At 37.9% G+C, this 144179-nt stretch overlaps 4 protein-coding genes and 2 pseudogenes across 11 annotated transcripts in view; 1 reads left to right on the top strand and 5 right to left on the bottom strand.

Moving 5' to 3' along the window:
• The first annotated feature begins 41369 nt into the window (after positions 1-41369).
• On the top strand, positions 41370-56506 carry syt10 (synaptotagmin X). 5 transcript variants are annotated; one of them, XM_051690488.1, is made up of 8 exons: positions 41370-41532; positions 43581-43771; positions 43838-44037; positions 47532-48093; positions 52263-52383; positions 52551-52722; positions 53274-53403; positions 54230-56506. In XM_051690488.1, exons 1-8 carry the CDS (start codon positions 41385-41387, stop codon positions 54299-54301), a joined length of 1596 nt encoding a protein of 531 aa, XP_051546448.1. In that variant the 5' UTR covers positions 41370-41384; the 3' UTR covers positions 54302-56506. The 5 variants fall into 5 exon arrangements, with proteins under 5 accessions (XP_051546448.1, XP_051546447.1, XP_051546450.1 ...); XM_051690487.1 differs by having other exon boundaries at positions 43835-44037; XM_051690489.1 differs by having other exon boundaries at positions 41385-41532; positions 43581-43726; positions 43820-44037.
• Positions 56507-80879: 24373 nt separating this feature from the next.
• Positions 80880-94888, bottom strand: LOC127436595 (deleted in malignant brain tumors 1 protein-like). The gene is made up of 18 exons (XM_051690858.1): positions 94630-94888; positions 93854-94045; positions 93251-93574; positions 92847-93164; positions 92307-92609; positions 91634-91948; positions 90016-90075; positions 89819-89884; positions 89167-89238; positions 84465-84773; positions 83843-84154; positions 83380-83694; positions 82958-83281; positions 82535-82852; positions 82000-82302; positions 81749-81820; positions 81281-81595; positions 80880-81112 (listed from the first exon to the last, which is right to left on the bottom strand). Exons 1-18 carry the CDS (start codon positions 94886-94888, stop codon positions 80880-80882), a joined length of 4410 nt encoding a protein of 1469 aa, XP_051546818.1.
• Positions 94889-96702: 1814 nt separating this feature from the next.
• On the bottom strand, positions 96703-103379 carry LOC127436594 (deleted in malignant brain tumors 1 protein-like; annotated as a pseudogene).
• Positions 103380-124505: 21126 nt separating this feature from the next.
• LOC127436631 (deleted in malignant brain tumors 1 protein-like) lies at positions 124506-132767 on the bottom strand. 4 transcript variants are annotated; one of them, XM_051690878.1, is made up of 6 exons: positions 132326-132767; positions 131695-132009; positions 129873-130187; positions 129210-129383; positions 128861-128983; positions 124506-124848 (listed from the first exon to the last, which is right to left on the bottom strand). In XM_051690878.1, exons 1-6 carry the CDS (start codon positions 132381-132383, stop codon positions 124841-124843), a joined length of 993 nt encoding a protein of 330 aa, XP_051546838.1. In that variant the 5' UTR covers positions 132384-132767; the 3' UTR covers positions 124506-124840. The 4 variants fall into 4 exon arrangements, with proteins under 4 accessions (XP_051546838.1, XP_051546837.1, XP_051546836.1 ...); XM_051690877.1 differs by lacking the exon at positions 124506-124848 and having other exon boundaries at positions 128840-128983; positions 132326-132451; positions 132541-132767; XM_051690876.1 differs by lacking the exon at positions 124506-124848 and having other exon boundaries at positions 128840-128983.
• Positions 132768-138982: 6215 nt separating this feature from the next.
• LOC127436593 (scavenger receptor cysteine-rich type 1 protein M130-like) overlaps positions 138983-144179 on the bottom strand; it is a 110629-nt pseudogene continuing 105432 nt past the window's right edge.
• Positions 143209-144179, bottom strand: part of LOC127436632 (scavenger receptor cysteine-rich type 1 protein M130) — a 1750-nt gene continuing 779 nt past the window's right edge. The window contains exons 2-4 of the mRNA XM_051690880.1: positions 144069-144179; positions 143657-143974; positions 143209-143400 (exon numbers count right to left, since the gene is read on the bottom strand). The exon at positions 144069-144179 is cut by the window's right edge and continues 213 nt beyond it. Coding sequence (XP_051546840.1) covers positions 143339-143400; positions 143657-143974; positions 144069-144179 — 491 coding nt within the window. The 3' untranslated portion in view covers positions 143209-143338. The remainder of the gene's footprint in view (positions 143401-143656; positions 143975-144068) is intronic.

The raw sequence follows: 144179 nt of genomic DNA, 5'->3' as shown, positions 1-144179 counted from the left end.
TTTACATGCAATAAATAACAATTTTATTTATGTACATTTAATAATGCAAGTTAGTATAAAATGACACCAAATTCTCCATTTTGATATGGAGTTCTTCGAGGGAAATTATAAATGATAGAAACCATCTTCACAAATGATTGTGAATACAAAATAACATTTTCGTCGGATCCTTCATATGCCTTGTACTATTTTTATTGACTTTCCTCATTGTCTTTATTATAAAAGTCATTGTTATTGTCAAACCCACACTAGATGGCAGGCCAACACCAACTTTTACCAGGTGGACTGAAACAGATCAAAAAAGTATTTTGTCTAAACATGTTACACTTTGTAAACCATTTTTTATTAATTTTTTTACTATAAAGTAATATGTTAATTCAATGTATTTATTTATTTAATAATTAATACATAGCAATTTATTCAATATTTACTTTTTCATATATTGCAGCCAGATGGCCGCTACATCTCAGATGATCGAGTGTGCTGGTCTAAACATTGACAAACAGTAAAACATAAGTCACTTCCATTAACCTGTAATATCTGGTCTATTTTCTCTGCTTTTTGAATCTAGATACACTTTTGAGTCCATGGCAACCAGGCTTACAGGGAATCATTTTTAGCCCTTGTTCCTCAATGGCAAAAACACTTATTTAGACTGTAAGGGAAAGAGTTTGTACCCTGTGGACAAAAAGCAACAAGAATCTGGAGAATACTAATACAGGACCCACGCAAACTTCAAAGTAAAATCAAAAAGTATTCAAAGTAACTTTTCATAAATCCCCTGTAAAAATGGTACATACAGGTGCATCTCAATAAATTAGAATGTCCTGGAAAAGTTCATTTATTTCAGTAATTCAACTCAAATTGTGAAACTCGTGTATTAAATAAATTCAATGCACACAGACTGAAATAGTTTAAGTCTTTGGTTCTTTTAATTGTGATGATTGTGGCTCACATTTAACAAAAACCCACCAATTCACTATCTCAAAAAATTAGAATATGGTGACATGCCAATCAGCTAATCAACTCAAAACACCTGCAAAGGTTTCCTGAGCCTTCAAAATGGTTTCTCAGTTTGGTTCACTAGGCTACACAATCATGGGGAAGACTGCTGATCTGACAGTTGTCCAGAAGACAATCACTGACACCCTTCACAAGGAGGGTAAGCCACAAACATTCATTGCCAAAGAAGCTGGCTGTTCACAGAGTGTTGTATCCAAGCATGTTAACAGCAAGTTGAGTGGAAGGAAAAAGTGTGGAAGAAAAAGATGCACAACCAACCAAGAGAACCGCAGCCTTATGATTGTCAAGCAAAATCAATTCAAGAATTTGGGTGAACTTCACAAGGAATGGACTGAGGCTGGGGTCAAGGCATCAAGAGCCACCACAGTTGTCGTATTCCTCTTGTTAAGCCACTCCTGAACCACAGACAACGTCAGAGGCGTCTTACCTGGGCTAAGGAGAAGAAGAACTGGACTGTTGCCCAGTGTTCCAAAGTCCTCTTTTCAGATGAGAGCAAGTTTTGTATTTCATTTGGAAACCAAGGTCCTAGAGTCTGGAGGAAGGGTGGAGAAGCTCATAGCCCAAGTTGCTTGAAGTCCAGTGTTACGTTTCCACAGTCTGTGATGATTTGGGGTGCAATGTCATCTGCTGGTGTTGGTCCATTGTGTTTTTTGAAAACCAAAGTCACTGCACCCGTTTACCAAGAAATTTTGGAGCACTTCATGCTTCCTTCTGCTGACTAGCTTTTTAAAGATGCTGATTTCATTTTCCAGCAGGATTTGGCACCTGCCTACACTGCCAAAAGCACCAAAAGTTGGTTAAATGACCATGGTGTTGGTGTGCTTGACTGGCCAGCAAACTCACCAGACCTGAACCCCATAGAGAATCTATGGGGTATTGTCAAGAGGAAAATGAGAAACAAGAGACCAAAAAATGCAGATGAGCTGAAGGCCACTGTCAAAGAAACCTGGGCTTCCATACCACCTCAGCAGTGCCATAAACTGATCACCTCCATGCCACGCCGAATTGAGGCAGTAATTAAAGCAAAAGGAGCCCCTACCAAGTATTGAGTACATATACAGTAAATGAACATACTTTCCAGAAGGCCAACAATTCACTAAAAATGTTATTTTTTTATTGGTCTTCTGATGTATTCTAATTTTTTGAGATAGTGAATTGGTGGGTTTTTGTTAAATGTGAGCCAAAATCATCACAATTAAAAGAACCAAAGACTTAAACTACTTCAGTCTGTGTGCATTGAATTTATTTAATACACGAGTTTCACAGTTTGAGTTGAATTACTGAAATAAATTAACTTTTCCACGACATTCTAATTTATTGAGATGCACCTGTATATTACCAATTCTCCAAGGGTATGCAAACTTTTGAGCACAACTGTATGTTGTGTGTACACCCTGTATAGCTTCAAACCAATAGAGGCCGAAACCTAACAAATAGAATACAAAATTTTCAATGGCCAAATAGAGATATTTTAATCCAGCTCTGAGTGAACGCTATGAGGATGACTCACTCACAGAAAACACAGAGAACCCTCATTATGAACACTCCACTATGGACTTGAGACATGCAGGTTTTTTTATTTAATCATTTTCTGTCCTGGTGTCACAGTCATGAGATGACCTGTACACAGCATATTAATTAACAGGAATGAGACCAGCAATCTATTTTTGTCACCTGGGTAACTGCATGATATCATTCACCTCTATCCATGCCCAATGCCTGTGAATCCAAAAATACACATAATATGCAGGCAATGAGAAAAACTCAGACATAGAGCTATCAACACTGCAAACACTAACATCTTTATTGAAGAGATCTGTCACAGAGTATTTCACAAAAACTGACATGAATGTGAATGGACCAAGTGAATGACCGAATTCCTCAGCATGTCTATGTGGGAGGTGCATTAAAACCCAATTTTAAAGGGACTGGAGCAGTCTACAAATAGTCATCACTGTATGCACAGCCTTGTGACATTCAGCAATTATCTCTGGTTGCTGGGAGCCAGTAACGAAGAGCCCATGCCTCAGCAGGGGAATAGTGTTAGGCGAGGCACTTAGTGACATCTAGTAAAGAAATGCCCATAAAGCCGCTCTTAGCCAGATGGATGAGTTGAATTTTGGGCTCTATAAGAGACACCCAATTAAATTGCTCATTTAGAGTCAAGCTTATTTGTATCTTGAGGTTTTCTGTTCCATTTCATTATTTATTCATGTTTCTTTTGCTTTCCCTCTTTAAATACTCTGGGTGAAGGACTAAATGCTTTGGAAATGACTTAGAAAATGGCTCTGATTATTTTTAGAGACGTTTAATATAAAGTCTTTCTTACGTATGCAAAAACGATGAGGTTGTTTCCGCACTAATGTTGCTTGTTTAATGTAATTGTGCTTGGGATGTTACGGAAATGCTGATAATAATGAACGTGTATTCTTGATGGTCATTCAAAATAGTTCTCAGACATATTCCAGCTCTGGATGATTCGAAGAGTGACTCATGCATGGATTAATTTGCCCAGGACTTCACCAAGGCAAATATTAAAGACTCTTGCATCTATCTTTACTTTTTTCACTCTTTCTTAAACTTGGGTTGAAACGTACATGTTTTAAATTATACATACATAGTCTTACATTAAGTCATTAATTTGATGTTATGTATATTAAGTATATTTGATTAGCCAAATTTTGAAGTGGGATCTAATGGAAGACATCATATTTATGTATTTCAAATTAAACTACTGGAAGCACTGTCAATTAATCATATGATAAAACTTTCCAGTTTTCAGCATGTAGTAGCCCACTACGAGAAAAAGATTAACACAATAAGATACAATTATAATCTTTATAAGACAAGACTGACATTAAAGATCCAGACTCTCTGGCGGTCCTTGATTTAATTTTCAAAATATAATTTTTGGTAGATAAGCCAGAAAAAATTGTGAGATATGCATTGTGCATCCCCGTTCTAACAGGTCACCCGTGACCAAAATGTGAGTTGAAGGTCAATGGGGGAAAAACTTCTTAGGATGTTTAGATAATTAAATTGAAAAGCTAATCTCATAATGCGACATGGATGTATTGGATACTCACATCATATTAGAGGAAGAATGACAAGGTGTGTGTACAGTATATACAATTAGAATGATATTTTGGGCATACTAAGAACACCTAGAACAGACAACGCTACTAACAAACACAAACACATGCTTAATCTTTATGCATAAGACAATACGAGAAATTATAAATAACTTATGGCTATAATTCTTTATTGTTATGATTTAAAAGAACCTTTGGACAAAACAGGGGAAACTAATCTCGCACAACCAATACAATCTGATAACGTTGAGTCTCTGTTTTTTTTTTTTTCATTATTAGAAAACTATAATTTCACTCTGCATACACTTGTGGGTGCTCTTCCTATTTGGAAGTATTCACTGTGTAATTTTTGCTTTGGCGGAGAAACTTTTTAACAAAAGCATCAAAACAAATCCCAAATCTGAACATTTAATTTCTGTTTGGATTCTTTGAACTGCCAACAGTGATTGACTCTGAATTAAGATTCCAAGATTCCAAAAAAAAAATAAAAAAAATAAAGACATCTGAGCTTAGCACAACTTTCCAAACAAAGACTAAAATGCGTATGTAAATTTTTCTTTAAAAAACTGAATGCATTCTTAATGATAACAAGCAACAAGACAATTTAGACTCTTTTTAATCAAAAGGAGGCATTTTCAGAGCTAAATCCTCTTTATAATACTTTTTTAAATATTCTTTGTCAAAGCAAGTCTGCATAACTTGCTTTGCTCTAAAGTTAGATGGCATAACAACACTTTTGAAAGGATTTCACCCATTGAAATAAATGAAGTCGGCATTACAATGAGCAGGGATTAAAACACAGACAGTCTACTGTCCCCTCTGTCCTTTCACTCTGTGTAATTACATCATTTCTGATGATATGAAAGAATAAATAATAAAACTGTCTGCAGACTTCTGGCTCTCCATGTATCTTAGATGCAGAGGGAGCTGGTGAACTGTATATAGTTGAGTCTTTATTCAATATCCAGTTTAATAACTTTCAATTTGTTTGTCTTGCAGTTCAACAGTAATTAGGTAACTCCAGTCTAAGGAGCACCTTAATAAATCAAACACATAAAATATAATCTCCCCCAAGGGATTTTAAACAGAATATGCTGTCAGTAAGACATCTCACTTATCTGCCTAATAACAACACAGAGAACACAATTAACATAGTTAAGTTATCAGATGCATTTATTAATTGAATTCCCCATCATTTGGTGGGCAATCCTAGCTGGCTGTGCCACTGAGGGAGAAATTCAGTCCACGTGCTGTCTGGATCGACCAAATCAGTCTTCATTTTAATTCCGTCTGAGTTATGCAAACTAACATATCTGCGTGATAAATGTAATTATGCTTACATAAGGACTCGCATTAGACCACCTGTTCCAATATCATATTACTCATTTGTTCAGTTGAAGAACAAATGACATTGTGATAGAAGCTGTAAATCATACTAAGTGACAGAGTCCGAACAGCCGGGTGAATTTACTGAGGTCTGTTTCAAAGCTGGGTATGTGCTCAGGTTTGTAACATTTGCCACGGACAGCTTGACTTTGTCATGTCATTGATTGAAGAGTCCAGCCTTAGACTATACATCAGTGGCATGTGGTTTAAAGGAATATTCCGGGTTCAATACAAGTTAAGCTCAATCGCAGCATTTGTGGCATAATGTTGATGACCACAAAAATAACTTAGTCTCGTCCCTTCTCTTCTTTAAATAAAAAGTAAGTCAAAGTTGCTGTGAGGCACTTACAATGGAAGTAAATGGGGCCAATTTTTGGAGTGTTTAAAGGCAGCAATGTGAAGCTTATAATTTTATAAAAGCACTTACATTAATTCTTCGTCATGTCTACGGTCGTTTTAGGGTTTACACCATTACATCGTTATAACAGTTACACCATATTGCCAAAAGTATTCGCTCATCTGCCTTTAGACGCATATGAACTTAAGTGACATCCCATTCTTAATCCATAGGGTTTAATATGACGTCGGCCCACCCTTTGCAGCTATAACAGCTTCAACTCTTCTGGGAAGGCATTCAACAAGGTTTAGGAGTGTGTTTATGGAAATTTTTGACCATTCTTCCAGAAGCGCATTTGTGAGGTCAGACACTGATGTTGGACGAGAAGGCCTGGCTCGCAGTCTTCGCTCTAATTCATCCCAAAGGTGCTCTATCGGGTTGAGGTCAGGACTCTGTGCAGGCCAGTCAAGTTCTTCCACACCAAACTCACTCATCCATGTCTTTATGGACCTTGCTTTGTGCACTGGTGTGCAGTCATGTTGGAACAGGAAGGGGCCATCCCCAAACTGTTCCCACAAAGTTGGGAGCATGGAATTGTCCAAAATCTCTTGGTATGCTGAAGCATTCAGAGTTCCTTTCACTGGAACTAAGGGGCCAAGCCCAGCTCCTGAAAAACAACCCCACACCATAATCCCCCTTCCACCAAACTTCACAGTTGGCACAATGCAGTCAGACAAGTACCGTTCTCCTGGCAACCGCCAAACCCAGACTCGTCCATCAGATTGCCAGATGGAGAAGCGTGATTCGTCACTCCAGAGAACGCATCTCCACTGCTCTAGAGTCCAGTGGCGGCGTGCTTTACACCACTGCATCCGACGCTTTGCATTGCACTTGGTGATGTATGGCTTGGATGCAGCTGCTCGGCCATGGAAATCCATTCCATGAAGCTCTCTACGCACTGTTCTTGAGCTAATCTGAAGGCCACATGAACTTTGGAGGTCTGTAGCGATTGGCTCTGCAGAAAGTTGGCGACCTCTGCGCACTATGCGCCTCAGCATCCGCTGACCCCGCTCTGTCATTTTACGTGGCCTACCACTTCGTGGCTGAGTTGCTGTCATTCCCAATCGCTTCCACTTTGTTATAATACCACTGACAGTTGACTGTGGAATATTTAGTAGCGAGGAAATTTCACGACTGGACTTGTTGTACAGGTGGCATCCTATCACAGTACCACGCTGGAATTCACTGAGCTCCTGAGAGCGGCCCATTCTTTCACAAATGTTTGTAGAAGCAGTCTGCATGCCTAGGTGCTTCATTTTATACACCTGTGGCCATGAAAGTGATTGGAACACCTGAATTCAATTATTTGGATGGGTGAGCGAATACTTTTGGCAATATAGTGTGTGTTGTAAAATTGGATATAACTTTACACAGCAAAAGACTAGTAGGTGATTTTATCAGATTACAATCATGTTCCATCACTTCCATTGGTGCCTCACTGTAACTCAGATTTTTGCTGTATTTTAAAGACAAGGAGGGACAAGTTTAATTATTATTATTATTTGTTTTTGTTTTTTTGTGGTGATCAACATTATACAACAAATGCTGTTGATTGAGCTTAACTTGTATTGAACCCGGAATGTTCCTTTAAATTCACATTCTGGTTAAAGGCATATGGATCACCACTTTACTTTAAACTTGGGACTACCAACAAGAAATAATATTATACATTATATTAACATGTTGTTTATCCAAACTAAGTCGTATCAAAGTCTAAATCAAGTTTATGCATTTTTTAGCATTTTAAATTGCTTAAAAAATAACGACTAATACAGAAACAAGCAAATTTCCTGTAATTTCTGTTTGTAACATCTAACTGTCGTTCTACTACTATAACTAATCACCTTCTTTTTGGCCCATTAGTCAACATTAGTGAGTGTTTGTTAAAAACGAACTCCCATATCATCATTTAATGTATTTTGATGTTCCTTTTGATTCAGACTTGACTGAAAGGGATTTCTGAGTGGGCACTGACAGGGTAATCAATCAGTCAATGCGATCTACCAAACCCCCCATTTTCACGCCATATTTTAGAACCTCAGTGAGAAAGCAATGTCCTCAAGAGAGGCAAAAGAGATGCTGCCTCTCTTTGACTATTTATCCGAACTTGTCTCTTTAGAAAAATGAGTGTTTTACCCATGATTTGATATAATATCAAAATATCATAATATTTGTTGTGTTTTATTTTTGTACTTTGTTCCTTCCTTGCCACATTGGACAAACTGCCCCTGGTGTAGTACATATGTCATCAACCATTCACAAGCATCCAAACCAAATGCCTCAAATCTTAACAAGCTGAAGTACTATTCTGATGATTCTTACTGACATTTGTCATTTTGAATGGGATAATTCATTACTGTAACCTTAAAACAGATTGGCTATGAATTCCTGAATTAGCCTGGGAGCAGGCGATATGGGGAGTCTGTTTGGTGAGAAATAGACTTACAGTGATTATAAGCAGTGAGTGTTTATAAAGTGTAATCCTCTTTAGTCATCCCACATCCCCCCCAAGAACACAACGTGAGCGAATACAAAAAAGACCCTGACAAACACATCTGACATGAGGCTTCTTTGTCAGCATTTGCTTTGGTTAATGACTTTATGTAATACCGCCGGTTGCTGCTTGGAGCCTTAAAAAGGAGAACAGAGCTGATCGTTATAATCTGTCAGTCTTACATAATTCTTTTTAACCAAGATCATTAAATCCTTGAAGGTTAACAGTTGCATAATTACAGTTTTGGCTCACCTGTAAAGGCCACTGACAAATCCAGACCCCTGCCCCCGCACCTCTGGTGAGATATTTTCATAAACAACAGCATGATTATGAACAAACAACACAACACATTGAACTGTATGCATCTGAACAATATCAATGACTTGGACACAATGCCAAATTTAAAAATCCAATAAATCACCAGTGGAACTAGTATAACCTGTCACAAACAAAACAAACCTAAGGGTAAAGCCAATGAAAAAGTATATGTATGTGATACATAAATAGTATGTCCACACCCCTATCAAATTAACAGGTTTGGCTATTCCAGTAAATCCAAATAAGAAACATTTTAATGCTACATGATACAATGACATTCTAGAAAATTATGTGCTTCCAATATTGGCAACAGGTGTATGTTTCTTTGTTTCAGCATCACAAGGTCCCAGCGAGGTCCATTAAGAAATGGTTTTCTGCATCTGGTGTGGAAGAAATCCCTACAGCCATGTTCCAACATCTAGTGGAAAGCTTTCCCAGAAGAGTGGAAGCTGTTATAGCAGCAAATGGAAGATAAGCTCCCAATCAATGCCAATCGATTTAAAATGGTTTTAAATTGCCAACAAGCATACATGTGTGGGTGTCTGTTTGGGTGTCCACATACTTTTGTCCATATAATGCATTGTTGTTAGAAGCAGCTTCTTGTTAAGTGTTTCAGTTGGCATGACATAAATGATAATGCAACACAGAACCTGCAATGATGTTTAAAATGATGTTCAATATTTGCAGTTGTTAATACATATGGACAGCAGCTTTAATTACATTTTAACTGGCTGATAAGCAAAGTTGAATAACTGTCTGATCCTAAAGCTTGTTTGTTCTTGGTAGAAAAAAAAGGGGAAACTCCATTCTGTGCAACTTCTCTTATAAGGGGCAATTTGCATATTCGAGGACAGTCTGATTATTCAGATACAAAAGGCAATTTTGAAAGCAATTTGTGTACTTTCCTACAAAATTGAGCATTTATGTTTTAAAGAAAAGCAACAGAATTTGTAGCAAACAATCTTCTGATGAAGCAGAAAAGATAATCAATGATTAGTAGGCCCAAAAGCATTCCATTTTTAAGGCTTGTAGCCTATGTAAATATGCAGTTTGATGTGATTTGACTGAGACTGAATTTTCTGCCTAATATCTCCTTTTGTGTTCCATGGAAGAAAGTAAGCTATACAGACTTGGAAAAACACATTAGGACGAATTAAAGGTGCTGTAACGATTTTTTAATGGAAAAGTATGCAAAAATTGTTCCGACTCTCTTAAAGATATTAATGAAATAAGTGTCCTGAGAGCTGAGACTTTGTAAATGAAAATGTTGCTGCGGACCACAGACATTGATGCTTTTCACCTGTCAATTATTTTATTTTTTTGCTCGTTCTCATAGTGTTGTATTTGAAGCGGTTCACTGAGGCTATGATTCATAACGTTTGTCAGTTGAGGGCACTATTGTGCCACTGTTGAATTTGACAGCCACAGGAACAAACAATGCTGCTCTTTTGCTCAGATTTGGTCTCAAAGTTATCTTTGGAGGGTGGGGTTTTGTAATTGGGGGGGTGTGGCTAATCCAACAGCTCAGTCATGTGAAAGCTTCAGAATGCTAAAATAGCTTACAGCACCTTTAATAATAGCTGTATTGCCTTGTTAACTTAAATAATTGTTAATAATATTTAAGCCATGACAACTCTCTGAAACATTTAGCATGTTATTATGGGTATGACATACTGATAAGCTATTGATCTTGGTGGACTAGATCTGCTATGTTGCTTTTGCTGCTGCAGAGCAAATACTGCGACTTGCTACTGCTAGAAAAAATATCATCATACTGAGTTAAGCATGTGGACATGCTGCTGCATAATAATAAGAATGCAAGACATGCTGCATCGAGCATGTAGGACATGCTACTGCACAAATAGACACAAACAATCCCCATGTAGCAGATCTAGACAATTAGAGCTGGGGTGGAGGTGGGTTTCAGAGAAAAATTTTGCTGCGCACTGCAGTGAAACCATCTTATATGCGATACTAAGCAATATAAATATTAGAACAAATTGAGAGCTGCAAATTGATTGGCTACCCGATTACATGTCAAATTACCAATCAACTTACAGCATGAGAGTCGACTGGCTTAACATGTCACATGGTATATCACATGGCTAACAGATAACAAGCTCAAAGAACCTATCAGCTTATGCAACATAGAGTTTCATGGCTGAAAATTCATGGTCATTTGTCTTTATACATACAGTATGTTGACCTCAAACAGCTGATAGTACTCAAAAGATGAGATGTACTTTCAAGGGTCAGCAAGTACTTGTTATCTCAAAGTTAACTATGCCAAATGACAACACTGTTGTCTCAAAGAAAAAGGTCATTCATGTGCAAACTCTTCTGCAGCTATGCTAATATTGTGCCAAATGCTTTGAGGTCTTATCCAACCACAACTTCATAAGGTTAGACAATGTCTAGATCATGGAGCTATTAAATACATGGAGAGAGCTATCCATTAGCATCCCCATTCATCTCTATGACTGTGCTCAGCTAGCACAGGGTTCCCAGAAAGCTTGTGAAATGGAGGCTGCCATCTTTGCTCATGGGCGCTCAATTCTGGGATCGAGTATCAAGTGCATGATCACTCGTCAATGGGAATAGATAGGGAAAAATATAAGTCAATTTCACGCTTTTAAGAGCCCTTCACAAACAATCCGTCAATGGATGACGATGTGCTATAATGTAATGAAATAATTTAAATTTAAATATTTCTTGGGAAAAAAAAATATTTCGGCATAAAACACGGCTACTTTTGAATGGCTGTCTATGGAGAAACATGCTTTTTGCCATTGGGTGGTGTAGTTCCAGAATCTACCAGCAGGTGCTAACAGGGACCTGGGTAGGGTTGCACCAGTTGTGCGTAAAGGTCTTATGTAAGGGCTTAGTAACTACTAGTTTGTTTGTAACTAAGTCAGTGCTTAATTTGGTTGCACCACCTGTTCTTAATGCAAGACTTAGCTAGTAGGTCATCATCTCTCCGTAAGTAATGTGTAGTCGCATAATATGACGTTTACATGTATTGATCCAATAAACAGCCTTCAAATTTGACACAGAATTGTTAAAAAGCCATGCATTTTAGTTTGATCTTGTTACGGTTGATGTTCAAACCTTGTTCGCTCATGTAACTGTCAGCTGTAATAAATTATATCCCCCTTAAATACGGTACATAATAAAAGTAGATTTGATAAATAGTATATTTGCCCTGTGTAAATAACAATATCTAGGAACTGGTATCTAAAATAAATAAGGGGTGATAAATAAATACTAATACAACAGGCTGGAAAAATAGACATTTATTCATTTTAATATCCTATATATATTTTGAATGTGTTGAAACTTGACACTGGGCGATGCACCCTGAAAACTGTCAAAAGCCTGTCACGCAAAACATGAGTTCATTGATGTCATAAAACATCAGTCTGCTTTTTTATTCCAACCTTTTTATTCTACCTAAGCTTAATGGTGCAATGCTCAAATATTTAGTAGTGCGTAAATTGTGACTTAGTGCCCATTTACGCCACAACTAGGCTAAATTGTAACTTACATTTAGCTGGTGCAACCGGCCCCACCAGCCAATTCCTGACCCCCTGGTCTAGACACCCTCCGTGTTTCTTCTTAACCAAATGCCAGAAAAACAAATACATTTGTGTTAATATGTTGGATCAGGACAACACCAGCAAATCCACAATAAATATGAATAAAAAAGGGAAGATGAAAATGTAATTACTATTTGATCATATTGTATAATCCTCCTGGAGCTTAGAGTCATATCATAAACCCAAAATGTACAGTAAAATGATATAATTTTCTTGTGTGACATTCTTGTGTATTATATATTATTTAAATATTATTTATTTATTTATTTATTTATTCATTTAAAGGGTTCCAAATATCAAGTCCAATTGAAACTTCAAGAGATATTTAAAAATTGATTTAAAAAGTTGACTATGAAGATTTTCCTAAAAACCTGAGGATTGACAGCTAAAGATGTGTTTATAATGATATTGCAAATGTTCAAGGACAGGTTTAGAGCAATTACATCTGCATACACACACAAAACACTGCACTTAAGTGAAGAGGAGTGACACTCATAATTGTAAAGCTTTTTTGTTCCTTGTAATAGTCATGACTTCAACCCTTAGTCTGCCTTGCATTACAATCATTAAGTCTGATTCATAAATCTATTTGTTACAGTTTGAAAAATATGCAATTGACCTCGAAAAATCACGAGAATGATAGACCATATGGAAAATTTAACATTTATAAGAAGTTAAACACAGAGGTGTGTTTCTCGGTAAGTATATTTCACAATGGAAGCAGATTAAGTGGTTTACTACAGTTCTTTCAAAGGTTTAAAATTCTATATTTTAAAAATATATTTTTTGTTATATTACCCATAGATCATCAATCTTCTCTTCATAACATCAAAGACATTCATGTGATTATGGAGTAAAGTAGCGAGTTCTTTTATGTCTTTATGTCTGTTAAAAACATTGCTGTCAACAAGTCAAGCAGCACTTTAATTCAAAAGGCATTTTTTCTTTTGTGGTCAAGCGACAGAACACTGTTTCTTAATTTTCAATAACAAACAGGTTTTGTCATTGCCCACTAAAGTCAATATTCATTTTAATCATCCACTTAAAGGAAAAGTTCACAGAAAATGAAGATTTTGTCATCATTTAGTCACCCTCACGTCTTTTGAAATCTTAACACAAAAGGAATTATTTATAATAGAATGTACGAGTTGTTCTTTTCCATGCAATCAAAGTAAATGGTGGCCACGGCTGTCTAGCAAGATTTTTAGTGAAAAATTTACATTTTTAATTATGGTTTCAGAAGACTTGGAATATAGTGCCTTATTGTGCTTTTTTTAGTGCTTGACAGCCTCTGGTCCCTATCCACTTTCATTGCATGGTAGAGAGCAGTGTGAACATTCCTCAAAACTTCTCTTTTTGTGTTCTACAGAAGAATGAAATTCATATTGGTTTGGAACAACATGAGGGTAAAACAACGATGACAGAAATTGTCAGTTGGTAATATTCTAATATACAGCCTTAACATTTAGGTTTTATTACACTGTATCCAATTAATAATCATGATTCTTTGTTGCATACACTCTGTTGACTGCTGCAAATGAAATCGAAATAACAAATATGGACATATGGTTGAGGTGGAACACCTTTTTGCAATCTTGATTTCATAGAAAAGAACAAACTCCAGCTTTTTGAAGTAAATAAGACATTTCAAGGCCATTAGAAAGACGTAATCAGCTCCACAGTGTGCAAGCTGTCCTCCCTGTTTACAAAGAGAGAGAGAGAGAGCACTTACTGACTGTGCCACTTTGAAACCTTTTCAATATCCCTTCTGGCCCCTTTGTCTTTCATTACTCTCTGAAAGACAATCAAATGGACAGACACCTGGACAGATATATAAGCACACACACAAATACACACATACTGTTTTTCTGTTCTTTTTAGTAATTATCTCACCTGGCCTGGCCCCTGCAGCTTACACATGTATACTCTTTTATACTTCTTCTATTTTGAACTTGGTGTGAGGTCTGAAAGGTTGAAAAGTATGCGTTTTGGCAACTGAGTCCATAAAGCCCCCATAACACACTCACATTATCACACTTTTCTCCCATCATGCCCTTCTGTTTGAGAGCACAGCTCTAACGAGTAAGGTACCATGCTAAGAGCACATTCACAAGGCCATTCACAACCTACTGTGCGTCCAGCTGTAGCTGCAGATCATTTCTGCCAAGTCACCTAAACCTACTGAGACTTACGCAACATTGTGAGGGCAGAACTGGATGTCCGTGGTTGATGTATAGTCGTGCCAATATTGGCACCCTTGCATTATAATAATGTAGTTGAAAAACAGAAGTTGGAAGAAGTTACAGTACCCTTCAAATCTGAGAGAACTGGAGCAGTTTGCAAAAGAAGCCTGACCAAACTGCTAGAAGAGAGGTTTAGGAATGCCATTAATGGCTTTAGGGAGTGTTTCATTGCAGTTACAGTATATTGCCAAAGCCTGAGCTAGCGAAAATTAAACTAAGGTGCCATTAGGCATGTGATGGTATTCGGTTATATGGTATATCACGGTTATTGACGTCCAATATTGTTATCGTGGGCACTTCAAAATACTGTAAATAATTCTAGAAAACCTTTTAGCCAATTTTTTTAGATTTGTCTGATCACACAGTAATTCTTTATCCCATCAACATATCAAGATTCACAACACTAGGTGAATGTGGCATAAATGACACATGCGCACTCTGATGTAAACAAACCAGCGTGGACTAGAAGCATGGCTGAAGGATGAACGCACCCAACCATTTATCTGCCTTCTAAAAGGGTTAAGGCGGATGTGTGGAAGTCTTTTGGGTTCCATAAAAATTCAGAGGGTTTGTTGGTTGGATGGTTTCCTTTGTGTAAAACATGTGGCAGAAAAGTGGCAGCAAAACTCGGGAACATCTCCAACATGTTCGCTCATCTGCGGGACAATCATTCCGTTCAGTTCAATGAGAGGTAAGCTCATTTTTCCTCTGCTCATTTTTCCAAACTGTTTTTGATAACTAAGAGGCAACACTCTACGAGACAATTAGCTAAGTGACAACTAAGATGACAAAGAAATTGAACTCTTGTTGCCATTTGCAAATAATGGAATGTAGTTCACTAAAACTCTGCTAGCTACACAGTAAAGTTTGCGTCTTTTAATAATATCTAAAATACAGCTGGAATCAGATAATACAAATTCCTGTAGTTATTAATGGCATTTAAGTTGGAAAAGCCACGCAACTGAACGTTGCCATACAGTGTGAGTGAACTTGTGGTTATCACATTTGTAGCTGGCTCCTAGCTATATATTAGCAACTGGCTTACTATCTAGAAAGAAAAAAACAAAAACATGCATACTGTAGCCTAGTAGCTGGCTTGATAAAATAAGTCTAGACTTACTTTAACAATAGCCTCAGCAAGACAAGGTCTGTACTGATCTGCAATGATCATTGCCCTGTGGCATAATGACCATTTAAATATCAAGAAATCAACTAAATATTTGGTATATGGTTTTGATGGTAGTGTTTTAAACGTACAGGGTTATTTTCAATGTTCTTTGTTATCTGTTAATTTAAAAGGCAGTTTTGTATTGAACAAGAAATTAAACTTGTTATTAAGAGAACAACAATAAAGTTTATTGTTCAACCCGTTTTTGTAATGTCATTCAATACCGTGATAATACCATATACCGTGATAAAAGCTTCAGGAATTATCGTGATATGAAAATTTTATACCGTCACATGCCTAGGAATTCTGAGTGCAGAAAGCTAAAATTCAGTATTTATTCAGCATTTTTCTTTTGGTCCACTGCAAACCAAATAAATGTAAATAGTAATAGAAGTTTAAATTTCAACATGCTCTAAAAACAAAATATGTTGTAATATTTTGAAAAATGTAAGGATACCTACATTTTCACCCTCGAATGTATTCAAAATTGTAATCAAAATATTCCTGGCTCTGATTATTTGTTCACAAATATTATTGACCCTTCACTAAGCTCCGCCCCCCTTGGTTACGGTTGCTCGCTCTGACAAGCTCTGCAGAACTCATAGGAATGAATGGGAGATTGCCGTCAACGGCGCAGTTGCAACAGTTGCTAAGACAGGATTGGTCATAAATGCTTTTAAGGTGGGGCTTAGCGAAGGGTCAATTATGAATCCAATGTCCAATAAAGATAAAACAGTAATATACAGTAATGCTAAAATAGAAGCTCTGATCAACCAGGTCTTTATCTTCTTAACTTAAATGGATAGTTCATCGGAAAAATAAATTCTGTCATTTACTCATACTCATTTATTTCCAAATCTATATGACTTTCTTTCTTCTGCAGGACATAAAAGATGTTTCATAGAATATTAGTCTCAGTTCCTATTTACAGTACTTTCATTGTATTGAAAAGAAATGCATTGACATTAACATTCTGCCTAACATCTTAAACACCTTAGACATCATCAAACCTGAATGAAGAAAGAAAGTCATATGATTTTGGAACAAAATGAGGATGATTACAGAACATTCATTTTTGGGTGAAATATCCCTTTAATAATGAAGAGGTAAGATCTATCTTAGAGGCCACTTCCAATAACACAAACAGAACTATTCACATCATGACACCAAAAGAACAACAAGATTGTATATCCATCACTTTTATTCCTTCAGGTCAGCACACAAAGACTTAAGAGTTATTGTTCAGACACCAGAGAAAACTTGAAAAAACAATCTTGAAATAACTGTTGCCACAGCACAGCAATAAAAGCAGAGAAACTGTATTTCCCTGTCACAAGTTGTATCATTAAACAAAGGCTCATCTGCCCCCTGCTTCGCTTGTGTTGACACAGTCATGTAGATCTCTGCTGTCATAATTCGATTCATGGACAGCCGTGCATATGAGAACTACTCTGTAATTAACATTTGACCCCATTCAACTCTAATAGTTCCAAAGGTTGCTCTGCAGCTATTCAATAGCAACAGCTCAAACGACCAATTAAAACAAAAGCAGATTCCCATTACTGGACTTACAGGGATGAAAAGGGGACATGTTGAAATTTTCTAAGAGTCCTTGTCCCCATTCCTCTACAAAGGCCAGGATTGGCAGCTCTATGGGGTAGAAGGAAATGGCTCCTATACCGTATGTTACTTGAAATCAGTAAACAGAACCAGCCCGATTGCCCATTTTACCTATTGCTGCAGCAAAACAGTCTCTGTCGCCTTGACAATCCCCAGAATCAGAGGGGTGTTTGTCAAGCAGTCAGGAAGTACTGAGGGAGAGGCAGCCAATCATAGAAGGGCTCAGAGGAAAACCATAGGTTATCAGTAAGGCGGTCTTGGCAGTGTGAATTTATTTAAGGGTGGACTGAAGGTTAATTAAAAAGGCAAGACAAGGGCAGAGAGGATAGAGAAAGAGGGTGTGTGGTCCTGTTTTGTCTGTGTGTGTATTTGTGTGAGTGACATTATACTGCCAGGTCTATCAGAGCGATTTGGCAGTGAGTGGTATATGCACAGTCCAACAAAATGTTTGAGCATGCACAGCAGTTGATTTGCTTGATTTCTTGAAGACAGTATCTTCAGCTTGAAAACATTGTTGTAATTGATAAAAGTTTTGATTGATAAAAGTTTGAGAAGAGTATTTCCTTTCAAAGTACACAAAAATAATTTTCTTGATCCATATTCTTGTCTTAAAGTAAAAATATCCTTTACTTGAGAAGATTTTTTATTTTTCTTGTTTAAAGCATGAAAACACATTTAGCTTTGTTTGATATACACTGTAAAAATGATGTCAATGGTCAATGGTTCCTCCAGTAACCCAATCATAAGGGAAAGGTTGGAAAGCACTTGAAATATATTGAAGAACATAAAGTAAGTTTTAAAGACTCCTTTAAAGGGTGTCAAGAGGCTCTGCAGAGGGTTCTGCCAGTGTAGCATGTGAGAAATTATCACACAGGAAGTCAACATTTTGCTACAGGATGTTCCAGTACTCTGATATTAACCCAGTTCTGCTGAGTTACTCACAAGCACTATACCCCATCAGACAATTTTGCATCAATTTAAATGTGTTAACCTTTAGCTGTGGTGCAACTGAGCAGCCTCAGAGACACAAGTTCTGGTTCTGTGGAAACCATGAAATAATTTTGTTGACCAAATCATTGTTGAATGTGATTCGGAGGTTGCCTTTTCCCGCTAAGATTACATTTTTACTCCAATGACGGTTAGGTTTAGGTTTGAGGTAAGGGTGTAGGGTTCATAAAATATGTATTCCTGAATGTATTACATCATTGCCACTCTGTGGACTTTTCACCAGGAAACTGGACCTCACACATGGCCATACATTCAACAACACTTCCAGCTTCGGCCACTGGGGGCAGTGCTTCGAATTTTGAAACAAACTTTTTACCTACTGTCGCCAAATTCACAGTGAGGTCAATCAATGCTTAATTTAAAAAAAATTAAGAATGAAGGAGTGGACTTCTCGAGTTCAAGTTTGGTGAACTTGTCTTTGACAGTCGAAATCGGCGTGTTGACCAATAGGAAGGTGTTTGGTTTGCCGGTGACCTCTGTTTGGCGGTGCTTCATAAAAAGCTACACTGAATATTCACAATGGACAATGATATAAATTTAGTGGTGAGTTTTTAACTGAACACTTTTTAACTGACGTCTCTCTGAGTATAAAGTGCAGCATTAAAAAAGGCTATTTGACAATCATATTTTTGCTCAACGTCCGCCAACGCCATCTTCGACTGCGGAATTTCGCTGTGAGAAGGTATGTGTGACCGCACCTTAAGAGGCTTCTATGCATCAAGACCCTAAAAGAAATATTAGGCACAGAAATATGCCCAGGAGAGCTATGTTAGATGACTTAAAACAGAGCTAAATCATTAGCATGTGCTTATTTCCTGCTGTTTTAATGAGTTGTTTCGGAACAACTGAACCAAAAAATGTACTAATCCCATAACAATCTTAATGTACAGTATTCTTGGTTTATCTGCAGCTCTTATAATGCTTTAAGCCATCATCATTTTTAGGAAACAAGGCACTCATTGTTCAGTATCACTATATGATAGCAATGTGTGTCCAGGAACAGACTAAAATACTCACCTGTTGTGAATCTGATGTATATTTGAATGGCTGCTTTAATGAATGTTTTGTACAAACAACTGTAACAGTCTAGATCATGTCGTGAGCATGGGCATTGATTTAACTGCAATCATTTGATTCAAGGCATTGCCACTTAGTCTTCGTTGTTGGAGTCCGAGGGACAACAGGCATTCCCTCTTCCTGGATGTCTGTCAAACTGAACGTCAACATGTGAATGCAGGGTTCTCGTGGTTATTGACTCAGGACTCCTGAGCATACCGGAGCATAACCTCAGACTTAGATACTTATTACCTATCAGCAAGTGTCTGGTTTCTTTTTCTATGCTTGATTTCGTTTCACTCTGCCCCTGCTGGCGGCTACTAGACTTCTGTCTTGATTTGTCTCTGTTTCCTCATGCCACTGAACTCTCTGAAGTGTCACTGAAATTGTAAAGCATCTCAGTGCTGAGAGTTGTACATTACTGGTGAACAGTGAGGACTTGTAAGCCAAAGTACTGTAATTAAAATGAGCTAATGCTGCCAAGAGGGCAGACTGATCTCACACTAAAATCGGAAACAGTAGGTTGACTTTTCTTTAACAAAAATGGTCTGTGCTTACCAAAATTCGAAACACTGCCCCCAGTGGCCAAAGCGGTAAGTGTTGATGAGAGTATGGGCACGTATGAGCTCCATTTGCCGGGTGTAATTTCCACAGAGGGGTGCCAAAAGCGAGTTGTGAATCGAGTTGTTTTCAACTGTACAGGCAGTAATTCAGTGAAAAGGAATGTATGTTTTATAAACTGTAATATAATAAAATATAAACTTTTTGTTAAATAACCCTTTACAAGAAGTACTGAAGGGACTTTTTTTTTTTTTTTTAACTTCTAGTGAGTGAAATAACAGATTCTTGCTTTTTTTTTTTTTATATTCTGACCTTTCATGAAAAAAATTATTAGCCTCATCCAATCAGTTGAGATGTAATATGTGACAGGTAATGATGCGATGATGCTTTTTAGCTTCTACTCTTCCTTCATTGTTGTTCAAAAGACCCCAGAAATCAAGATGGTTTACTGATTAATGATGCAGGCACTGAAAACATTTGCCTCTTAAATAAACTTTGACTTTAAACTTTTCAGCAAAGCTATCAGGGGTCAAAAACTGAGCAAATCAGATCAAAATCAAATTCAGTGATTTTTCACTTTTATTCTGCTACCAAATGGTCTAGCAATTGGTTGAGAAAACAGTTAAAGGGTCAAGGATTTTAAATAAATCTTTATGGAAAATCCTAAACATATGCCATCTCACATTAGACAAAAACTAAGGGAGCTAATGTGATGATGACCTGTTTCTGTGACTGTTTTCAGTGTTTATATAATGTAATAAGATCATTGTTTGACATCGTATGATATTTTATTCTAGTGTGTGGCTTTGCATGTAGAATGATTTAACTTAGCAAAATGTGAGTTTCATGCTCAGTGCTGTCTTTCTAAAATTTTTTACATCTTGGTTTTTGCTCCAAGGTAAAAGCAATGTTTTAATTTGAAATTGCAGCAGAGGATGCATTTCTTGCATTATATGGGATACACCTAATGATTATGTTTTTATTTTAATAGTCTGTCTTTGAAGTCTAATTAGGTATGAAATAACAGAATGGTATGTGGACTTAACAACTCAGTTGAAATCTCAGCTTGCTCGCCTTGTGCAGATTGCCGTGAAAATCACACGTTGGAAAGTGCATCGATCCTTTCAGTCAATACATGAACTGAACTGAGGCAATCCCAAAAAATAATATCCGACCCATTCCATTTTCTTAATGAAAAGTATAATCTTTTGCCCTCTGGTAGACAATACCGAATCCCATTTTATAGGCTGAATCATTTTAAAAATACATCTGTGGGTCCGTTAGACTCTTAAATACACTGGTATTTTAGACAGTTTATTTATTAATTATTTTATTTTATGTTTATTCTGTAAAATGTTTTTATATTGTGTCATATTATTTTATTTATAGTAAATTATATATTTTTTTATATATATATATAATTTTATAGTTTAGTACACTATTACTGTATGTGTATGCTTGCATTTGTCTATGTTGTGTCCAAAACATTATTCCCATACCAGTACAATAAAGCATGTTCTATAGGTAAATGCTGGTAGGTTAACTAATAGTGTGAATGCAAGTTAAATATGAATGTTTTGTCTGAAGCAGGGTTAGGTTAAACAGGGCTAACCCTAACTACTGAACCAAATGTTAACATTCTCAATTTATGTCAAAAGGTGTTTATTTCTTTATTGCTAAGATGCATTTGTTTTCTGCTTTGATACCCCTAGACAGGCACAAGGTGGAAGCTGAAAAGATTTTCTGCCTGGCTGATTTACACATAGCATTTCCAGTTGGCTTCCAGTAACCCAAGCTGCCCAGCCCATTCACTGTCAATCTCGCCAGCGGTGGATTGCAGGCATGTTTCTTCATGCTGTGCTTGATCATAATGGCAGAGTGATTATGTAACCCATGATGCACGACTTTACTGCTGCTACTGTTGTCAGCCAAGAAATCAATTTGCCTTGTGTTACTCCTAACTACTCACCTCTCTTGTTCTCTAACTTTGCCGCTGCCTCTCATTCTCTTTAGGTTTATTTAGCTTTTGTCTTTCAAATACCTCTTTTTTGGTCCTCCGACTTAAAGGGATGGTTCACCCCATAAAGAAAAAATAATAATTTACTTGCCCTCATGTTCTTCCTATAATCCCCTTTTTTCCCCATAAAACACAAAGAAGAAATTCTGAAGAATGTTCACACTGCTCTTGCTTGTATAATGAAACTGAATTGGGACTTTGGCATTCTTCAAAAATGATCATTTTGTGTCCTATGGAAGAAAATCAAATGGGTTTGGAACAATATGAATGTCAGTAAACAATGACAGCATTTAGATTTCTGGGTGAACTGACCCTTTACTGTGTATTTCTCACTCATTTTCTATTTTGTGAAGAATTCCAGACCTGTTGGTAAAAATCCTTGTGCAGGTGTGTCTGATTTGCTAAACCCAAACATTTTGATTCTCTTAAACTGTACATTCACTGTTTGACACCTATAGGGTGTGAAAGAGTCACTGCAGGCATTAAAGTGTCACCAATTGATCTGGCGGGACTCTATTGGGCACTGCCATAGATTTAGCCAGCTGCTTACTGACCAGCTGAAAGCAGGTGAGAGACGCACACAGAAGGTAAGTGAAAGAATTGCTGAAAAATGCAAAGAAAGGCCAAACACGCAAATAAAACTTGTCTGAGTTTAGAAGCCTTGTTCATGACATTTATTTGACCCCAAACAGAGAATTAGTGGGCATGTAGACCTTTACTTTGTGGCCTGAAGGATGAGATTTTCATCTTTCATTATGTGATAGCTCCCTGGTGAGATGTAGACCTCTTGTCAGAAACAGAACATGCAGTGCATGCCCTTTACATGTGCTCTATATTTGCACAGGATTTTACCCCGTGAGAACCTGGGATAATCCATGCAAAAATCAAGTATTTTTTTCACTAACTAAAAAGAGTTTTACACCAAAAGAAATGAATAGCATATTTGAGAAATATGCTTGAAATGATGCACACTCACATGAGATGAAGGCATATCAGTGGGATAGAAAAAGCAATTTTAGTCTACTCTCTCATTTGGTGGCCGCAATATTGAGATCACATGACCATTTGAATACTACTTTCTTATACCCATGAATAGGTTATTTCAGCACTTGAATCAGTAACCAAAAACTTTTGCGTCTGGGTGATGCTGCATTCACGCCAGTGGGTATTTACACAAAGTCATGTATGAAGACCACTGCTGTTTCGGCCAGTGAAACATAAACAAATAAAAAACAGTGCACCTTTAAAATCATATTGCACAATATGTTCCTAAGCCTATGCTCTGAATTTGCATCTGTTGATCACAATATTGTAAGATGTGAAGCTAGAGCACTTTTTTGCCATGTTAATTGGATTTTCTTCTATGGCACTAGTAATTTCTAAAAGTGCTGCAAACATTGTTCCATAGACACAGTATGTTCTCATATCTAATGCATAGTTTGTGCAAAATCTGATGATCCCTGTTATCCCAACATGCATCTTTTGTGCTTTAATGGAAGGAAATCAGACCTTTTGTTCAAAAGAGTTAACATGGTCATTTCATTAACTTATTTCATTTCTTATTTATTTAAAGGTTTAAATAGATAGAGCAATTTTGAATAGCATATGTTCTATGCAGACTTGTTGACCCCACTGTACCTCATCAAAAGATAAATTATTCTTGCAACAATATGGTCACTATACCAAGATGTCTGATATTGCCATCTGGGGTGAGGATCACCTGGTGCGCCTGTGCCAGTCACAGCCCGTTTTATTATTCATGCCAGGGTTCTGGAGTTTTCCATGCACAAGGGGAGAAATCAATTAACCTTTAGGGTGCTAGAATAGACATTGCCCAGCTTGAGAAATTTATATAAATGCAAAGATTAGAGGGGTGAATCCCCTGGCACAGTCAGTGTCATGATCTTTCATGTTTGCATGCATTTGCGATTCATCGGTGTGACAAATCAAAAATGAGTATCACAAATCACACCACTCTCTAATTTTTAAAATTGCTCCTTGTGCTTCATCATCATTGCAACACATCATTAAAAAAATCTTCAGCTTTGATGTTAATATGCATCATGTTTGCTTGTAAAACCAGAAGCTTCATGCATATTGTTCATGCACTAGACATAAGGCAGCTTGTGAAGTAAATAACTTAAAGCAGCTTAAAAAAGAATCAGCACACAGCGTCTGTCAGCACACCTTGAAAATAGGCCATTTTAAGTTTGGCTGTACTGAATAACATCTGGCTATGGGTTACTGACACTGTTTTGAATATTATAGGGTAGCCAGAAGCCAGGATAAAAATAAAAATGCTCTGGTCGTTGATGTATGTAAAAGCAGGCTTGATTCAATAATGTGAGGAATTCTAAAGAGAAGGTGAATGAAGGACAATGTATCAAAGCCGAAACTGAACCCAAGCCAAATTAAAGGAGCTTTTCATGATAACACTCATCTGAAAATCAATTATACAAGGCCCCCCAAAGAATTTGGACACTTAAGCTACACTTAAGTGTATGAACGACATAACAGAATATCAAATAATAAAAGTGTTCTCATTACTAACTTCCTTTTCTTAGCCATTTTGCAATTACTTTTAATCAACTGGTCCTAATGTATTTTTAATGGATGTGTGCTTACACTATTGTTTATTTTTTAATTTTTATAAATGGCACTGGGTTTGATATTTTGTTATCTTATGCAATGGCATTCATACATTTTAAGTGTCTTTGGTATCTAAAATAGCCCACTCTGTGGCACCACTGTGTAATCATTATTTTAACTTTCTGTAAAAACTTCATCTTGAAGGTTTTATTACTATTACTAGATTCAAAGTGTAAAATCACTTTTGGCAAACAAATGCCTAAACACAACACCTCTGCAAAATTATCCAGCTTGATCCACACAGGTTTATCCTGTCTCAGTAGCTCTTGACATTATCCAGTATTCGAGAGGGTGAGCACACTGTGGATAATTCAGATAAAGTTTTGGCACTGCCAAAATAAATATTTGATACATTGAAAAAAGGAGAGAACACTAGATTTATTTTTAGTACCATTCCCCCTCGGCCCATCATGCTTTGCACTTTAGCCGAATGTGATGGCTGTGAAGAGGGAGGCACTTTATAGCTCCTTAGCACATAATTATACAATCTGATTCCCAGTTTAATGAGGAGGGATAATGGTTAGGTCTTCAGATGGAACACTGAGAGAATTAACAAGAAATGCAATTGATATCCCAAGAAGGCCAATAGTGTGATGGTGTGTTGTGACAGTCTCAAATTCACCTTTGTCCCAAACATATTATTTCAGAAGAAAATATATTTCCTTTGATATGGTGTAGTGATGGCATCTACCAGCAGATGCTAACTGGGCCATACTAAACCACCAAGCCCTGACCCCTTGGCTTACCTTAACCAAGGTCCATAGAAAGTTAAGAAACTTTCTGCATGCTTTTATTTATTAAAGTTATGGTAGATGTCTGACAAAAAGAAGACCATTCATCATCTGTGAATTTCAGACATCATTACCTGCACAACACAAACAGAATGTCTGTCTGAACTCCTTTAAAAATGAGCTTCTGGGTCAACCCAGCATTTTACCTCCATTATGGACTCATAATACAATCATACACATTCAAGAAGTAAAACCAGTTCAGCTCTCATAAACATGATCTTGTTATAATGCATTGAATCAGAGCATTGTCCAATCCTGCGTGACTCACCATCTTTGCCATTTTAAACATGTTCCATGTCCCAAATTATGATTACTGCCTTTTCCATTTGGGGCAATTCATAAACAAGAGATCCTTTGAAGGGAAGAAACGGAGATAATGAAATTCAAACTAAATCATCATAATGATTCACCATGCTGATCTGAAGCTTACCTCGACTGTCTTTTCAGAAACAAAGCATCAATGGATTCATTCAGGCTTATTTAAGGAACAAAATCACACAGCTTTGTCTACAAATAAATATTATTGTTGTGCTTTGAAAGATTAATTAGTGGAGTAACAAGGTTTATTGTGGGTTTTAACATGTTAAGCTGAAGAGTCAAGCTCTTGAGCCATCCTCTAATCCACTAAAGGCCCCAATTAAACCACTGAGCAACTCAGTGCCTAGAACCAACAGAGAGAACACTCCATGCAAAAGTGCAAAAGTCTTTTTCGGAGCAGCTATAAGGGGCCGTTATTGATGTCATGCTGGCTGCCTTTTTCATGATTGCAATTCTCAGTCGACACACACTGAAAGCTCTCCAAAACACAGAACCTCCCCCATGCTGGAGGTGAAGTTAGGACTCCCACAGTATCGCTTTCTAATCAGTTCTCGCAGTAGGCCATTTTTCACCAGTTCCAATTCATATCGCTCTCATGCAGAGTCATTGCTTTGCATGCTTTTAACAAATTAGCAATAAAAATTGCAATAACAAATCAGTATGCAATTAAATGCAAAAAATAAGAATTCAGTATGCAAAGATTACAACATCATCGTTGTTTGTAAAATTGTGGCAAACAATGTAAGTCAATGGTAGGTTTTCAAACTTTAAGGTTTTGAAATTATCTACAAAACAAAGTTTGAATGTAGTTGGTACAAGCTGAATTAGTTGCAGAAAAATGAAAAAAGAATATGGATACATAGCTGCCTTACAAGCCTCAACAGCCTTTGAGTGCTAAAAGGTCAAATGTTAAGTTTATGTGCCTCTAGTGGAATTAACCTCCTGAGACCCCTGCATGACTGCTGGGCGCATTTTTTATTTTCCTTTTTGATTTGTAACTAGTAGCTCCTAATAAACAAGAAAAAATAAAATAGCAAATAGTTTTCCTGTATGTCCACATATGTGTAGGATGTCCTCTTGCTCCTTTGCTCCCTATTTAGTGAATGACTTAACCTCCAGTGTGCTGTCTGTCTGCACTAGTCCCAGAACAGTTTGAAATGCACCTTGTTTTCATCCTAACTCCATATAAAGCCTCTGAAAGCAACATTTTTCAGATTTAGCATGAATACATTTATTCTCAATTTGAAATGCATAGTAAAGATATAGGAATGCATTTACTAATTTTATTGAATAGAACCATATTGTGCAGTGATAACAAAATAAAATATAACAAAATGTATATTCAAATGAAGCGAAATGACCCACAGATGTGTTACAGTTGAAAATTATTCAAAATAACTAACATGTTTTTCTTTTCTTTTTTTTTTTTTTTTTTTTTTTAGGGAATGGGGTCCTAATTTCCACATATGTGGACTTCATCTTTATCAGTGCGCTGATGCACGAAACATGAGTGGATTTTTTTTTAAAGTGCCATTTCAAACTAAACTAGAAACCCTAAAACAAACAGGTTTCAATCAAAAACCTTTCTTTTCAGAGGCACTTTTGTTAGCGCTGCTCCCATAGCAGCGCTTCCTGGAAATCAGCGTCATGCTGTAATATCGTGTTTACGCAGTGCGCTAAGTTCAACCCTTAAATGACACTGTAGAGTCTTGCGTACAGTATTGAGTAGGTTTTAATTCATTTAAATTATGCGTTGCATATAGCGAAGCCAAAATACAACGTCCACACATATGGACGAGGGGTCACACAAGGTTAAATGGAACAGCAAAAATAACAATTTTTCTCGTACATTCACTCATTCTTTCATCAGTGGGACAAACAGGTCATCCGGCCTCAAACTGATGCCATTGGTTGAACCAATGTTGCTGTGTTGGGCTGATCAGGATGCTCAAATACACAAAAAGTTGTATAGTCCTTGTCCCTCAATACTTATTGACAATGCTTATGTTCCTTGCACGCTTCTAAAGCCTATTTATTTCTGCATATGCAATGGTGCAATGCAGCTTACAGTATGCTTATGCCAATGCCAGCAGGCATGATACTTTAACAGCACTTTGCTCGCTACACTAATGCCAATAAGTAAGAGGAGAAGCACAGGGGTGATAGCGTCCCATCTTAGACGTTCCCTCCCTGACATTGTCTGTAAATTGCAATCCTGGTTCATTTATCTTCTGTCACCAAGAACCTTCAAGTCTGGTTTGACGTGAGTTTGGAGAACAGAGCGCTGGTCTATCTGTTTGCACTAGAGAACAGACTGTGGGATCAATATCAAATCCAGATTTTATTTAGTTACATTTTACCTGAGCAGGAAACGATATGACACTTTTTACTTGAGCTGTTGGCGCAATCCACAAAAATGTCTGAAATGTACCTACAATTTTACACTATTGACTTTGTGCTGTTTTACTGATCTGTCTAACATGCCATATTGTTTTGGTGACCTTCTGCCATCCAGTTGTACAGACATCCTTCCAGCCATCGATCAACGTGACAATTTTTATGCCGTATACAGAGTACACTATATAGATAATACAGAACACTTTTATTTCAATGTTCCATGTGCAGTGTGCTGTAAGTGGAGTTAAGGGTATCTATGCAGTTCAATGTGTTTTGCATTGAACTCAATTCAATACTAATTCAAATTTACATTTATACACATATCTACATAATCTCATTCTCCTTCCCATGCACAAGACATCCAATCACTCAAGGACAAGCATTAAATGTATGTGCATTGAAATGGAACTGGCTCCTCTGTTTCATCTTCCCTGGCTTCTGTTTTTCTTTAGAAGAATCCATCTCAGTGGGAAAGGGTGTCCAGATAAACTTGAGTGAGCAAACAGATAAAGTTAAACAGGAAACCACAAAGTCTTCGAACCTTTTCTTTACAATGATAACAGGCTTGGCTCACCTTTGGTCTCCAAAGTTTTCAGAAGTATCTCCCTGTCAGGGTGACATGGCAGCCTGATGGAAACAGTCTGATAACATATACAGCAGACATCAGAAGGCCAGTGTGCACATAAAGGACTGCATTGGAACATGTAAAGCTGCTGCCGGTGGATAGAATACCTACAGTGCAGCAGCACAATACACCTCACGCATAGACACACCAAAGCTTCACTGTGTTTGCTACTGCGTGTAAATGACAAGAAGCATTGTCTTCGCACTTTATATTTAAAGAAGCGTTATCTTCGCACGTTATAGTTAAAGGATATATTAAAGGACACGATAGCAGTTGCGCAACACTCTTCAAGTGCCAGCCCTGTTTTCATGACTTAATTTTCACAGCCTAAAAATGCAAATTTTATAATTCCCTCATATTTAGAGTCTGATCTCATGAAAATTTCATGACTATAGCAACATTTTAGATAAATTATATTATGTGGGTCCTTACATGTAAGTTCCGGGTTGAAATATCCACTAAAAGTTAGTTATTATAAGAGTTAAAGTGAGTTAAATGTTCTTCCAGATGAAGTTTTTAAGGAGAGCTCTTGCTCTAATGAGTTTTAAATAAACAAAACCTACAGTATACCTCCCTATCCTAAACCTTAAACATAAACCTAACCGATAGTGTTATAAAAAGCAAAAGTGAGATGAAAAATGCAATTGCTGAAGCAACCACGTCATTTTGTGGTGCTTCTATGACACTTCCTTCAGGACTCAGACCCCGATCCTTTGCATCACAATTGTAACGCTGCTGCACAGTTTGACTGTGCTCGAACAAGCTTATAAATGTTATTGTTTGTATAATGAAAACGTTAAAATATAATGCCTTACTAATGGCTTACAAATCTTGCCCTATGGTAAAAGAGTTTGGTGTCATGAGATAGCATTGTATGACGGACAAGGCAAAAAGTAAGTGTTTATGGACTGATAACCTGCCCTTTTATTCGTGATATATGTGAAAGGGAATAAAAGTAACTGTTGTTTTAGTGCCTCTAGTGTTCATTTCACCAGGAAACTGCCGTGATACGTTCTACGAGCCATGTAAAAATCAGTTTGCAAAAAGATATTTCCAGTTTTTTTATGACCGTTGGAACCCTGATAAATAGATGCTGATGAACACTGTTGCCTTAGTTTGCAAACTATTGTATAGGTTTGCCTAATTCAGTTAGTCAAATAAATTGCTTAGGGATAGTTCACCCAAAAATGAAACTTCTCTCATCATTTACTAGCCCTCATGCCATCCCAGATGTGTATGACTATCTTTCTTCAACAGAACACAAATGAAGAAAAATAGAAAATACATAACTACTGTATATAGAAGTGATAATTTCTAGTTAAAAAGTACTAAGATATTGATCTTTTTTGCACAAAAATGACTGTATTGCTTCAGAAGACATTTAACCACTGGAGTCGTATGATGACGTTTATGCTTACTGTCTGTTCTTTTTGGAGCTTAAAAGGTCTGATCACCATCCACTTGCATTTTATGGACCTTTTATGGATTTTTTCTTCAGATGTGTTCTGCTGCAGAAAGAAAGCCATATGCAGATAGAAAGGCATAAGTGAGTAAATGATGAAAGAATTTTTGTTTCTGGGTGAACTTACCCTTTAAAGATTATTACCAAAGACTCATAGTCTACTTGAACCTACTGTAACATCCATCCAGTACATTAGGGAGACAGACAGAGAAAAAGCAGAAAGAGCATTCTCTTTTCATTCTTAAACAGCATTAGTGTTTCCAAACAAAGAATCGAAATTCCAATAATCTTTATCATGAATTATCAGCTGTTCATTCACTGGAAATCTTCCCAGTAAGAGCGATCCTTCGATCGACCTGTTCAGTGATTTTATATAATGCCCTGTTACATAACCCAGTGCACATGATTATATAAGAAGCAAGGAAGAGAAAACTTCTATATATGGTGAAGAGAAAACTTTTAAACAGCTTCAGAACCTCCATAAATAACCTGCACACCTCTGTCATGGACCCATTCTCACAAGCCTCTATTGAAGGGAAGTGATTGGGGTGCTTTACATTGAGGATCTCAGCTAGAATTCATGAATAGACTCTCTAGTGGCTGTGATAGTGGGCTGGTATCAGAGGAGAATAAATATAAATATCTTTCAATATTTCACCCCAGTAAACCTGTTCTGAGTAAAGGTTTTATGTGGCATGGATTTGTTAGTCATGACTTAGTATGCAGTAAAAGCAATACAGCCCTCAGTGGTCACGCTTGATCAAATGTTTCATTTTAGAATGCTCCAGAGGAACGCTTCGGCAAGACGCTGAGAACTCAGTACAAAGAATCTAAAGAAGTTTTTTTTTTACATGAAAAACGTTACATTTATGTTACAATTATCAAACCTTGGATGCCTTTTTTTAGATAAAAATTTTCATTTATTCTTCTTGTATACTGATAAAATTCAACTTCAAATACATTTTTGTATCATCTTTGCATCAAATACATGTATGTTGATCATGAACCACAATTATACAGTATTAGTTAGGGCTGCAACGGTACACAAAATTCATGTTTCGATGTGTACCTCGGTTTTGGGGTCATGGTTCGGTACGGTATCGTTACAGCAGGGAAAACAAAGAATATTTCTTTAAAATATTTATTTTGAAAACAGTGGCTGATGGGCAATAATTCTTATTGTGAAGGCTAATCTATACATGGCTGCACTATACATATTTCTTCAACAAAATTACAATAAAAAACTTAAGAGCCTCTTACTGTATATATACATTGTATAAAAACATAATAAAATTTAAAAAAGTGCAGTTATAATAACTGTAACAAAATTAAGACATTAGCAGTGCAAAATTCTGTGTCTTTTGCCTTTCAGCTCACCACCTGTACTTATCACTCAGTTTTCAAAATTTTTTTTTTTTTTTCAGGAAGTTCAGAATATCCACATTATCAGAGGAGAGGACAATTCATGGACAATTACAGCGAGTGCTTGTTTATATAGAGTGGGTACTACAACATTGCTGTAATGTGTGTTAAAAAAGCATGTTAAGCAGATGCATAAATCCTGTGTTTTCGACGACTGAGTATGGTCGCTATGATCTGCAGCAATAAATACTCCTATGGCGTTCGTTATCACTTTAGCTTTGTCTGAGCTTGAAAGGCTGCTTGAACGCCGTGAAAAAACTAATTTGCACAGGCTGTTTATGCTTTGTTCCCATAAGCTCAAGAGACACGTGTGATGATGTCGCCATAAACGAGTCATCATGTCAGAGATGCTTCCTGACATACCCGACTTCGGTGAAACAGAGCCAACACAGAGCCTTCGTCCTGTTCACTACTCATTGCCCAGTATTACTGTAGTTTACTGTGAAACCATAATGCTCCCAAACAACAGATTTTAGAGATGGCGGTGGGTCTTCAATCTCTGACTTATTTAAGTCTGACATATTAATATTTTTTTAGTTCCATCGCAGTTGGGAAAAATAGCGAGCAAGCTATTCTTCAAATACATTTACTGTATCTGATCTGCATTTTGTAGTTTACTGTGTAATGCTCTGTTCTGTTAAGTTTTGGTTCTTTTTCATTGAAGTTCTACGTGGTTTGTGTTGTTCATTATTTGTTGTTTTAATATTACTTTCACGCATGCTAAGATATGTAATCATTCGTGTGACTGCATGTACCATACCGAAGGCCCTGTATCTGTTTGGTTTGGCTTAGATAGATGTACCGTTGCAGCCCTTGTATTAGTAAACACTGTGGCTCAGATTGAACAGATTTTATAAAGATGAATTTGTTACTCTTGAATGGCTTGCTAAAAATCTGTTGTTAAGATGTTAATAACAACGCTTGACAGAAACTTTACAGACTTTAAAAAAGCTCTGTCATCTGTGAGGTTTTCAAGAGCTGCAAGGCCAGATTCATAATGCAACAATCCTATAAATCAGAGCTGTTTGAATGTGGGAGACATGTTTTATGTTTTCTTCAAATTAGAAATTACAAAAATGACCAAACGTTGATGTACAGTTTACACATGAGGTTTATCCTTGTGCGACCCCGAGTTCACATGCATGGATGTTGTATTTCGACTTCGCTATAAGCAACGTATAATTAAAATGTATTAAAACTGATTGAATACTGTTCACAAGACTCTACACTGTCATTTAAGGGTTAAACTTCTGGCGCACAGAGTCAAGTGACACAACAGCATGGCGTCGATTTCCATGAAGCACTTATATGGGCGCAGAGCCAATAAAAGTGCCTCTGGTAAGAAACCTCTTTAAGTTTTTTCATTGAAACCTGTTAGGGTGTAAAGAGTAGCGTCTCTTGTTTCATTTGATGTGGCGCTTTAAAAAAATACATACATTTTTCGCGTGTCAGCGCGCTGATAAACCTGATGCCCACAAATGTTGATTTTGGGACCTTATTCCCTCAAAAGTTGAAAAAACATGTTAGTTATATTGAATAATTTTCAACTATAACACATCTGTGGGTATATTTTAATATAAATGTTGTTATATTTTAATTTGTTATAACTGTACAATATGATTCTATTAATTAACATTAGTAAAAGCATTACTTTATATTTACTGTGCATTTTCACATTGAAAAATCAATGGGTTCATCCAAAAGCTGAAAAATGTTACTTTCAGAGGCTTTATATGGAGTTAGGATGAAAATAAGTTGCATTTCGAACTGTTCTGAGACCAATAAGTAAGTAAGTCATAATTAAGCAATTGATAGGATAATTTCCACTAAAAGTGTAAATGCTGTGGCTCTGTGGCATTACAAAACATTTCTCTATATGTTCTGAGAATCCCAACCAACCCGACACATCAACACCGTCTCAACCAATGACGTAAACTATGTGTTTGTCGACTACTTTCAGACCGAGGACACTTGTTTTGTTTTCGGGACACTTGTGTAAAACAATTAAAATATTATTACTGTTATAATTATAATTTAATTATAATATATATTATTATGGTGCATCTAGAGGCACATTACATTTAAAGAGATATACACGCATACACAATAATTTTTTTTAGAATGCTCTCATTTACTGTTTTAGCTGAGTAATAATCAGGTATTTTAGCTAACCATATATGAATGCAACTGTCATGTAAGAGCTACAAATTTACAAGCATAACTCTCCAGCATGATACTGCACATTCAGTAAGTTGATGTTTGTCTTCAAGTCAAAGATCTGCACAGCCCGCTGTAAGGTTTAATCGCTCTGGTGAATGAGTTACTGAGGTCACAGTCATGTTTTTCTATCATTGTGCTTCTAAGCTCTTGGTTCTAAGCCACTCCAAGGAGATCTCACCTTGCAAATGGCCTGCCACATTTATAACTTTTTGGATGAAAGCGTAAAATCATACATCTCTCCACTGTCCCCTTTCCTATTATCTCCTTCCTATGTTTCCATTATCAGATGCAGAGCAGGGTGATTGTTGCTAGTGTATTATGCTCTGTTGTACTTGTCCACATCCATTAACCACACATACGGCGCTCATGCTGAGATATAGTACTCCTCTCCATCTCTGCCCACTACTCACACGCGCTTTGCACAAAAGCTGGTGGTGGAGATTAGCGGTGAACGCTTGTTCTAATTGGAATTTAATTATAGCCCAGCTAGGCGGTAGGGAAGACTTCCACCGGCACTCCCCAACCAGTATTGACTGGCGACGTGGTTGCCTTGGCTACTGAGCAATCAAAGAGCAAGGCTGATGAATGGTAGAATGTTTCTGAGTCAAGCTGTGGTCCAGAGCATTCACAAACACATCCATAAAGGTTAAGCCATGGATGAGTTTTGGGGGACTTGTTAGGAAACTGTATTAAATAATTAAATACAGATATATTAGGCCCTATGAGATCAAACTGTAAAATTTAAAATAAACTACATAATACAGCACATGCATGTTTTGCTCTCTCTCATATGACTTTCTTTCTCCTTTCTTAATTTCTTTCACACGGGTTTGAAAACAACATGAGGGTGAGTAAATAATTTCAGAATTTTTGGGTAAGCTATTCCTTTAAAGGGATAGTTCACCCAAAAATGAAAATTTTCTTATCATTTACTCACCCTCTTGCCATCCCAGATGTGTATGACTTACTTTCTTCAGCAGAACACAAATGAAGGTATTTTGAAAAATATCTCAGCTCTGTAGGTCCATACAATGCAAGTGAATGGTGATCAGACTTTTGTATCTCCAAAAAACACATAAAAGAAATGTAAAAGTAATCCATATGACTCCAATGGTTAAATCCATATCTTCAGAAGTGATATAATAGGTGTGGGCGAGAAACAGAACAATATTTAAGTCCTTTTTTAATCTAAATCTCCACTTTTTTGTGGGATGTGAAAGTGAAACTAAACAGGCACCACATGTGACTTTTACATGTAAAAGTGAAAGTGGAAATTTAGAGTAAAGAAAGGACTTACATTTTCTCAACCACACCTATTATATAGCTTCTGAAGACATGGATTAAACCACTGGAGTCATTTGGATTATTTTTATTTTTCCTTTATATGGTGTTTGGAGCTACAAATGTCTGATCACCATTCACTTGAATTGTATTGACCTACAGAGCTGAAATATTCTTCTAAAAATCTTAATTTGTGCTCTGCTGATGAAAGATGTGGGGTGGCATGAGGGTGAGTAAATGATGAGATAATTTTCATTTTGGGGTGAACTATCCCTTTAAAAGAATGGTTCACCCAAAGAATTCTAAAAATTATGTCATTATTTACTCACCCTTGTGCTGTTTCCAAATCCATGCTAAAGAAAGTAGTGAAGAAAGGAGAAAAAAAGTAATTCAGGTTTGGAATAACATGAGGGTGAGTAAAAAATTAAAGAATAGCAATTTTAGGGTGAACTATCCATTTAAGTCTAGGACTACACATTAGATTTTCAAGTTTTAGATGTTTAGTTCCAGACAGATCACATGCATTGACCAGGATATTTTCAGATTAAATACCTTCCTGTGTGTTTGTAAGGCAACGCACATAACAGATTAAATAGAGAAGGTTACACAGACAGGAAAGGATTCACACCAGATTATCACAGCGTGAACTGTGGGGTTACACATCTGCTCGGTTTTACAAATCTAAAAGAGAGGCTGCCAGCCTAATTACATATATTTTGGCTATAGAAATTATCTTATTATCATTATGATCACATATTGATTGAAAACAAGTTAGAGCGACCAAGATATTTCTACATTGTCACGTATTAACTACTACACTAACATGGTTGTAACAGTAGATACTTCCATATGTGTACATTTTCCAATTTGCTCTGTGTTTTGACATTTTAATGTCATTTGTTACCATGGTGATCCTTGAAATGATAGCACAAACAAGAGGATGCAAGAATTGATTTTTGTCCTCTTGCTCTCTCCTTTATTTGATTTCTTCTTTTTGGACAAAGAGGCAGGCACAAACATTTTTTATGAAAATGTAATATTTCAGTATTTGTGTTTGAAAATGACAAAACAATTAGTACAATAATGATTTTCTCATTCAAAACGCCTTTATTTTCTATAGACCCCCCAAGACAGGCTGACTGTATTTAAAAAGACACCAGCACTCTTTCTGTGTCCTTGATCTGACAAGGGTATAGCCTTAAGTGATCAAAAGGAATTGAAAGCTACATTCAGAAATGATAGCCATAAAACATGGTATCATGCAAACTAGTAGCTTGCAAGAAGCATACTACAAAAATTGCTATAATGCATTATAATTGTCAGATACTGATTGATTGACATGTACAATGTAATGTTATAGTATCTTTAGAAAAATGCGGTACTGAGCAAAATATGTGAAAACAGACGTTTTTCTGAATAATAACTTCCCAGGGGTTGTACAGAGGGCTAGCCATGCAGAGGTAATCAGTCAGAACAGCCCAGTATGTGGCTCTCACTAACCATCTTTAGATGTGTGTGCATATGAAAATGTGATTTAGTATGGAAAAATGAACAGAACTTTTAGACTCAGAGCATGTGTGATTTTTTATTTATTTTTATTTTTTTAAAGTGATTGCTTCTCCATTATGACTTTAATGATACATTTACTTTGCAGTATGCATATTCAATTTATACACAGAGAAAGTCCCAAATATTATATCATTGCAGTAGCCACTTTATTTGGTAGGATCTTGCTATGGTTTGATGCGGTTCACTTCCTAGTTTCTTACTGCCAGGGAATTCATCTTACAATGGGATTCTTGTGCACTGAACCATCACACAGATGAAGAATTAATGTAACCTTTAAAAGAACGAGAAGTGATGTAGCAAATTATACGTGTGGCCCTAGGATACTGTCTATTAAGCATGTGATTAAAGAAAAACAATAGCTTCTAATTAGTGGTCTATCAAAGGTAGGAGAAACAAGTGCTTGCATTTGACTTTGTTAAAGGTCAACATGGTTCTTTTGAAATAAAAATAAAAAACTATTAAAAAAACACCTAATGTTTCTGTTACTATATGTGCTTGGAGAAATTTAAATGCTACCTTAAATAGAATTTGCTTTAGCATGTGTATGTTGTACACTTTTTTCCTTTTACATTTTAAATACAGAAATACACACAATATGATCTTGGTCACTGACTACGCACATACTGTATGATGCTACGTTTCATTCCTTTAAATGATAAATAGCCCATGTGAAAAAATGGTGATCGTAAGCAAACTCACATAAAAAATTGTATTTTTTTTATTTATTTATTTATTTTTTTGGTTGAATAAGTTACAAAATATACCTCAATTACAGAGTATGATTTCACAAAGGAAACTGGAAATTTTTGTTGTTTAAAAAATGGATGGATACAAAAATATGCTGTAAACATATTTTATAAATCTATTAATACTCTTGTGTAATTCCCTGACATTTGCTAACTTTCAAGGACAAGTCACACTCTTTAGACTTCTTAATTGTGCAACTGGCTCTCAATATCATGAAAACAAATCTAAGAGATCATGTCTACTTCCTCTGTGGTGAGAGAGAGATATTTTCTCTGTGAATAAAGAGCAATTTGAGTAATTTGGGTTTCTGCATAGAGAATCTTCCTGCTGCTCTAATGGAGGATTTCCAAGATGTGAGCCATGAGAGTTTCTGTGCTTAATGGCATATCATAAGATCCAACCAAACAAAATGCTCATTGACATCACTTATCATAACATACTCTGTTACAAATGCCAAAATGTTTAGCATTTATGATTGGTTGTTTAAGAATAAGCACACAGTATTTGATTTGGTATAAATACATTAGTTTGATTATCCTATAATGGACATAAACAAAGGGTGTGGCTAAAGCAGCTGTGATTCACTGTCTCCTGTTTTTCAGTTTCCTGCTGTTTGTTTCAAAAGGTGGAAATCATCTTAAACATCCACTTTCTGTTTTGATAAGTGACTTGTCAAACAAACTAACACTTTTCACTTAAACACTAAATGAGTCCAGTTGTCATAAATAAGAGATATTTTATTTCATGAATCTATTTAGGAATAGTTGACATAAAATTCATTTGGGAAGTTGACATGTCCTGCAGACATGATGTACTCTATTTAAAACTACTGTATTTTAAAAAGTACTTACAATAATATTGATTTTATAATTTGTATGCGTTTAGCTTTTATGACCTCATATTAATTAAAAGACTATGGAATGAATGTTTGTACTTATAAAGTTTCATTTATTACACCACAGGGCCATTTCAAATCATGCAAAGCAAACTAGTCAAGTAGAAAGGTTAATAAATATTATGAAAACAGTTACTGGACCTACAAAGTACACTTTCTCTTACACATTTTTGACATTTTAACCTAAAATCTTGATGTTTGATAAAAAAATAAAATAAAAAAAAAGGCTATAGACATGTTTTGTGTGAATTACCCTAGACATTTTTTTATATTAATAAGAATTTGTGTCAAAAATTCAAACATTCTGGTTTCTTTATTACATTTCTTTAACAAGTGCAAAGCGAAATACTGTCAAATGTCCATAGTGCTAAAATAAATACATCTGATTAGCAGAAGCTGCCATAACCTCACCTATAATAATGCTGTATGTCAGTGTTCAATGACAATACCATACATTGCAAATGCTGGGCGTTATGATTGACATTTATCCACGTTGATTTAAGTAAAATAATAAAATGTTGCATTTTTAGCATTGACAGGTGTACATTAAAATTTATCTGAACTTTATCCAGTGCAGAAGTGGCACTCAGCTCTAAGTACAGTGCGTTATAATTACATTTCAGCACCACGGACAGCCCCTATTGCCATGACACATTGAGGAGCCTTCATGAACGAAAAACACGCCTTTTAAGCCTAAGTGTAAGTCATTTTTAATGGCAATCTTTTCAGCGTGAGCATTCCTGGAAAGTGACATTCCCAGCACACACATCTATAGTAACCCCAGGTCGCTTTTTCTGAACATTTTTCTTGTATCAGGATCAACAAATGCAGTGAGTAAGCTGGGTTTTCTGCATAGAAAATCTTCATGCTGCTCTAATGGATGTTTTCTGAGATATGAGCCATTACAGCATAAGGTCCAACTAGAACATGACCAGATTCTAATGGAACAGAAACAAGATTCTAGATTTTCTTATAATTCAAAGATACCTTACAAATTTAATGTAACAAATAAAATAAAATATAACATTGTCTGAGGATACCCAAGTATAGGTGGACATTTTGTCTTTCTAAATTTGATCTCCACACTAAGTGGTCAGTGTAGATTGTACAGTATGTTCCAATGAACTTTGTATTACCAAGAGATACTAATAATAGGTTTGTTAAAGGCAAAATGTGTCATATCTGCATCACTAGTGTCACCAAAAGCAAACTACAAAACTAGTGACTTCCCCAGTACTCTGTATTTACTATTGGTTAGACGAACAGACAGTCCCACCCCAAAATCCTGCCATTGCAATTTAGTTTAGCCGGGATGCTCAAACGTTTTGATAGTGCCACAGAACCACACTTTTCGGGGAAATCAACCTATGAATGGCTTTCTTATAAGACACTGCATTTTAAGCTCAAGTTAAGTCAAAGTATTTTTCACACACCATTAACCTCAGTTCCTAACCACACAGAAGGCAGGCTAATTCACAACTGATTTGGAAAACAGTTGGAATACTTAAATTCTATTTTCTCCAATATGATCACACAAGAAGTCGGCATGTTGTTTCTGAAAGTTACAGTATCCTATGATTGGCCACATTATGCCAACTCACTGACAAGTGCCATCTCCTATCAGACATATTTGCATCGGCTCAAGCAGTTAACCTTCCTATGTGGCGCAACCGAAGGGGTTGCATCAGCAGCATGGGAGATCCGGGTTTGCATCCCACATTGAAACCAGGAAGCAATTGCATTCGCGTAATCAGCGACGAGTGTGATTTTGAGGATGCATTTTTACCCTAACATTCAACTTTTAATGCACAAATGTGTTTGGGGTTTGGGTTGGGAAGTACAGTTTTTAATATAAGCGTTGCTCTTCACTGTATTACATCCTGTACAGCTGAAAAACAACTTGCTTTACAAATCACGTTTGGCGGTCCTCCATGGACATTTCACCTGGGAGTGGAGCTCACAGGTGCCCATAAACCCAACAACGCTTACCGCTTTGGCCACCGGGGGCAGTGTTTTAAATTTCGGTAAAGAAAAATCAACTAAGTGTCAGTTTAGGCTTGTGTGAACCCACAAACTTTTGTTCTGTATGCAGTGTTTGATTGTGTAATAATTCAAGCAAAACTATGCACATCTGTGTACCATGAGAATGTCATGGTTGCACAGGGTAGAGTCACATACACATGAGTTTGCATGAGGACGATACCTCAACTCTAGTTAGCGTTTGGTTGTCAAGGAGATTGTCTGACTCTATGAGCAGCACTGAGCCAAGTACATGGTGTACTCTAATTCATCAGACATGCATTCCCAGTCCTCTTTACCTCTATCAAATTACATTTATTTTTTTCATCTTGCACTGTTTTTCTATCTGACAGCACAAGTACAGTGAACTACATTTGGAAACTCCTTTTTATTGTTAATGTGATATGTAAGCAGAAGCAAAAAGCAAAACATTACCAAAGAGCATTAAAAGTAGAAAGTGAATACAGATAGAGTAACTTTTAAACTTTTGATACACTGATATTGAATATTCAAAAACCAAGTGGATGGCAAAAACAATAAACATACCAAAGGCTAGTTAAGCAATTACTTATTTTGTATAATTTACTAAAGCTGAAACTAGAGTTGTGAAATGTTTCAATACGTTGTCTAATGCACTGTATTTACTATTTACAGCCTCTTTGTCAATCAAAAAAGCAGATGCACAGTAGATTATGTTCCATTGGAAGAGCTTCATTTTATCTTAATAACGAAAATACGATAAATATTTGCGTCTTGTTTATGATCCTCCCTCTTGTGACAACGCATGTTTCCTATTGGGCAGTGTCAAAATGTCCCTACAATGTTCCAGCGCGCCAAAGAATCCATCACCAGTCTCTGCTTGCGCTTTTGCGCAAAGGACATGGACTTTAACGCTTCACTCTCTCTCTCGATTCTTATACGCATCAGCTGCGCTCAGCAGCTCACATGATCCCCAAATGAACACACGCTCTCACGGATCGTCCAACATACAATGGATTAACAGGAAAGACATGAATGTCCGCACAGAGGACGGCATAAGCCTGTGCCAAAGGGCTCTCCAGATAGTAACGGAGCTATGCCTCGCCGGGCACGTCGATCGGGAGAAATGCGCGGATATATTTCCACTGGAGAGCAACATACCAGGTAAAGGGAATTCAGGTAAATTTAACTTAAATAACGTTATTCTACTTTTTCTTTGATGAAGTTGTTCTTTGTGCTAGAAAGTTAACGTGCAACTTTTTGACAAGAACAAGTACGTGTAAAGTCAAAGAAGACTACTTAAAGTATGAAAAGTCTGTCTCACATTCCATGGACACAGAAAGATTCGTTGTAACATATATTGCCGAAATTTAGACATCGCACGAGCAGACATTTCCCACCTGTAACTTACAAGTGCGCAACAGGTCGTAAGTGGCAAATGTATTCATTTTCTATATTGAAACTCTTAAAACTCGCGTATTTTATTTTTTCAAAAGTATGTGGAGAGGTCACGCGATAGAGTAACGCAGTGCATGCAATTATTATTTGTTGCATTGTGCAGTGCATTAAGCATCTGAACCTGTCGCATTATATATATATATATATTCACCAAAGTGGCATTCAACTGATCACAATGTATAGTCAGGACATTAACAACGTGAAAAATTACTATTACAATTTGAAAAAAAAAAATCAGAACTTCTTAAACTACTTCAAAGAGATCTCATCCAAAAATCCTCCATGTGCAGCAATGACAGCTTTTCAGATCCTTAGCATTCTTGCTGTCAGATTGTCCAGATACTCAGGTGACATTTCACCCCACACTTCCTGTAGCACTTGCCATAGATGTGGCTGTCTTGTCGGGCACTTCTCACGCACCTTACAGTCTAGCTGATCCCACAAAAGCTCAATGGGGTTAAGATCCATAACACTCTTTTCCAATAATCTGTTGTCCAATGTCTGTGTTTCTTTGCCCACTCTAACCTTTTCTTTTGGTTTTTCTGTTTCAAAAGTAGATTTTTTTGGCAATTCTTCCCATATGGCCTGCACCCCTGAGTCTTCTCTTTACTGTTGTACATGAAACTGGTGTTGAGCAGGTAGAATTCAATGAAGCTGTCAGCTGAGGAAATGTGAGGCATCTATTTCTCAAACTAGAGACTCTGATGTACTTATCCTCTTGTTTAGTTGGACATCTGACCTTCCACATCTCTTTCTGTCCTTGTTAGAACCAGTTGTCCTTTGTCTTTGAAAACTGTAGTGTACACCTTTGTATGAAATCTTCAGTTTTTTGGCAATTTCAAGCATTGTATAGCCTTCATTCCTCAAAACAATGATTGACTGACGAGTTTCTAGAGAAAGCTGTTTCTTTTTTTTTACCATTTTTTAACTAATATTGACCTTAAGACATGCCAGTCTATTGTATACTGTGGCAACTCGAAAACAAACACAAAGACAATGTTAAGCTTCATTTAACGAACCAAATAACTTTCAACTGTGTTTGATATAATGGCAAGTGATTTTCTAGTACCAAATGAGCAATTTAGCATGATTACTCAAGGATAAGGTGTTGAAGTGATGGCTGCTGGGAATGGGGCCTGTCTAGATTTGATCATAAATGACTTTTTTCAAATAGTGATGGTGCTGTTTTTTTACATCAGTAATGTCCTGACTATACTTTGTGATCAGCTGAATGCCACTTTGGTGAATTAAAGTACCAATTTCCTTCCAAAACAGCAAAATCTGTACATTATTCCAAACTTTTGGCCGCCAGTGTATATATAAATAAATAATTAAAATAATTTTATCCAATAACCAATGCTACAGCACAAGTTTGATGAATGCATGTGAACTGACTTACTACACATTATATTTTTTTTATTAATGTCATCCAGATAATTTTCTTTGGACCACTGAAAGGGGAGCGAAATGACTCTGAGCTCTGCTTTACTAAAAGGCATTTCAGTCTTCTTTTTCTTATACCTTGCACTCTCTCTCTCTCTCTCTCTCTCTCTCTCTCTCTCTCTCTCTCTCTCTCTCTTCTCCTGTTTGTCTGTCATGCAACATTTCTCTCTGTCTGCCTGTCTGTTCTTCATTATCTTTCTCTCACCTTCTGTTCTCCATAATTCCCACTCTCCTTTCAACACTCTACCCTTTCTTCCTCTTTCAAATCTTCATATACGTTCCCCATCCCTCTCTTTGCTCGCTTCCATTTCTCTTGTTGCCTGTAGACATCTCTGTAAGTCTCCTAGCTGTGGTTGTAGGTTTCTGTGGGCTGGCCCTTTTGGTAGTCTCTCTCTTTGTCTTTTGGAAGCTGTGCTGGCCCATTTGGAGAAGCAAGGCACTCTCGACCAATGCTGACAACTGCCCCCAGGGGGTGCTACCTGAGGCACCCCCGGCCCTGCCTCTGGTGTCTCGTTCTGTTTCTCCTCATCCTGATTCCAAGGCAGTTGCAATTGCAGGAAGACAGCTATCGCAACACCAGCAGGAGGATGAGGATGAGAAGAAAAGAAAGGTGCCGGAGGTAAAGGTAAACGGCCGCAGCTCAGTTAAGCTTCTGGAGGCAGCCATGAAGATCAGTCAGACGTCACCAGACATCCCTGCTGAGGTGCAGCAGGCTCTGCGTGATCGTCTGAGCAAGCAGGCCAAGATCCAGCGGCAGACTACCGAACCTACCTCTTCCTCCAGGTAAAATACACCTCTGAGTGTCATACTCCTGCCTTTTACATACATTACATTACATTTTAAGGTACACTTCACTATGGTTCTCTAATATGATTGGACAAATGGCGTTCCAAGACTGCTGTTAGGTATAACAACACTTTATGTATTACCCTGCTTGTCTGTGTTTGCGGTGTTTCAGACAGGCTGTCAGTCTGTACACTGCTTGGTGACACACAATGGTTAAGCCAGCTTTGGCTTTGTTTGGAACAATTTTTGTTAGCAGAGCAAAAATATAAAAAATAACTGGCCATATTGTGTCTAATACTGTATGTAAGTTACTCGAAACTACCTTATTGTTTGTAGAATTGTTGTATAAAAGCAATATCACACTATATATACCCATACTGCGTAATTCTATCAGTTAGTTAGATGATATCTATTCATGGCTCTGGAAATCTACTATTTGACAACTTGATTGCCCATTGAGTGACACTATAGAAGAGGGATAATAATTTCATTACTACCACTTGAGTAAATAACTCAAACAGATAATCGCTGAACATATACTTACTGAAAAATAGTTTAATTTTGAGGTGGTGCTCATGAAGGACTGCACTTATGGATTGATTAATACTGAATGATTTGTGATCAGTGTGCGCCTTTGAATGCAGCAAATGATAGAGAAGCTGTTTTTCATTGATGAGATATACATATTTATGCTTTTCCAGGTAGCAATAAGACTGCCAGACCCAAGCCAATGCACAGTTATAAGAGAATAACCAATAAATAGATTAACTGCTACAAAGATGTGGGATATACCATCTGCATATACATATAAGTATATCTATATAAAATTCTAGATGGCACAGAAACTTTATATGATAAACAATCCAGAGGTGCATATAGGCTAATACATTTTTTTTTCATATGTTTGGCATTATAAAAAGGGAAATAATTAATAGGAAAATAGGGACTATTGAGATACTGTATGTTACAGGACTTTGAAATAATTCTATATTTTATAAATTCTGTGCTAATATTATCACAGCTCCCTTATTTTCACTAATTTACCTCTGGTTGACAGGGTAATGGCATGTCTCCTGGTTTTTGCATACGCCCATTAATCACTACAGCTCACCAATCAGAGCCCTAGAGTCGCATTGCCATGGCAACAGCATTAAATGACCCTAGCAATTAAACAATCAGCTCTTCTTCTCTTTGTTTCACGCAGCACCATGTCAAAAGCAAACAGGGATGTAATTATTGTTGCCACACAGTGGAACTGACTCACTGCGACTGTTTGTCCGACTAGGGAAGTGGTGAACTGCTGTGTTCGGTTCCTCGTGGAATCCATTATTGACTTGACACAGAACTGACATTATGACTTTGATGCAGTGTAACAAACGAGCTGTCCTTCTCATAAATTACCTGTTAATAGGGTACACAAAAAGGCCAAATGAAGCTGCTTAAAGGTTAATGTGAAAGACAGTTTGGGTGTTCCTGGGTTGGCACCTTTTGCTGATTCCTTATTCCATTTATTTCCTCTGTTATTTCTTTAATGTTAACTTTGACTATGTCTAAATTCTTTCTGGAAGTACACTCAACACGTGAATTTTTTTTCACTCCCAATTTGTTTTTGTTTTTTTTAATCGGAAGATATGCCATGCGAGAATAGCATAACATCTCCAAGAAACATAATTTACACATCTTTAAGTTGTCCCAAACCCACATGACTTTCTTTCCCTCGTAGAACACAAAAGGAGATGTTAAGCAGAATGACAGCCTCAGTCACTATTCATTGTAATTGTAAAAGATACATTGAAAGTGAATGGTGACTGAGGGTAACATACAGTACTGACTAACATCTCCTTTTGTGTACCACTGAAGAAAGAAAGGAGTACAGTTTGGGGGGGGGGGGGGGGGTTGATTCAATTATGACAGAACTAACATTTTTGGGTGAACTATCCCTTTAATAATAGTCTGAAATATGGAATGTATCTTTGAAATGGTCATTTCACAGTAGCTTGATCACTAAAGTGAGATGAACGATGCACAGATGCCAAAGTGTTGCTTAGATTGGGTATGAACTGGGCAGCTATTTAATTTTTGCTGACAAGAATTACTAAAATAAAATAATAATAATAATAATGCACTATATTGCTTTGAAGGATATATGCTTTCAGTTTTCTGGGGAAGGAAATGAAGATATAAGAATTTTATATACAGTATCTCCAGGATACGATTTGCAATCACAACACATTCAATGAAAAAACAAAAAAACAAAAAAACAAACATTAATTTTACACATATATTAAATACAAATACCCATTAAATGCTAAAGGAGAGATGTGACCCTTTTGTACATTAGCTGAAATTCAAGTCAGTTTCTAATATCTCTTGTAGGTCAATATGTAGAGTGCTATAATCAAAACCTTTTACTGAAGTATGTACATTGCTTACTTCCTATTTATTCAACAATCCACTAACACAGATGTGTTATGATATCCATGCCTTAAAAATTAGTTTCCTTTTGCTGTAATACGACAAAACAAAATTTTCAGATTACATCTCATGAACTAAAACCAAGTTGTCGTCTCAGCTCAAATGACTTGAAAGAATAGTTTGTTCACATCAAGCAGTCAGTCATTAGTGGATTCGACAACAGGTGTCTGACTGTTGACGTTTGCACTGATAAGACCTCAACTTTTCCCTTGCCTCCTCCTCCTTATGCAATATTCATTCTCTTCTAAGAAAGAGTAGAAATACAAATTCTGAATTCTGACTCATTCAGAATTGTTGGCAAGATACAGTATCTCAGAAACACAGCCATCAAACACTGGATTTAAAAAGAAGCCTTCTTAAAAATCTGAAGAAATCGTAATTACTCTATCTCTTAAATGTATATAATTGCATTGTGCTGGGGTGTTTTTGCAAATTGCAGGGCACAATGTGCAGGAAACATTTTTAGGTAACAAAGAGGGGTTAGACAAATTTGAGAGAGATAGACTGATTGACAGTGATAAGGAGAGATCAAGCAAGACAAACAAAAAACAGAAGATTGTGTGGAAAAAAGAATAAAGAATGTAAACCACAGAACTGTACCACATTTTAATACCATTAGTCTATGTTCAATTGCTTAATCCATTAAGTTTTTTTTTTTTTTTTTTTTGGAACACACTGTCATTGTCATATGTTTGTTGTCATCTTCCAAAAGGTGGTAGTTGCTAGGAAACACCAAGGATAAGGAGAGAACTATGGTTTCCTCATAGAATAGGAGTCATGACAAGTATTGGGATTAGGTTTTATGGACTGAAAATCCAGTCCTAACAATTGTGAATAAATATTTTCTGCAACATTCAATTTGCTAAAAGATAGAAACCAAAGAGTTTGACACAGGGCACTCAAGTGCTTGTTGTCCACTGGTTTGTGACAATCTTTACAAGAGAACCTAAGGAGTTAAGACACTATTTGTTTTAAATAATTATCAACAAATGTTCTTCTTCGTTCTTCTTTTCAAGGCACAATTCTTTCCGCCGACACCTGCCACGGCAGATGAATGTGACCAGCGTGGATTTCCCCATGGATACTCTACCTGTGCGGCAGTCTTCTACGGTCAGTATTGGCCGTATCAAACCTGAGCTTTACAAGCAGAAGTCAGTGGACTCTGAAGACGGGGCCAAGGAGCCGGTGGAAACCTGTGGCAAGCTGAGCTTCGCCCTCAGCTACGACTATGAGGAGCAGGCTCTTGTGGTTCGCATTCTAAAGGCCCTGGATCTGCCTGCTAAGGACTTCACAGGCACCTCCGACCCCTACGTGAAGATCTACCTGCTTCCTGAGCGCAAAAAGAAGTTTCAGACGAGGGTCCACCGCAAGACGCTCAACCCCACATTTGATGAGGTGTTCTACTTCTCTGTGGAGTACAGTGAGCTGTGCAATCGCAAGTTGCACTTCAGTGTGTACGACTTTGACCGCTTCACAAGTCATGACATGATCGGTGAAGTGGTGGTTGATAACCTGTTTGAGCTTTCTGACCTATCACGTGAAGCTGTGGTTTGGAAGGACATCCTTGCTGCCACTACAGTGAGTATGGCATGCTTTTGTCTGGTCATTGACATGCCAATTCAGAAACGAATTGAGAGCTTGTGGAAAGCTACTGAAAGTGGCAAAAGTGCCACCGATATAAAAAAAACAAATCTTCAGTATTGAATTCTTCTGTGTTCTTTTTTTATCTGTTTAGTAAAATTCTATTATAGGCCTAAATATTATTCAGATTCAGGTGTTAATTTTACAGACTTATTACAATAAAGTGATGATAAGCATTAGACAAAAAAGGATGGCACATAGTGTGTTTATAAGTGGTTAGGTGCAATTAAAAATAAATAAATAAATAAATAAATTTAAGTTTAGACAATATTTTGGGTTAAATACAAGTTAAGCTCAATCTTTTATACACTTACAATGGAAGTGAATAGAGCCAATTCTTAAACGTTAAAATACTCACTGTTTTAAAAGTAACAATATGTGTGTTAACATAATTTTAATATGATAAAATCGCTAACTAACATTTTCTGTGTAAAGTAATATCCAAGTTTACAACTTGCCATGACAACGTAACACCATAAACCCTAAAGGACCGTAAAAATGATGATTTAAACAACTTTACATCTCATATAATACACAAGTTTTAACAGAAGAATTAATGTAAACCCTGATTCACTTCCATTGTAAGTATTTCACAAGTGTTGTTGCTTTTTTAAAGGAATAATCAACATTATGCCACAAATGCTGTCGACTGAGCTTAACTTGTATTGAACCCGGAATATTCATTTAATTTCTAACACTGCATCAGTGTGTCAGTAAGTTAATCAGATAGTTATGTTGCATTACTTAGCATAGTTTATATATTGCCTTTATCTCATTGAGACCATAATTTTGGACACATACTCAAGCCAAGAAGGGATACAATTGTTTCATAAGAAGTTGTCAGATACTTCTGTTTCAATCAAATTAAGCTCCACAAAGAAAAATGGAATGCACAAGTGTGAAGACCCTTTCATAGGTCTCATTAACAGATAGATTGATCTGTTATGTAAAGCCTTTGCCAGGTGTGAGGGAGGGCTCATCTCCAAACTGACTCACCCTTTCAGGGCACCCACATACCCCTTCCAAAAATAGACCCAATTGCTAGTTTCCAATGCCGCAGGAAGTATGATTATCAAGCCAGAGCCTTCAAACGGCAGCCATGACTAATCCAACAGGTGTGGAATTGAGTTTGTCCCACTGACATCAGAGCACAATAAAAAAATGTCACCAGTAGCCAATTTCAGAATTACAAGAAAGAAACCTATGCAATTTCCTCCCTTGTATACTATATATATATATATATACAAGGGCGTAAATTGCATAGGAATTGCATAGGTTTCTTTCTTGTAGTTCTGAAATTGGCTACTGGTGACATTTCTGGATTGTTTTTTTTTTTTTTTGCATTAATTTTTTGTATTGGCTCCTTAATCTTATTGGGTCCCGTGATACTGTAGCCCACTCAAAAATTATGCCTCAGTAAATATATCATGGCTTATGTAACCGCCACAGTCGTGTTGTTTCTGAGGGAATTTTAAGGACAACTATGCCAACTCTCTGGGATTTTTCGAGGCTAACATTTGTGGAAGTAGTGAACATATGGGTGCCAAATACATGATAACTGACAAATATGTTTGTGCTATGGCACTGCTCTATAATAGATATTACATACATATATTATTTTGTCTGTTGTTTAAAAATTAAGATCCAAACTTTTTCATGCAACAAGTAAAATCAGACAGAAGCATTTTAATGTACAATAAAGAATATGAAAAACTGTATAGTACTTTTGTAACTTGGCATAAAAAAGTGTTTACTCTTTGATAATATCTGCTTCCAATACTGGCCATTTCAGACCAATAACAATAATTTTAAAAAATTAACCTGGCCTGAGGTAGTTCTATAAAAAGTTTTGTGTACTTAAAAGCTTTTGCTGTGTTTTCTCCATAGACCTGGAATATTAACCCCCAGTAAAAATGGTAGTCTGTGTACAATTTTGACCTTTTGTCATGTATTATTACATAAAGAATTCTTCTATTACTAGAGATTCTTTAGAGGTGAAAGACATCTTGCCAATCACACTCACCTCACTTACAATGACTCCCACTGCCTTTCTGCTACAAAAACTAAATGAGTGGTGACAGCATTTTATTCTTATTCTTGTTGAGCTTTGCTTGGGTGAGTCATTCCTGTTTGGAAAATGTAATCTTCTCCTCCTCCTTGTTTGACGCATCAGTCTTTTTCAGGCTCATTAATTTCCTGATTGTTTTGTTTTCCTCATGTTTAATCATTTTGTTGTTGTTCTTCTTGTTGTTTGGTTGATGGGGACATGCGATTTTGTTACTGTCATGTTGCTTATGTTCTGATGTTATTGTCTTTTTGCTCCCCTTTTGTTAATGTTTGGATCACTCTTGCGTTGTTTTCTTCTCATTCTCTTCACTGACTATTGCTTTCCCTTGTAGCTACAATTCAAAATGATTGATTAGCAGGTTAGCAAAGGCAGTGGAGAGGTTTCAACATGTTTTGCTCAGTTATGAGAGTATTACAACAGCCCCGTAGGGATAAAACTGACTCTTAGAAGCAGACCAGCTGCTCTATGGCTCCCGACTGTGGAAAGAGGCTAGTAACTCTCAATTCCCAAAATAGTCAGATCCATAGATTGTAGCCTTGCTCTGTTGTGCTTCTGACTGCACACTGAAACCCTCTATTTTGCCTTTAGTTGACATTTGAAGGTCTAATTTTGTTCTCTAATTTGGAGAAAATTGCCACTTTTGTACAAGGCCAGTCAGCTCTGAAGGAGGGGAAGTTGGGGAGTCAAAACAGGAAGAGTATTATTACCCCAAAAAGATTTGTGAATTGTTGCGGTCAGACATTAAACTACTAGAACCACTAGAATTCGTGACTCCTGAACTTGACTTGCAGCTCTCTGTATTCACTGCAGTGGCGGATTTAGGCATGGGCGCCATGGGCAGTTGCCCAGGCACCCACACAGACACCACCCAACCCCCGTCAGCAACTTTGGGAGCGTGTTGAAGTGGGTTTCGTCCAAGGCGCCATACAATACCTCGCCCCCCCCCACCAGTCAACAACTTCCGGGGCGTGTAGAAGCAGGTATCGCCCAGGGCGCCATACAAGCTAGAACCACTACTGATTTACCACTTGTACTGTGGATAATGAGAACAGTCAGAGGAGGGGGTAGGGTGTGACAGAGAGACTGTTGATGTCAACGTAGGTACCATTACAACTATATATAATACCGTTTGATATGTAATCAATGGTATTGAAGAACTAGCATGTGCTTTGGAAGGCTGAATAATAATCTGATAGACCTGGTACAAGACATTGAAAGGTTTGAAATTTAGAAACACTAACTTACCAGTACAACAGATGTTACGTATGAAGTGTAAGTTTGTTATGTAATCTGTTTTGAATGTTTACTTGGACAGATTAATCACTATATTCAGCATGTCTTTGAAAGATTAATCGATGTAAATTAGTGAATCCTGTACTAAGAAGCTGTGAATACACTGGCCTTTTAGAATAAACGTTAATGCCTCTGCAAAGCTAATTAAGGTAAGGGGAGCTATTTGTCTTATTCAAAACTGGTTTATAATCACACAAGAACAAGCCACCCAAACCATACAGTATGTTCCACAGTAAAACCTCCACACAGGCCATAACAGCTGTTATGAAAGTCTTCTTGAAACAGCTCACTTTCTGAGAAGAGTAATATTTCTGTTCACAACAATATAGTTGTTTCTGAGTCCCTGACTTTCTGCTCTTTAGATCTAATAAAGAGTAAAGCTTTGTTTAAACCTGATGAGCATACATTTGGTCCAATATCTCCCAAGCTAGGTCTGAGTTGTCATTGAAAAGGCAAAAAAAAAAAGTCTATTTAGAGTGTCAGTCAATAAAGGTTTTGTTTGTAGTCTTTTCAAGGGTTCTCTGGAGAGACTCTGAAGAGAAAATCATCTTACAATATTTGCTGAAATGTGAGATTTTCCTCCAAAATCATTTAATCAATAACTTGCAATGCTATTTTAGCACACTGCAGTACAGACAATAACAAATTCTATTGGTTGATCAAATCTAGGGACAATATATGCAACTGCAGTATTTCTTTTTTCTTTCTTTCTTTCTTTCTTTCTTTCTTTCTTTCTTTCTCTCAGGAGAGTGTGGATCTGGGTGAAATCATGTACTCCCTTTGCTATCTTCCCACGGCTGGACGCATGACACTTACCGTCATCAAATGTCGTAATCTAAAAGCCATGGACATAACTGGCTACTCAGGTCAGTGTTAAGACAGCCAAAAAATGCAAGTAATGCTATTTTGTTCTGTGCATAAGATATCACAGTGATCAATATACTGAATGAACAAAGCAGTTGAGTGGCATTTTTATATTTGTTTTGGACCTGCAAAGCTCTAAAACGGTTTCACAATATGTTTCTGTACTCAGATCCATACGTTAAAGTCTCCCTCATATGTGATGGCCGGAGACTTAAGAAGCGGAAGACGACCACCAAAAAGAACACACTCAACCCTGTCTATAACGAGGCCATCATTTTCGACATACCACCTGAGAATGTGGAGCAGGTCAGCCTGTCAATCATGGTGATGGATTATGACAGGTCAGTTCCTGCCTTTTCAGACATCATAGTCATAGAAAAACAATAGCCATACAAATTTTATACCTGAGTGATGTTAAATACAATTTAATCTGACATGACACAACACTGTTGACATTAAGTCAGATAGCATGCTTGGCAGTTATTATTATTATCCAAATATTTGCAGCAAATAACTTAATCAAGCAGAACTTTCAGTCTGGTCCTGTAAAACCCTGCCGTGAATTTATTAAATTAGCCACAGTCATTTTCTGCATGTAGCTGTGCTGTAATTATCAGCAGATTATGCCATCAAAACATTGCTCAACCATCAAGTACCTGTAGCTAAATATTATATGCAGGTGAATGGAACTGTTTATGCCATGTTCCTGTTGTCTTTGCGTTCAGTGCAGTTAAAGTAAGTTCAATTATAGTACCACTAGTTTCCCTCTGTCTTTGTCTAGTCATTATGTTAAATATGGATGTGAACATCTAGAATGTTCTGAACTACTCATCAGTAAACTGCTTTTATTTTATTTTTTTAAAGAAAGCCCTCTATTCTGTTTCTCTTTCAGAGTTGGACACAATGAAGTGATAGGGGTGTGTAGGGCAGGGCCAGATGCGGAGGGTCTTGGGAGGGACCATTGGAACGAGATGCTAGCTTACCCACGCAAGCCCATCACCCACTGGCATGCACTGAATGAGGTGAGTAGGAAGGGAGTCTGCCAGGCTTTTTGGTGATGACACAATAGAGTTGCAACATTTTGAACATGCTACATCCTCTACAGTTAACAAAAATATTAGATTTTATCTTTCATTTTTGCATGGCTTCAAGAGATGAATCCATGTAACTGTACAATGTTCATTTAGGCCTGGTGTGGTGCTTTTGGACTGATTCTGATTTAAGTAATATTCTGGGTTCAATACAAGTTGAACACAATTGACAGCATTTGTCGCATAATACTGATCACCACAAGAAAAAAAAAGAAAAAAACCCCTTTAAATAAAAAAAGAAAAAAAAAAATATCAATGATACAGTGAGGTACTTACAATGGAAGTGATTGTGTTATTCTGTATAAAAGCACTTAAAGTATTTCTTCTGTTAAAACTTGTGCATTATTTGAGCTGTAAATTAGTAGTTTTTACAGTCGTTTTAGGGTTTTAGGTTTACGGTACCATGTCGTCATGGCAATGAAGTTGTCATATTGGATAAAAATGTACACAAAAATGGTGAGTAGGCGATATTATCATACTAAAATCATGTTAACATGCATATTGTTCATCATGTGACTACACTTTTGAAACAGTTAGTAATTTTACGTTTATGGATTAGCCCATTCACCTCCATTGTAAGATTTTTGCTTTTTTTTTTAAGAAAAGGAGGAAGGTAAATACATTTGTGTGGTAATCAACATTATGCCACAAATTATGTCAATTGATCTTAACTTGCATTTAACCCGGAATATTCTTTTAAGTCTTATATGTCCTAAACTACTTTGTAGTGATATTTTGTTATCATCTGTCTCTGCAGTGGCCAGGAAGAGCATCCAGTTTTGAGAGTCAAGGATCATGTCCATCCCCCAAACCCCAACAGACCCCATAAGAACCAGGAGTTCACACGTTCCTAATTACAAAACACAATTGGTTTGTATGATTAAAAGGGTATGTTTTCTCTAGCTGTAGCTTGTAACACTGCATTTTAATTTAAATATACAGTACTGGTATCCCTGCTACACACACAAACAAGTATCTGAGAGTTTCTCAATAATTTTGCTTTCTTTTTAAACTGGTGCTGAGTTTCTGGGCTCTTAAAACAATAGTTTTCAGGTCACTTTGAAGCTTACAGTGAAATTGTGTGGTAAAACAGGGAAAATTCTTCCTGTTTGACAGCATAATGATGCCATGTCATTTTACTGACACGTGAAATGACAGTGCTTATCATTTCATATTCTTGAGTTTCTGACTAATTTTCTCCTGGTGAAAATATTTGACACATTTGATGCAGGGTTAGGGAAGTAAAAAGAAGGCTTTGAAAAATTTAATCAAGGCTTCTTTGGTATGGAGGTTACAAAGAGTTGTGCTAAACATTAATCAAACAAACATGTGACGAAATTCTAGTGATCTACACTTACAAATTATATCAAGATTGCTACAGTTACTTATCAATCCTCTAAAAAGTCTTTCTTTACATGAAGAATAGTTTAGATTAGTTAGAAAAGAATAGTTACTGGTGTACCACAATGTGCTTTATCCATGGCAGACTGCTCTTTGTGTGTTATGCAGGCTGGATATTCTTTATATGAACTCTGCATTAAAAAACAGAAGAATTGAGAGAGGTTTAATACATATTTGGGTCTAGTTATTTTTCAAAGCATATGTACCAAGTTCTAAATCTATAATTGTAATTATTTGCTTGTTGATTGTTTCTAAATAGGCTTTTTGAATAAAAAAAATTGCTATAGTATACACTGGTGGCCAAAAGTTTGGAATAATGTACAGTGTTTTATCTTATGGAAAGAAATTGGTATATTTATTCACCAAAGTGGCATTCAAACATAGTCAGGACATTACTGATGTAAAAAAAATAAAATAAAAAAAAATAAAACACTAAAATTACTATTTGAAAAAAGTCATTTTTTATAAAATCTAGACAGGCCCCATTTCCAGCAGCCATCACCCCAACACCTTATCCTTGAGTAATCATGCTAAATTGCTAATTTGGTACTAGAAAATCACTTGCTATTATATCAAACACTAAATCTATTTGGTTTGTTAAATGAAGCTTAACATTGTCTTTGTGTTTGTTTTTGAGTTGCCACAGTATGCAATAGACTGGCATGTCTTAAGGTCAATATTAGGTCAAAAATGGCAAAAAAGAAAATGCTTTCCCTAGAAACTCGTCAGTCAATCATTGTTTTGAGGAATGAAGGCTATACAATGCTTGAAATTGCCAAAATAAAACAACTGAAAATTTCATACAAAGGTGTACAATACAGTCTTCAAAGACAAAGGACAACTGGCTCTAACAAGGACAGAAAGAGATGTGGAAGACCAGATGTACAACTAAACATGAGGATAAGTACATCAGAGTCTCTAGTTTGATAAATAAATGCCTCACATGTCCTCAGCTGACAGCTTCATTGAATTCTACCCGCTCAACACCAGTTTCATGTACAACTGTAAATAGAAGACTCAGGGGTGCAGGCCTTTTGGGAAGAACTGCAAAGAAAAAGCCACTTTTGAAACAGAAAAACAAAACAAAAAAAGGTTAAAGTGGGCAAAGAAACACAGACATTGGACAACAGAATACTGGAAAAGAGTGTTATGGATCTTAACCCCATTGAGCTTTTGTGGGATCAGCTAGACTGTAAGGTATGTGAGAAGTGTCCGACGAGACAGCCACATCTATGGCAAGTGCTACAGGAAGTGTGGAGTGAAATGTCACCTGAGTATCTGGACAAACTGACAGCTAGAATGCCAAGGATCTGCAAAGCTGTCATTGCTGCACGTGGAGGATTTTTTTGATGAGAACTCTGAAGTAGTTTAAATTTTTTTTTTAAAATTGTAATAGTAATTTTTCATGTTATTATTGTCCTGACTCTACATTGTGATCAGTTTAATGCTACTTTGGTGAATAAAAGTAACAATTTCTTTCCATAAGAGCAAAATCTGTACATTTTTCCAAACTTTTGGCCACCAGAAGCTATATTGATTTATAGACAATATAAATGTAATAAACAGCATGCAGTGGCCATTCACTTTTAGAATTAAAGAATGTGTTTATCATATCTGAATGTCCCACAGCTGGTGTCTGCACCTCACCATAAAAAAAAATTAATAAAAAAAATCCAATAATAAAATTTATCAAATAGATTGAGAAGCTGGACTTCTAACTTTTCACATCTTCTGCCATGGAAACATGGAGAAAAGTAAACATGAAAATCATACATTATATATATATATATATATATATATATATATATATATATATATATATATAAACAGAGATATAAAAAAAAATTCTATGGATGTAGGCTCCAAAATCTTCTAAAGCCTTGACAAGGCCATTGTTTAGATTGAATGCTTCTAAGAGCTGCCATGATGTGCCAAACTGCCCCAGAATAGACACACTTTTAATTGAACAAATTGAAATCCATTTGAAAGCATAAAAACAATGGATTTTCCAAGATTGTTCTGCGTCAAAACAGCTTATAACTCTTCTGCTAGTATGTGCTGAAAATTATGGTCTAAAGGGACTCACACAGTAGCCAGATGATGTAGCATGTTTTGTTGTTGTTATTGTTTAGAGGGGAGTTTACCTCACTTCAGACCAAACATCTTTAATTATTGATTATTCAAGTTTGATCAATATCAGTATAATATTTTGATGAATTCATATTAAGATATTCAATCTCTTCTAATACATGAAACACTTTCCAAACATTAAATCCTCATATCCATCTTTATTTCATATCTATATAAACAATCATCTAACTTCCTCTCCCTTACTGGTGTATGATTGAATTTTCAATGCCTACAGGCAGACAGTATTAGACGTAGCAGACAACATTTCCTTTACAAAGATTTCTAAAAATCTTGCAAGTGACAAACAGCATTGTGCCTGAAAGAATAAAGAAAATAAATTAACATTTGATGATATCTTGAAAAAATATTTGTCTTTGATACTCGCACAAGGGATAACATGGTTGGAAAGTTGCATGTAATTCTGTTAAGGTGCTATAAATATTTGATCAAATATTAGTGAAATACCCTTTATGCAGTCCCATCTACAGATGACAGGTGAAGGGGAAATCATTGCTGACATGTCATTAATGATGAAAATGAAAAAATTATGAGCATTCTTCTGAGGAGGTCAAGGATGAATTGGTTCAGGATAAAAATGTAATTTTCAATGAATCGATAACATCTAAAGCAATTAAATATTTTTCTTTCTCTCAAGTAAAGAACTGCAAAATGAGAAGAAGCGTGATCATTTGCACAAAATATAGGTACAATTAATTAAATATTTACACATTGTGGTTAATGGATGAACAATATAGAGACAATAGAGCCTGTTGATTAGTTCCTGGTGTGGTTGAATTTTGTTGTATATTTGCAGAGAATTATTCATTGTGTGAAATCATCCTGTTCATTGGAATAGAAATAATATGGTACACCACTATAATTGCACACCTACTGTATCTTTTTACAGTTGGACCTTTAAGACTGGGTCTGGGTCTAAGTAATAATGCAATCAAACATGGCAATTACACAAATGGCTGTGTACTGTTAACTTTGATTTGCACATTAAGACAGTGCTTGTGCCCAAGAGCTCGGTCAGAGTAATAAAACAAAGATAATGTATTCTTGTAGCATGCTGATACCAGTACCTAGACTTGATAGATATCATTTAGAAATGTAGACTCCTATTACTCCTCAGAGTTATTATTTTTATTTTGTTTAGATTTGCCAGTGCTGACGTGTATATATATATATATATATATATATATATATATATATATATATATAGTACTTGAAAATTTCTTTAACAACTGTTATCTTGTTAAAGTGCATTTCTATGGATTGTTTGGTGGTGATTTGTACTATGGGCTTGTGATCATGAATAACTTTTTGCATACACAACTTGCATATACCGTATTGTGTAATGGCTTCTCAAAATGTAAACCTGTTTTGATTAACATTCTACTTCCTGAGATTACTTTTTGTTGAGCTATTGATGAATTGCTTCTTAGTAAAACAGTAATTCTTTGTCATACTTGCACCTGACAACAAACATGATTGCTATATGTTGTTATGATGTGTACAGTTTGTGATAACTTTTGTAAAAAATAAATGCTGGAAATATTTGAAATATAATTTTACTGGATGTATCAAATGTATTTTAACTAAATAAACTGAACTGTCAGTGTATTTTGCAAAGTGTTGTATATTACATTTATTTGCTGCATAAAGTTTTAGAAGTAAAGCTGAAAAACTGAAAAACATACACTTAGCTGGATGAATGTCACATCTAAATGTGTAACAGTTTTTACACAGAAAATTTGCAACTATAATTTCTGGTCTCTGAAACAGAAATTCCAAGCAAAATACAGTACTGTTATCAGAATATTCTGATTTGTTTTGAACCTGATGTCTACTGTATGTGTCGCGTCTGTGTCAATTACAATAGACAATATTAGGAGGATGTAACACCATTGTCTTTACATAGAGTTAAATTTTTTTGGATAAACCAAGGAACATTGCAACTGTAGGGTAGGTAGTCACATTTGGTTGCATATTAAATTGAAAGATAACCTTTCTATATTTCTATAATATACCTAACATGCAGAATTAACAAACAACGTTGGGTTTTTCTCACTATAACAACCCAGTCTGATTGTTTTCTGATTTTTCTGATTACATTATGGAAATTCCAAGCTGAGATCTTTGTCTTTTGCATTTCACAGATATTTTGGCTTAACAATCTCTGCAATGGTAAGTGAACTGAAAGGTCCTGAAAAGGTCCATTAAGCATACAAGATTGATATGGTACTTTCAGAATGGAAAATGGACATGTCTTTCACATAGTGGCAACCAAAGGTGAAAAGCTCTGCAGTCTCCATTTTTCAGACAATTTACTGTACTTAATGGCATCACACTGTTCAGATGTAATTAGGCTTTCTTGATATTTAATAATTAATGACACAGACAGAGTGGGAGAGAAAGAGAGAAGAGAAAAAGAGATTTTGAGCCATTTAAGGACATGAAAGGTAAAGAATATCAGCAGTCTGACAAGTGCCTCTGATGTGATCTCATTTTAGTGAAAAAATGGTTCCTTAATATGATGTTGCAGCCCTTTTCTGTGTCCCATCGTGCTGGAATAAAACATCTCAGCATTAATTGGCTCTGAAGGAGAAACTGTGAACATTTTGAGATATGTGCGTTTGACCCACATCAAGGCAGAGTTAAACAAGAGACCAGAGCCGAATGCCCAACAGAGGAGATAGAAGCACCAACCATCATTGAAGATGATGCATGTACTGAAGAGCAAACAACATGCTTGACACAAAAAGAGATGCTGCTCAAAAGAGGGGATGCTTTCTATCTTACCTCTGAGCCTTTAAGTGCTGATAGGCGCCTCATCAAAAGCCTGGTGCACCTAAGAAAACCTTGATCAGACTAACAGGCAACAAACATTTCCTTCATCTCTGTGGATATCAAAGAGTCCTCTACCTCAGTGGACAGCAATCCATTCAATCTGCTGTGGAGAGAAATGACAGAAAACCAGTTGGTTCTAATTTTGAGCTTATAACTTGTTACCATGAGCTATGAACTGTGAACACAACATAGTCCTGAGGTGTGTACGGTGTGTTTAACAATGAAAACATTACATACAGAATGTTTATTTCTTAGCAATATGTGCAACAAATCTCCTTTTGTTACAACAAGGCATTAGATTCCCCTTGGTTTGGTTTCTGTGTACTGTTATCATCATCACTGAGGTTTGCACTTGATTGACAGAACACAAATAATACAAGCTTTTAGCTCAGAGAACATCCTATCACATCTTAGGCAAAATGTCATATTCACATAGGCAGCAGACTTGTAGGGGAGATCTCTATTTTCACTGTTCCTCTGTTATAAATTATCTTTCTTCCAGCAGGTTTGGAAAGTCTGACATGTAATGTTGGATTTTGGCCAACAAACTGATTGGTAACACACATGTATTTCCTGAAATTGAATAGATCATAATTAAGTGCAGAGTCTTTCTTCTAAACTGTAATTTGTAGCTGCAGAGTGACAATTACATCACCTGTTGGCTGGATGAAATTAATAATGAACTACCTAAACAGGTGTTCATCAATGATTCCAGCAGTCATGATAAGCATTGGAGGAACAATTTTAGGCAAGAGTCATTATAGTGCACTCTTGGATTCCATGATAAAGGAATGATTGGACATCGGGGGCCAAAGCTCTTGTGTGAGCTGTTTTGCATCTTGTAAAATCTACAGTGCATTTATTCTCCTTAGACAGAGCCTGCAGGGCCAGCATGTGTGAATGTGTTCATCTTGTCAGTTTAATTGTTGAACTGTCACTCACAACAAGGCAACAATGGTCCATTTATATTGCCCCAGGCTAATGTCCGACATGCTCCAGCCATTTCTGGAGACTAGTGCAAGACGTTACACAAGGCAGAGATGAGCATGTACAACTTGTGCCTTACTGGTCTTATTGAGATTTGAAAGTGTGATTTTGTGATTACAGTCATGCTAATGGAAATTGAATAGATCCTTTAACCATAATTCAGGATTTAGAGTAAAAGCCCATTTTGTGTGTGTGTGTGTGTGTGTGTGTGTGTGTGTGTGTGTGTGTGTGTGTGTTTTAAGGTAACAGTCCATTTGATTTTAAACAAGTTAGAATTTTTATCGGGTAGACATCTGGAGGGTTTGATTGATCCACTTTGATACAGAGTGACTTAATTTTGGATATTAAAGTAAAAGCTTTATAATAGTTTTTTCTCCCTCTTGGACAATGAGACATTTTCTTCAAAGTTACTAAAACACAGTCATAGCTATTTCACAATGAGTATGATCAGGTCTGTGATTAGGCCTTAATGGCATCTATTAGCATGCCAGGTGGTAGCAGTCAACTGCCCTACTATGGTTCAGGTAAAGACTTGTCAGCCCAGGTTAAAAAATGCCCTTCAAAACTCCTAACTTACAGTAATGTACATGTCTGAACAAAAACAGAGGAATATGAACAAATGCTCTCAAGGCTTGATTTGTTTGGTAGATTGTACATACTGGTGTTTTCATAGCAAGAGAGAATGTCTCGGTTACTGTCATAACCTCCATTCCCTGATGGAGGGAATGAGACGTTGTGTCGATGTAGTGACACTAGGAGGTCGCCCTTGGGAGCCCCAAACCTCTGATCTTTGAGAAAAGGCCAATGGGAATTGGCGAGTGGAATTTGCATGCCACTCCCCCGGACATGCGGGTATAAAATTAGCTGGCTTGCAACCACTCATTCAGGTTTTGTGCTGAGGAGCCGAGACAAGGTCCCGTCCATTTCAGCGGGTAGTTCAGTGTTGTGGAAGGAGGGACACAAAGTCTCGTTCCCTCCATCAGGGAACGGAGGTTACGACAGTAACCGAGATGTTCCCCTTCTGTCACTCACTTGACGTTGTATCGATGTAGTGACACTAGGGGTCCCTATACAAAACGCCACGACTAACTGAACTGTGTTACATGGATTGGCGGTGCGAGATGGGCAGACCTCTGTATGCCTCATTGCCAGCGCACCTGGCCTTCACGTAACCTCCCCCAACGCTCTTACAGGCCTCAAACGGTCCCCTGCACCTCGGGGACAAGTCGACTGCCCAACATTAGGGACTGGCTGACCCAGTCGCTGCCTCTTCTCTTTTTTCTCCTCAAAAGGAATGAAATCGTTCAGCTGGGGGCCATATAGGGTCTGTTCATCAGGGGGTGTCCCTCCCAAAGGGAGGACACCGCGGAGACACCGCGGGGGCATTTGAGTGGAAATAGGTCACATGGTCTTACCAAGTCTTGTCGGAAGCATCTCATGAGGAGAAGTCCAATGGTAGGTCCTACCCAAGAGGGGAGGAGTTCTACAAACACGGTGACTGGGGGTAGAGAGACCTCTGCCCAAGGAATACGCAGATTACCAACAGGGAAACAATTTTTGCGGAAAATACATCACAAGGGGTTACGTATAGGCAACCAGCACATCTGGAGCACCTACCCCAGTACAGGGCCTAGTTAGCACACGCACTGGGCTGGCAGCGAGTTTCTCCATAAACCCGCCTGCCACAGGGCTAAGGAGGAAGGACATCCAGGGTCCACGACTTCGTGAACACGACTGGGGGTAAAAAGCACACATCTTCACCTCTGGGGAGGGGAAAGGCGCTATGCGCAAGTGGTACACCCGGCCAGCTGTCCCGGAACTTACCTGTTCGTAACTTACAAGACCGGCTCAACCCGGAGATTATAGAATCTCGCAAAGGTGTTGGGTGTTGCCCAGCCCACTGCTCTGCAGATGTCTGCTAAAGAGGCACCATTGGTCAGAGCCCAGGAGGCTGCCACACTCCTAGTACAGTGGGCTCGTAGCCCCAAGGGGGGCGGCACGTCCTGGGCGTGATATGCCATAGCGATGGCGTCAATGACCCAGTGGGTGATCCTCTGTTTGGAGACAGTGCTCCCTTTCCGCTGTCCACCAAAGCAGACAAAGAGCTGCTCGGAGCTCCTAAAGCTCTGCGTGCGATCCAAATAGATGTGCAAAGCACACACCGGACACAGCAATGGCAAGGCTGGGTCTGCCTCCTCCTGGGGCAGTGCTTGCAGGTTCACCACCTGACCCCTAAATGGGGTCGAGGGAACTTTGGGCACATAGCCCGGTCGGGGTCTCAGGATTACGTGAGAGTCACCCGGACTGAACTCCAGGCACGTTTCGCTGACAGAGAACACCTGCAGGTCCCCTACCCTCTTGATGGAGGTGAGTGCCGTCAGGAGGGCAGTCTTCAAAGAGAGTGCCTTTAGCTCAGCTGACTCTAGGGGCTCAAATGCAGCTCCCCGTCGGCCCCGAAGGACCACAGAGAGGTCCCACGAGGGGATGAGACGCAATCTGGTGGGGTTTAACCTCCTAGTGCCTCTCAGGAACCTGACGATCAAGTCGTGCTTCCCTAAATACTTACCGTCTACTGCATCGTGATGTGCCGATATAGCGACTACATACACCTTCAAGGTGTATGCACATACACCTTCAAGCCCCTCCAGACTCTCCTGCAGGAAGGAAAGCACTGATCCGACTGTGCATCTCTGGGGGTCTTCGCGTCGGGAAGAACTCCGCTTAGCGAATAGACACCACTTCAGGGCATACAAGCACCTCATAGAGGGAGCCCTGGCCTGAGTGATTGTGTCTACCACTGCAGGTGGTAGGCCACTTAGGTCTTCCGCGTCCCGTCCAAGGGCCAGACATGGAGGTTCCCAAGGTCTGGTCATGGGTGCCAGATGGTGTCCCGTCCCTGAGAAAGTAGGTCCTTCCTCAGGGGATTTTGCCGGGGGGGGGGCAGTTGCAAGGAGCGTGAGGTCCGAGAACTAAGTCTGGGTGGGCCAGTAAGGTGCTACTAGGATGACATGCTCCTTTTCCTCCCTGACCTTGCACAACGTTTGTGCATGTAGGCTCACTGGAGGAAATGCATACTTGTGTAGCCCTGGGGGCCAGCTGTGTGCCAGCGCGTCTGTGCTGAGGGGAGCCTCGGTCAGGGCATACCAGAGCGGGCAGTGGGAGGATTCCCGGGAAGTGAACAGGTTCACCTGTGCTTGACCGAATCGACTCCAAATCAGCTGGACCACCTGGGGGTGGAGTCTCCACTCTCCCCTGAGTGTGACCTGCCGCAACAGCACGTCCGCTGTGCTGTTGAGGTTGCCATGCTTGGAGGCGTCCGTCGTAACCACGACATGCCTGGAGACCTGCACTAGGGGAACCTCTGCCTTAGAAATGGCAGGTCGGTCCAAGGGCTGAACAGACGGTGGCAGACCGGCGTGACAAGCACGTGGCGTGTGCCGTGGCACCATGCCCATCTCGGGACTCGAGTCTGAAGCCAGTGCTGAAGCGGTCTCATATGCATCAACACGAGCGCCGTGACCGCCGCTGAGGATGCCATATGCCCCAGGAGCCTCTGAAATAATTTCAGTGGGACCACCGTTTTCTGCCTGAATGCTCTCAGACAGTTCAGCACCGACTGTGCTCACTCGCTCCTGTGGCGTGCCATCATTGAGACTGAGTCTAACTCCATGCTGAGAAGAGATGCTCTGAACCGGGGAGAGCTTGCTCTTTTCCCAGTTGACCCGAAGCCCCAACCGGCTGAGGTACCAGAGCACCAGGTCCCTGTGCACACACAACAAGTCCCGCGAATGAGCTAGAATCAGTCAGTCATCAAGATAGTTGAGGATACGAATGCCCACTTCCCTTAACAGGCAAGAGCTGCCTCTGCGACCTTAGTGAAGGCGCAAGGTGACAGGGACAGACCGAAGGGGAGGACCTTGTACTGGTACACTCAGCCCTCGAAAGCAAACCGCAGGAAGGGTCTGTGTCGAGGTAGAACCGAGATGTGGAAGTACGTGTCCTTCAGGTCTACCACCGCGAACCAATCTTGATGCCGGACGCTCACCAAAATGCGTTTTTGCGTCAGCATCTTGAACGGAAGTCTGTGCAGGGCCCGGTTCAGAACTCGCAGGTCCAAGATTGGCCGCAACCCACTGACTTTTTTGGGTACAATAAAAATAAAATAGGGGCTGTAAAACCCCTTCCTCATCTCGGCTGGAGGAACTGGCTCTATGAACGCGAGAACACCGCTGCCTTGCGCGCGGAGATCGTGTCCCTTCTACGGAAGGACACGATCTCCGCACAGAAGGCAGCAGCGTTCTCGCCTTTCACCGAAGTGAAGTGGACGCCTTTGAACCCGGGCAGGCGCCTGGTGAACTGAATTGCATAGCTGAGTTGGATGGTCCTGATCAGTCACCGCAACGGGTTGGGGAGTGTGAGCCATGCCCCCAAGGACCAAGGGGACAATCGCGTCAGATGTACCGGCGGGTGGGGCCTCGCGACGGGGCGGAGCCTGAGGTTCCACTCATGGCCATGCTGAGTCTAGGGACATCGAAGCACTTACCTGGCTCCTTATACCCACCTTAGGAGCGGTCTGGGATGGGGGAGGAGGGGAATCATCCTAGCGACCCGTTGTGACCGTCGTGTCGAGGGTGGGATTGTACCACGGCTGGGCTCACGGGGGCGGGAGGCCCGCCTCCGAGGCGCCGTACCTGCCAAAAATAATAACGACCTGATAGCGATGGCCGTGGACACCGACTGTGTGACCCAGGAAGTGAGGAAACCGCTCTTTTTTTGAAAAAAAAGGCAAAGTCTCCGAAGGTGTCGCCGAATAGGCCAACCTGGGAGATGGGGGCGTCAAGGAATCTCACCTCAATCTCTGTCAGCCTCCCTTGACTAAACCAGGTTGAGCCAAAGGTGGCGCTCCTGGACCACCAGGGTCCCATGACCTTCGTCGCCTGGAGGGCGAGATCAGTCGCTGAGTGCAGCTCCTGCATCAATCCCGGGTCAGGACTAACCTCGTGCAGTTCTTTGAGTGCCTTGGCTTGGTGCACCTGCAGGAGAGCCATGGCATGCAGGGTGGAGGCGTCCTGTCCAGCAGCACTGTAGGCCTTAGCCGCAAGTAACGACATGAGCCTACAGGCCCTGGATGGGTGGCGGCACTCTGCGGGCACAAGTGCACCGCAACGGACTGATTCACCTGGTGAATCGCCAAATATCCCTTGGCCGCCCCACCTTCAAGAGTAGTGAGAGTGGAGGAGCCCACGGACCGGGTCCGGGCAGTAAAAGGTGCCCGCCACGATCGCGTGAGCTCATCATGCACCTCCGGGAAGAAAGGTACCAGGGCAGGGTGCGGCCATGAGCGGCGCCAATTGTCGAGCCGCGAGGGTTCAGGGGGGAGTGGAGGATTCCACTCCAGCCCGATGCTCGCAGCCACCCAGGCAAGCATTAAACCACTGTAATGCGCCGTAAATCCAATAGCTTTCATTGGATAGAGGTGAATGGATCGGCAGAGTAATTCAGCTTGCTGAACACAGCTTGGCTCCAAAGAAAAAATCTTAATGAGTGGTTGCAAGCCAGACCCGTATGTCCGGGGGAGTGGCATGCAAATTCCATTCGCCAATTCCCATTGGCCTTTTCTCAAAGATCAGAAGTGTTTGGGGCTCCCAAGGGCGACCCCTAGTGTCACTACACCGACACAATTTCGAGTGAGTGACATAAGGGGAACTGCTTCAGTCCTAATTGATACCAGTAGTTTAGCAGTTCACAACCCCATTTTGAACTCAGACAAGCTTAAGTTGCACCTTCATGTTTATTTCAAATACTTTGGGTATCTAATACTTGTTACTTGAATGATTCATTTAGATCACACACACACACACACACACACCCCAGTATTTAAGTATTGCTAATAATAATTTTTAAAAAAAACTGTCCTGTGATGTATTTTGCCACACTACTTGTTTGATTTTGCATTTGCGCTGTCCTGATCAGTGTGAGCCAGAGGTTATTCTATAAGTGTTGTCACGTTGAGGGGAAGTAGTGGACATCTCTCCATTACGGGGTCGTCACAGTCAGCCTGTAATAGTTCACAGGCATTGTTGTGCATGGCTCAATGTGGACGCAATGCTTCCATATGCATCTGACTCATAAATACGACATGTCTCTATCTATAATCATCAGCTAAGGGCTGTCATGTCATTTGATAGTTTAATTATTAGAGGACATCACAATTCTCATTTTTTATATTCCACTCACTCTACTTGAGCAGTCACTGTCATGGTGCCCTATCTGGCAGCTACAGTGACTGATTTCCTGCATCTAGGTTTTTAAAATGCATCCAACAGGATAAACTGCAATTCAAGTCCATCAAATATACTCTATATAAGCATAAAATACCTAAATAAAAGGCATGAAATTGTATCACAGAATAAATAATTCATTTAAAATGAACAAACAGAAACAATTCAACAAGTTTAAAGGAACAAATCTGGCCAGAATAAAATCACATAAAAAAAAAAAAGCAATTCTGAACCAGCAACAAAATCATAAAAAGAAACTGAGTTAGTGTCTAACTTTCTCCCTGTATCCTACAGTATGCTAGTGCAGTTCAGGCTGCAATATCAATATGATTTTAAAATGGAATGAATACTAAATGAAGCAAACTAAAATTGATACATTCTTTAAAACAAACACTACAGATAAACACAAAGATTAAATTAATAAATTAACTCTTAGTATCTTATTTCAATACATATATTACCACTAACGACTGCTCAAAATAATCTATATCAGTGTTCTCAATGAACATTATGCAGTTTGTTGTAAAAAACATTCCATTATTGCCCTTTTTCTGTTGATATGCTGGTGAGAGCTCTTCCAAATATGAAACATTGTAGTGCCTACTTTCCAAGCTTCCAACAGAGGTGCCGGCGGTGCTAATGTATTGATATGAGGAACCAGAAATAGACATTTTGCCCCTTGGATCAGAGCGCAGAAATCATCTTTCATTAGAGCTCTCTTGGCTGATATACTGACACACACACACAACCACACACACACACAAACACAACTCATGAATAAACAAGACTGGTTTATTTATGTGTGTGCATGGATAGAAAAAAAACAGTTTCATGTACAAAAACAGGACATGATAAAAATTTTAATGGATCATCATTTGGTGTTTTGAACATTATTGACATACAAATCATTTTATGTAGCACTGACATAACACTAGAAACAGTAAATAGTTTTGCTATGCTTTGTTAAGCTCAGGCACATTTTGAGGCAATACCTTGTTTGGATCTTCTCTTGACTAATTTTTGTCTGAAGTTCGTGTAGATTGAAGGAATGATTAAAGCTGGGGTGTGTAATTTTATCAGTATTAAAATACTTCCTCCTATCCCAGCTTTTAATGTGCAGAGACTATTGTTATAATTAAGCCATTTGTTTTTTGATTCCACAAAAAGTGCAAATAAAAACTGCGGCGCTACCAAACCATTGCTCTGTATGTTTGAGCATCCTGACCAGTCCAACACAGCAACATCGGCTTATCCAATAAGTCTGGTTTGGGACTTCTTGCCTTACCAATGATAGATGGGGACAGTATTCAGGAAACCTGTTTGAAAACAATAATTATTTTTTCAATTCTGTTTGGTGATGCTACTGGTGCAGAAATTACACACTTCAGCTTTAATGATATTCCAGAAAAACAGTTTTATTTGTTTAGACACATGTCCTATCAATTTAGTGTATGCCCTATCCAGCCTGCTCAAAGCTATGAAACTCTCTATGATAAGTGAAGACTTTCAATGCATGTGTTATGACAGCATCCATATCACTGAGGGCTCAGCTCTGATTCCCTGGAATTATACATTTAACTCTGGCTCAGAATCACCTCATGTTGATGGCACTAAACACTTCTTCTTCTTTTTTCTTTTCTTTTTTTTTAAAAATACAAGTATGTCACATTCATATAGTCACATTCACCCCGGTCTTGACATTAAGCATGGTTGCTGATTCTCATTACCAAGTCTAATCTGAGGATGCTATACCATAAATCGCTAGCAAAAACTGAGAAACGTGATGGTGAATTTTAATGGTGACATTCATTACAGTGATCAATGAAGAGTAAGCCATCTTGGTAAATACAGCCCTATCTATTTCTCTCTCTCGCACTGAGATGCACACACTGTCTTGCTCTCATGCGCACATAAATGGGCTATTCGTTGTATACATAAAATTGTAAATGGCCCAGTTTCCTTTTTCATTATTAACTCGATTAAAAATGAAAAAGAAACTCAACTTTTAAGTGGAGTATTCCTCATTTTGGTCTACCTATTAATGCTGTACAGGTATTCTAGTTTTGTTTTTATAAAGTAGTTTTATGAGTAGTTTTCAAGTCTTTCACCATTGTGTGTTTGCAAGGTGTGCCACTGTATTCTAAATAATAAATGCAGTCAGAGAAGAAAGAGCCAATTAAAATAATAGCTGAATATTAAACATTAGAAAACTTTTGTGTGTGTGTGTGTGTGTGTGTGTGTGAATTACCTATCGGCACTTACACAGTAAGCTCTGTCAGTAAGAAATGGTATTTCTATGAACGAGTATCTGAACACCCACTTCACACATTGTGATTCATTGACTGAAGCTTGGTGTTCTCAGAGTGAGTGCATTTTTAGATGATTGTTGCCTTGGGAGATATAACCTGGTTGACTCTCACTGACATGTTCATCAACACACACTTGTACACAGCCATATTAGAATACATAACAATAAACAAGTTGCGAAGTTAAAATAAAATAATACATTTCCATAAGTAAGCTAAGAGTTGATAGTTGAATCTTTCTTCTTCACAAAAAAAAAAAAAAAAAAAAAAAAAAAACTCCTTTCACTTTGTATTCGGTTGCTTGAAATGTAGTGCCAGCACAACTCGTACTCTGCAAACAACTCATAATTTTTTCTCACTATGTTTAGCTTTGTCACTTGGTCTAAGCGGAGTGAAGAAAGAAAACAAAAAACAAAAGGCAGGTGATTCTGGGCCTGGAAGTAGTTTAGCAAATATTTTTAATATGCCCTAAAGTGAGACTGCTCACCATCTGGCATATAATCATCAGGCTTTTAACAAGGGGCAAAAAATCTGTGGTCAGAGTTTGATGTCCATTAGGCAATGTTCTGCCGCTGGCTTGAGCAGCAACAGGCTTGGAATTTGAAAATAAGGATCATCTAGGGGGAGGTAGATTGATGCCCTCATGGTCAGGCTAAAGCTGTTTGATACCATCGGCTAGACACGGGTCCCATCTCAATTTGGTGAGCAGTGGAGATAAGCCTGCAAGCTGTGTGTGCTGAACCAATCCATCCATCCTGGTGCCAATAGAATGATAAGAAACCCAGCGCAATGTGGTAATGCGAGATGCATATACTGTAAGAAAATCTTAAGTAAAACATACAACTGTCTTCATTTGCAACATTATGTATTCTAAGGTGCATGTGTTCACAATGCCTGTACACAGACCATGACACATGCAGTGCAAAGAGTTGGCAGTTATTTCCATGCAATCAGAGATCATGCACAGCCTATCAAACAAATACAGGTGCATCTCAATAAATTAGAATGTCGTGGAAAAGTTCATTTATTTCAGTAATTCAACTCAAACTGTGAAACTCGTGTATTAAATAAATTCAATGCACACAGTCTGAAGTAGTTTAAGTCTTTGGTTCTTTTAATTGTGATGATTTTGGCTCACATTTAACAAAAACCCACCAATTCACTATCTCAAAAAATTAGAATACATCAGAAGACCAATAAAAAAACATTTTTAGTGAATTGTTGGCTTTCTGGAAAGTATGTTCATTTACTGTATATGTACTCAATACTTGGTAGGGGTTCCTTTTGCTTTAATTACTGCCTCAATTCGGTGTGGCATGGAGGTGATCAGTTTGTGGCACTGCTGAGGTGGTATGGAAGCCCAGGTTTCTTTGACAGTGGCCTTCAGCTCATCTGCATTTTTTGGTCTCTTGTTTCTCATTTTCCTCTTGACAATACCCCATACATTCTCTATGGGGTTCAGGTCTGGTGAGTTTGCTGGCCAGTCAAGCACACCAACACCATGGTCATTTAACCAACTTTTGGTGCTTTTGGCAGTGTGGACAGGTGCCAAATCCTGCTGGAAAATGAAATCAGCATCTTTAAAAAGCTGGTCAGCAGAAGGAAGCATGAAGTGCTCCAACATTTCTTGGTAAATGGGTGCAGTGACTTTGGTTTTCAAAAAACACAATGGACCAACACCAGCAGATGACATTGCACCCCAAATCATCACAGACTGTGGAAACTTAACACTGGACTTCAAGCAACTTGGGCTATGAGCTTCTCCACCCTTCCTCCAGACTCTAGGACCTTGGTTTCCAAATGAAATATAAAACTTGCTCTCATCTGAAAAGAGGACTTTGGACCACTGGGCAACAGTCCAGTTCTTCTTCTCCTTAGCCCAGGTAAGACGCCTCTGACGTTGTCTGTGGTTCAGGAGTGGAATACGACAACTGTAGCCAAATTCCTTGACATGTCTGTGTGTGGTGGCTCTTGATGCCTTGACCCCAGCCTCAGTCCATTCCTTGTGAAGTTCACCCAAATTCTTGAATTGATTTTGCTTGACAATCATAAGGCTGCGGTTCTCTCGGTTGGTTGTGCATCTTTTTCTTCCACAGTTTTTCCTTCCACTCAACTTTCTGTTAGCATGCTTGGATACAGCACTCTGTGAACAGCCAGCTTCTTTGGCAATGAATGTTTGTGGCTTACCCTCCTTGTGAAGGGTGTCAATGATTGTCTTCTGGACAACTGTCAAATCAGCAGTCTTCCCCATGATTGTGTAGCCTAGTGAACCAAACTGAGAGACCATTTTGAAGGCTCAGGAAACCTTTGCAGGTGTTTTGAGTTGATTAGCTGATTGGCATGTCCCCATATTCTAATTTTTTGAGATAATGAATTGGTGGGTTTTTGTTAAATGTGAGCCAAAATCATCACAATTAAAAGAACCAAAGACTTAAACTACTTCAGACTGTGTGCATTGAATTTATTTAATACACGAGTTTCACAGTTTGAGTTGAATTACTGAAATAAATGAACTTTTCCACGACATTCTAATTTATTGAGATGCACCTGTATACAAAAAAACTAATACACACTCACATTTACACAGAAACTTCAATAATTACACTCATTTCCACCCAATTCTCTCTGCATTTCAAAGATATTTCAGTTAAGGTTGCAAGTCTCACTGCTGTTGAAGGGATAATAAATAAACAGCTGTTTTATATTCAAGCCAGATCTGTCTATCCATCCATCCAACCAACCAACCAACCAACACTTCAATAAAGACTGGGAAGTTTGAGGGAAGGTTTAAGCTGTATGGTGTAAATATAGTTTTAGGGGTTGCTTTTTGTTCTTATGGTCTCTATGGAAACCCCCGGTCTCAGCCTCAGCAGCCTCTGTAAGAATTTAATAGGTATACCTGCGTTCCCACGGTGACCAGACGGCAGATAAAGCTGGTGTCAGTCACAGCTGTTCTTTGAGAACTCATCCTTTATTGCTGGAGTGCACCTTTATTGCTGGAGTGATTTAATTGTGCATGAGTATCACTTCATATTACAAGTTCAAGCAGCTAAACTGCAGTGAATACATCAATGGTAAATATGATCAGATCTCTGTGTTTTGGTCAAAGCTGTGAATTTCCTTAACCTTTGATTTATTGACCATAGCAGGGCAATGTGACCCAAACGTATTCTAGCCCTGCCATTTTATCTGTGTTTTTATTTATTTATTTTTATTGTTTTGATGTTTTTAGGGAAAGCAATTGAACACATATGCAACGAAGAATGTGATGCATGTTAATTTTGTTGCTTGTTTGCTTATTTAATGATGAATGATCCGACAGAGAGATACAGCAATTCAGTCGTTTAGATCTACTCAGTCACATGTTTCCACCTAGTGATTAAAATGAGAATTGCATTTGAATATGGTTGCCTGCTGCAACCACCTCTGACCCTAGAATGACCCAGTGCACCTGATAAGTGACACAATATGTGTTTTTCAGTGGTTGACTTTTTAATTAGATTACAATTATACTGTACCTCCATCCTTCATCCGGTGGTTACAGTATTGAATACAACAATACAACTTAAAACACTGAGACTCTTGATGCCTCTTTTGCTTCATATTGCACTGAAACTACAGGCAAGTGAGCCCAAACCTCCCAGTAATAGTTGATTTGCTGCAATATAAATAATTATAATAAAAAGTTATCTAACCTGAGAGATGCTCCTTGTCCACACATTCATATCTGGAGTGGTGCACTGTTCTTCAGAGACAAACGTTCTGCCTAAATAGGCAGAAAAGTAAGAAAATAAAATTCCAGAATTCCAGCCCCAAACATATACCTACTTTAGACAACACTGCCCACTGAAGGAGCCAAATGAATGAATAATAAAATCAATATGCTAGCCTAGTCAAGACTTTCCCACATTACTCTCTACTCAATTGAGAAAGTTACTCCAAAAAGCAATCAGTGATTACCTAACTACTTTAATATATATATATATATATATATATATATATATATATATATATATATATATATATATATATATGGAACTGGATTGCTCATGACGTCATATCAGTGAAACCACTGTGCCGCCATATTTGTATGTGCAATTTTTAACGGATTACTTCTTCAGCACTGGTAGATTTTTTTCACTTGTTTTGCCAATAAAACTCTGCCAGTACAGTGAGATAAAATACACATGTTAAAAATACATTCTCTGAAAAACCTAAATATCTTATACAGTGTTGTTTCTAAAAACAAGATAAATCAAATTGATCTTGTTTTAAGGATTTTTAGATATTTTTACAGGAAAACAAAACAAAAATGATTATCAAGAATAAGATTTTTGCCCTAATATTAAAGGTCTTACTAGAAAAAAAGAAAGTATGATCCAGTATGAATTTTCTTGATTAAAAAATAGGATCGTGCCTGGTAACATGTGCATGTAAAATTGCTAGAAATAGCATTTTAGCTTAGCATAAAGCTGACAATTTACACAAGGTTTATTGCTATTTCTTGTGCTCCAAACTTACTTCAAACTTACTTCTCTGTCTGCTCATATGAATGTAACACATTATAAGAAAGTGTTTCACTGCTGTTCAAATGCACTTTGGATCACATCATTTATATGTATAAATGTTTTCCATCTGAAAAGGACTAAATATTAAATTAAACAAATGACAATAAAATTCAAAGTAATCTCTTCATTAATCAAAATACTTTTTGAATGTAATTGTATTCTAATTACCAATTATTTAAATTGTAACTGTAGTGAAATACAGTTACTTATATTTTGTATTTTAAATACGTAATCCTGTTACATGTATTCCGTTACTCCCCAACCCTGCATATATATATATATATATATATATATATATATATATATATATATATATATATATATATATATATACCTTTGAGGAACCTGATGATCAGGTTGTGCTGTCCAAGGGACTTACCATCGACTGCGTCGTGGTGAGCCGCTATAGCGGCTACATAAACCTTCAAGGTGGAGGGGGACAGCCACCCCTTCAGCCTCTCCTGCAGAAATGAGAGCACTGACCTGACTGCGCATCTCTGGGGGTCTTCGGCTCAGGAAGAACACCAATTCGCGAATAAGCACCACTTTAGGGCATAAAGCTGCCTGGTAGAAGGAGCTCTGGCTTGAGTGATCATGTCTACGACTGCTGGTGGTAGACCGCTTAGACCTTCCAAGTAATGGTGTCTGTCATCCTGTCCAGGGGCCAGACATGGAGATTCCAGAGGTCTGGGCGTGGATGCCAGAGGGCGCCCCGTCCCTGAGAAAGAAGGTCCTTCCTCAGGGGAATCCACCAGGGAGGTGCTGTCGTGAGGTCCGAGAACCAAGTCTGAGTGGGCCAGTATGGGGCCACGAGGGTGACTTGCTCCTCATCCTCCCTGACCTTGCACAGGTTCCGTGCAAGAAGGCTCACTGGACTCACCTGGGGGTGGAGTCTCCACTTTCTGCTGAATGTTGCCTGCCGTGACAATGCGTCCGCTGTGGCATTGAGGCTGCCCGGGATATGGGTGGCTCGCAGCAACCTCAGCCGCTGCTGACTCCAGAGGAGATGGTGGGCAATTTGCGACATGCGACGAGAGCGTACGCCGCCTTGGCAATTTATATATGCTACTGTCGCTGTGTTGTCAGACCGGACCAACACATGCTTGCCCTGGATCAATGGCAATAGCTTCTGCAGGGTGAGTAGTACATCCAGCAACTCTAGGCAGTTGATGTGCCAACCCAGTCACTGTGTGCCCGTTGCATACGGTGCCCCAGCCCAGTTTGGAGGCATCTGTGGTGACCACGACACGTCTGGACACTTGCTGTAGGGGAACTCCTGCCCATATAAATGCAAGGTCTGTCCAAGGGCTGAATAAGTGGTGGCAGAGCTGCGTGATAGCCACACGATGTGTGCCGCAGCGCCATGCCCATCTCAGGACTCAAGTCTGAAGCCAGTGCTGAAGCGGTCTCATATGCATCAACCCGAGCAGTGTGACTGCCACTGAGGAAGCCATATGCCCCAGGAGCCTCTGAAAGTGTTTCAGTGGAACCGCTGACCTCCGCCTGAATGACTTCAGACAGTTCAGCAATGACTGCGTGCACTCACTTGTGAGGTGCGCTATCATTGAGACCGAGTCTAACTCCATGCCGAGAAAAGAGATGCTCTGAACTGGGGAGAGATTGCTCTTTTCCCAGTTGACCCGAAGCTCTAGATGGCTGAGGTGCCTGAGCACCAAATCCCTGTGCGCGCACAGCAACTCTCGAGAGTGTGCTACAATCAGCCAGTCGTTGAGATAGTTGAGTATGTGGACGTCCACTTCCCTTAAAGGGGCAAGAGCTGCCTCTGCGACTTTCGTGAAGACACGAGGGGACAGGGACAGGCCGAAGGGGAGGACCTTGTACTGATACGCCTGGCCATCGAAAGCAAACCGTAGGAAGGGTCTGTGTCGAGGTAGAACCGAGACATGAAAGTACGCGTCCTTCAGGTCTACTGCCGCGAACTAATCTTGATGCCGGATGCACGCCACAATGTGTTTCTGCGTTAGCATCTTGAATGGGAGTTTGTGTAAGGCCCGGTTCAGAATTCATAGGTCCAAGATTGGCCGCAACCCACTGCCTTTCTTTGGTACGATGAAGTAAGTGCTGTAGAACCCTTTCCCCATCTTGGCTGGAGGGACAGGCTCTAAGGGTCGCGATCTCTGCACGCAGGGTGGCAGCATTCTTGCCCTGCCTTGAAGTGAAGTGGACACCGCTGAACCAGGACTGGCACCTGGCACCTGGCACTTGGCAAACTGAATCACGTAGCCAAATCGGATGGTCCTGGCCAGCCACCGTGTTGGGTTGGAAAGCGTTAGCCATGCATCCAAGCTCCGGGCGAGGGGCACTAAGGGGACGATTGCGTCTGACGTACCTGGGGGTGGGGCCTCGCGGCGGGGCGGAGCAGGCAACACCATGTCGAGGACCGTTGCTTCACCCCGAGGCGGCTGCGTTGAGGGGGACCTCAAAGCACTTACCTTGCTCTGCGTACCCAGCATAGGGCGGGTTAGCGACTGAGGAGGAGGGCTCAGACTCGTCACAACTGGCTGGCCATAGGTGTGGTGCGGCCGGGTGTGCAAAGGCGGGGGGCCACGTTCGCGGGGCCCTGGCTTCGAATGCTCGGTGTCTGGCGGCCGTGAACACCGATTATGTGACCCAAGGAGTGAGGAAACTGCTCTTTTTTTGACAATTTAGGAACTGCAGCCCATTCAGGGTGCAGCAAACAAAAAAGGAAACAAAGGATTTACCTTCCTGCCTTCCAGTGGGGGATGGAGTGGTCCGGATACCAGCTCCATGGCGGACGTCTCGCTCCCTTGGTTGTCCATCTCAGGGGTGCTTAGGAGCCTTCCAGATCCTCGTGCCGGCCTGAGAGACGGGGGCATCAGCTTCCTGCGGGGGGCTCTACGCTGGGGCCAAGAGCTAGGCTCGGGCTGAGGCGGAGCCACCCGGGCTTTCGCCGCCGCAGGGGGTCGCCCTCGGCGAGCAGACGGGGTGCGGGATCTTGAGCCGTGCTGGGGCAAGATGTGCTGGATGGCCTTCGTCTGCTTCTTCACCACCGAGAACTGCTGGGCGAAGTCCTCAACGGTGAAGCAGAAAAGTCCAATCTGGGTGATGGCCGCATTTAGAAAGCATGCTTTGTCTGCGTCCCTTATCTCGACCAGATTCAGCCACAGGTGGCGCTCCTGGACCACCAAGGTGGACATCACCTGCCCGAGTGCTCGCGCCGTGACCTTCATTGCCCAAAGGGCGAGGTCAGTCGCCGAATGCAGCTCCTGCAGCACATCGGGATCAGGACTACCCACGTGCAGTTCTTTTAGTGCCTTGGCCTGGTGTACCTGCAGGAGGGCCATGGAATGCAGGGCGGAGGCGGCCAGTCCAGCGGCAATGTAGGCTTTGGCCGCCAGAGACGACGTAGTCCTACAGGCTCTGGAGGGGAACGCCGGACGATCCCGCCAGGTAGCAGCGTTTTGCGGGCACAGGTGCATCGCAACCGCCTGATCCACCTGAGGGACCTCCGTGTACCTGTGGACCGCCCCACCGTCGAGGGTAGTGAGAGCAGACAAACCCGGAAGTCTGTTTCGGGCAGCGAAAAGTGCCCTCCACGACCTCGTGAGTTCATCATGCACCTCCGGGAAGAAAGGAACCAGGGGGGCGTGGCCGTGAGTGGCGCCCCGAACCCAGGAACCAATCATCAAGCCATGAGCGCTCAGGGGGACAACGTCAATGTGTGTGCTCTAATAGAGAAAATATACTCTTTAGCAGGAATATACACTCTTTTAGTGCTGTCGAAGCGCCCAGGGGCGAAAACTGCACTCGTCGTGCAGAAGGAGAGAAAGCCGCTGGAAATGCACCATATATCCAACAGCATATGCTTCTTAAGAGGTGAATGGAACAGCAGTAGTATTCAGCTTGCTGATAGTATATCTGCTCGGCTCCGAAGAAAAAATCTGAATGAATCCTGCATTCCAGCTCCATTTTATACCCGTATGGCCGGGGGAGTGGCATGCAAATTCCACTCGCCAATTCTCATTGGCCTTTTCTCAAAGATCTGAGGTGATCGGGGCTCTCAAGAGCGACCCCTAGTGTCACTACATTGACACAACGTCGAGTGAGTGACAGAAGGGGAACTGCTCATTTCAGAGACTGAAAAAACCCCCCACTTTTTTTCCACCACAATATATATATATATATATATATATATATATATATATATATATATATATATATATATATATATATATATAAACAAAAATACAAATACAAATATTTAATGGATAATACTTTTCCTTGAAACCCAACTGGTAAAAATATGTTTATCATCAGATCAGTATATGATAAAATAATCACAACGAGAACATTACATGAAAAAACAAACAAACATGAGAATAGAGAAAGAATATTTATGAATGAAGAACACAAAAAGTTGTTTTTATTATCTCATCTCTCTTCTAAAATTATTCTAATCTCATTCAATTGCTGTTCGAAGTAATGGTGTCTGTCAGTAAATAAAAGATGAGCATTTTCTTAATTTGACCACACGAGGGGGAAATCCAGTCGCGCTTTCTTTAGGTTAATTTAATCGCGTGTACATGTATGCCTTGTTTGTCTATGCACTTGGATATTTATTCACTCCACTGAGGTCAATAACAAACTACGTAACCTTTATTTAAACTGTGTATGTTGGGAAAAGAAGTTGTTTGGCGTAATTAAACAGCTGACACGTTGTTTTCTGAATTTAAATGGAAAGAGATACATCATTAAACTCGTAGTGAACACTCATCCAGCACCATGGACAGCGACCGGTACAATTCAGCACCAAAGTCCCGTTGAATCACGAACGTGCTGCAGGAATCCTGCTAGGGTTTAATATTAATGAACCTCACATCCACTGCAAGGTTACCAAGCAAAAACAATGGCATAATAAATAATCAGGAGCCAAGACTTCACCAGTGGAAGGTTACCAAGCCTTCACAGCATGACCTAAATAATATATAAAATTATTTAGATTTCTGTCACGTTTTCGGCACTTTTTCATTACCTCTGTGACAAAAATGACTCATAAAATGTTTTATGATAATGGTTTATTAAAGGTGGTGGACAAGAAAATTTTAAACAAATGTACATATTACAAAACATATATATAAATGTTTATATTACCTGATAAGAAATCATAAAAAAGCTTGCACTTAAACGTTTAAACTTAAACTCAGCCCAGTGAAAAAAATAAAACAAAACAAAAGAAACTGCAGTAATTGTGTTCAGTTCACTCTCCCCCTCTCTCTCTTTCTCTCTCTCCATCTTTATTCAGTTCCTCTTCTTCATTCTCTGTAATTTAAAACCAAAAGCAAATTAATCTTTGCATGAATAGCATTAGTATTCTACACTCAAAAAACTAATTGAAAGATTTCATAACAATTTCATAGCAAAATTCCATCAAATTGAATTGAGTGATGTTTAACAAAACAAAACAATTTTGTTAAACATTACACTATTTAATTTGATGGACTTTTGTTATGAAATTGAAAAGTGTCAATCTTAAAAAAGGCTAACATATTTTTTTGAGTGTAATGGATGTGCATGGATATGCAGCGGTTGGAGTAAATGAAAAACTAAAATAAACAAAAGTATTTTTTGGTTATTTAGCTGCCAGGGGTAATAATGAGGAGATACTGTATGTCTGATTTAAAGACTCACCCGTAACAGCTCCTTCACTTTATCCACATGACATGATATCATCATATGTCTCCAGCGATTCATCTAAACAAGGTTGTACAGCAGATGCAGTTCTGTAAATATGTAATATGAATTTGACCAATCAATAAAACATTAAAACTGTAAAAAAAAAAAAAAAAACACCTGCTCTTATGGTGGAGGCATCATCATAGGTCTCGTTTGTGTTATCTACAAAACAAAAATACAGAGATACCATCACGCTCTAAACAAACACTAAGGTGTATTTACTGTCTTAATGCACTAGATTTAATTATGGAATATTTCATTGTAATTCACTGTAATTCTCACAGTCAAGTCCATCAGTAATGACATCAAATTCCTCTAGTGGAGCATCTTTGTCCATTTTGTCTGCATCAATAAATAAAGGATAGACAAACTGACAAATGTTGGCATGGATGCAGACATAGACATAAGACAAAACAACAAAAACAGCTAGATATAGATACAGCACACACACACACACACACACACACACACTCACACACACACACACACACACACACACACACTTCAAATCTTCTCTAAGAGTAACACCTGTGTGCTCACTGACTCTGTGGTTTTAACTGCTGAATTATGTGGTTAAAAGTAGGAGGCCTAACAGGATTAACATAGTTAAAGTTCAACTCTCTAAAAGACTTCTTCCTGTGGAAGTGTTATTAAATACGTCAGTGCGGTATAAGTCAATGCTGACAAAAACTCTGAAATATAAATTCAGCATTTTTTGACTATTCACCCCTTTTAAAGTGTTTTCATTATTATTACACTGAAAAGGGAAAAAACATAACAATGCAAGCATTTGGTGAATAAGGATTTTTTTTCCTCACCCAAAGCGATCATATTTATTCAGAAGACATGGATTAAACCACTTAATTCATATGGATTAATTTTATGCTGCCTTTATGTCCTGTTTGGATCTTGTAAGTTTTAGAACCCATTGACTTGCATTCTTGGAATTAAAAAACATTAATGAGCTGACGAACCCATGTGAGTAATGTGATTGTCTCTGTTTGTGAAGAATCTGCTTCAGTCAGATTCCTGCATTTACTGTTCAAGAGCGCTGTGAGTGTAGAAAGACAAACCTGCTATCAGTTCACAATACATGACAATATTACATTATTCTAAGTCACAATCTAGTTTTAAAAAGCCAGTTGCAACTGTTTTTCAACTGTATCTCACGTACCTCTCCTCATCACTCTGTTCTGCTGAATCAGTATAATGAGTGGCAGTAAGAGCAGTAAGAGCACAGATCCCAGTACAATCACAACCACTGGAGGGATGGAGAGAGAAGCTTCTGGTGGAGTTTTTGGTAGAGTGATTGATGTTGATCGCACTGGTCTCCTTTTTGTCTGTGAAACTGGAGGAAAAGTTGATGTTCTTTGGGCAGTAGTCGTGGACACAGACAAATCTGTCAATGTAAAAACAAACACACATAAAAATACTAAAATGATTGTCATCATGAATACATTCATTTAATACATTTTAATAGCTCTAACATTAACAAATGAATAACATTTCTAATAGTGTTAATAGTCCTAATTGTAAGTCTGGTTTCAACACAGCATAATAATCTCACCTGCACAGGTGAGTCCAGCGTCCTCTTTGTGTGAGCAGTCAGTGTGGTTATTCAGGGATAGAGGACAGTCCCACAGGTGAATCTCATTCCCTCTGCAATCGACTCTGTTCAGCCACACAACACCTTCACCAGCACCAAAGGCTGCATTCCCATCAGCACTCAGTGCTGCTCCACAACCCAGCTGCCTGCAGACCACCTGAGCATCCCTGATGTCCCACTGATCATCACAGACTGAACCCCACACAGCATTATGATACACCTCCAGCCTCCCAGAGCAGCGGCCCTTCCCTCCACTCAGTCTCAGAGGAACATGCTCTGAATCACACACAGCAACCAACACTTACTTGCTTCATCACTTCTTGGGAAGGTCTAACCATCAAATGAAATGTTTGAAGACAAAGCATGTGGACATAAATATATTATTGCTCTCATTAATACACAATGCAACCTACTTTGAAATAAACTTACTTGAACACTGTCTCTGGTGAGGAGACGTAGAACATGTCAGATGACTCTGTGGAGACTCATGACTTTCTTTCTCTGAGATTTTGAAATGGAAAAACCTCTATTTTAGATATAACCTTTATGAAAACTCAACAAATAATGTGCTATACTTATTATTCCTTTATCACATTATTTACTGTACTAAAATCAGGTTTTGTAGAAACAGCAACATTGAAAATAACATATATTATTAAATTATTAAAATATAGTCTTACCAAAGCAAGTGATATTGGCCACCTCATCATAATAACAGTTGTTCTCGCCCCAGGGTAAAGAGAGGCACTGCCACAGTGTCCTGTCATGTTTTCGACATTTAAGATGATCCAACCAATTAGGAGCAGACCTCAGCCCCTCTGAATAAGTGGGTTCACTGCCAGATCTTCCACAGTTCAGTTCTTGACAGATCAGACTCGCTGTGTCTCTGTCCATCTGATTTAAGCATACATTACCCCACGATCCATCGTAGAAAACTTCCACATTCCCTTTACAACCATCAGTCAACCTAAGCTCTTTGAACTCTAGATGAAAGAGGCTTAAATCAATTCAGCTATGTTTACTTTTAAGACCAATTATAAATCAGGTAAATACTACTGTAACTCAAAGCCCCGACATTAATGTTATTGAAAATTTGCTGTTCAGACATTGAAAGTGACTGCTGGAAAATTGTGTGCACTGGTTATTAAAATTTTTGATAAATATAGACTATAAAGAATAAATAACTGTCCTTTTTACTTTTGTTGACCACATTACCTGAACACACGACTCCTACATCCTCCTTGTGTTGACAGTCATGTTTTCCCCAGATCTGAGAAGAGCAGTTCCACAGGGATGTCTCATTCCCCTCACAGTTCACCTCATCCAGCCATATGGGTCCAAAACCAGGACCAAACCAGGCTGGTACTGGCTGGTTACTGAGGGCCACTCCACACTGCAGCTGTCTGCACACCACATGGGCATCTTTAATATCCCAGGAGTCATCACAGACTGTCCCCCATGAGCCATTGTGAAAAACCTCCAGTCTCCCTGCACAGTCTCCTCCAGAACCCACCAATCTGATTGACCCATGACCTGCGTTTTGATACAGATGAAAAAAAGTGGGGAAAATACCTGCATATTGTGCATTAATGTCTACATTTAGCCAATTAAAATATTGTTAGATATTGTTCTTCTGACCAAGGCAGGTGATTGACAGCTGTTGTGTGGAGCTACAGTTGAGAGTTTGTGGAGAGCTGCAGTTCCTCAGATGAGCTTCACTCCCAGAGCACTGGAAGCCCATCACACACTCATGACTGGGTTCAGGACTGGATGAAGAGGAGCCAAAGAAGTTCAGCACAGAGCCACAGCCCAGCTGTCTGCAGACCACAGAGGATTCAGTGAGACTCCAGGAGTCCAGCAGAACTCTCCTCCAGACCTGATGGATGTTAACTTCCACCTCCCCCTCACACTCTCTCTCTCCAGACAACCGCACTCGCCCATCATGAAGAGCCAGAGACGAATCTGAAGAGAAGATCTGACATTGTTATAATTAAGTAATGTGGTCCGAACACAGAAAAAGTTTTTACCCCTATAAATTTAGTATTTTTCAAAAAGTTTACCAGAGCAGATGACTCCAACATCTTTACTATGAGAACGTTCAGCTCGACTCCATGAAGAGATGGGACATTGTGAAAGCCGTGTTTCATTCCCCTGACAATCAAACATATCAGCCCAGATTTCACCACTTCCCTCTCCAAACCAGTCTGATCCCACAACAGACACAGCAATCCCACAATTCAGCTGTCTACAGAGAACACTGGCAGCCTTCATATCCCAGCATGTATCACACACTGTGCCCCATTCACTGAGATACTGAAGCTCCACTTGACCAGAACATGAGTCTAAACCATTTACCAGTTTAAGCTCTAAGTAACCTGGACAAAGAACTGATAGATTATTGAAGAATAGTGGAATGGTGTAAGGTTAACAGCAAAACTCATCATAATCATAAAGCACTTGATAAAGAAAGTTACATTCAGTATGTTTGCAATATATGTAAAAAGAGGTTATATATTACTTAACCAGAGCATATCAGTCCCACATCGTTATCATGGGAACAGATGTCTTTATGTGACAAGGACGTTGGACAGAATACAAAGTATGATTCACTTCCATTACACTGAATCTCTTCTGTCCACATCTGACCCTCTCCTTTGCCAAAAGCAGCTGCTCCCAGAACCTTTACAGGAGCCCCACAGCCCAGCTCTCTACACACAACCTCTGCATCCTGTTGATCAAAAGAAGCATCACACACTGAAACCCATGTCTTCACTTGCAGTATCTCTAATCTCCCAGAACACAGGTGGGATCCATTGACAAGTCTGGGGAGGCGACCTAAATTGTAACAAAAACTGTGTTGGTAAGGGTATATGAACAAAACAATGTAATTATTAGAACATTTCCACTTCTATCATCACATGTGATTTCAAAATTCATGGTCATCATACGATTTTAAACAAAACAATTAAGCAGGTTAAGCAGACAAGATTCACCATACTATTGGTCACCATCATGTTAACCATAAGACTGGAACAATTTAGCAGGAACAATAAGATTACTCTTCATAAGCTGTTGTGGAACTTCATGTGGAAGTATGGGAGTTTGATTAAAAAAGTTGCAATATATTGGGTTCGGACTTGCTTACCTGAGCAGATGACTCCAGAATCTTCATGATGACCACAATTACTTTTATTCCATTTTCTTGATTTACACTTCACCAGTGTAGACTCTGATCCTTTGCACTCCACTTCATCCAACCAGATTGGTCCTGATCCATGTCCAAAATATGCAACACCAACTGCACGTAATGACTTCCCACAGCCCAGCTCTCTACACACCACGTCAGCATCATCTTTACCCCAGCCATCATCACACACTGTTCCCCATTGACCATAATGAAGAACCTCCACTCTTCCATTACAGGGACTGTTACCTCCGACCAACCTCACTCTGCCTATACACACACAGTGAGTGAGAATTATGCTCACAAAACCTACCGAAATAAAACCAGACATGTCTAGACAGTACTTGTAATAAATGCATTTCATAACTACAATGTCATACTAATAGAAATGGGTAGTTATCAGCTGGATTTTATGTTACAATATACATATTTTATACATTTTAGGTGCCTTTGTTGCAGTTCACCCAAATGGTCCTGCGGTGTGAAAAATTAATTTCTCAAAGTACAAAAATTCCATGTGGGCTCTAGATTAATATGTGGTCCCAAAATTGCATGTCTAATAATTATACAAGAATCAGAAATATGTTGTTTAAAGTTATTTAGGTATTAAAGCAGTTGGATAAAATATTGCATATCAAACAGGACACGGCGGTCAACTACTCAAATGCAATCAAATTTAAAGTATTGACAGCACACAGGAACTATACTAATGTCACATATTTTGAAATGAACTGTATGTGCACTTACCAGCAGTGGTGACTGTGACCAATGTGGACATTAAAAGAACAGTTACAGAGCTATTCATGTCCCTCTGCTCTTCACACACTGATTGATAAACTCAGCACTTACTTCTCTGCTCCCTCTTAAAGTGTGAAGGAAAGAAGACTTCTCATCTCCCTTAAAGATTCAAAGAGAGATGGGGTGGGGGTTTGGCTACTGACAACTGCCAATCACACTTCTTGTTACCTTTTAAGAGTTACCAGAGATTTTCAGTGACAAATCAGACAAAGCATTTTACATTTTTACCATATATATTTCAAGAGAACGTCAGTGCTGATGAACAAGACTCCTCCTCCTCCACCGTGAAGAGACACTTCACTGAAGAGAGCCACACAAGATGCTGACAAAGTCACCCAGCTGTTGTGTGAATGATTGTAGAGATTAGCAACACTTCAGTGTACACACTGTGAAAAAGTCTGTCACCTGCACAGAAGAGATTCAAGCACTGATACCTAACTGCTGACAACTAACTCTGATAACAACTTTGGCTTTGAGATCACATAAAAACAATATTGAGACTCATTTAAAAATCAACCAAAATTGTCAATGTAAAATGTAACGATAATAATTTGCACAAAAGAAACAAAAAGATATTTACAAATATTGTACCTGTTACTGGTTGTCTGTAATATGCTAAGAAAGAGAAATACAAAAATAAAATAAAAAAATACACATTTTAATGTTACTATGTCACTACACTTAACAATTAAGAATCAAGATAAATGAACAGAAAGTTTATCTTCATGTACATTCTTGTTATTAAAAAATAACATTTGTTTGAACATTTAAAAAAATACTAAACCTCAGCAGAGTGAAAAATATAATTAATTTTGAATATAGACCAAATGATGGTGGACCACCTAATGCAACCGAGCCAATTTTTGTATAAATTATGTTGGTAACAATTTATAATAATGGTCCGTCGTTAATAGGTAATTATGCAGGAATTAATGCAGGACAAATGCATAGTACTACATTTCAGTTACTACTATTAACTAATATGGAAACGATTAATTAATCAGTAAGTAATAATGAACTGATGACTGAGGTAGATCAATGTTAGGTAATCAATAATTACCAAATTTTATTTTGTCTCATTGAAAACTAATAACTAACAATGGCTAATTTAAAATAGCTATTAATTAATTACTAATCAAAACATTAACATGTGCCTAAAAATGTGAATGATTATGTTTTTATTGTGAACAAGATCATGAAATGCGCCTTCAGAGAAGCATGCACCTCACGGGTGTTCTTTGTGGAAATTAATTTATGAACGTAACAACTCTCTAAATCAAGGCTACAGTGTCTGCTAGAGTATCATAGTTAGCTTACCTTACAGAAATATAGGGATGTATGTGCCCAACCTGTGTATTCCTTGGGATATCTCCTCTGTTCATTACAAATTATTAACTTCGGCAGGTTTGATATTGCCAGAGGTAAATAATTTTGGTAACCAATAAGTAATGAGTCAAGTATTACCACATAAATATGAAGGAATTACTAATTATTTTGAAGTGAGGGTCATGGTAAGGCATTATTAATTAATGAGATCTTACTGTTACCTTCCTTGGGAGTTAAAGTTATCTGGACCATTATTCTAAAGTGAAAACACATTATAAACCATTAATAGTAACTGAGGTGTTACTTGTCAGTTAGTAATGAATACTCAAGTGTTTGTTCCTACATTTTATTCATTTAATCAAACAATTAACAAACATTCACAGACATTCAAAACATTTTTTTTTTCTGGCAATAAATTATGAATCATTGAAATAACTGAACATAATTGCATACTTAATTAAACACAATGTCTTTTCGCAAACCTTCAGCAAGATAATGCTTTTAATGGCTGGTGCTCACGGTTACTACATGTTTTAAAATTGTATCTCTTAACATAAAGTATAATAATAAATCAAGATTAATATTAAAATTATGTGTCTAAAGGACGTGTGTTGATCTCCATAAGACTTCAACAGAAAACGGAGAGAAAACAGGTGTGCAGTTATGAGGCCGATTCCACATGTGTACTTCGCCCTAGACAGTCCAGTCGGTAAATATTTACAGTTTTTATAAAATTTATTTTACACGTTTCCTCCTTTGCCTATGTTCTGTCTGAACAGAACAGAACGTATGTTAAAGTTTACTGCGTACAGGTGGAGCGCCGGGAGGATCCATTATGATGCTCAGAATTTTTTTTTAAATGCACTTCACATAAAAATAAACACTTCTTGTAAGATTAACCTACAATATCTTTTACTAATCTTTCATTGTAAATATATTTTGTAAAAAAAAAAAAAGTTGTGAATATTCAAGTGTTTTTTCATTAATTAATAATGCATTACCATGACCCTCACTTTAAAATAATTTGTAATTCCTTCATGGTTATGTGGTAACACAACTTATTACTTATGGGTTACCAAAATTATTAAAAAGACATCCCGCAATATCTAACATGATGAAGTTAAAAATTTGTAATGAACAGAGGAGATATCCCAAGGAATACACAGGTTGGGCACATACATCCCTATATTTCTGTAAGGTAAGCTGACTTTGATACTCTAGCAGACACTGTAGCCTTGATCTAGAGAGCTGTTACATTCATAAATTAATTTCCACTAAGAATGCACGCAAGGCGCATGCTTCTCTGAAAGCGCATTTCATTATCATGTTCACAATAAAAACATAATCATTCACATTTTAGCCTCATGTTAATGTTTTTATTAGTAATTAAATTATTAATAGTTATTTTAAATTAGCCATAGTTAGTAAATAGTTCTCAATGAGGCAAATCAAATTCAGTAATTACTGATTATCTAACAGTGAACTACCACAGTTACTATTATTTATTGATTAGTTAATTGTGTTTCCATATCATTTAATAGTACTAACTAAAGTGTTAATGTAGTACTACTCATTTGTCCTGCATTAATTCCTGTATAATTACCTATTAATGATGGACCATTATTATAAAGTGTTACCATTATGTTTTGTAATATTTTACTAAAGGTTTGTACTTTAAGAAATAAGTTTTAAACAGCCTTGAGTAGCAGACTCTCCTTTCAAAAGAATGCACTGTAATTGTTTTAACTAAGAGCAGAAAGGAATGTTGTTTACTTCATGTCCTACAGAGTGGGCTTCTGATGGTCAGAAAGTGCTTAACAATACAACAATATACAAACGTAATGAACAACAATTTAATATCAACCATCCAACAACTTAGACAGCAATTTTCAATATTCATAACTTTATAATTGTATTATGTATTACCCATTGTATAAAAGCATCCATTCTCTGCACTCAATAACATGTTACATTGTGAATATACTGTAGTACAAGTGTAAAGTATAAAGGATACACAAAAGTGTATTACAAATTCTATTGTAGGAAAAATAGTATATTCATTAATTAAAACAGAATAAAAAGTGAAATAAGCATTTTCAAAAGGCCATAAAAAGAAAAAAAAAAAGAAACTGTCAAAAAGCAAAAAACAGTGAAAGATTTAGTACGCCTCAACACTGAATTTAAAATCAAACAGTGGATTGCAGTTGTAACTTAATAGTATATAAGATCACTTTAACTCCATCCATCTTCAGAAGCTGAAAAAGGATTTGAGGTTGTGGTTCCTGAATTATTTAGTCCCTCCCTGTTTTCCTGGCTCCTCCCCCATATCATCATCATCTGTTATTAAAGAACAAGAACAAATGTATGTAAATGTATACAATGTACATAATATACAGTAGTAATATTATAGACACACCAACATTTACAGTCATTTATTATTAGCAATATTGACTACATAAATGGATAACAAGAAGTGTTTATTGAAAATAAACCAAAAACTCTGCATGTGAGGTAAACAAAAAAGGTTACAATGACCTACCAAGAAGAACGTATGTCTTCCTGTGAATGTCTTCATTGACATTCTTCACATTATCATACTCCTGAACTCTCTCTGATACACAAGTGTCTATTTTTAATTACATGAACAAAATCTCACAAGCACTTTTTAATACAGTAATGATGACACCATCACAATTTAAAATTGTGGTGCAATGATTTGGGGGGAAACACTGTACTGGGCTCTATAAGGGCATAATTTAAAACCCACACCTGTTTTATAAGTGGAGAATTGTCATATGATGATCACATCATCATAGTTTTCAGATGCATTATCTACAACAGAAAGAAATATATCCATGAATGTACATATTTTTGGCCCACATTTTAAATACAGATAATTATTTATATATATATATATAGATAGATAGATAGATAGATAGATAGATAGATAGATAGATAGATAGATATAGATATAGATATTTTATTTAATTTAATTTTATTTTATTTATTTATTTATTTATTTTTAATAAGAAATAAACCTGTAGCACTCAGTCCAGTAGTGATTGCATCATCATAGTTCTCTGGTGTGACTTGCTGCTCTTCTAAATGAGGTAAAGTAGGTTACCAGCCAAGTATGTTGTCTTATTGTCTAATTAACTATAAGTGAAATTCTGAGATCAAAAGACACTGACCTGTGGGGCGTTTAGTGGTGGTGGCATTAATATAGTAGTCAGGTGTATCTCCTTTAGCAGATTTTGCTTAAAAAAGGCAATAAACCTTATCAGTAGAAAATCTTAGGTCAAACTTCCCATTGAGAGTCAACTTTTCATTCAAATCTATGTTTCTATATGTAGCAGATTGTAACATTTTTATACTTCAGTCCTCTAACCTGATAAAAGCTCATCAGCATCCTCATACCCAGAATGTTGTTCTTTAGAAAGGACCCTTCCTGTTATGGAAAAGGGGAACCATCAGAAACTTTCACAACTGCAAATCAACCAAATGTCCGCACATACTTTAGAGTGCACAAAACTGTTTTTGATGCACACTAGAGCATGCAAGCAACAAATTATAATCTACAATGACTGTACAACAACACACTCTAAAAACACACTGGTATCAACATGTTTCTACGGTGATCAGATCGCAATCGGATAGCACCACATTAAAAGCCAGGTGTAAATGCACCCAATCTGCATTGCGATCGGATCACTGAATACACATTCAGAGGTGGTAAGGGATGAATTCTGACCACATTCATTAAAGGTGTGAATACAAATGCGTTTTTCTTATCCGCATACATCTATGTGAGTAATTAATTATGTAATGAGATAGCACTACAGACATCCATTTTTGGATGGATACGGTCTGTGTCATACAGTCCTGGTTTTTTCTTTTTATTCTGCTCTAACAATGAAAAATTAGATAACAGACACTGCAGTCTTATAATCTAGTTAACCGATTTAATGCACAATATCCCATTCTGAACTACTGGAATCTCTTGTTTCTCTCCCCAAATCCTCACTCACGTCTCCCTCCTGGTCTCTCCCTTCTCTTGGGGCCACACACACTCTAAAGGAACCAAGCATAAACAGTCTCTCTATCCCGATAAATGCACACGGATCTGCAAATCTGTTGACCAGTCCCACAAAGTTTTCAGGGGTGAGTGACCCCTCTGAGTAAAGTGATGGTCTCTTTTTGTGATGGATCTGTGATTAATCTCCTCATTAACTGCCTCAATTCTCTGTCTCCTTTTATAGAGATCTGTGTCAAAAGAAGAAATAAAAAATATATAGAGAATGAGGCTATCAGAATATAACACATGATTAATGATAACCTGAATAAGACACAGTGTGAATTTAGGTGTTGAAAAAGCACCACTGTCACCATAACTGTGTGTATATAATGTTTAAAGCTATTAACTGTTGCAGTGCCAGTTGCAGCAGTTCTGCTTTGTGTCAGAGTTAAACTTGTATGTGATGTGTGTATCTATCGTACCTCTCCTCATCGCTCTGTTCTGCTGAATCAGTATAATGAGTGGCAGTAAGAGCAATAAGAGCACAGATCCCAGTACAATCACAACCACTGGAGGGATGGAGAGAGAAGCTGCTGAAGGAGTTTGTGGAGGAGTGATCAGTGAGAACATAGATAGTGCCACATCTATCTGTGAAACTGGACAAAAAATAAATGTTTTAAGGTTATGTTGATATTTATGTTATACTTCTAAATGTAAATATGTACAATTATCGCCATGAATAAATATAATAATAATAATAATAAACATGACATGTTACTGAATTATTTTATTAATGTATAGCATTTAATAAACTTTAGAGGCATATCTGATTTAATTATCATGGCAAAAGGGTAGCACATGTACTCTTGTCAAGTTACAACTGTTATTCTCCTGTTGGTATGTGAGTTTGAGTCTGGCCTGTTAGGTTATGTCACAATCTACTTTCCTCTAAAAATCTACTCTCTCTTTAAAAGCAGAGGTCTGCTTTCACCTGCACAGGTGAGTCCAGCATCCTCTTTGTGTGAGCAGTCAGTGTGGTTATTCAGGGATAGAGGACAGTCCCACAGGTGAATCTCATTCCCTCTGCACTCGACTCTGTTCAGCCACACAACACCTTCACCAGCACCAAAGGCTGCATTCCCATCAGCACTCCGTGCTGCTCCACAACCCAGCTGCCTGCAGACCACCTGAGCATCCCTGATGTCCCACTGATCATCACAGACTGAACCCCACACAGCGTTATGATACACCTCCAGCCTCCCAGAGCAGCGGCCCTTCCCTCCACTCAGTCTCAGAGGAACATGCTCTGAATCACATGTCAGAATGGGAAATACAACACATTAGCACATTCATAAATTTATACAATCTAAAATTAACTTTATTTGAAATCAAATTAACCTACTTGTACAGTGTCTCTGGTTTGGAGTTGTAGAACACGAAAGATGGCTTCGAGGAGATTCACTTTTCACTTCTGTTTTAATAAAAATATGAAATTTCACTTAAATTATATAAAGAACACTTACATTGAAGGGATCTTTGAGGACTGCAGTTAGCATTTCAAATGAAATATTTCTTAATCCTTAAAAAAACCTGAGTCATCAGGGAATATATTTTTAGTTAAGTAGACTGCTGAGAACATGCAAAATATTGATTTATGATTTTACCTAAGCAGGTAATATTGGCCACCTCATTATGACCACAGTCATTCTGTCCCCAGGGTGATGATGGACACTGCCAAAGATTTGAGTCGTGCGGTCGACATTTCACTTTATCTAGCCAGTTATGAGCTGATTTCACTCTTGGTGTAGAATCGGACAAAAAAACAGATCTTCCACAGTTCAGCTCTTGACAGATCAGACTCGCTGTGTCTTTGTCCATCTGGTTCCAGCATACATTACCCCACGATCCATTGTAGAAAACCTCCACATTACCCTTACAGCCCTTAGTTAATCGGATCTCTTTAAACTCTGGATGAAAGGGAATAAATCAAATTTAATAAATACAAATTCAAACAATTCAAAACATGAACATGAAAAATTGTTAATGCATGCAATATAATCTAATATTCTAAAATGAATACTAAGGACTTTTGCATACATTTTCCTTCACATGAATATGCTGCAATAGTAAAATGTTTAAAAAAACCTACCTTTAACTGAAAGATGAAATACCAATTATCCACATCACTGCAGTGCTCTGATTACCTGAGCACATGACTCCTACATCCTCCTTATGTTGACAGTCATGTTTTCCCCAGACCTGAGAAGAGCAGTTCCACAGGGACATCTCATTTCCCTCACAGTTCACCTCATCCAGCCATATGGGTCCAGAACCAGGACCAAACCAGGCTGGTACCTGCTGGTTACTGAGGGCCACTCCACACTGCAGCTGTCTGCACACCACATGGCCATCTTTAATATCCCAGGAGTCATCACACACTGTCCCACATGAGCCGTTGTGAAAAACCTCCAGCCTCCCTGCACAGTCTCCTCCAGAACCCACCAGCCTGACTGACTCACGACCTGAGATCATTCAGTGAGAGAAAACAGTAATTGGACAGGCACATTAATTGTCCTCAGATGAAATGACCAGATATTGTTGTTCTGACCATGGCAGGTGATTGACAGCTGTTGTGTGGAGCTACAGTTGAGAGTTTGTGGAGAGCTGCAGTTCCCCAGATGAGCTTCAGTCCCAGAGCACTGGAAGCCCATCACACACTCATGACTGTGTTCAGGACTGGATGAAGAGGATTCGTAGAAGTTCAGCACAGAGCCACAGCCCAGCTGTCTGCAGACCACAGAGGATTCAGTGAGACTCCAGGAGTCCAGCAGAAATCTCCTCCAGACCTGATGGATGTAAACTTCCACCTCCCCCTCACACTCTCTCTCTTCAGACAACCGCAATCCCCCATCATGAAGAGCTAGAGAGGAACCTGACAAAGAGATTAATTTGATTTAAACAAACTATTTTAGCTCAACCATCTTCCTTCTACATATCCATGAACAAGATTCATCTAAAATGAATGATTCACATGTGAGTCTTTCTGTAGTAGCATGTTCATGTACTTCAAGTTTAAATACCCTCACCAGAGCAGATGACTCCAACATCTTGTCTATGAGAATGTTCAGCTCGACTCCATGAAGAGATGGGACATTGTGAGAGTTGTGTTTCATTCCCCTGATAATCACACACATATCAGCCCAGATTTCACCACTTCCCTCTCCAAACCAGTCCGATCCCACAAAAGACAGAGCAATCCCACAATTCAGCTGTCTACAGTGGACACTTGAAGCTCTCATGTCCCAGCATGAATCACACACTGTGCCCCAGTAACTGTGTAACTGACACTCCACTCTTCCAGAACAAGAGTCTGAGCCATTTACCAGTCTGAGCTCAGTGTAACCTCAACAATGAACAGACCTGGAAAATCAGTATAATACTGTACATTCCTCATGGAAGATTACACAGTATCATATTATTTTGAAGAGAGACACTGAGGTATGAATTCACTAAACATTTGCGCCACTTTTGCGTGCAGTATTTCAGCACAAAACCTGAATCTTTTTTACTAACTTTGTACAGTAGCTAACACTTCAGTATGTACACTGAGTTCTAATTAATTGCTGTATAAAAAATTAAATTTGAAATAAGTCATTGTTTTTAGTGCAAACATGCCTAATTTCTTCATAACAGTGTCATTATAAATTGCGTTTATTCATTAAACTCTGCCCTATTTGCCCTTCACAATTAATGTTGCACTATTACCACTTATGGAAAGCAGGTGGTAAATCAAACTTTATTAAAAAAACTGATATTTGTCTAGATTTTCTAGTAATCATGGCAGCAGTTACTGATCAAATGATGAAGATTTGCACAACTTCTTCAGTAAATCGGGCACTCAGAGTGCAGATAGCGCATGCAAATAAACAGTTTTCAGCAGGCACAAATTATTCCAAGTGAATTTCCCCTTAAATATTGATACTTTACCAGAACAGATCAGTCCTACTGTGTCATCAGTAGTGCAGTTGTGTTTGTTTGAAGATGACACTGAACAGAATGAAATGTGAGATTCATTGTCTCTGCACTGAATCTCTTCTGTCCACATCTGACCCTCTCCTTTGCCAAAAGCAGCTGCTCCCAGCACCTGTACAGGAGCCCCACAGTCCAGCTCTCTACACACAACCTCTGCATCCTGCTGGTCAAAGGCAGCAGCACACACTGAAACCCTCGTGTTCTCATTTAGCATTTCTAATCAACCAGAGCAGAGGTGAAACCCATCAGCAAGTCTGGAAACTTTATGACCTGTGTTTATACGTCCAAAAGTACAAAGCAGAAAAAATGATTGACATTTGTATTTAAAGGAATACTTCACCCAAAAATACATTTCTTTCATTGTTTACTCATCCTCATGTCATTCTACACCCATGTACCTTTCTTTGTTCCTTGAAACACAATAGTGGATATAGTTGCTTTGTAAAGTTCCAAGAGGACAAAAACACACGTTGAGTGCTATATTCCAAGTCTTTAAAGCCATAAATTACCTTTGTGTGAGGAACAGACCTAAATTTGAGTCTTTATTGACTGATATTCTTGCTTTCCTCTCAAATCTCATTTGTGCATGCGCATATTCACGCTTGGCACAAAAGGACCCATTTGGCCAGAGGCCTATACCATGAAGTTCGTTGAACAAACACAGGGTTACAGAATTGGTTTTGAGTTGACAAAACCAAACCAATCAAGCTTTATTGGTACCATGATGCTGCTCATCAGGCTTTAATCCAAAGTTTTAGATTAGTTCACATGCGCAGGCACATGAATGAGTAACACTGAAAAACTTGAAACACAGAGAGAAAAAGTGCAACTCATATTCACTTCTCGTGAAAGAGGTAGCGGGATTTAACTCTCCACTGAATGCCGATCATTAGGAAAATATGAAGAATTAAAATACATTTAAACAGCACAACAAAAGATTATTATAAAATATGAAAAATGAAAATGGACTTCATACTGCACAAAATAGCACCATGAAATCATGAAGAATTAAAACAAACGATTTACACAGCACAAGGGATCACTGTATACAGTTATGAAGAAATTAAAGAAATGTACACAGTGACAAAAATATAAAACAGCTGATATATCAATGCGTAGGCTAAGTGAATTCATATATGTCCACAACAAGAACATAAAGGCTTATTCATTTTAAAAGCTTAAAAGCTTTATTTAAAATATAAAACTTTCATATTCATTTAAATTGAAAGCTTAATATAATTTTATACTGTTACAAATGAACATAGGCTACTATTGAATAATAAAAAAGTGAGCACTAACGCAATAATTGGCATGCAACAAGACATTTTTGTTAATTTTTTTAAAGATGTATTTTGTGTACCGCTTATATTGAACTTCATGTGAAAAGCCTACTGTATGTTCATCTCTAGCGAAAGAAGGGGTTTGGAAGGCATTCATCCCTTTCGCCATTTTGTGGCGTGCTTAAGCTTTTAACATTTTAAAACTGATCACTACTGGCAGGTGTTATATTAATCCATCTTACAAGCTGTTTTATAAATAGCTTAATATTATATTATGTTTATATTTTCATTTATATTTTATGGCTAGAGTAGGTAAATGTAAAACAATAATAGTGTATTTAAATAAAGTACAAGACTCCATCTGCCGAAAATCGATATTTAAATAATTTATCATAAAGTGTCGATTTTGTGGCTTTTCTAATATCTATTTTTATTTGTATTTTTATTTTTTTTTTAGTAAAATTTCAGAGGACTTGTGTATTTAGTGCACAAAGTCGACTATTTTTATGGTGCTTTTTTTTTTTTTTTTTTTTGGTAACTTGACAGCCCCATGTCATTATATTCTATTTTTGTATGGACAAAAGCAAAAATAAATATAAACTATTGTGTTCCATTTAAGAAATAAAGTCATACTAGTTTTGAAAAACATGAGGGTGAGAAAATGATCTCACATATATTAAAATGCATTCAATAAAATGGTTTGTTTAACCTTGGATAAAAGGGTTAGAAAAGAAATTATTTGTAAGGATCAATAAAGAACATACTCTTCATCTATAAAAGATCTATTCCATTCACCTAAGCAGATGACTTCAGCATCAAAATCATGATTACAGACAGGTTTAGCCCACCCTGCTGAGCCACATTTCTTCAGTGTGGTCTCTGATCCAGTACACAGGACATGGCTCATCCAAATTGGTCCTGATCCAGATCCAAAATATGCACTTCTCAGAGCATCTACAGGTTCTCCACAGTCCAGCTCTCTACACACTACTGCAGCATCAACCATATCCCAGCCTTGATCACACACTGTTCCCCACTGTCCTCTATGAAGAACCTCCACTCTACCAGCACAGTGACTGTTACCATGCACAAGTCTCACTTTGTTCTGTGTGTCTAAAAAAGAGGGTAATACAATTTGTGTGTTCAAAAGAGATAAGAATATTCTCTCTCTTATATTACTGTAGCTTAACTCTTACCAGCACACAGCAGTGTCAGCACTCATCATTATCATGGAAGCAGTTGTGTTTGTAAGATAACACTGGACAGAGATAAATCTGAGATTCGTTGCCTCTACACTGAATCTCTTCTGTCCACATCTGACCCTCTCCTTTACCAAAAACAGCTGCTCCCAGCACCTTTACAGGAGCCCCACAGTCCAGCTCTCTACACACAACTTCTGCATCCTGCTGGTCAAAGGCTGCACCACACACTGAAGCCCACGTGTTTCCATCAAGTATCTCTAATCTTCCAGAGCAGCGAGAACCTCCAACAAGCCTGACCCCTGAAACAGCAAGAGAATACAAGTTTTATCTTAGATTTAGACACATTTGTTAGACTGCTATTTAGCTAAAAATTATTAGTCACATGATAAACAAATACCAGCATATTTTAACAACATAAATCCTGGTGTCACTGGTTTAGCATTAGTGTTAAAAGAATCAATGATAAAGAATCAGATATCATTGTACATTTTGGGAGTTAAACACTTCAGATCATCAAATAATGAATGAGTGCTTGATGTTAAGCAGATAGATCATCATTTACATAAAAAATACACTGAAGTTTGGAGCAGCTCACCTGAACAGATGACTCCGGCATCTTCATAATGATCACATCTGTGTTGACCCCATCCTTGTGACCCACATTTCTTCAGTGTGGATTCAGATCCAGTACACATTACATTAGCGATCCAGATTGGTCCTGACCCTGGTCCAAAATGAGCATTAAGTAGAGCATCTACAGGTTGCCCCACAGTCCAGTTCTCTACAGGACACAGCAGCTTCAGTCATATCCCACATATTGTCACACACTGTTCCCCACTGTCCTCTATGAAGAACCTCCACTCTACCAGCACAGGGAGTGTTACCTCCAACCAACCTTACATTCACACTGTCTATTTATTGAATTGAGATGATAAAGAGATAGTGAGGGACATACTCTCACACTATACTAATTTTGTGAATTCTCATAATAACTGAGATTTGAAATTTGATTTTAGTCAATAAGAGAAAATCTTCTCCAATCTGCACACACCAGTCCAACACTGTTGTCAACAGAACAGTTGTTTGCATGTGATGGTGGTGTTAGACAAAGGTGAATGTGATATTCGTCACCTCTACACTGAATCTCCAGCTGCTCCCAGCACCTGTACAGGAGTCCCACAGCCCAGTTCTCTACACACAACCTCTGTAACCTGCTGGTCAAAGGCAGCATCATACACTGAATACCACATGTTCTTATGAAGTATCTCTAATCTCCCAGAGCAACGAGTGTCTCCAAGAAGCCTGACTCCTGATACAATAAAATAGAGTGAAGACTGTTCAGAACAAAAGATACTGACTACCATTTTTCAAAGATTGGATAAGAGTTTGATCTTGCCTGAGCAGATGATACCAGCATCCTGACTATGATCACAGTTGTGTTTACCCCATCCTGATGATCCACAGTTCTTCAGTGTGGACTCTGGTCCAGTGCACAGAGCACCACTCATCCAGACTGGTCCTGATCCTGGTCCAAAATAAGCATCACCAAGAGCATCTACGGGCTCTCCACAGTTCAGCTCTGTATACACCACTGCAGCATCAGCCATATCCCAGTTTACATCACACACTGTTCCCCACTGTCCATTATGGAAAACTTCCACTCTCCCACTACAGGGACTGTTACCATCCATTAACCTCACATTCATTTTGTCTGTGTTTATATTTGTATGTATGTGTGTGTGTGTGTGTGTGTGTGTGTGTGTGTGTGTGTGTGTGTGTGTGTGTGAGTGAGTGAGTGAGTGAGTGTGTGAGAGAGAGAGAGAGAGAGAGAGAGAGAGAGAGAAAGAGTACCAAAATAAATGTTAAACACACAATCCCAAGACAGACTCTTTAATGTGTCTGAAAATACAATAACATATTACTGTATAAAGAACGAACAAGTGTGATGTCATTATGAACTAAATCTGGCCAAAACAAAGGTGTTTTTGAATCATTTTTGTGGTTGGAAACAGCTCGCCAGCGCGAACTCTCAAGAAAACTTCATACCGGCTGCTAAACACCTTCATATTTCCATTGGTCCACGTCATCAGTGGGTGTGACCCGACATTCCACCTACTTTATGGCCAACAGCTAATCCCGGTTACATTCTTAAGTAGTCTAGGTCTGTCAGAGGTTATTACCAAGCTGGTGCAAACTTACCTATATCTTTGCAGTCATTTGTGTAGAGACATTTTCCAAGACCATGTGGTGTGATTTTTTTTGTTAGTCTACAAAAGGAACCAAATCTACTCTTAAGTGCCTATTCACTCTTTTGTTTGATATTCTGTTTCATTTATGTGTCATCTGCAGCTGAAAGCCATTCACACTTCTGCCAAAAGTGAGATATGCCTATAATCATCATTCTTTTGTCTGTATTCTGCTCATATATGCCTGTCTGACACCCTGTAATACACCCATCTTTGAAGCAGTATCAGTGTCATCATAAAATACAATAATGGAGGGTTACCGGCGCATATTATGGCCACATGTAGTGTGTTAGCACATTAGCGCCATTACTACGATTGTAAACATGACAAATTACACATTATTTGCATATATTTTACTATAAATCATCATTGAATGGTTAAAACAGCTTCTTTTACTGATTGCATGTGAATTCTTCTCATAGAATGAGGCATATAGTCATTGATAAAATATTTTAATGCCATATTTGTTGATGTTTTACATGTAATCTTGTGCATCATCATGGGGTCAAAAAATGTTTTTTTGAGATCTTAACAGATATGTTCAGGTTGCACATGATTGAAAACAATTATAGCACTCAGTACGTGTATTGTTGATGTATTTAATTATTTATTTATTTTGCCATTTCATTCTTCCAGTTTAAAAACAAAGCTTGAAAGTCATAAAATATGAGGTAAATGCATAAACTCTGAGTTGTGATTGGTAGGAGAGTACGCCAATATGTCATTTGGTTCTGAGCGTTTCTCCACATTATTCATGAGAAGGAACGTTTCCATCCAATTACTGCACTGACTCATGCATGAGCTCACATCACAGAGGAGAATTCAAAATCACACAGGGACATGACAGCAGTTCCTGACCGGTGCAAGTTCAATAGCACTTGCAGAACAGAAATGAGAGTGAACTTTTGCACTAAACACTGTGGTTAGATTGAAATCACTTGTCAGAATGGAGCGCAGTCCATAATCGGATGCAGTTCTGCTACTCGAAACATAAAGCAGCTGTTTATTAGATGCACATATTCCATCGCGTTATCTCCATACAACTGTTTTTAACCAATCCGTTGTGTTATCCTTTACATGATCGGAAGACAATGATGAAAACCAAAAACTTAAAGTCATTTCTCATTTTGGTATCTTTTACATCATGCAAAAGTTACCAGGATTTAGGCCTACAGGGTTTACCAACGTTGTGTCTTCATGACAGCAAAGATGGAACACTGGATAACTTTACACAGACAAGGTTAGTAAGTGATTTTATCACACTAGAGTCATGTTAACATGTGTTATGTTTTAGTATTGTGGCTATACTTTTGAAACAGTGTGTATTTAATGTTTTGTGTATTAGACACATTTACTGTCTTTATATGAACCTAACAGACTCATCCCTCTTTTTCTAAAGAAAAGAAATCTTGTTTAAATTATTATCTATGCTAATCAACAGTATGTCAACTTATAACACAGTCATTAGAGTATGACTTGTATAAAACCTGAAACATTCCTTGTAAGAGTAAATATCAATGAATTTATGTTGTTTCAAAGCAGTCCTGTTTTTGGTGGCAATGTCTTCTCTGTTCTCACTTTATTATCAAAATATTAACAAAACATCCAAATCTATGATTGCAAATGGTTCTGTTGTTTTCACTCTTGACCTATCACAATTTTGTCCGATTAATGATAGACAGCAAAGTGAACTAAATTAAACTTCAAAGTTTTTGTCCACACACATACTGTATTTTGATGTTCAGCCATCACTGTTGTGAGTGTGCTGTTGTTCTTGACCCCCTTCTGTCCTCCCTCTTTCAGTCCTCCCCCCATCCCAACCAGTACGGGGGACAGTGGTGGCTCAGTGGTTAAGGCTGAGCCACCCAACCTTCTGGGTTACTGACTAGAAGGTTGGGGGTTCAAGCCCTAGCACTGCCAAGATGCCACTGTTGGGCCCTTGAGCAAGGCCCTTGACCCTACCTGCTCCAGGGGTGCTGTATCATGGCTGACCCTGCACTCTGACCCCAGCTTAGCTGGGATATGTGGAAAAAAAAAAGAAATTTCACCATATATATGCAAAAAATGTATGTATGTGTGAAACAAAAAAAAGTACTCTCCTACTTCTTTTCATGCCATTTGTTGAGCCTTTTTTAAGTCTGACGTGTGAACGACTGTTGCTGAACTAGAGGGGTTTCATGACACTTTAAATGCTCCTCTAAGACCCCGTTTACACCTGGCATTATGATGCGTCTCGATGATGATCCGATCACATGTGGTCAGGTGAGACACACCACTGTTTACACCTGGTCTCTTAAATGCGTCTCTTTTGACCACTTGTGACCGGATTTGGAGGGGAGGGACTCTTATTTCTTGACGACATACATCAATCACTATATCAGTGTGTTACTGCATGACATTAAAGCACAACATGGTCAGGAAATAAACAGATGCATCTGAATTTTAATCTAAGCACAAAAGCAACATTTCGAGCAGAATTGTCCATTATTTTAGTGGATTACCTGTATTTACCTGAGCTGCAGATGTTCGAACTTCTCACAAGTGTCGTGCATGTTGATTACAGACACACTGAAGAAGATCCATGAAGTTCTTGTATACAGTATATATCCGCTTTTTGAAATGTTATGATCAGACAGTTATTTCCTTTTAAAGCCATTCGTAACCGGCAAAGTTTAAACTCTTGTTTGCAGCCGTTGATGGACAGGTGAGAGGTGGCGCCCTCGCTGCTGCCGGGACGCATTCAGGACGGATTAGCGTTTACACCTCAAATGTTATGTGGTTACATGCGTTTTTGGCCACATTCATATGTAGTTTATGTGATCCAATCACAAAAAAATTTCGACCCCGTTTAGGCCTGTATTTAACGCTGACCACGTGTGATCGGATCACCCGAAACGCTTCTTAATACCAGGTGTAAACGGGGTCTAAATGCCTCCTCCAGCTCCAGTATGCCATTGCTTCACGTTTTTGAACTTCTTTCTAGCTCTGAGCGAAGAACTTCGACGTGAGTATAACGGGGCCCTTATTGAAATCATCTTCTACACATTTATCATGGAACAAACCAAAAAGCTATACAGATTATATTTCCAGAATGTGAATTCAGGTGAATTAAATGGGTAGGTTCATTTAATGGAGATGTTACCTGCACAGACCAGTCCAACGCTGTATTCATGAGAACAGTTGTTTTCATGTGATGGTAATGTTGCATCTGAGATTCGTTGCCTCTACATTGAATTTCTTCTGTCCACATCTGACCCTCTCTTTTGCCAAAAGTAGCTGCTCCCAGCACCTGTACAGGAGCCCCACAGTCCAGCTCTCTACACACAACCTCTCCATCCTGCTGGCTGAAAGCCACATCACACACTGCAACCCAGACCTTTTCATGAAGCACCTCTAATCTCCCAGAGCAGCGAGAACCTCCAACTAGCCTGACTTCTGAAAAAGAGAGAAGAGATCATAGAAAAACAAGTTTTAAAAATCCATAAGATCATGATTTTGTAAAAATTAATGTTGTGACAAGCATTATGTATATATATATATATATATATATATATATATATATATATATATATATATATATATATATATAATGATAAAAAAGACAAATAATAATAATAAAAAAATGTTAGCATACTGTACATGTATATGATTTGTTGTTATTTTATTTTTATTTTTTTGTTTTTTGCATTTTTTGGGAAAGGAATTGGTTAAAGGGGAAAGATATTTTAAGTGATGTAATGATGGGGTGAGGCTTGGAGTAGTTTACCTGAACCGATGACTCCAGCATCTTCACTACGATCACAGTTGTGTGTACCCCATCCAAATGATTCACAGTTCTTCAATGTAGATTCTGATCCAGTACACATGACACAACTCACCCAGATTACTCCTGATCCTGGTCCAAAGTTAGCACCATGAGGAGCATCTACAGGCTCTCCACAGTCCAGCTCTCTACACACCACTGCAGCATCAGTCATATCCAAGTACACATCACATACTGTCCCCTACTGTCCTCTATGAAGAACCTCCACTCTACAACTGCAGGGACTGTTACCACCAACTAACCTCACATTCACACTGTCTGTGTATTGAACAATGAGAGTGAGAAGATAGAGATGAATAGAAGTAGTGAGTTTATAAATCGAAATATATTTACTTACAAAATACACACATTTAAAATATATTTACTGTCAATACATATGCACATAATCTACAACGTCACATCACAAGTTTTTGTTTAAAGCCATTCAAAGAACCATAAATCAGGTTAATCTCTTTTTAAACTTACCAGCTCTGATGAGTGTAACAACTAAGGACAGAAAAATGAGTGTCAGACAGCTCTCTATCTCCAGTATCATCTTCTCCTCACTGTTGTGAAATAAGTAAAGGGGGACCCTTAATGAGAGGAAAAGACATCAAACACCTTCCAATCACACTCACTATTACCTTGTTAGACAGAACGGAGGAAACCATCAAATAACTTCATCGAGAAATCAGAGAAGGCATTTCTGTTTTTCTCCATATATATCAAAAACAACAGTGCTGATCAGGGCTTCTTTGCCCCACCCATAAAGATGCCTCACTGAGGACACACACACAGAAAGTAAGAGCTGTGGAAAAGTAAACTGACTTAACAGAAGACAAGAAACACTCCAGTTTATATACAGCATCAAAGCACAACACCTGCAGAGACAAGATAAAAGCACAGATAACTAGCTCACTTTGAAAACCAACAATTCTATCTTTAAATTTAGAAACAGACTCATGTCAACACTGTAAAATGAATAAAACATTTACTTTATTATAAAATTTAAAAAATAGTCAAATTATAAAGTAGATACTAGATGCACTGGCTCAGGGGTCGGCAAACATATGGCATGGAGGTATAATCACTGGCACGCCAGCAACAGCGAGAGAGGGGAAGACTATTTTATTTATATAAATTCTGCACCTGCATTCCAATCTACATCTTGTAATCCTTCCTCGTGAAAACACAGTGTGTTTTCATGAGCTGAATGGGAGGCTAAACAAAATGTTAAAATGTGACGAGACTGCAGTATACCCAGCAGACTTCACGAGCCACAGTGCGTCACTTTCGGTTAATCGCGCTAGTAAAAGCGCCCGCTTTGCTTCAGTCAGGCTGCGCGGATGACAGCCTACATTCCGTGTTTAATTTGTTTCTTTTTGCTTTCAGAACAACACATGGTGTATTAAGGAAAACACCACTATTAATCCTTGAGATTTCCAACCCAGCATACAGCTACACCCTCCTTAAACCATGGTCTATTCAGTTCCCCTCTGGCTAACATTATGAATACAATGCCAATATTAGTTATTTATGTGCTGTGCAGGTCATGGTTTAAGATTAGTAAACTAAATGTTAAGGTCCAGTGTTTAAAAAAAAAAAGATTTTGTATGAACTGTAAGATTAATGACTAATGTCTTTGAAGTCCATCCTGGATTAACTGCAGAAGTTCAAATAGATGCATTGTCCTTTGTTATTTGGCTGATGAAGGCATTTGTTGGCAATTAAATTATAGTCTATGTATTCCATTTCAAGAGTGTTGTCCATCAATAGACAACGGTGATGCAGGCAGAGATCAGTGAGGTGCATCGCAGTTCAACCGGCAGGTCATTCCGGTGAGGTTCGGAGGGGTCCATCCTAAATCCAAGGTTCAGGCAGTGGCATATGAAGTATCTGATGTCTAGACTTAAACTAAGTGAGTATGTCTGCGTCCCAAACAGTGTTAGGGAGACTATTCCATAGTTTAGGAGCCAAATAGGAAAAGTATCTACCTCCTTTTATGGATTTTGATATTCTAGGAACTATTAACAAGCCAGAATTTTGTGATCGTAATGAACGTGATGGAATATAGCATGTCAGAAGGTCACATAAATACTGTGGAGCTAGACCATTCAAACTTTGCAAGTAATTAGCAGAATTGTTTAATTAATAAGAAATTTAACAGGTAGCTATTGTAACAATGATAAAATGGGGCTAATATGATCATATTTCTTGGTTCTAGTCAGCACTCTGGCAGCAGAATTTTGAACCAGTTGAAGTTTATTTATTGAACTTGCTGGACATCCTCCCAGTAATGCATTACAATAATCTAGTTTTGAGGTCATGAATGCATGAATTAGTTTTTCAGCATCAGCAACAGAGTGTGTCGTAACTTAGCAATATTTATGAGGTGGAAGAATGCTGTTCTACAAACATTGGACATTTGATTTTCAAAGGACAGATTGGTATCAAATAAAACACCCAAGTTCTTCGCTGTAGAAGACGACATAACAGTACATCCATCGAGAGTCAAATTATATTTTAGCGGCTTATTTTTAGAGGTTTCTAATCCAATAATTAGTACCTCTGTTTTGTCAGAATTGAGTGGAAGGACATTTCTGGCCATCCAATCTTTGATTTCATTGATACACTCTGCTAATTTAGTGAATTGTGAATTTTCGTTGGGATTAAAGGAAGAAATACAAAGTTTGGTATCGTCGGCATAACAGCGGAAACTTATTCCATGATTCTTGATAATATCTCCCAGGGGAAGCATGTATAAGGAGAAAAGCAGAGGCCCTAAAACTGATCCCTGTGTCACTCCATACTTAACTTTTGTTTGATTTGACAATTCCACATTTACACATACAAAGTGGTAGAGGTCTGATAAATAGGACCTAAACCATACTAATGCAAGTTCACTAATGCCAACATAATTCTCCAGCCTATTCAAGAGAATGTTGTGATCTATCGTGTCGAAGGCAGCACTAAGATCTAAAAGCACTAGAAGAGAAATGCAGCCACGACCAGATGATAAGAGCAAGTCATTTGTAACTCTGATTAGTGCAGACTCTATACTGTGATGAGGCCAAAATCCTGACTGAAATTGTTCATATATACTATTTCTTTGTAGAAATTAACATAATTTAGTTGGGAGGACACTACCTTTTCTAGTATTTTCGACATAAATGGTAGATTTGAAATTGGTCTGTAAGTAGCCAATTCTCCAGGATCAAGCTGTGGCTTCTTAATAAGCGGTTTGATTACTGCCATTTTAAAGTTTCTTGGGACATGTCCTAAGGATAGCGAGGAGTTAATAATATAAGAAGAGGTTCTGAGATTACAGAGAATACCTCTTTTAAGAGCTTAGTTGGTACTGAATCTAACATATATGTTGTGGCTTTTGATTTTTTTATAGTTTAATTAGCTCTTCATGACTTATGACAGCGAATGATTGAAGTTGCTCGTGAGGAAAATTATGAGACACTGTTTTATGAGGTGCTGTGACAGTTGATTGCAATTTTATTTCTGACGATTTCAATTTTATCATTGAAGAAATTAATGAAGTCATTACTACTGTGCTGCGACGGAATATCTGGTTCAGTCAATGCTTTATTCCTAACCAATTTAGCCACAGTACTGAATAAACACCTAGGATTGTTGTGGTTAATTTCTATGAGTTAGCTAAAATATGCTGACCTGGCAGCTTTTAGTGCCTGTCTGTAGCTACAGACACTATCCTTCCATGCACCACGAAATACCTCAATTTTTGTATTATTCTACTTGCACTCCATTTTCCGACCTGCTCTCTTGAGAGCATGAGTGTGATCATTGTACCATGGTGCAGGGCTTTTTTCTTGAATTTTCTTTCATCGAATGGTGGCGACACCATCAAGACTGCTGGAGAAGATTGTATTTATATTTTCAAGTTCTTCTAGACTTTTTGGCTTACTGAGTATGTGAGACAATTCTGGAAGATTATTAGTGAAGCTATCTGTAGTGGTCGAAGTATAGATCTACCTGAGCAATAGGGTGGTGTAGATTGAGTGACATTAGCTGACTGCAGCAAACAAGAGACGAGGTAATGATCTGAGATGTCATCGCTCTGCGATAGAATTTCTATAGTGTCAACATCAAATCCATATGACAGAATTAAATCTAGTGTATGATTATGGTGATGAGTTGGTCCTGTCACATTTTGTCTGACTCCAACAGAGTTGAGAATATTGATAAATGCTAATCCCAATGTGTCATTTTCATTATCTATGTGAATGTTGAAGTCACTAACAACTAAAGCGCTATCTACATTAACAACTAGATCTGATAGAAAATTTGCAAATTCACCAAGGAAATCAGAATAAGGCCTGGGTGATCTATATACTGTAGCAAGGGCAAAAGATGACAAAGATTATTTATTTATATCTGATGGTGTCACATTAAGCATCATTAGTTCAAAAGACTTAAACTTATATCCTATCCTCTGAGTAACACCAAAAATGTCACTGTAAATTGTAGCAACACCATCTTCTCGACCCTTCAGTCGAGGCTCATGTTTATAACAATAACCTGAGGGAGTAGATTCGTTTAAACATATATATTCATCCAGTTTAAGCCAGGTTTCATTCAAACAGAGTGCATCTAAACTATGATCTGTAATAATTTCATTTACAATTAGTGTTTTGTTAGAAAGAGATCTACTGTTTAGTAGCTCTACCTTTATATGATGTTTATCTTCATTTTTTTTTTTTTTTTTTCAAGTTTGACCTTAATCAAATTTTTTCTAAATGATTTAGTGAGAGTTTTGTGTTTGGTAGTTCAGGGAACAGACACAGTTCTCTATATGATATCTAGGTGATGCAGTCTCTATGTGTTGTAGTTTATGTGACCTGTGTGACGTCTCAAAGCAGCTAGCAGACGTTCAGATTAACCAGTTTGTCTGCTTCCTGACCTTGGCCCCAATTAGTCAAATACTATCAATATTATGACAATGAGCCAAATGACTAGAGAAGAGAGATGGAGTCCATTCTCTTTAGAAGGTCAGGTCTACCCCAAAAACAAAAAAAAATGCTATTCTCCGGACACCACTGACATAATACTGTATAAGAAATATTAAAGATTCCACACAATTCTGTGATCAGTAATCAAATAAGCAAATTTGTGTCTAACTGTGTTAACACATTTAGTACAAAAGACAGGTTTTCTTTCATTAAAGCACTTTCACAAGATGCTCTGTGAAAATTCACATGCAGGATCATGATTATTTCATACTCATCAGGTTTTGCACACATTTTTCACTCAAACTGTTATGCTGATAATATAATTTGTAATGAAAAATAAATGATTTTATTAGAAAAATGCAGTCTTCATTTGTGTTCAGCAGAAGAAAGTAAGTCAGACACATCTGGGTTTGCATGAGGGTGAGTAAATGATGAGAGAATTTCCATTTTTGGGTAAACTATGCCTTAATGGCAATTATGCAATTCTGAACATGTTTGATGATGGGACATGTCTGTTCCAGTTGATCTATCTACTTATAAGATATAGGGTACAATTACTGTCTATATTGTCTGGCATTAAATGGAAAAATTATTGTGAACTGTAATAATTTGTATCTGCTCATTACTTCTTTTAGCTTGAGGAGTTTATTTAAACCTCTGACATTTGATGATGCAATCTTAAAGGAATATTCCGGGCCAGGGAGTAGCACCAAATATTGGGCCCTGGGCACAGAACTATTATAGGGCCCCATAAATAATTTGGGTTTGTGATGGGGTTTATATATAAATGGTTTTAGATGGATATTTAACCATGCTATATTATTTATAAGTAATTAACAATGTTTTATTTTCAAATACAAACATTCTTTGAATCAAGCAATAAATTAGTAAAAAATTAAGTATACATGTATAATTTACAAATTCCTGCACTAGCAAAGTTACCATAGCATCTCTGAAATAAGAGGGGTGCCATGTTGTTCAGTCTATCCTGAGTAGTTTTAGCAAATCAGAACTTGCTAGCTGACATTTACACAGGGTCCAAAATTAACTTAAAATATTATTAAACTAATTATAATAATCATCATTTATTTGCTATGAAATTTGTTATTAAAAGAAATTCTTAAAAGTCATGCAAATTAATTTTGCATTATTTTTATTTAAATGTATTTTTTTACACTTTGACAGTGGAATTATTTAGCTAATTTTTTCCTTGCAAATCAGTGACAAACAATACAGGTTATTTATTCTGTCATGATAGTGAAACTGAACCTCATAACCAAAAAATAATAACATCTGTTTGTGTTCCCGTGAGCTAATTTTGATCCTGTTTAAAACTGTGTTCTGCATAATGTTAATGCAGAATATTATATGTGAAGCTAATATTGGCTATTTTTTGGACAAATAAGATTACATATTCTTTTAGTGGCATATTTGTAAATTAACTGCAACAGGTATCATATGAAGTACAGGAGATAGAGAAAAATCGAATTGGTGTCTCAGATAAACTTGATGATTATCGATCCATGTCCGCAAGTCGCGGCAGATGTTTCCATTAACAGGCAGTTTGATTTGAATCATGCACTTTCACAGTTCAGTATACTGTACGTTTTGTAAAGATCCAGGTGCTAATAATGTTACCAGCCAACTGGTTAATATTTCCCTTTTATTTACCCGCAATTTTTATGCTATTGCATTTGTCTAGTGTTAATTTTGGACTCTGTTACAATGAAAATCTATCCAACAAATATTTACAGAAGGAGCAACACTGACATGTAACTGACTTTTTTTCTGTAAGAAACATATAAATTGTCTGCTACTTCTTGCTCGTTCTCCGCTGCTTTCTCTTTTGAAAGTAACATTTCGGCTTTCAGTTATAATCAATTTTTTTTATTTATTTATTTTTCCCCCTTTTTCACCCAATTTGGAATGCCCAATTCCCAATGCACTTTTAAGTCCTCATGGTCACGTAGTGATTCGCCTCAATCAGGGTGGCGGAGGACGAATCCCAGCTGCCTCCGTGTCTGAGACTGTCAACCCGTGCATCTTATCACGTGGCTTGTTGAGCGTGTTGCCACGGAGACATAGTGCATGTGGAGGCTTCACGCAATCCACTGCGGCATCCACGCTCAGCTCACCAAGCGCCCCACTGAGAACGAAACACATTATAGTGACCACAAGGACCATGTGACTCTACCCGGGCCAGCTTGGTTGCATAGGAGTCACTCAGCACGCCCTGGGATTCAAACTAGCAAACTAGTGAACTCCAGGGGTGGTAGCCAGCGTCTCTTACCACTGAGCTACACAAGCCCCAGTTATAGCCAATTTTAGAACTTTGTTGCCATGATGATGTAGTCAACAAACCCTAAAACTCTGAAATGACTGTAAAAATTACAAACTTAAACACTTACAGCTCAAATACACAAATTTAACAGAGTAAGTGCATTCATAAAATTATAAGCTTCACATTTCTGCCTTTAAACCCTCCAGAAGTTGGCCACATTCACTTCCATTGTGAGTGTCTCACTAACCACGATTTTTTGTTTTCTTTTTTTAAGAAAAGGAGGGATGAGCCGAAATGTTTTGTGTGTGTGTGTGTGTGTGTGTGTGTGTGTGTGTGTGTGTGGTAATCAATATTATGCCAAAAATGCTGTTGATTGAGCTTAACATATATTGAACCCGGAATATTCCTTTAATCTCAGCGTTCGAAAACATGGTTTTAGATAGGGTAAGATTACAGAACAGAGAGTGTTCTGCCATATCCAATTACATCGTTTCAGGGATCAGCCAAAGAAACAAAACTTTAGGCTACGTAAGAGCTTTTTATTATGCACATTGCATACATTCATGTTACATGCATTTTTTGCATCACTTTCATTAATCTCTATGAAGTTGAGAATTAATACATTTGAAACCCTGTCTTACTAAAGCCATCATTATTTCTGTAATTAAATTCTGTACTAGTTAATACATTCCGACAAACACTTTCCATAATTGTCTGTATGTCCACGTTATTTTCATTTTGAGAAGACAAGGTTTCAGCACCTTTGGACAGCTCCTGTAAAGAAGCACTTACGTTCTACTTTATAACTAGAGATCTACTGTGATAGTTTGGAAAACGTTAGGTGAACGTAAAAAAAACCTAACTAAGAATGAATTGTGCCCTATAAATGCGCTATTTACTAACACACGCTCTCTGAATTGGTTTAGCACCCCATTCACTAAAGAAATTATGCAGCCAACAGTACAAACGCACCCGCAAAAAGTTTGCAGAAACGTACATTGCGAGTGGATTCTGAGGGCTATCCACCTTATTCCCAAGACCATGGTGCTTTGCGCGAAGTGTGGGCGGTACTTCCGCTAAGAACTAAACACAGTTGTATCATAGGTTCATTTGTTTTTCGATGTGGTGTTGATCATTCATGTGTGAGCACAGCCTGATGGAGCTTAATAAGGACAATATACGGATAGCCGTTACATCTTTAATAGAGGTTTGGGAGGATAATTTAAAGAAGTGGCCTCAGGATGTATGTAGAACTACAAACTGAGCTCTGTACGGACGTCGTAACATGTTCTAGCCGAAACGACTAGAGTAAAACATAATACAATACTAAGACCTTGTTTATAGCTGGTATTTGTTTTGTTCACTGATTCAAAATAAAATGACTCACATCTCAACATGTCTCTGTTTATTGACTGATCGCACATTACATGTTGGTCTTGTACGTCTGTTTCTCAAACCATTTGTAACATTTGCTGTGAGACAGTGCCATCTACTGGATTCATGAAGAACAACAGGTATTGTAATTACTGCACATCATCACAGTATTAGGATATATCTCGGGTGATCCGATCACATGTGGTCAGATGAGACACATCGCTGTTGGTCGCACAAATGGATCTCCTGTGAGCACTTGTGACATATAGCATTAATAAACCGGAAATATGACACAAAAGACAAAGAAGCATGGACAAATGGCGCGCAGCTGAAATGTGAAGTGCGCACAAAGACACACTTAAGAAGATCTGTAAAGATCTCATAGATTATGTAAGCTCTTTTTAAATGTTTCCTATTGGACAGTTATTTCATTTTAAAGCCATGTGTCACCAGAGCCCTGAACAGTTGAAACTCTTGATTTTAGCGCAGCGGTTGATTGACAGATAAGGAGTGGTACTTCGCTGCATCCCGGACGGTGTTTACAGCGTTTCAAATACATTTTTGACTACCTCCGTATGTGTTTTTTGTGATTCCATCACAAAAGGTTTTGCACCCATTTACACCTGTATATAGTGGTGATCATCGGATCATCCGAATCACATCCTAATACCTGTTGAAAACGGGGTCTAAATGACCGCTGCCTACATTAGCGAATCTATACAGGACGACTTTGGGCGGAAGTTCATCCCACATCCGTTTCCCCAGTAAGACACCCAGGAATAAGGTGGTTACAGTGGAGGATGTGGCAGACCACATTTGACAACCCCTGCCGAGACTATACATCTTACCGAGGTTAAGATAGTATTTTTTCGATATTGCAGACACATTCAGAGATAAACGGCAATAACTCCTAAACGGCTTAGCAAATACTTTCCAAAATAGTATTTCTGTAAAACGTGGAAAGCTAATAATATTCCACAAGCTTGTTTTCATTATTTTCACTTGATATTATGAGCATTGGACCTGGGGCGCCTGCAGCTGTACGCACTGTGCGTACCATGAGAGGGTAAATTGATTATGAATCTATGTACGCTCACGAGATATTGAGAAAGCAAGAGAAAATGAGAAAAAAATAAAGGTGTGTGTTTGTGTGTTGTAAAGTGTGTGTATGTGCATGCATGGGTGGGGGGATGGGTGGGTGAAAAGAAATCTGATTGGTTAGTTTAGATTTTTTTAATTGCTGCTTTTTCCACATACAAAAAATTACATATAGATAGTAAACGTTTGAACCTAGGCTCAAAATTAGTAAACAGCTAAACTTGATCTAAAGATTTGCAAAAAGGCCTAAAAAGTATTGCGGCAAATTAAGCAAATGAGATCGCTCCTCTTCCGCTGGAGACTGCAGTCCCCCTGGCACCTGAGTCCAGGGAACCCCCACCTCTTTCATCGGATGCATCTAATGCTAGCTGCTCACCCTCCTCCCATGGAACCTCTTCTCTCCTACAGCAACTTTCTGCTAGTCCTGCCAGACCACAGGTACCTGTTAGCTGCCCGCTAACAGTAACTGACATATCAGATATTGGCAAATTTAAAGCAGATGAGCTTAAATTAGTCACTGATTCCATTAAACTTAATGCACTGCAAAGTAAATTCAGACCGCCTGGAGACTGGGTCGCTCCATCAAGATCCATTTTTGGAAAACAATGAAAAATCCCTGATGAGTTTTTCAAAGAGACTTTATATCCAACATTGAGATACAGCATATCACAGGATAGCCTGCTCTGTGTGGCCTGCATACTTTTCTCGTCTGGCGACATGATTCTCAGGACAAAACCACTCAATAACTGGAGCAATGCCAAAAAAATTGTCATGAAGCATCTATACACACAAGCACATCAGAGTGCTCAGTTACATACAACAGATTTTCTACATTTGGCTACAGGAAAGAGACAGTCAATTTGTACAGCATTAGATTGCTCCCCCCAAGACACAACAGAATGCAACAGGTATGGTGTCAAATCAATAACTGATTTAATTGCTATTTGCAGACAGCAAAATGTACCTCTTAGAGGTCATACGGACGAACGTAATGGTGATGCAATCTTAAAACAGTATTTGCAGCTTGCACCTTCAAATGCAAATTACTGTGGACATCAAATACAAAACAAACTAATTGAGTTGTGTGGGAAACAGATTCAGTACACAATTCTTGAGAAATGCAAAAAAGCCCGGTGGTTTTCTGTGCTGTCGGATGAAACGGCTGACATCAGCAATTCAGAACAAGTCTCGTTATTAGTCCGCTATGTGGATTGTGACTCTGGAAACTATTTAGTACCAGAGGACTTTTTGTGCTTCATTTCCACTGCTGATACCACCGGTGAGACCTTGACAAAAATGTTGCTGGACAAGCTAGAAGAATTTAGATTACAACCTGTTAATATGGTGGGACAGGGATATGATGGGGCTGGGAAAGTAAGTGGCAAGGTGCGAGGTGTACAAGCCCGCATTAAACAGGTGTATCCTGCTGTGCTCAAAAGTTTGCATACCCTGGCAGAAATTGTGAAATTTTGGCACTGATTTTGAAAATATGACTGATCATGCAAAAAAACTTCTTTTTTCGTCTTTTATTTAAGCATAGTGATCATATGAAGCCATTTATTATCACATAGTTGTTTGGCTCCTTTTTAAATCATAATGATAACAGAAATCACCCAAATGGTCCTGATCAAAAGTTTACATGCCCTTGAATGTTTGGCCTTGTTACAGACACACAAGGTGACACACACAGGTTTAAATGGCAATTAAAGGTTAATTTCCCACACCTGTGGCTCTTAAATTGCAATTAGTGTCTGTGTATAAATAGTCAATGAGTTTGTTAGCTCTCACGTGGATGCACTGAGCAGGCTAGATACTGAGCCATGAGGAGCAGAAAAGAACTGTCAAAAGACCTGCGTAACAAGGTAATGGAACTTTATAAAGATGGAAAAAGATATAAAAAGATATCCAAAGCCTTGAAAATGCCAGTCAGTACTGTTCAATCACTTATTAAGAAGTGAAAAATTCAGGGATCTCTTGATACCAAGCCAAGGTCAGGTAGACCAAGAAAGATTTCAGCCAAAACTGCCTGAAGAATTGTTCGGGATACAAAGAAAAACCCACAGGTAACTTCAGGAGAAATACAGGCTGCTCTGGAAAAAGACGGTGTGGTTGTTTCAAGGAGCTCGGTCCCTCGCATAGTAACAATGTAGACAAAGAGGTCAAACACACCACCAACAACCCCAGATGACTTTTGGTGATGGAATCTGTTCGTTACATTCATCGACTACCTCGCATCTGAAGTGAGAGACCGAGTTCCTGGCACTCCCACGATTGAAAGGCCAGTATTTGCTGCCAGACAAACTGCCAGAACTGTCGGACACGGTGTGGCAGGAGATAAAAAATTAGTACGGGATGGCGCTGATGTTGAACTGGAGCTGTGGAGGCAATTTAATGATACAGCACCCAGCAGCAGTGACATTTATCTGGTTTTAAAGAGTACGGCAGAATTCTTCCCCAATTTACATTGTGTACTGAAAGTCCTTCTAACTATACCAGTGTCCACGGCCACTGCAGAGTGGTCTTTCAGCACGTTTAGGCGTCTAAATGCATATTTACGCAACACGATGACAGACCACAGGCTTTCTGGACTTGCCCTTATGAGCATTCATCCTGAAATTAAAATCAACAGCGAGGAAGTGCTCAAACAATTCTATGTGACCGGGAGGAGGAGAGTAAACTTCAAATAAGGTTTATTTATTATTAATCATTTAGTGGCATTCCTTGAGTATATGTATGTGTGAGTGCTTTATAGTGGGTGGGGGGCGTGGCTCTGTGCGTACCCTGAGATTAAATCCTGCAGGCGTCCCTGCATTGGACTGCAAAAGCCATCGCAATGTGAATTACCCCGGGAAGAGTTCCTCTTGGCATAGCCTTAAGTAAGGGGCCGTGGAGAAAGTGCAATTTTCCTTTGTTGTTTTTTTAATATATATATATATATATAGCTTGGTGTGTGGACAGCATGTACAAAATTTTCTTTTTGTAATAGATTTGAAGGAGATAGAGGCATGAACCAGCATCATTCAATAGAGTAGGACAGTGGGCAACTTTCACAACCTTTCTATTTACCCCTAGTGTGGCTTTTACCACAGTAACTGTAGGACCATGATGTTATGTGTAGTAAAAACACAGTAATCACAGCATTTACCATGCTTTTGCTACATTTTATGTATAGTAAAAAGTAAAAATTAGTGTCTTTTTACATCAGATCACATACTTCTTCATCCACATTCTCTACCACTACTTCATCCAATGGCCATCTTTTGCATAAGGTTCCTCACCTCTCTCTCTCTCTCTCTCTCTCTCTCTCTCTCTCTCTCTCTCTCTCTCTCTCTCTCTCTCTCTCTCTCTCTCTCTCTCTCTCTCTCTCTCTCTCTCTCTCTCTCTCTCTCTCTCTCTCTCTCTCTCTCTCTCTCTCTCACACACACACACACAATTACGAGTGAACTTGAGCACAAAGCTGCCAAAGCTGAACTTAAAGTAGCTACCAGGAAGGCAGAACAAATTCTTTAAACAATCAACTCTCCCCTGATAATGTTGAAATTGGTACTTTAATTCACCAAAGTGGCATTCAGCTGATCACAAAGTATAGTCAGGGCATTACTGATGTAAAAAACAGCACCATCACTATTTGAAAAAAGTCATTTTTTATCAAATCTAGACATGCCCCATTTCCAGCAGCCATCACTCCAACACCTTATCCTTGAGTAATCATGCTAAATTGCTAATTTTATACTAGAAAATCACTTGCCATTATATCAAACACAGCTGAAAGAGATTTGGTTCATTAAATGAAACTTAACATTGTCTTTGTGTTTGTTTTTGAGTTGCCACATTATGCAATAGACTGGCATGTCTTAAGGTCAATATTAGGTAAAAAATGGCAAAAAAAATAAAATAAAAATAAAAAAAAAACAAGTCGTCATTCGGTTATTGTTTTGAGGAATGAAGACTATACAATGCTTGAAATTGCCAAAAAAAAAAAAATAAATAACTTACGATTTCATACAAAGTTGTACACTACAGTCTTCCAAGACAAAGTACAACTGGCTCTAACAAGGACAGAAAGATTTGGAAGGCCCAGATGTACAACTAAACATGAGGATAAGTACATCAGAGTCTCTAGTTTGAGAAATAGACGCCTCACATGTCCTCAGCTGACAGCTTCATTGAATTCAACCCTCTCAACACCAGTTTCATGTACAACAGTAAACAGAAGACTCAGGGGTGCAGGCCTTATGGGAAGAACTGCAAAGAATAAGCCACTTTTGAAACAGAAAAACAAAAAGAAAAGGTTAGAGCGGGCAAAGAAACACAGACATTGGACAACAGATAATTGGAAAAGAGTGTTATGGATCTTAACCTCACTGAGCTTTTGTGGGATCAGCTAGAATGTAAGGTGCGTGAGAAGTGCCCAACAAGACAGCCACATCTATGGCAAGTGCTACAGGAAGTGTGGAGTGAAATGTCACCTGAGTATCTGGACAAACAGACAGCTAAAATGCCAAGGATCTTCTAAACTGTCATTGCTGCACGTGGAGGATTTTTGATGAGAACTCTTTGAAGTAGTTTAAGAAGTTCTGAACATTTTTTTCAAAAATAATGTAATGTAATATTATTATTCCAAACTTTTGTCTGCCAGTGTATATATATTAAATGTACATATATAGAGAGATTTTTTTTTCTTCTTTTTTATATACGTATATATACATATACCATATATATACAGTTGAAGTCAGAAGTTTACGTAAACCTTAGCCAAACACATTTAAACTCAGTTTCTCACAATTCCTGACATTTAATTGTAGAAAACATTCCCTGTCTTAGGTCAGTTAGGATCACTGCTTTATTTTAAGAATGTGAATTGTCATAATAATAGTAGAGAGAATGATTTATTTCAGCTTTTATTTCTTTCATCTCATTCCCAGTGGGTAAGAAGTTTACATACACTTTGTTAGTATTTGATAGCATTGCCTAAATTGTTTAACATGGGTCAAGCGTTTTTGGTAGCCTTCCACAAGCTTCACATAATAAGTTGCTGGAATTTTGGCCCATTCCTCCAGACATAACCGGTGTAATTTAGTCAGGTTTGTAGGCCTCCTTGCTCGCACATGCTTTTATTGAGGTCAGAGCTTTGTGATGGCCACCCCAATACCTTGAATTTGATGTCCTTAAGCCATTTTGCCACAAATTTGGAGGTATGCTTGGGGTCATTGTCCATTTGGAAGACCAATTTGCGACCAAGCTTTAACTTCATGGCTGATGTCTTGAGATGTTGCTTCAACATATATACATAATTCTCCTTCCTCATGATGCCATCTATTTTGTGAAGTGCACCAGTCCCTCCTGCAGCAAAGCACCCCCACAACATGATGCTGCCACCCCATGCTTCATGATTGGGATGGTGTCCTTCGGCTTGCAAGCCTCACCCTTTTTCCTCCAAATATAACGATGGTCATTATGGCCAAAAAGCTCAATTTTTGTTTCATCAGACTAGAGGAAATTTCTCCAAAAAGTAAGATCTTTGTCCCCATGTGCACTTGCAAACTGTAGTCTGGTTTTTTAATGGCAGTTTTGGAGCAATGGCTTCTTCCTTGCTGAGCAGCCTTTCAGGTTATGTCGATATAGGACTCATTTTACTGTGGATATAGATACTTGTCTATATCCTTTCCTCCAGCGTCTTCACAAGGTCCTTTGCTGTTGTCCTGGGATTGATTTGTACTTTTCGCACCAAACTACGTTCATCTCTATGAGACAGAATGCGTCTCCTTTCTGAGCGGTATGATGGCTGCGTGGTCCAATGGTGTTTATACTTGCATATTATTGTTGGTACAGATGAACATGGTACCTTCAGGCATTTGGAAATTGCTCCAAAGGATGCACCAGACTTGTGGAGGTCCACAAATTTTTTCTGAGGTCTTGGCTGATGTCAAGCAAAGAGGCACTGAGTTTGAAGGTAGGCCTTAAAATACATCCACAGGTACACCTTCAATTCAGTATACCTCCTATCAGAAGCTAATTGGCTAACTGTCTACAGGCTTGACATCATTTTCTGGAATTTTCCAAGCTGCTTAAAGACACAGTTAACTTAGTGTATGTAAACTTATGAACCACCGGAATTGTGATATTGTCAATTAAAAGTGAAACAATCTGTCTGTAAACAATTGTTGGAAAAATTTCTCGTGTCATGCACAAAATAGATGTCCTAAACGATTTGCCAAAACCATAGTTTGCTAATACAAAATCTGCTGAGTGGTTAAAAAATTAGCTTTAATGACTTTAACCTAAGTGTATGTAAACTTCTGACTTCAACTGTATATACTGTATATACATTATATATATATATAGAGAGAGACAGAGAGAGATTTTCTTTTTTTTTTTTTTTTCAGCTTAAAAGGAAGACCAAAATGGACCAGTCAATCTTTGGCCAAACCAGTCTTGTATGGGGTAAGGGATGAATATGGGCATCTTGTGCCTAAACGGAGAAGGCAGAAAGCTGCAAATGCACACATTTCTGATGGTATGTCTGTGTTGTTTTATTTCCCCCATGTTTTATGCTTCCATGTTTTAGAAATATATCATAAAAATAAAATTTCTGATATATTTACAACTTTAAAATTGTATGTGCGTAATCATTATACTTGTGCGTGCGTAACGAGATTGTGTGTAACCCACTTTGCATCAACATGAATTTAGAGCGGGAATAGACTACGAACGTAATACCACTCCATCTTCTCAAAACTCCACAAAACTCATCTAAAATGAAAAAGCATAAATCAGACATTTTGTCATGGTTAAAGGCACCAGAACTCAAGAGAACTGATCCTAGTTCTGACACATCGAATTCATCAAACAAGTAAGTAAGGTAAGCCCCACGCTATTGGTGAAGAGCTTTGCTTACGTCTCGCAAAAGAGATGACTCGTACTATGTGCAGTGAGAAAGCAGCAAAATAGTTGGATGTTGTACCCCTTTCCAATGACACAGTCACTCGCAGAATCACTGATATGGCAGATGATGTCAGGAGGACACTAATTGAGCGCATTAAAATGAGCAGGTGTTTTTCTCTGCAGTTAGACGAAATCACTGATGTCGCAGATTTGGCCAATTTGCTTGTTTATGTTCGATACGAGTTTGAGGACGAATCACATGAGGACTTTTTGTTTTGTAAGCCCCTATCAACAAGAACAACAGGGGAGCACATATTTGAGCTTCTGAATGGCTTTATTAAAGAGAATGGAATTGACTGGAAGAAATGCTGTGGAGTTTGTATTGATGGCACCAGGGCAATGACAGGTCGATACAGCAGTGTTATTGCACAGATTAAAGAAATTGCCTCAGATGTTAAGTGGACCCACTGCAGCATCCACTGTGAAGCCGTGGCTGTAAAGAGAATGCCTGTGGATTTAAAATGTGTACTAGATTCTGCTGTTAAAGTTATGAATTTTATCAAAGCTCAACCCATGAATTCACATCTGTTTAGTGTGCTCTGTAATGAAATGGACAGTTGGTTATCGTGAGACAAAGTGCTCATGCTATGAGCTTCACTCCGAGGTGCAGATATTTTGCATCAGCTGAAATCTCCCCTTGCAACTCTGTTTGATGATCCAGTGTGGCTGGCAAAATTAGCCTTTTTGGCTGATGTATTCTCCCATTTGAATGAACTGAATTTGGGACTTCAGGGGCTCAGTGTAACTGTTTTTGATGTGCATGATAAAATCACCATAACGAAGAAAAGGTTGCAGCTTTGCATCAACAATGTCAAAGTGAGCAATGTCTCTGTGTTCCCATCTCTAGATAATTTTCTGCACACTACTGAGATGTCATTAGATTCTGCCATTCAAGATGTAATAGTTGTGCACCTCTCCTCACTAACAGAAAAATTTTCAGAGTACTTTCCAGAGGAAGCAAGACCAGTAATCCCTTTACCACTGATGTCAAAGAAATACAGCATGATCTGACATGTGCTGAACAGGAGAAACTCTTGGAATTATCATCTGATGGGCCTCTCATTTCAGAATTGAAGCGACAATCACTTTTTAATTTTTGGATCCAAAGACAAAGGGGATATCCTGCCCTCTCCTTCAAGGCTTTGGAGGTTTTAATGCCTTTTGCTACTACCTACCTTTGTGAGAAAGGCTTCTCTGCTCTTACTGCAAAAAAGACCAAGTACCGCAACAGAATGGATGCTGAGGCAGATCTGCGTCTCAAGCTCACTGACATCATCCCTAACATTGCAAGGCTTTGCTCATCTAAACAGGCTCACCCCTCCCACTGAAATGGTGAGTAAACTCTGATTTTATTATAATTTGTGTAGAAAAGAGAAGATGGTTTGTATTCTGCTGCCCCCTTTTATTTTTGTAATGTTTGTATTTGTTGGCAAAGTAATACATTCACAAAACAACAACAATATAATAATAATAATAATGTCTGATTTTATCAGAGGTGGTATTTGATCTGAACAGTATACAGAACTACTGAACTAGACAATCCTTTACCGCTGGAACAACAGACAGAGTTCTTTGGCTGGATATTTATTGAATGAACTACTGAATGAGTTATTTTCAATGTTCATTTTTGTTAGAGTGCTATTTTTCACAGGGTTTGCAATGTATTTATTTCACCAAACATTTCAAAGAAGTTTTCTCGAATGGAGATTCTGCCAGTTTGAAATGTATAATCTCTGTGGACTGAAATTTTTAGACTGTCCATCCTGTTCTCCATGTATGCTCGCCATCTCAGTAGATGGTAACAGAAAATGATACTGCTTCAAGAGAAGGTACGACATTTTTTATATCTATTTGTCAAAAAAGCATTTAAAAAAAAAGTCTTGTCAATTAATTGGTAATTAATTGTTATTATTTAATTAATTTCTAGTGCTGATGACGATGGCTTCTTTAAGGGCATGTTTGCCTGTGAAGATGATGTTTCCAAGTTTGTGGACTACATTAATGTTAAGGCCAGACATGTAGGTTGCATTGTTCTTTTGTCTTAAAACACTCTGAAATTGTATTTATTTTACAATAATTAGGCCTTCATATTTTCATATGTTAAACGGAATGTTATACAATGAAGAGTATGGCCATAGCAAAGTATTCTGAACCGTTTCTGTTGATGAAAGTTTGGTTTACATAGCATTTGTTCAAGCTGTTCTTCTGCGAAAATAAGGCCAATGCATTGAATCTTCATGTCTTGCCATTTTTTTATGGCTTGTCACTGCAGTAAATTAAAAAAATAACTTGTGGTCATTTGTCTTTTGGCATATTACTTTACACATAATAATGTAGTCACCTAAAACAGGGCCTGTATTTTGAATATCTGCTTTATCACATTGATTTCCTTTCACTTTGTTCTCCCTTTTGTAGTCAGTAGGAAAAGGTGTGTGTGGATCGAATCATTGGACTGCAGCATGAGAGTCAGTACTGAATAAAACAAAAACAAGCTGGATGAGGAGGGCCTTGTGGTGGCTGTCTGTCGACATGGTGTGTTGCTGAGAAGCCTCAACACAATGATGGGGGAAATCTTTGCATACCCCATGTTTCTCCAAAAAGAGCTGAAGCCAAGGAATGTGCAGCTCATGTACACTGATGTAATATGCAGGAACTGGCCATACCTGCAGAGGATTGTTAAGGATTGTCCAGAGCTCTCTCCTCTCCAGGACATGAAGCCATTCCTGTCAGTTATGCATGTGAAGGCCCACTCTTGGAAATGTCAGGAAAGCCTTCTTCCAAAATGTGAAGGTACCAATTTTTTTGCATGTGTATTTGTGTTTGTAATTCTGGAATTAGTGTTTATATTCTCAAACACATGGTTGAGGTTGTTTTTACCTTGTTAAATATTTTATTTCCATGTACAAGATTAAGTGGGGTGGTCATAATCAAGATGGAGCAAGCACCACCTTGGGTGAAGAGGTGGTCATGAACTGCAGTAAGCAGTAAATACATGTCCAATGGAGGCAAGTGTATACTGCAAACATATATAATGCAAAGTAAGCAAATATAAGTAGAAGATACACTAAGTAATTTTTGAATGGCATTCATATGAATCTTATCCTTTCGCTTGATTCTTTATCCATGCCAAGAGGTTTCAGTTTAAGTTGACTTGGCCAGTACTTCGCCATAATCGGAGTCGGAGCCAGGATAATTTACATTTTGGAGGGGGCACAGATTTACCACTTGCAGTCTGAAAGGCAGTGCGAGTCTTGGCTTTGATAGTTATGCACTTGCATAAGCTCAAATGATACATCACCAAACGTTCAAAATAAAATCTATTAAAAGGAAAAGGCTTTTACAATTACAATTTCTTGTATGATAATTTTTCTATGTAAAGAAGCAGCGTGCCAGTGCAGCTCATATCTACTTGAATGGGGAAAGACTAAAATCTCCAGAATGGTTGGTTAAGATTACTATCAAATAACATATTTCAAATAGGCAGGAAAATCTGTCTACACTGGTATCATAAATTGTGCTTCTTTACCTCAGATTACGCTAAAAAACAAAATTTTCAATCAAAAGTTGATTGACAGGCAATGTCTGTATCTAAAAGGTGATTGGCTCTTTTAACTGAAAGCGGGACTTCCTTTCTACATCTGTTGACTGTAGGTGAGCATTGGGCATTCCAATTTCTCCCATTCTTTTACCTGAAAGCGGGACATCCTTTCTGCATCTGTTGACTGCAGGTGACCATTGGGCATTCCAGTTTCTCCCATTCATTTTAATAGAAGTGACCCATCTCTGCTAAAGAGTCTCTGGGCTTGCAAACCACATAAACCCTAAAGTAGAGTGCATGTTATGTTCACTTCCTGGTAACTGTTGTGAAGCAGAGGCTGCAGCCAGAAGACGCATCTTTACCCCTTGCCTATACATGTGTCTGAAATTATGTCATGTCAGCACTTTAAAATTTGCCAACAATATACAAAATTAACAAAAAATGAAATCTAAATTTTGGTTTGAATCAAATGATCCTATGGAGAGCACACTCCAAAACTTGCCTATATTTCAGATTTATGCATTTCAATTTCATAACAAAATTCCATGAAATTTAATTGAGTAATCTTAAACAAATGTATAAAACCTCAATATATTTACATTTTATTAATTTAATTTTTATAAAACTTATAAAAGTTTATAAGACAGCTTCACTTATATTCATTAACAAAACACAGCAAAAGGTAATAAACCACTGTACTTACAATTAGAACAAATTAACGCACCTTGTGCTGGTGTTAAAACTCTTGTCTTGAGGACTACATCTCTCCACTTATGCATGCACTTTTTAGTTACATCATTTACATCATTCATTCATCCTTATCCTAGTTAAAATCATTTTCTTAAATCCATTTCCTCCTTTTAGCATTTGAGCCTATGAGATCTGACTGAATTACATAGCAGAAAACCTTTTTCTAATTAAGAAGAGAGCAGTCAATTGGCCAGACAGCAGAACTCCTGACCTCGCCTTACACATGAAATGTTCAATAACCCACTACAAATGGTTTTAGGATTAATATGCTTTATTAATTAGTTTATTTTACAATTTAGTTTACATATTTAGGCTTGCAAAAAGAAGTAAAACAAATTTAAAAGATAATAACTAAATTATAAAAACTGAGCTTGCTGTTTATTTTAGCAAGCTCATAGAAAATAACCAAAAAAATAAATAAATAAATAAATAAATAAAAAATAATAATAATCAATCAATTTAGTATCAATCAGTATCTATAGTCTTAAATTTTGCACACCAAAAACAAACTCAGTTTAGCAATTTATGTATAAAATATGCTACACATAGCCAATTGACCCCTAAACCATTACATTATAATTTTCTGCAAAGCTGTTTGGAAATGATGTGTGTTGTGAAAAGAGCCATACAAATACAATTGACTTGACTTGAAGTCCATGACCACTTTCATATCAGGCTCCTAAAAAAAAAAAAGAGTGTAATTTTTAATTGGAGCTTTTTATTTATTTATTTATTAAATTATTGTATTTATTTATGTTTTAGCTAGAACAGACATGATTACAATCCAGGCCATGGCATGCAACCGGAGCAAAATTGAGAAGCTTACGAAATTGCTGTCATGAAGATATATTAAGGTATTTTTCTAAAATTGCTCTCTTTTTAAAAAAAAAAAGTCTGTAGTTTTTTCAGTATTAAAATAATTTTCCCTATCCCAGCCTATTAGGCCAGTGGTACAGCAGAAACTCTGGAAATAAAAACTCTGTGGCTTTTTCAGAATCATTCTCAATTAGTCTATTATAAAATTGATTTTATTACTGTCCACTTTCCACTCTATTATGTTTCTGAAAAGGGTAATTCATCATCTATGCATCTGTCATTATTCTCTACATTAAGTTATTAATAAATGCTCATTTTGTTATTCCTTAGACAAAAGTACACATTCAGGAGGAGTCATCAAACCTTGATGGACTTAAGACAGAGTTGGCAGATTTTGCTTATAGATTCAAAATTTTTTTTTTTTTTTTTTTGATTTTTTTTTTTTTATGTGTCAGGAATTGAGAAAACAACTGTGCTGAACTTTGAAATTTCATTTGGTTACACCATAATGCATTATAAATATATTTTTAGTTGGTTTATTTTATTGATACAATGCCTTAAACTGCACAGATTTAAACAATGTCTATTTGTGCTTTAAGATGGAAACAAGCAAAGACATACAGTATACTTCGGAGAAAGATTTTGGAGGATAAAGCCAAATTATGTGCAGCCATAGATGATTACAACAGGTCAGCACATGAAAAAATGCAGTCTGTTGGTGCAACCCTGGCATCTGAGAGTTATGTTTGGCCTTGGGTACTGGATAAGCATGGAATGTCATGTAACTCTTTTACGTAAATTCAGATGGATAATGTGTGTAGTGTGTGTGTGTGTGTGTGTGTGTGTGTGTGTGTGTGTGTGTTTGACAGTGACAACAGAACAGATCATATCTTCTTTCTATATCTGGCATGTTGACATTTCACAAAAAACATTTTTATTATAAACTGAGTGGTGCATTGTGCTGCAGAATATGGCCAAATTGTAAAAGTGTGGATCTTTATAAAATAACAAAACAAAAAACAAAAACAAAAAAACATACAACATACATTCATATATGATCATTATATTAATATATGTTTTTCAAAGAACCACAATTTTACAAGAATTAAGCTATATTTCTATATGTTTTTATTTTTTATGTTACCTACATGTCCATGATGTATTAAATAGCATATTAAGCATTGTATACTCACCTCATTAATATGAAAAAAATAATTAAAATGTACATTGTTTAATATAAATAAATAAAATAATAATCATCAGGAGACAATCAAGATAAAGGAAAACTGCTTTCCAAAGTTGAGTGCCCCTGCTCTACATCTATATACACAGAATGGCAAAAGGTTCAGCGGTTTATTAATTCTTTCCTTTATTAAGTTATTTTATTGAGTTTACTTGCATGCAGACATATAAATTGTAGTGTACTGTAGGTTTGGTTTGAATAATTTTGATTTGCTTTTGTGTCTTTTCTATAATCTCCTGATTATTTTAGTGTTGTACTGCACCTAGAGCCACTGAGCTCTGTGTGAGCTGCACGGCAAAACTAAACCATCACCTCGCGATTCACGCTTGCAGTGTGAACAGTGTAATCTGTTAATATGGGTGCCAAAACGAAAATGCGCCGTTCACGCCCCGCTCACGAGGATGTCTGAACCCGGCAAAAGGGTGCTTTCACACTTGGTACGATTGCTTGGACCGCACCCCACAGACAGGGTTGGGAGGGTTACTTTTGAAATGTATTCCATTACAGATTACAGAATACATGCTGTAAAATGTCATTTGTAATTTGTAACGTATTCCGTTAGATTACTCAAGATCAGTAACGTATTCTAAATACTTTGGATTACTTCTTCAGCACTGGTAGATATTTTCACTTGTTTTGACTATAAAAACTCTGCCAGTACAGTAAGACAAAATACACATTAAAAATACATTCTCTGAAAACCCTAAATATCATATGCAGTGTTGTTTCTAAAACAAGATAAGTCAAATTGATCTTGTTTTAAGGATTTTTAGATATTTTTACAGGAAAACAATACAAACATTATTATCAAGAATAAGATTTTTGCCCTAATATCAAAGGTCTTACTAGAAAAAAAGAACGTATGATCCAAGGTGAATTTTCTTGATAAAAAAAATATGATTGTGCCTGGTAACGTGCATGTAAAATGGCTAGAAATAGCATTTTAGCTTAGCATAAAGCTGACAATTTACACAAGGTTTATTTCTATTTCTTCTGCTCCAAATTTACTTCAAACTTACTTCTCTGTCTGCTCGTATGAATGTAACACATCATAAGAAAGTGTTTCACTGCTGTTCAAATGCACTTTGGATCACATAATTTATATGTATAAATGTTTTCCATCTGAAAGGATTAAATATTAAATGAAAAAAATGACAATAAAATGCAAAGTAATCTCTTCAGTAATCAAAATACTTTTTGAATGTAACTGTATTCTAATTACCAATGATTTAAATTGTAACTGTAGTGGAATACAGTTACTTATATTTTGTATTTTAAATACGCAATCCCATTACATGTATTCCGTTACTCCCAAACCCTGCCCACAGAGTATCCATATCTTTGGATTTACCACCAAAACATTACATGTGCAAAATGACAATTATGTTTGTCTGCAACGGATGCACTGAACGTGCAATGATGTGATGAATATTAGCATTTGTCTGCCATGTTGCAAGAGAGGTGAAGAAGATGAGCTGCTCTCTGAAGGAGATTTATTTGGACACAAGCAGGTGTGAGAAATGCATTATACCATAATCATTGCAATTGGGAGTCTGCAAAGACATAAATTATATGTCATCACAAGTGGTTTAATTCCACAATTGCATTAATATCAACAGCGAACCTTATTGGAGTTCACATGAACTGTACCCCAGACCACCTTTTCAAGTGGACTCTGGTGTGATTCCCGGGTGCACACCCGAGTTTGGAAAACAGCATACACATTATCCAAACGAATCGAACTTTGACGTCATTCGAACCCAGGTGAGCAGCAAAAGTGCTAGTGTGGAAGTACCCTAATTGGTTAGGTTTTCTAAATAACATGATAGGCTATATTTTTAACTCTTCATCGTGTGTTTTTAATCCAGCGCAGTGTAACACCCTCATTAAATATTTTAGGACAGTGCATAATAAATAAAAATATAATAACTATAAAAAATAAAAAAAATCCATGTCTTTTCCATGACTTTGAAGATTTTATTAATTTCCATGACTTTTCCAGGCCTGGAAATCACAATTTTAAAATTCCCTGATATTTCCAGGTTTTCAATGACTGTGGGAACCCTGAATATACAACCAGAGCACACTGCATGATATAGTGTTTCAGACAATGCAATGTGCTCAGCTTTACCTTCCATTTCCAGTGTAATAAATAAACCAGAAACAGTATCTACCACGATTTGCACGCACGCACACACACACACGCACACCTATAAACACACACCTGCAGCTGTGTGGTTTTCTGTTAGGAATTCTGTGGTTTGAAGTGAGAGGTTAAAAAGGACTAATAACAGATGAACATCAGCATTCTAATCGACTCATCTACAAATTAAACATGTCAAAAGCCCATACAGTCACATAGAATTACACACTTCTCAAGCATGACACTGATGGGGGAAACTGACTTTAATATTTCTGAGTTGGATTTCATTTACTGAGGCAGTGAATGGAGTCTGTAGTGGGTCAGAACTGTAACACTGATGTGCCCCATAATTTAAATGTAAAAGTGACCCAGTGATCTTCAGATCTTCAAGAGGTGTTGCTTGTGGATTTCTCTTCATTTCTCACTTTCAGAAGTTTTCTGTATTTCTGCACACATAATTTTGACGTAATTAGACTCAATAAGACTCACCCCTTTGAGATATGAGATCGTCTCTGTGATCAATCTCCTTATAAAAGGCCTCGGTTGTACGTCTGTGATCAATCTTCTCATAATCTGCCTCAGTCCAAGTCCTGCGTCTCATGTTAGACACAGCTGAGTGTAGACAAAAAAAACAAAAAAACTTTCTGTCAGTTCACAACAGATAAAAAATGAGAGATTATAAGACAACATTAAGTTACAATGCAGAGGCATTGAAACAAGCATCACTGTTGCACCAACAAATAGAGTGTAGTATTTTTCTGTGACATTTCATCCTTCAGTACAAGCTGAAGCACTGTGTCAGAACTGAACTTGTATGTGATTTGAATATCTCACGTACCTCTCCTCATCGCTCTGTTCTGCTGAATCAGTATAATGAGTGGCAGTAAGAGCAGTAAGAGCACAGATCCCAGTACAATCACAACCACTGGAGGTATGGAGAGAGAAGCTGCTGCAGGAGTTTGTGGAGGAGTGATCGATGTTGATTGTGCTGGTCTCCTTTCTGTCTGTGAAACTGGAGGAAAAGATTGCAAGGAACAGATTGCAACTCTGGACAGTATAAATATTACATTTAAAATGATGAGACTTAATGTCCATCATAGTGTATACAAGTGTAACTGAAATAACTTGGAACTTTCAAATGATGTATTGGTTGTCAGATTAATTTATACTTTCACAGTAAACAAGCACACTTCTTGGTCATTAGTGACTCAATGGTTTTGAAAAAAAAATTCAATATATGGGATTTTGACTAATTGCACAATACACAAAACCACTTTATAAATTTAGACACAAATAGTTAATCTGTCTTTAATAGTACAGACAAATAAAAATATCAAGTCACTGTATGTTAAGCTTTGTGATAGGTATTTTAACATTACAGTTTTAAGTTTGTTGGCAAAACACAATTCATTGCAACTATGTAGGCTATTTTATATGACCAAATGTGATGTTTACAGACGAAAGGCAGATTAATGATACACAGAGATACTGTTCAGTTTACCTGAACAGATGACTCCAGCATCATGAATATGAAAACACTTAAGTGCATCCCATCCATTTGATTCACAGCTCTTCAGAGTAGATTCTGATCCAGTACAGCTCACATTACCCATGGAAATTGGTCCTGATCCTGGTCCAAAGTGAGCATCTCTTGGTGCTTGTAAAGCCTCTCCACAGTCCAGCTGTTTACACACCACTGCAGCATCAGTTGTGTCCCAGTTATAACTGCACACTGTTCCCCACTGTCCATCATGTAAAACCTCCACTCTTCCACTACAAGAACTGTTACCATCCACCAAGCGAACACTCCCAATATCTGGACATGACAGAAGAAATTTGTGTGTGAAGAAGCATCAGTAGAACATCCAATCAAATGTGGAATATTGCAGGGTTAAAGAAAATATTATATTTACACAAGGCACGGAGGTTAGTCCAAATTTTTTTACAATTTGTTTTTTCACACCTTAGTCCTTAAAGGGATAGTTCACCCCAAAATGAAAATTCAGTCATTGTTTACTCACCACTGTGGAGTTATAACCCCATTTGACTTTTTTTTTTTTCTTTTCTAAACAAAAAGGGAGAAATTGTATATAAAAAAAAAAAAAAAAAAAAAAAAAAATTGTGCTCAGTGATGTCATACAATGGCAGTTTATGATGACCACCTGTTCAAGCATCAAAAAGATGCAAAATTGTAATTCAGAAGTCTAATAAATTATTCCATGAGACTCGTGATTATTATGAAAGCAAAAGATAAATTTTGGTTAAAAACAAACCGAAATCGAATGTATTATTTAGTGAAACTGTTAACCGACCATGCTCCTCTGCACGGTCATGTGACTGCATGAGCACAAGTAAAAAAAGCCTCCGCTCGCAGCATGGGCCATTCAAGTGAAAAATAGTTTTTTGTTTTATCGAAAAACAGCTCCACCACAGCGATACAGTAGAAACAACAGAACACAACACAGCTGCACACAAACCAGAGAACCGAACTTAATAAATATGTCTGATGAGTTTATAGTCAGAGAATAGATGCATTTCTATGCCCAGCTTTATTTATTTGAAATGGAGTACTTCTGTGTTCTGTTGTTGCTATCGCTGTGGTGGACGGTGGACCTGTCTTTAGGTAAACAAAACTAGATTTCTGCTTGAACGCCCCATGTCGTGAGCAGGCTTCCTGAACTGCAGCTCTCGTGCAGTCTCATGAACGTGCAACAGTCGGTCAACAGTTTCACAAAATAATACATTCCATTTTGGTTTGTTTCTCACCAAACCTCATCGTATGCTTTCATGACAATCATGAGTCTCATGGGATAATTTATTAGACTTCTGAATTACACTTTTGCATCCTTTTGAAGCTTAAAGTTGTGGTCACCATAAACTGCCATTGTGTAACATCACTGAGCACAAAATTGTTTCTCAATTTCTCCCTTTGTGTTAAGAAAAAAAAGAGAGTCATATTGGGTTATAACAACACAGGGGTGAGTAAACAATTACTGAATTTTCTTTTTTGGGTGAACTATCCCTTTAAGGACAATAAACAGTGAACCTGAAAAAGGAAAAAATCTAGCCTTATTTATTTTATTTTATTTATTTTTTATTTTATTTTTGTGAATATCCTTCAAATTCATTATTTTTAAGCTTTGATAATAGGCTAATCAATATGTTTTAATGTTACAATGTGACAATTACTCTACATTATTAACATTATTGCTTAATATCATTTAAATCAATATGCATCAATGTATTTTAAAATCTAATATGTGAGATTTACAGATAAAAGGCATATTAGCTATACAGTAACAAGGTGATATGGAGAAGCATACCTGAGCAGATGACTCCAGCATCAAATCTATGGTCACAACTATGAACACCCCATCCTCTTGAAACACAGGTCTTCAGAGTAGATTCTGGTCCACTACAGCTCACATTACCCATCCAGATTAGTCCTGATCCTGGTCCAAAGTAAGCATATCCAACTGCACGTAAAGCCTCTCCACAGTCCATTTCTCTACACACCACTGCAGCATCAGTCAAGTCCCAGTTATAATGACACACTGTTCCCCATTGACCTCTATGAAAAACCTCCACTCTCCCACTGCAGCGGCTGTAACCATTCACCAACCTAACATTTCCAGTGTCTGTACATGAAACAGAGAAAGGTGGGTGTGCATACAGTAATTTGCATCATAAAACAGCCTTCAATCATCTGCAGCATATTGGAAAGTTGAGAAAAATATTATACTGACATGAGATACAGAAGAAAGTCCACAAATTTATAATATATACAGTATACAGTATATGCAATGCTCAAGCTGTACTACTAAAGATGAATCTTTTTCTGAATCCCAACATAAGCTACAGCTTGAGTTCTACCTTGGGCAGCAAAAACTTTAAATAAAATGTCTGTTGATAATTTCTGAAGCTCTTAATAATCATCTTTATTTGTATACTTACCAGATGTGGTCATAGTGACGATGCAAGTGAGAATAATGAGTGTCAGACAAATCTTCATGTCCCTCTGTCATACACACACTGTGTTTGATCAAGTTTCAAATTATTTGCTCTCTGCAGTCTTCCCATCTGCCCTAAAGCAAGAGATAGATAGGAGGGTTTCTGATAACCACCAATCACGCTCCCTTTTACCTTTTAAGAGTAACAGAGGAAATCACCAAAAATCTTCAGTGACAAATCAGATGAGAGATTTTCTATTTTCTCCATATATATCAAGAAAACGTTAGCGTTGATGAATAGGACTCCTCCTCATAAAGACACTTCACTGAAGAGAGTCACTCAAGTTAGCTGCCCAAGTCACCCAGCTCTCGTGAGAATGACTGTGGAGAGAGGAAACACTTCAAAGTACCTACGGCCTCATAATCTAACACCTACAGAGAAAAGATTAAAGCACTGATAACTAAATGCTGATGAATAACACTGATTACACAACTCTGAGTTCATACATTAAAAATCGTTTTTTACTGATATGAAATTCCGTTAACATTTTAATTTAATTTGTGATTGTAAAAATGTGCACAAAATGACCAAATTGATCTTTACAAATGCCTGCTAACCAAGAGAACTTATTTATTGCAATATGCCAATAAAGAGAAATTAAGTTAAAGCAAATTAAACCAATAATACTGCTGTGCTGATATTCAGTCCAGCAGATCTCTGTCTCCCTCTGCCATATACAGTCTGAGAATAATGATGAGCACACAGTTTAATCATCTCTGCTGCTCCCTCATAAACTGAAGAAAATTGATAACTCACAGCAGTTCTAGAGAGAAAACCAATCAAACTCTTTCTGTTGACTTATTAGAGTAACAGTGTAGAGGAAAACAAAACAAAGGCCAGAGAGGAGATACATTTATACATCTTAACTGAGATGGATTTGAGATAAAGGAAACAGTCCAGTATGTTTACTTGATACTTCAAGACATCTGCTGCTGGCACAGGAAACTAACTGCTCACTTCAAACACTTCTGCAGCTCTGCCTTTAAATTTGAAGTGAAATCAACATTCAATTTATGTGATTTTCCATGAAATTTGCATGAAATAATAAGTGGATTTTACAATACTGTCCTTTAACCTAATCCATCCATTCAATATTGCAATGCATTCATTTCACAGAAGAAACCCAAAAATAGCTAAATAAGATCCAGTGCAGAACAACAAATTATCTAAAAAGTTTTTTTAAAGGATTGGGAGGAATAAGACCTCACTGGAAGTTATCCACTGTTATTTTCAACAAACAAAGATTGTAGTAAGTTCCCAGTGGAAAACACTGAATTGAAAAAAAAAATAAATGTACTGATATTTACAGGTTTTCCATGACCGTGGGAACCTTGTATCTAAACCTGTGTCTTTGAGATACATTAATTTCTTCATAACATTCTGTATGTATGTATTTATTTTTTATTTTTAATTAATTTATTTATTTTTTTGCCTTTTCTGCATCAGATTTAAGATTTTGTAATGTAATACTACATCCACAGCTCTAAGATTTTGTTCTAATTATTTTCTCTCTTTTGTATACAATGTGCATTGTCAATGAACATGCTCTGATGTCTCTTATGATCACATAAAGATGAAAAAATTAAGACTATTAATAATTGTATCTTCCTTTGTCTTTTTAACGCAACCTCCCAACACCAACATGCTTTGGTGTTTGAAGCTGTCTCCACTTACAGTAGTATGACACTTCGAACATGACATTTAATATGTTTTTGCTTTCATGTTTCCTTTCGCGTCTACCTTGAATGCGAACATCTGGATGTCTAAAGGCCTGCTTTGTCTGTTTATCATCTATTTCATTACCCTTGACTCCTTCAACATGGGCTGGTACCCAAAACAAAAAACAAAACTAACCTCATGTTACAGACTCTATCAGGCTCTAAAAACTCATGCAGTAGGTCTTTTCTTGATGAATATTTTCTACTAAAGGTGCTTATTAATGCTGAAAATGACTCAGAACATTTCACTGTACTTGTGGGTTGAGCTTTGTAGCCACTGGAGGGCAATCAGAAATGCTTTTAACTTGAATGTAAAGTCACTGCTCCAACACTTTCTTGTTGAACTCGGAATGTCTGTTTAGGTTGATCCAAAAGGCCATTGCCAAGTAAAGCCTATATATATATTTAATGGTATTTTGCCCATCTCTATCTGCTGTGATCAGTGGCGGATTTAGGCATGGGCGACATGGGCAGTTGCCCAGGGTGGCATCTTGTGTGTGGTGTGGGGGGGCGGCCCAGTCAACAACTTTGGGGGCGTGTTGCAGCGGGTTTCGCCCAGGGTGCCATACAAGCTAGAACCACTACTGGCTGTGATGGAACTGGAGAAGATATAAACCCAGCAATGCACAGGCATGGACTGGCTATCAGGAGTACCGGGACTTTACCCAGTGGTCTGGTCGAGAAGTGGGCTGATCGGCAAAACTGCGCTACCCAGTAAACGTGGGTAGCGTCGCTCTAACCCATGCAGCGCTGATGAACCCGCCCTGTGCTTGGCCACGTTGTCCATTGGTAAAAACAGTGCGGGGCAAGACCCATTTGAAGTTGATACAGAATTCACTATTATACACCCGGATGATATGGGAACCTTAAAGTCTCTAGTTAAAACTAGATTCAACAGTCCTGACATTTTAAACTGCAGTAATGAGGTAAACAGGAAAACACTGTGCCATGCACAATAGTACTTACACGGTTTTTCAATCCACACATCACCACCCTTATAGACATTTACACACTAACTGTAGAAACTATGGTATATACGGTTACAGTAAATAGCTGCTCTATATAAGGGGAATATAAGACACTTTTATGAATGTTGTTTTTGTAGTTTCTACATGTGTTTAGATTAGAATATTGTTTTTCATTACAAATTCCATAGTTTGCTTGTTTTTAGAAACCATAATTACATCTAAACATTCTAATGAGGAAGATGGTTCAAACTGTGATGACAATATTTTACTTATACCACCATTAAACCTGGGATACTGTGCAAGAACTGTGGTAAATTTTCATAAGGGCAAATACAAAGGAGAATTTAACAAAAGAGATATAAAACCTGGACCCTCCTCAATTAAAGACAAAGCTATGAGTTTTTCTCCTCTGTAAATATGTTCAGTTCTAATGAACTTTAATTAAAGGACAAAAAGTTAATTAAATAATCAAGAGCCTGATGAAAGATCAATACCAGTCCTACTGTCAGAATGTTTGAACACAGCCCTACATAAATTAGGTTAACTATACAAATTTTATTGTTGTTAATATCAATAAGTTCACATCTGCATGATCCCAACTCAAAATCAATGCTTTACTGCCAAATGTCAGCGGCCATATCACCCTGCAGCTCTTGCCTGGTTGCCCACTAAAGCTAAGCAGGGTAGAGCCTGGCTAGTACCTGGATGGGAGACTTCCTGGGGAAAACTAAGGCTGCTGCTGGAAATGGTATTAGGGAGGCCACCAGCAGCTGGTGCTCACCCTGCGGTCTGTTTGGGTCCTAATGCTCTAGTATAGGGACACTACACCATAAAAAAGCATGTATATTGGATGAGATGTTAAACTGAGGTCCTGACTCTCTGTGGTCATTAAAAATCCCAGGGCATTCCTTGTAAAGGGCAGGGGTGTAACCCTGGTGTCCTGGCCAAATTCTCCCCATTGGCCCTTATCTATCATGGCCTCCTAATAATCTCCATCCCTGAATTGACTACATCACTCTACTCTCCACCAATATGGCTGCTGTGCATCCTCCAGGTGGATGCTGCACACTGGTGGTTGTTGAGGATATTCCTCCTATACTATGTAAAGCACTTTGAGTGCCTAGAAAAGTGCTATATAAATGTAAGGAATTATTATTATTAAATGTGCATTTCTAGTGACAAAAATATGCAATGTTAATTTTGCTAACTGCATTTGCGATTAAATAAAAATATAACTATTATTACTGGTTTCTGTCTTCTTTTTTTTTTTTCTGTCTGTGGGCAGGATGGGCTGGATTTTTCCTGGTCCCAATTTTAATCCCAGTCCAGTCCTGGCGAAGCATACAGTATTTAAGCTTTTGCATGCACTACTTCATTCTTTTTCATCACAGATCTATATCATGCTCCCAGTCCAAAGTTGACATAATTATTCCATAGTATTTGTTTTAAAGATAATCCACTGGCACCCCAGTCAACCTCTGCCAAACTCCTTAAAATATTTATCTTATTATTATTATTATTATTATTATTATTTAACTAACTAGATTACCTGAACATGTGTCCCAAAAGTTTACCTAGAGTTCATCCATACCCTCCAGGTACCTAATTACCAGAGGTTGTTCCAGTACTGGTCATACAGTTTCATATTTACGTTTAGGAATATACTATACTTTTTTTTGTAAAACTGATAAGAGAAAACTCCACTTGTTAGCCCATATCTCTTCTTCATCTACTGTTGTCTGCATGTCTGGTATGACATTGGTAGTATGACAGGAGTATTATGATGACCTCCTTTCTATATAGCTCAATCTGCTTAAAAATCTAATTTATCATAATTTTAAACTGGCATCAACTATTCTTGGCACTTTGGGAAGTATCATTCTCTTGATATAAATTGATATATTTTAAGACTATCCCATCTAACTATTCGCTCAAACTTATCCATTATCCAGTTATGTATTCTTCCTCCAATGCCCACAGATTTTAGTTTTGGCAGTAGGACGTAACATATCAACTATTCAGAAAAGATAATCTCTACCAAATAAAAGTTAACTATAGATAATTTCATTCTTTTCATAAACGATTTTATTAATTAATGCAGAGTTATAAGAACACCACACTATATGCACATATTTAGAAAGGAGATATGTTCCAATATAAGGATGTTTTAAAGGAATATTCCAGGTTCAACACAAGATAAGTTCAATCGACAGCATCTGTGGCATAATATTGATTATCACATAAATAAATTTTCACTTGCCCCTCCTTTTCTTAAAAAAAATAAATAACAAAAAGCAAAAATCTGGGTTCCAGTGAGGCACTTACAAGGGAAGTGAATGGGGGCCAATATTTAAACGTTAAAATACTCACTTTTTCAAAAGTACAGCCACTAGAAGTAAACAATATGAATGTAAACATGATTTTATTGTGATAAAATCATTTACTAACCTTTTCAGTGTAAAGTTATAGCCAATTTTACAACTCTGTTGCCATGACGATGTAATGCCAACAAACTCTAAAACCCTAAAATGACTATAAAAATGGCAATATAAACAACTTTACAGCTCCAATAATACACAAGTTTTAACAGAAGAATTAATGTAAGTGCTTTTATAAAATTATAACTTACAAAATTGATAAAAAATGTTGTCATAAATTTGTCATGAAACTTATAGACAACCAGTGGACCAATACATACTCGCACAATACGCATTAATTATTTCTTGAACGGCCCCTCATACTGCAGAGACAGAAGCACTGATAACTAACTGCTCAAGACAAGGATCCAAAATCATTATTTGAATGTTATGTTAGAATGTTTTAAACACAAATTAAACTCAACTATATCAGTAAACAAATGCTTACCAAGAGCACAGTATTTAACCTAAACTTGATTAAACAAGTGAGAGGCAAAATAGACTAAATACAAAATAGAGAATAATTACTTTATGAAACTTTTTCTCTATATTGCAAACTCATTTCTATGATTATACTGTGCCAAGTATACTTTTAACTCTGCAAAACTGGTTTATTCCAGAAGATGGGGCAGAAAGACCATAATTCTCAAGTGAAGATAAACGTGTTCTTCACCTTCTGACCAGTATGGTGCCAGTGTACAAAAAAATATATCATATATTATTAAAATAATAAAAGTGTATTGTTTTCAGATTGTTTGCTTATTTATTTATTCCAAAGCATCTGGGATCGCCTATTATGTTTGCAACACCAGATATGTGCAAAACTACTTCCTTCCACTGGGTGAAAGGAACAGACTAAGAAGACAGGATTTTCAAGCTGTGCTCAATCTGACATTTCTAATGTTAATAAGTAAAAAAGCCTAAGAAACCTGAGAATGCAGTTTGAAGCAAAACATCAAGCATAAACCCAAATGTACTGTATATATTGTTTTTAGAAATGAGAACATTTTCAAAGATTTAAAAGATTTCAACTGCTAATTTTTAATTTGTAAATTTCAATGAAATGTCAAAGGTGATGCAAACTGACTTATGTAAAAGAGGATAAAAAATAAAGGAAAAAACAGAGAATATAGAACGCCAAAAAATAATGAAAATTTGATGAGGTCTCTTGGTCACTCAGTTCATCCTAGTTCGATTGGCTTCACCTCCACATCATCATAGTCTGTTATTAAAGAACAAGATCACCTTGTTATGAGTTATGATTACATCACTTTTAATAATCAGATTAAATCAGCAGAAGTTGCTTACAATAAACCATTTAATTTGAGCAGATGCATTCTAATCAAAACTAAAATAAAAGAATGCTCATACTATGTTTGTGACAATAATTCTGTTCTGCATTACCAAGAGAAAATTCCTCCACTGTAATTACAAATACACCTTTTCACATGGTTTATTTCTAGTGTGTCAGGGTCGTATCAGGACTATTTCATCAGACTAGAAATGTGTCAAATAAAGGATTTAAAATAAAGTGTCTATTTGCACCTCGATGTAAATAATATCTGCCACACAGTGCAGCTATTTGCACCCCAACAGTCTGGTGGAACCACAGAAATATACAACAAACTAAACAACAGATGTCGCTGCAGTGGTGTGGGGTGTAAAGATGGTGTGAATAAGTACTGTTGTCCTGGCAACCGCGGTTCGAACCTGGCTTTTGTCCCACTCTATCTCCCATCCGATTTCCTGTTTCCACTCTTAATATTTCCTTTAATACTACTTAAAATAATAGATACAAATAAATATAAATGTTGATTTCATCGCAGTGATTTTGTCACGGTGAATGTCAGGGAATGCAGAGAGGGGTTTGATCTGGAGGCGGAGTCTGTCGATTGCACTCACTCCCACATGAAACCATGGTTACTGTAGTAAAACCAAAGTTAATGTTAAGTTTAGGTTTAGGGGTAGAGGTTAATGTAGTGTGTATGTGGGACTCTAAATAAACACAATAAACTTAAATTAAATTTAGAATTTATATATGGGTGCAAATAATTATAATTATAATATGGTTGGGGTGCAAATAATATCTGCCACTATTTGCACTGGGGTGTAAATTGCATATACCATTATTTGTACCAGAGTGCAAATAGCATCTGCCTTAAATAAAAGACTTTTATAGGACTCACCCATCAGGTCACTAAAGCTCTGTCCACTTGTGATGACATGATCATAATTCAGCTGACTGCCCAAAACAGACACAAATACATTATGTTAAGTGCTATAATAAAAACTTCAGAACTAATATAATAACTAATAGGTTGCACTCATTATTGTAGAAGAACAATATAATTTACATACATGTTAGAATCAATGTTCTGTCCTGTGGTGATGACATCATCATAGCTCTCATGGATGTCATCTACAAAAATAAAACATATGTTATTAAGTAAATAAATAAATAAATAATAAAGCTTCATATCCGCAATGGGCTCCAGTTTAGAAGGATGATATACTGTATTAATAAACATACCCGCTTCTGTGGGGATGACATCATCATAGCTATCAGGTGTGTGATCTACACGTACAAACATTGAGATTTATACCACTGCAGTCAAAACAAACTTCTAGAACAGATAACAATGATATGACAGAAGAACACCTGTTTCATAATCTGGTCTCAGTCCAGCAGTGATGACATCATCATAGTTATCTGCTGTGTTCTTCCTCACCATCTTGATTTCTTCTAGATTTGTTTAAGCAAACAGAATATTTTCAGTTAACTGATTCAGAAATCACTAAATGGTCATGGGCACTATACAGTATAATCAACTGTCAATGTTATTATGTGATCAGAAAGACACTGACCTGTCAGCCCATTTGTGGGCTTGACATCATCATACTTGTCCATACTGGCAGATTGTGCTGAAGATGAAACCACTAAATTAATTATTAGAGAAGACTGTGTTTGTGCCAAAAAAAAAAAATAATAATAATAATAAATAAAAAATAATAAATAAATAAATATGCAAGTAATTTTTTAATTACACTTCACACATATCTTATATGCTCTGAGAATATGCCTAATTTGTATTAGTTTCTTAGAGATACAATAAATGCCAAATAAATCACCCTCTAACCTGAGAGGAACTCATCAGCATCTTCATACCCAGAATGATGTTCTTCAGAGAGGAAACTTCCTGAGAGCAGAATAAATAGAAACATGTTCATGATGAGTTTCAAACCCCTTGGACTATCATGTGCCACTGAGAACTGCTTAATGAACAGAAGAACATGCATACAAACACACACTACAGACAAATACACAATGTTATATATATATATTCCAATTTTGTTCTCTTCCAAAAAAATATACAAAAGACACATGCCAGGTTTCAAAACACACACACACACACACACACACACACACACACACACACACACACACACACACACACACACACAGCTCTGTGGTTGCTGTGCTATAAGGCTGTGGTCAGAGGCAGGACGCTCAACAGAACTATTATAGTTCAACTGACAGAATCTATCTCACCATTAGCCTACACAGTCACATGGTTTTTAGGCCTACTGAATAAAGACAATAAAGTGTTAATAAAGAGAAACTTTTCACAAATGTAAATGAACATTTGGGCTGTTCTCACTGCTACCATCAGTCAGGCGGTATCGCAGCATCAGGACCCGCACCAGCCGACTTCATGATAGCTTCTTCCCCCAAGCAATCAGACTTTTGAACTCTTGATCTCCCACGATCAAAATACATCTGCACTGCACTTTATTACTCTTATATCTCACACCGGACTGTCATAAATTATATTATTATTATATTATATTCTCTATTAACAGCTTACTATCGACCGACAGCCTGAATGTCAATACAGTACAATACAACCTACTGTACATTCTATATATACTATATATACTTTTATATTGAATAATGTGTATCTATATTGTGTGTATTGTATACTGTACAGTGTATGTTATTGTTTGTATATTGTGTTGTGTGTAATTATGTGTATATTAGATTTTAAATTGTGTTGTGTAAATCTGAAGTTTATTGTAAATTGGTATATGTCTCATCACTGTCACGACTTCTATGTTGCTCAGAACTGCACCCAAGAATTTCACACACTATTGCACTTGTGTATATGGTTTTGTGACAATAAAAGTGATTGGATTTGATTTAATTTGATTTGAACAAACTTGGACGTTTAAATAATATTTCTCAGATTACTGAACTCACCCCTCTGAGTGACGTGATTGTGTCTGTTTGTCTGTCTGTGATCAATCTCCTCATAAACTGCTTCAGTCAGAGTCCTGTGTCTCCTCTTAGAGAGAGCTGTGAGTGAAGACAGACAAACCTGCGGTCATTTCACAATACATGACTGATGACACACTGAATAAGACAACACTGAAGTTACAATATTACAAAATAATAAAAAAACATGCAGTTGGTGTCTTAGTTGATGGTGTCAGAATTGAACTTGTATGTTATGTGTGTATCTGTCGTACCTCTCCTCATCACTCTGTTCTGCTGAATCAGTATAATGAGTGGCAGTAAGAGCAATAAGAGCACAGATCCCAGTACAATCACAACCACTGGAGGGATGGAGAGAGAAGCTGCTGAAGGAGTTTGTGAAGGAGTGATCAGTGAGAACAGAGATGGTGTCACATCTGTTGGTGAAACTGGAGGTAAAGCTGATGTTGTTGTTTCAAGAGTCGTGGACAAATCTGTCAATGTAAAAACAAACATTAAAAATGCTGAAATTATTGTGGTCTTGAGGGTTAACCGTTCTAAAGGGAGGCAGCTCTGGTTTCAACACAGCAAAATAATCTCACCTGCACAGGTGAGTCCAGCGTCCTCTTTGTGTGAGCAGTCAGTGTGGTTATTCAGGGAGAGAGGACAGTCCCACAGGTGAATCTCATTCCCTCTGCACTCGACTCTGTTCAGCCACACAACACCTTCACCAGCACCAAAGGCTGCATTCCCATCAGCACTCAGTGCTGCTCCACAACCCAGCTGCCTGCAGACCACCTGAGCATCCCTGATGTCCCACTGATCATCACAGACTGAACCCCACACAGCATTATGATACACCTCCAGCCTCCCAGAGCACCGACCCTTCCCTCCACTCAGTCTCAGAGGAACATGCTCTAATAACACATCACAGATGAGGAAACACAACAGTAATTAACAACATTATCGGCACTATGAAAATGAATCTAGAAGTCTTTAAAATTGTAATTATTTTTTAATGTATATTGAAATACAAATAGATAACAGATATTTATATGGAAAAAATACAGACTTACAGAAATAATAATTTAAACCTGTTTGTTGTCAAAAAAAAAAAAAATACTTACTTGAACACTGTCTCTGGTGAGGCGATTGTGAGGTAGAACATGTAAGATGACTGCGAGGAGACTCAGAACTCTTCTCTGAGATTATAACATGATAAAATTAACAGAACTGAACAGAACACTGGGATATTACATTCATGAAATCTCTCAGTGCTTTATTTATTTTAGCTTCAAAAATCTACTATTGCCTTTTCCCAAACCTTTACTGAACATATCATTGTTTACTTAGTTTATTATTGTTTAATTAATGCACTGCACATAAAAACTTATGATTAAAGAAACATGACAACTGAAACAATCTTAGAATATTTAAATATCATCTTACCTGAGCAGGTGATTTTGGCCACTTCATCTTCACCACAGTCATTCTTTCCCCAAGGTGATGATGGACACTGCCACAGATTTGAGTCATGTGGTCGACATTTCACTTCATCTAGCCAGTTACGAGCTGATTTTACTCTTGATGAAGAACCAGACTCAACACCAGATCTTCCACAGTTCAGCTCTTGACAGATCAGACTCGCTGTGTCTCTGTCCATCTGGTTCCAACATACATTACCCCATGATCCATTGTAGAAAACCTCCACATTCCCTTCACAGCCCTCAGTTAACCTGATCTCTTTAAACTCTAAATTAGAAAAGGATTTGAGACAACCTCAACTCTCACAACTCTCACAGTCTATTAATGTATAATACAAGCACACTGGATATTGCTAACCATCAGACACAAACATACGCCATTGAAATGTACAAAATATTTTGAGTTATTGTTCAAATGACTGTATAAATGTTAACCTGAGCACATGACTCCTACATCCTCCTTATGTTGACAGTCATGTTTTCCCCAGACCTGAGAAGAGCAGTTCCACAGGGACGTCTCATTCCCCTCACAGTTCACCTCATCTAGCCATATGGGTCCAGACCCAGGACCAAACCAGGCTGGTACCTGCTGGTTATTGAGGGCCACTCCACACTGCAGCTGCCTGCACACCACATGGGCATCTTTAATATCCCAGGAGTCATCACACACTGTCCCCCATGAGCCATTGTGTAAAACCTCCAGCCTCCCTGCACAGTCTCCTCCTGAACCCACCAGCCTGATGGACTCATGACCTGAGGTCAGATATACAGAGAGAGAGAAATGCATGTTAATTCATATTAATCTATTGTCAGTGAATGAAAATAGCCCAGATATTGTTGTTCTGACCATGGCAGGTGATTGACAGCTGTTGTGTGGAGCTACAGTTGAGAGTTTGTGGAGAGCTGCAGTTCCCCAGATGAGCTTCACTCCCAGAGCACTGGAAGCCCATCACACAAT

This window comes from Myxocyprinus asiaticus, chromosome 47, assembly GCF_019703515.2.
Source record: "Myxocyprinus asiaticus isolate MX2 ecotype Aquarium Trade chromosome 47, UBuf_Myxa_2, whole genome shotgun sequence".
NCBI classification, from domain to species: domain Eukaryota; kingdom Metazoa; phylum Chordata; class Actinopteri; order Cypriniformes; family Catostomidae; genus Myxocyprinus; species Myxocyprinus asiaticus.
Note: the sequence above shows the minus strand (reverse complement) of the source record. Positions and strands in the feature narration are given on the sequence as shown.

Coding starts and splice junctions, on each gene's coding strand:
- syt10 (XM_051690486.1), top strand. CDS start 41,385: ATGAATGTCCGCACAGAGGACGGCATAAGCCTGTGCCAAAGGGCTCTC. Junction 48,094..52,262: donor ACATCCTTGCTGCCACTACA/GTGAGTATGGCA, acceptor TCTTTCTCTCAG/GAGAGTGTGGATCTGGGTGA. Junction 53,404..54,229: donor ACTGGCATGCACTGAATGAG/GTGAGTAGGAAG, acceptor CTGTCTCTGCAG/TGGCCAGGAAGAGCATCCAG.
- LOC127436595 (XM_051690858.1), bottom strand. CDS start 94,888: ATGCTAAATGAGAACACGAGGGTTTCAGTGTGTGCTGCTGCCTTTGAC. Junction 90,076..91,633: donor TGCTGGACTCACCTGTGCAG/GTGAAAGCAGAC, acceptor TTTCCATAACAG/GAAGGGTCCTTTCTAAAGAA. Junction 82,303..82,534: donor TGTAGGAGTCGTGTGTTCAG/GTAATGTGGTCA, acceptor TCTTTCATCTAG/AGTTCAAAGAGCTTAGGTTG.
- LOC127436631 (XM_051690876.1), bottom strand. CDS start 132,383: ATGAAGATTTGTCTGACACTCATTATTCTCACTTGCATCGTCACTATG. Junction 130,188..131,694: donor TGCTGGAGTCATCTGCTCAG/GTATGCTTCTCC, acceptor TGTCATGTCCAG/ATATTGGGAGTGTTCGCTTG. Junction 128,984..129,209: donor GAACAGAGCGATGAGGAGAG/GTACGTGAGATA, acceptor GTCTACACTCAG/CTGTGTCTAACATGAGACGC.